The following is a 110,266-nucleotide window of genomic DNA, read 5'->3' as shown; positions in this document are numbered from 1 at the left end:
TTGGTCGCCAAGTCTTAGAGCACAGGACCTCAGACAGCTGAGGGAAAGGAAGTCATTAGTACTCGTGACTTAATCTATCAATTCAGTGCTGATTACACACCCAGCCCTTCCTCCCACTAGGATTCCAGGCCCAAACCTGTATATGTCTGCAGGAGTTTTATCACCCTATGTCTGTTTTGTTTTTATTTTATTTATTTTTTTTGAGACAGAGTCTCGCTCTGTCACCCAGGCTAGAGTGCAGCGGCAAGATCTTGGCTCACTGCAACCTCTGCTTCCTGGGTTCAACCAATTCTGCCTCAGCCTCCCAAGTAGCTGGGACTACAGCTTCGTGCCACAATGCCCGGCTAATTTTTGTATTTTTAGTAGAAACAGGGTTTCACCCTGTTGGCCAGACTGGCCTTGAACTCCTGGCCTCAGGTGAGCTGCCCTCCTCGGCCTCCCAACGTGCTGGGATTACAGGTGTGAGCCATGACGCCCGTCCCTGTGTCTGTTTTATATCTGTCCATATGTGCTTGTGTGTGAACTGGCCTGCTATGTACAATATATTTCTTACTGTGGGAACAAATCTGAGAACACTGGCTTAGAGGACAGACCTCTGTCCTTGGCTGTATTGTAATCTCAGGGTCGAGGTCCAAAATGGACTTCCTTCCAGACTGCTCCCTGTCCATTTATCCCTTATATCCAGTTTGTCAACAGGTCCTCCAGTTTCCTCTGTTGAAATCTCTCTCAGGGGCTGGGCGTGGTGGCTCATGCCTGTAATCCCAGCACTTTGGGAGGCCAAGGCAGGCAGATCACCTAAGGTCAGGAGTTCAAGACCAACCTGACCAACATGGTGAAACCCCATCTCTACTAAAAATACAAAAATTAACTGGGTGTGATGGCACATGCCTGTAATCCCAGCTACTTTGGAGGCTGAAGTAGGACAATCGCTTGAACCCAGCAGTGAGCCGAGATCGCGCCATTGCATTCCAGCCTGGGAGACAGAGCGAGACTCTGCTAAAAAAAAAAAAAAAAAAAAAGATATTTCAGAAGTGCGCCTTCCCATGTTGACAGTCTCAACTCATCCGTTGAAGCCTAGATGACCACTGAAGCCAGTCCTTGCTGATCTCTATCTACCTCTAGCCTCTTACCTGCCCCACATCTACCCTCCCCACCACTGTCATTTGAATCATCCCGGAATGCAGTGTTCTTTCTGTCAGTCAGGGCTATTTAGCCAGGACAAAAGGAGGATATAGCAGTTTCCAAAGAGATGAAGGTTGGTCGCTTGGAAGGAGCAGCAGCAGTTTTGCTCCAGGGGGCAGAATCTGGATGGTGTGGGGTGGTTGCAGGGAGATAGCTAAGAAACAAAAGAATCCATTGACAATTCGAGGAGGGTGGACTGTCTTGGCAAGTAGCAAGTTTTCCTACACACCAGCAGTATCTCAATTAGAAAACAACATAAAATATAACAACAGATAGAAAATACCTAGGCATAGGCCGGGCGCGGTGGCTCACGCTTATAATCCCAGCACTTTGGGAGGCCGAGGCGGGCGGATCATGAGGTCAGGAGATCGAGACCACGGTGAAACCCCGTCTCTACTAAAAATACAAAAAATTAGCCAGACGTGGTGGCGGGCGCCTGTAGTCCCAGCTACTCGGAGAGGCTGAGGCAGGAGAATGGTGTGAACCCGGGAGGCGGAGCTTGCAGTGAGCCGAGATTGCGCCACTGCACTCCAGCCTGGGCGACAGAGTGAGACTCCATCTCAAAAAAAAAAAAAAAAAAAAAAAAAAAAGAAAATACCTAGGCATAACCTTCATTTGAAATATCAATGACCTATGTGAAGAAAATGACCAGATTTTATGGAGAAAGATGGGAAAACAATGAAGAAAAATTTTCCTGGATGGAAAATTAAAATTGTAAAGATGTCAATTCTTTATTTTTAGGCTTTGTGTAATTACAGTGAGTTACACTGTAATTCAATAGAGTCTTTTTAGAACTGGATGTAATTATTTTAAAATTCCATCTGGAAGCATAAATGGGAAAATGGTAAAGAAAATTTTGAAGGCAGAGCTAATTTGGGAGGATTATTAGCCTTGACAAATAGCAAAACATTATATAGCTTATACATCAATTTAAGAGACTAGCTAGGCAGAAATAGACCCAATTATACAGTATAAGCATTTAAAAAGGATAAAAGAAGCATTGCAACTTAACGGGGAAAAAGGCATTTGAACAGTTGGTTAAAAATTTGGTAGAAGGCTGGGCGCGGTGGCTCACGCCTGTAATCCCAGCACTCTGGGAGGCCCAGGAGGGTGGATCACCTGAGGTCAGGAGTTCAAGACCAGCCTGGCCAACATGGCAAAACCCCGTCTCTACTAAAAATACAAAAATCAGCCGGGCATAGTGGCACACACCTGTAATCCCAGCTACTCAGGAGGCTAAGGCAGGAGAATTGCTCCAACTCAGGAGGCAGAGGTTGCAGTGAGCCAAGTTCATGACACTGCTCTCCAGCCTGGGCAACAGAGTGAGACTCCATCTCAAAAAAAAATAATAATAATAATTGGGAAAAAGAAACTAAACAGCATACCTAAATTCTATATAAATTAATTAAATATTACAAATTGTAGAAAAACTAGAAGAAAATACAACTGAACATCAAATCCGAAAGGAAATACATTTAGAATGTTAGTATTGAAGGTCACGAAGGAAAATATTTTTAGTTCATAAAAATGTAAAATTTCTGAATTAAACTAAAGGCCCAAAGAATGAAGAGTTACTAGTGACAAATGTGGTGAATAGGCAACATTTTTACTGATCAGCTCAAACAAATTGATACAATTACTAAGATTCTACTAGATCAGTGGTCAGGAAAAGAATAGATAGTTCATCAAAAAATGCATATTCTGGCCGGGCGTGGTGGCTCATGCCTGTAATCTTAGCACTTTGGGAGGCCAAGGTGGGTGGATCACCTGATGTCAGGAGTTCGAGGCCATCCTGGCCAACATGATGAAACCCCGTCTCTACTAAAAATGCAAAAATTAGCTGGATGTGGTGGTGCGTGCCTGTAGTCCCAGCTACTCGGGAGGCTGAGGCAGGAGGATCGCTTGAACCCAGGAGGCAGAGGTTTCAGCGAGCCGAGATTGTGGCACTGCACTCCAGCCTGGGCGACCGAGCGAGACTCCATCTCAAAAACAAGTAAATAAATTTGTATTCTTTTTAATGCACATATTTATTAAGCTCCTGCTCTCTGCAGGCCACCGTGTCTTTGATCAAGGATTCAGGTAGGGACACAGCGTGAACAATACAACTTTGCTCTTGCCCTCAAACATCTTGTGTTAGGTAGGATAACATGGGCTAAAAGTTGGAGAAAATGTGACTGCAATTGGTTTAAACAACAAAGGACCAGTGTTACTGGTTGAGGTGACAGAAAAGTTCAGAGACACTTTAGACTCAAGTGAGCCTGCATAGAGAAGCTTGAGGTCTCACCAAATATCCAGCTTCTTTTCATTTCTTTTCTCTGCAGAAGAGGTTTGTTGCAGTTCTTATTATAATCATATAAAATGGGAAACAACATGTGTCCAACAATAGAGAAACGGGTAAGTAAATGAGGATGCAGTCACTCTGGGACATTATGCATTTGCTGCAAATGGCTGTTATGAAGACTATGTTGCATCAGGGAACAGTGCTTAGAATGTTAAGTGAAAAAAGTAGGACACAAAATTTTATGAACATTTATGACAGCTTTGCAAAACAAAATGTTTCTGGAAAGGTTAGAAATAAATACACCTAAATGCTAATCACGTTAGCGGGGTGGGTTTTGCCTTTGTTTTTGTTTTCTGTTACCTTTATTCTTTTATCTAAATTTTCTAGAGTGTTTACTCTCTCTCCAGCTAGGCTGTGTTCTCACTGCCTTCTGCACATATTGGGATCATTCCTGTCTTTGTACAATTGCTGGTGTTATTTCTTTTACCAGCAATGCCTTCCTCTTTTGACCTATTAATCCATTAAATATTTACTGATAATCGAATCAAGGGTATTGTATAGCTTATGCAAGATAATGTATTTGAAAACACTTTTGTAAAGTGCTTCACAGATGTTAATTGTTATTGTTAGGTGGAAAAAGAGGAGGAGGAGGAAGAGAAAGAACCTATTATTTGCATGATATTGAGCCAGGTACCGTAGGGGATGTCTGGATGGAAAATATAGAACAGGGTTGTAGCCTTCCAGAAGTTTGCACTCGTCAGATGGATGGGAGAAAAACAGCAGCATGTGAAATAGGTGAATAGTCATGGAACATGTAAAATGCTAACATGAGAGAAGGGTGGGGAGGATGTGGAGCTAGAACTAGGCTCCGAAGGATTTGGGCAGGTAGGTCGGCAGGAAGAAAGCTTGAGTTGGAAATGAATGTGGCATATGTGGGGGATGGTGAGCCCAGCTGAAGAGACCTTTGGGAAAGTGGCAAGAGGGCAAGGAGAGACAAATGGAGTGGGCCTTCTGGGAAGAGTCTGAGCTCTAATCTTTATTCTTATTTTTATTTTATTTCAAACATAAAATAATGTTTGAGACAGAGTCTTGCTTTGTCACCCAGGCTGGAGTGCAGTGGTGTGATCTCAGCTCACTGCAACCTCCCACTCCCTGGTTCAAACGATTCTCCTGTCTCAGCCTCCCAAGTAGCTGGGATTACAGGTGCACACCACCATGCCTGGCTAATTTTTGTATTTTTAGTAGAGACGGGTTTTCACCATGTTGGCCAGGCTGGTCTTGAACTCAGCCTGCCTTGGCCTCCCAAAGTGTTGGGATTACAGGGATGAGCCACCGCACCCAGCGTGGTCTCTAATCTTTAAAGTGAAAGGTCTCCATTAGAGGTTTTTGTTTGTTTTTGTTTAAACTGGTATGTAAGTTCTGTCAAGGCAGGGATTTTTCTTGCCTGTCTTGTTCAACACTGAATCCCTAGTATCTAGAAGAGTGGTGCCTGGCACATAGTAGATGCACAATAAATATTAGTTGAAGAGAAGTTGGAATGAATGAATCACTAGAGTGACATGATAAAATAAGAAGGCTAATCCCAAAGAGACAGAGAGCATGGATTGAAAAGGTAAAGGCTGGCAGCAAGGAAACAAGTAATAGATGTTAGGGCACCTCCAGGCATGAAGCAACGAGGGGCTGAACTGCGATAATGGCCCCTGGACTGGAAAGAAAGGGACTGGTGGTGTGAGAGTCACTGGGAAAGAACTGATAGGCCTTGGTGACTGACCAACTGGATGTAGGAGACAAAGGAGAGGAAATAATGAAAGATAACATCAAAGAAAGTTCCTCATTCTTCAAGACTTAGCCTGTGTTCTCTTTCATGAAGCCCTCCCAGAATTCTCAAGCCTGTGTTGTGTTCCCTTTCTGCTCAACACAGATCATCTGTATTACCCTGTTGTAGGATGTCATAATGTACTGTCTTCCATTATAATTCAGACTTTACATGTGTTTGTTTCCCCAGAGAGACTGCAAGCTTTTAAAGGTCAGGGATATCTCTAATTCCACAGAGCCTAGCCCTAATAGTGCCACAAAGTAGACGGTTAATAAGTGCTTACTGATTTAGAACAAGTTTATTCAATCAAGCCATCCTGGGCTGCATCAGGATGGCTTCGAATGTGGCCCGATGCAATGTTTTAAGAAACACTGAGATTCTTTTGCAGTTTTTTTTTTTTAAGCTCATTGTCTATTGTTAGTGTTAGTGTATTTTATGTGTGGTCCAAGACAATTCTTCTTCTTCAACTGTGGCCCAGGGAAGCCAAAAGATTGAACAGCCCTGATTTAGAAGAAACCTGTATTTTTTTTCATCATAAAGAGGCATTTCTGTTGTTTTTTTTTAATTATTGTTTTCATTTTCTTTCTTAGTTGGCCCTAGGGAATGAGGAAGAGACAGATTCTGGTACCAATATCCTCCTTATGGAAGAGTCAAATGCCAGCTATTATCATTGCCATCAGCAATAAATAATCTCATTCATTCATTCATTCATTACTTGTTCTTGTATTCAGTCATTCAACAATAGGGGAATAGTGTAGCATAAGTTTAAGGAGTTAGCATGGGCTTTGGGTCTTGCTCATAATCTTAGATATGTTACTGGCCATGCTAGTTTGGAAAAGTTATTTAAGCTCTCTAAGCCTTAATTTCCTAATCTATAAAACCAAAATAATAATGCCTATCTAATAAGAACATTTACCAAGTGCTTACATGCATTGTCATTTAATCCCCATTTTACAGATGAGGTAATTGAGACATAGTAAGTCACTTGTCCAAGGATGCACAGGTAGAAAGTGTCAAACCAGTTCTAGGTCATAGGTGATTCGATTCCAGAGCCCTTGTGCTTAGTGCCATGCCTGACAATCTCATGGGTGTGGCAGTGGCCAGCAAAAAGCCATATGAGGGGATCCTATGTGGCACGTTTGGCATACAGCACATGCTAAATATGTTAATAATTTTTAATAAGTATTTTTTGGCCCGGCACAGTGGCTCACGCCTATAATCCAACACTTTGGGAGGCTGAGGCAGGCATTTTACCTGAGGTCAGGAGTTCAAGACCAGCCTGGCCAACATGGTGAAACCCCATCTCTACCAAAAATACAAAAATTAGCTGGGTATGGTGGCATGTGCCTGTAATCTCAGTTACTCAGGAGGCTAAGGCAGGAGAATCGCTTGAACCTGGGAGGCAGAGGTTGCAGTGAGCTGAGATCACGCCATTGCACTCCAGCCTGGGCAACAAGATTGAAATTCCATCTCAAAAACAAATAATAAATAAATAAAATTTTTTAGCATTCAATGTCAGAGAAGATATAGGGCATGGCTTTGAGGATGTGAAGAGGAAAAGATACACAGACTCTGCCCTCAAGTTGCCACCAGTCTAGTAGTGCCACCAGACACTTGTGTAAACCAAAAATAAAATTCTAAGCCTCCCCAACTATCTGAATGTACCCGTCTTCGCAGCCAAGGGCATTCCAAAGTTAACCCAAAAAACTAGTTCAGGTCCTGATTAGAAGCAGGAGCTGGATATACCTCATCATACCCTCATCCCTTTTGGAATTACTGATGGAACAGACTCTTTAAGTCTGATAAGAAACATTTACAATCTATTGTTTCTGAAGCCTGCTACCTGGAGGCTTCATCTGTATGATAGAAGGTTGGTATCACAATCCCTTATCTTGACTCAGATATTCCTTTCTGTTGATTCTAATTCTATTGATTCCTGACATAGCACTCAGGAGATCCTGAGAACATGTGCCCAAGGTGGTCAGGCCACAGCTTGGTTTTACACATTTTAGGGAGATATAAGGGATCAATCAGTACATGTAAGGATGTACATTGGTTTAGTATAGAAAGGTGGGACAACTGGAAGGGGGTTGGGGAGCTTCCAGGTCATAGGTAGATTCAAAGCTTTTCTGATTGGCAATTGGTTGAAAGAGTTAAGTTATTGTCTAAAGACTTGGAATCAGCTGGGCGCTGATTCCAACCTTCTAATAGAACAACCTTCTAATAGAGAAGTGTCTATTGATTCCAATAGAAAGGAATAATTTTTTATTATTTTATTATCTTATTTTTTTGAGACAGGGTCTTCCTCTGTCACCCAGGCTAGAGTGCAGTGGCACGATCTCAGCTTTCTGTAGCCTCCACCTTCCGGGTTCAAGCAATTCTCCCACCTCAGCCTCCCGAGTAGCTGGGATTACAGGGGCCCGTCACTATGCCTGGCTAATTTTTGCATTTTTAGTAGAGATGGGGTTTCACCATGTTAGCCAGCCTGGTCTCAAACTTCTTACCTCAGGTGATCCACTCGCCTCAGCCTCTCAAAGTGCTGGGATTATAGGCATGAGCCACCGCGCCCAGCTGATTCCGAGTCTTTAGACAATAACTTAACTCTTTCAACCAATTGCCAATCAGAAAAGCTTTGAATCTACCTGTGACCCGGAAGCTCCCCCAACCCCCTTCCAATTGTCCCACCTTTCTTTACCAAACCAATGTACATCCTTACATGTACTGATTGATCCCTTATGTCTCCCTAAAATGTGTAAAACCAAGTTGTGGCCTGACCACCTTGGGCACATGTTCTCAGGATCTCATGAGTGCTATATCACAGGCCATTGGTCCCTCATATTTGACTCAGAATAAATCTCTTCAAATATTTTATAGCTTGTCTCTTTTCATCGACACTTGTATGCCAAGAGGCAGACAATCATAAACTACCACTGCTAAAAGAAACCTTAGAAAGCATCCGATCCAACTCTTTCATTTGACAGATGAGTAAACCGAGGCCCAATGGCGGGGGTGGGGGAGTGAATTACTTTAGGTTGAAATTTGGACAAAAATCTAGATCTACACTGGAGTGCAGTGTCCTTGACCTAAGGAAAGTTCAAAAAACGGCAGACAGATGGTCCCTATCCGAGGCCTGCGTGCACTTACAAAGTAGCTTCCTGGGGAAGCAGAAGCGGTTTGGGGAGGGGGCGGGCCAGGGGAGTGGCTGATGGGGAGAGCTCAGCCTTTAGCCAGACCCTCCGGGATCCCCTGGGATCACTTGGCTCACTGGGGTACACAACTCTTTTGCATCTTGTGTATTTCTAAATTTCAAGTGGTGACTTCCTCTCCCTTCCCTGTCTTTTGATAAGGGTGTGGGGTAGCGGGGAGATTCTATTCCTGTCTACTTCTCTAACTGTTGCAGGTTCTTAGCTGAAGGACCCAATCTCTCTGATCCTCAGGCTTCTTCAAAACAAAACAAAAACAAAACAAAACGAGAAACCAGAAAAGTAGGGTATGGACTAAGTTCCCTTTTAGCTCTAAAATTCCATGGGTCTTCGGAGGGGAAGACAATGCTTTCGGAGCACGTTTAGCCGGTGAACCTGAAAACGAGGATTTTTTTCATTTGCGAAGTGGAGGTACTCCTGTGCGCCCAGGATGCAGCCACTAGAGGGCAGCAAGTCTTCGAGCACCTGTGCAGGTTGCCGCCGCCGGGCCCCACAGGAAGACAAGTAGGCTGTCTCTTCAGACCTGCCTGGGTCTCTGTAGTTTTCATGTTGTAAATCCTAAACTCAGTTCTTTAGCACAGAGCAGCCAGCCAAGTTAGGATGAGATGAGGGAGCAATTTTGTAAATTAGGCCTAGCACCACAAGGATAAAAAAAGAGGCCTAAAAAGATACTGGATTCTAGGAAAGCAAATATTTTATGAAAAATTGAAAATGTGTCCGTGTCCTAGTTTAGTCTGCCTTACAGCTCACATCATCAGAGGCAAGAGTTTTGAGAAGAACTGGGAGCATTTTAGGCCGGGTGCAGTGGCTCACACCTGTAATCCCAGCACTTTGGGAGGCCGAGGTGCGCGGATCACTTGAGGTCAGGAGTTCGAGACCAGCTTGGGCAACATGGCAAAACCCGTCTCTACTAAAAATACAAAAAAATTAGCTGGGCATGATGGTGCATGCCTGTAGTCCCAGCTACTTGGGGGGCTGAGGTGGGAGGATCGTTTGAGCCCAGGAGGTTGAGGCTGCAGTGGGCTGAGATCGTGCCACAGCACTCCAGCCTGAGTGACAAAGTTAAACCCTGTCTCGAAACAAATGGACAGACAAAAACAAAAACAAAAACAAACCAAAAAACAGAAAACAACTGGGAGCATTTTAAGACTGGTAAAAATTTTGGTAGACTGAAAGGTGATTTAAAAAAAACTAATTTATAAGGCTCATGTGTTAGACCAGCTTTTCCTAGAGTTCCTTGGGAAGTTTCAGTTCATTTTGCTCATGTTTGTTCGTTTGTTTGTTTATCTTTGAGACGGAATCTCACTGTGTTGCCCAGACTGGAGTGCAGTGGTGCGATCTTGGCTCATTGCAATCTCCGCCTCCTGGGTTCAAGTGATTCTCCTGCCTCAGCCTCCTGGGTAGCTGGGATTACAGGCACGTGCCACCACACCTGGCTAATTTTTGTATTTTTAGTAGAGACGCGGTTTCACCACATTGGTCAGGCTGGTCTCGAACTCCTGACCTCATGATCCACCCACCTCAGCCTCCCAAAGTGCTGGGATTACAGGCATGAGCCACCGCGCCCGGCCTGCTCACGTTTAATAAGCCCTTACTCAGGAAGAATTGGTTCTGGAAGTTTCCAGAAAGTCCACCAAACCATACACTTTTTTTTTTTTTCTGGAGAGGATGAAATAACCAGAATTATTACATATCCACTGAATAAAAGAGCACCAACCTGGGCTCCTTAAGGGGATAAAAGGAAGGATGGGCCAGGTACAGTGGCTCACACCTATAATCCCAGAACTTTCGGAGGCTGAGGCGGATCACTTGAGGTCAGGAGTTCGAGATCAGCCTGGCCAAAATGACAAAACCTCATCTCTACTAAAAATACAAGAATTAGCCGGGCGTGGTGGTGCATGCCTGAATCCCAGCTACTTGGGAGGCTGAGGCAGGAGAATTGCTTGAACCTGGGAGATGGAGTTTGCAGTGAGACGAGATGGCGCCACTGCACTCCAGCCTGGGTGACAGAGGGAGACTCTGTCTCAAAAAAAAAAAAAAAAAAAGGTAGGACAGGAAGCTCAGTGAGGGTGGCAAGAAGGAGGGCTGGGTGCTGGCCTGGCTCATCCTACCATGATGAGGTCAAGTGGCCCCTTCACCTCTCTGAGTCCTGGTTCCCTCCTCTGTCAAATGGCAGGTTCTTCAGAGCTCCAATCAGCAATAATGACATTTCCAATCACCACAGCTTCCCAAAAGATTCCAGATGACCTTTCCAATGGCCTTTCCAAATGTAGAAGGCCTGGATCCCTTGAGAAGACAGTTCTCACTAGTAGATTATAATCTGGTAGAAGATCTAAAACACTCATGGAACAAAGACTTAAGGATATTATCTTCATCTAGAAAAATAATGTTGCTTACTCAGCAGCAATAGGACTAGAACTTCAATTTGTTTTTGCCTTCCTTCTCCCTGGGCCACGGAGGGGTCATGGTCGGGATTAAGCTGCCTGTGGCTTTACTCGTTCAGTCTCATTTCTGGACCTCTGCTACCTTGCCAGTTGTTTCTGAGACACACCATGTCCTCCTTCACCTCTCTGCCTTTCCATGTGTGCTTCCTTCGGCCTGAAATTCTTTTCCCTGCCTTATCCTTCTGAGAAGCTCCTAGTCATCCTTCAAAACCCCACTCAAATGACATCTGTTTGGTGAAGTCTTCTCTGACTCCCCAGAGAATCCCCAGACAGAGTTAATCATCCCTCATCAGGGCTCCCACAGCAGCTGGCACAAAACTTATCACAGTGTACAGTACTTGTTTGTTTTCATGTCTGCCTCTCCCCCAGGCCTGAGAATTCCTAAGGGAAGGGGTTGATTATTCATCTTCATGTCTGCAGCCCTGGCCCAGTGCCTGGCAGGTAGTAGGGACCCGGTCAGTGCTGGCAGAACTGAAGTGAGTTCTCCTTCCTGTAACCAGCAGAGTGTTTTTCCAGGTGGCTGACCAGGATCACTGAACAAAAGACAATCACTCCGTGAGGCAGCCCTGGGGCACCTGCCTGGCATCAGGAGCTCAACGCAGAGAACTGAATGCTAATGTTTAATGTTTGTGCACTGGAGGGCACACATCATTCAAAATTTGATGGAGGCTGTTTAGAATCTATTTTAATCCCAGAAGATGACATGTAAGGAGAAATTTTCTGATAGTGTGATTAAGCTCTGGGACATGAGTTAAAGGGGTGGTGGGTGTTGCAATGTTGAAGGTCTTTATAGTCTCTGATTTTTTCAGAAAAGACTGGGTGGAGTGAGTAGCTGAAATGTGAATAGACGACCTCTGATTTTAAGGTTATGTAATGGGGTTGGATAGGCCTCTTGCTCGCTCTGGGCATTGGACATGGTGTGGGGTTTCGGTAGCTTCAGGTGGAATGACCTGGCCCTCCATGAATGAGTGTTGAGGTTGGACACACGGCTGCCACTTCTCTGTACTGCTCCCCACAGCTTAGCCTCATCTGCAAACTTCGGAGGGATCAGTCCATATGAGTACATATGTGTTGTCAGTAAATAGACTTTTCCAGAGCTGCCTGTATCAGCTGGTGCTCTGTGCTAATGCTTCTCTCTGGGCTCTCTCTGCCTCCTGGTCCCAAAGGCTCTTGGCGTGGATATGGGCAGAGCCAGCTGTATTGAAAAAGGATGACTACACAACAAAAGAAGAAAGGTGAGGGTCACCTTCAAGGGGAAAGGTAAGTGGGTGTCGTGGTTGATTCCATCCTATGCTGGGGACTCCCTTGCAGGGCGTTCCTTGGGGGTGGAATTTTTTGACTTGTACTTTAGTCAAAACAACCATGGGTCCGAGGAGAGGGGAGAGGATGGCACATGAGTAGGACAGAAGTGATCGCTGAGGCTGGGAAATGGCTGTCACTCACATATTAAAATAGCCCAAAAGCTCAACATTAGGGTTATTAGTGAAAATTTTTTCAAGTTTAGTACACTTTCTTAGCTCTATATCTTAAATAGCCTCACCATTGTATTAAACATTTTTTATCGTGGAAAAATATACGTAACATAAAATTTACTATTTTAGCCTCTTTTTTTTGAGATGGAGTCTCGCTCTGTTGCCCAGGCTGGAGTGCAGTGGCGCGATCTCGCCTCACTTCAAGCTCTGCCTCCCAGGTTCATGCCATTCTCCTGCCTCAGCCTCCCGAGTAGCTGGGACTACAGGCGCCCGCCACCATGTCCAGCTAATTTTTTGTATTTTTAGTAGAGACGGGGTTTCACCATGTTAGCCAGGATGGTCTCGATCTCCTGACCTTGTGATTTGCCTGCCTCAGCCTCCCAAAGTGCTGGGATTACAGGCGTAAGCCACCATGACCAGCCTATTTTAGCCATTTTTAAGCATACAGTTCTGTGGTATTAAGTACATTCGCATTGTTGTGCAACCAACACCACCGTCTATCTCCAGAACTTTTTCATCTCACCAGCTGAAACTCTGAACTCCTCAAATAATACCTCTCCATTGCCCACTCCTCCTTCCCTCTGGCAATAGCCATTCTACTTTCTGTCTGTATAAATCTGGCTACTCTATGAACCTTGTATAAAAGGAGTTATACAATATTTGTCGTTTTGTGACTAGCTTTTTCATTTAGTATAATGTCTTCAAAGTTCATCCATGTTGTAGCATGTGTCTCACTGTTTTTGTTTTTGTTTTTTGAGACGGAGTCTTGCTCTGTCACCCAGGCTGGGGTGCAGTGGCGCGATCTCGGCTCACTGCAACCTCCGTCTCCCAGGTTCAAGTGATTCTCCCGCCTCAGCCTCCCGAGTAGCTGGGATTACAGGCACCCGCCATTATGCCCGGCTAATTTTTGTATTTTTGTAGAGATGGAGTTTCACCATGTTGGCTGGGCTGGTCTTGAAATCCTGACCTCAGGTGATCCACCCGCCTTGGCCTCCCAAAGTGCTGGGATTACAAGTGTCAGCCACCGTGCCCAGCATGTCTCACTGTTTTTTAATTAAACAATTTTGATAAGCATGTCCTGCAAAATCTTATTTATTGAAATTTCTCCATCTGTAGTTTATAGTTGGAGGGACCAAACTAAAGAGAAGTGCATTGAATATAATTGGCTGCTTGTCTAACTCCATCCTCCCCCGTCCCCCTCACTCCCATCCTTCTTTGACCCCCGGTTTTGTTCTGGTATTCACTGGCAAGCTCCTCACACTGGGATGGGTCTACTCTTTGACCCAGGAGTAAGTTTTGATTAGTTTAAGTCAATCATGGCATTTTTTGCCAATGATTAGTTTAGTAGATTATCATGTGATATACTTTTGTCTCATGAGACATGTGAGAAAGCTGATGCAAGGCTACTGGAAAGGGTTTCTTGCTTTTCCAATAGACTCAGGATGAAATTTCCTATTTTCTGCTTCTCAGTGTTGTGGCCATGTGTGTTGGTGATACCTGGAGTTCAGCAGCCATCTTGCCACCGTGAGAGGAATTGGCCAATGGCCCAGATGATACACCAAAGATGGCAGAGGGGAGAGATGAAAAGGAATCTGGATCTTCTATGTGAATGAGTCACTAAATTAACCAACTCTGGGGGTGGGCGCAGTGGCTCACACCTGTAATCCCAGCACTTTGGGACGCCAAAGCAGGTTGGATTGCTTGTGTCCAGGAGTTCAAGACCAGCCTCAGCAACATAGCGAAACCCTGTTTCTACAAAAACTACAAAATTAGTGGGGCGTGCTGGTATGTGCCTGTGGTCCCACCTACTGGGGAGGCTGAGGTGGGAGGATCACTTGAGCTGAGGAGGTTGAGGCTGCAGTGAGCCAAGATCGCACCACTCCACTCCAGCCTGGGTGACAGAAACAAACCCTGTCTCAAAAAAAAAAAAAAAAAAATTAACCAACTCTGGAACTGGAACTCTCTACCTTTAATCCTGACATTTATGTGGGACCATAAATTTCTTTATTATTTACACTTTTGAATTTTCTGTCCTTGCAGCCAAAAGCATTCTAAAGACGTATTAAAGATGAAAGCTAAACAGCAACCAAAGCAGAGGACCCAAGTCTCACACATTTTCCCATTGGATAATGCTAACAATGCAGAAACCTCATGGGTCTATTTGTTATGAGGTCTCCTATCTATTGTATTATTTCTGTAGTGTTGTTCTTGGGAGGTAATTTCTAGGAAAAGGGACTCTTGGAAAATTGAGTTTGATTTTAAGAAAAAAAGGTGGGGGAAGCACTGGAAAAGAGGGAGAAACACAGTTAATAGAGTAACAATTGCCTAGATAGTTGCTGCTGGAAGGATAGTGAAAAATGATAATGATATTTGGGAATGGCCTTTGAAGCATGACAGTCCGATGTAGTGAGAGGGCAGGACAGAAAAAAAAGCCAGCCAGTGTGGCTGTAAGAGCCAGGGAACTTTTCTTTTTTTTTTTTCTTTGAGATGGAGTTTCCCTCTCGTTGTCCAGGCTGGAGTGCAATGGTGCAATCTTGGCTTATCGAAACCTGTGCCTCCTGGGTTCAAGCGATTCTCCTGCCTCAGCCTCCTGAGTAGCTGGGATTACAGGCATGCGCCACCACGCCTGGCTAATTTTGTATTTTTAGTAGAGGTGGGATTTCTCCATGTTGGTCAGGCTGGTCTCGAACTCCTGACCTCAGGTGATCTGCCCGCCTCGGCATCCCAAAGTACTGGGATTACAGGTGTGAGCCACCATGCTCAGCCAAAGCCAGGGAACTTTTCTTTCCAATGGGAAGCCCAGTGAACCTCAGAGAGGTGATGTTATGGCAAAGTGGAAGACAGGGGCATGATATGAGGGTGACCAGGGAAAGGGAACACTACAGCTATAGAATGCTGATAGAGAGCCAACAGAATGATAATTACAAGCTAAGCTGACATAAATTCTCCCTCAAGTTAAACCTGTGCTGATTGTATTAGCTATTGTTTAGCGTCTACCCAGCAAGCTTTCTTCTTAGGCACATGACCTGGGCATGGGATCCAGGTTTGGATAATCATAGTTCTTCTAGAAACTTTATTTATTTACTTATTCATTTATTTAAAGAGAGTGTCTTGGCCAGGCAAGGTGGCTGATGCCTGTAATCCCAGTACTTTGGGAGGCTGAGGTGGGCGGATCACTTGAGGTTAGGAGTTCGAGACCACCCTGGCCAACATGGTGAAACCCTGTCTCTACTAAAAATACAAAAATTAATTGGGCATGGTGGTGCATGCCTGTAATCCTAGCTATTTGGGAGGCTGAGGCAGGAGAATAGCTTGAACCTCAGAGGCAGAGGTTGCAGTGAGGCGAGACCATGCCACTGCACTCCAGCTTGGGTGACAGAGTGAGACTCCATCTCAAAAAAATAAAATAAAATAAAATAAAATAGCCGGGTGCAGTGGCTTACACCTGTAATCCCAGCACTTTGGGAGGCCGAGGCGGGAGGATCACGAGGTCAGGAGATCAAGATCATCCTGGCTAACACGGTGAAACCCCATCTCTACTAAAAATGCAAAAAAAAAAAAAAATTTGCTGGGCGTGGTGGCGGGCGCCTGTAGTCCCAGCTACTTGGGAGGCTGAGGCAGGAGAATGGCATGAACCCAGGAGGCGGAGCTTGCAGTGAGCCGAGATCGTGCCACTGCACTCCAGCCTGGGCGACACAGTGAGACTCCATCTCAAAATAAATAAAATAAAATAACATAAAATAAAGACAGAGTCTTGTTGTGTCACCCAGGCTGGAGTGCAGTGGTGGGATCATAGCTCACTGCAGCCTCCAACTCCTGGGCTCAAGGGATCCTCCCATCCCAGCCTTCTGTGTAGCTAAGACTACAGGCATGTGCCACTATGCCTGGCTAATTTTAAAATTGTTTTGTAGAGACAGGGTCTTGCTATGTTTCCCAGGCTGGTCTTGAACTCCTAGGCTCAAAAGATCCTCCTGAAACATCCTCGACAAAGTGCTGGGATTACAGGCATGAGCCACTACACCTGGCTGTGTGGTTTGTTACGTAGCTACAGTTAACTGGAATACTCAATGTCCTCCTTAGCTATGTGAACCAACACGTATTCTTTGCTTAAGTTAGTTTGAATTGAGTTTTTGTCACTTGCAACTAATCTTGACTAATTACTTGCAAGGAATCTTGACTAATAAACTCTCTAGTCTCTAGGTATTATTCACTTTTTGTGAGTCAGTTACTCAGATTGCCTAAAAAGTAATTTTTCATGTGGTGTTCATGGAAAAAGTATAGAAAGGTAGTGAAGAGGAAAGAAGAGAGAATTAGGGCAAGGGCCTAAAACAAGGACCCCCTTTTTTTCCTCTTTAACCCATGAACCCACGGATAATGGCGGATAATGGATGTCTCATTGCCGTTTTTTGTTTTTTTTTTTTTTTTGTTTTTTGAGGCAAGGTCTCCCTCTGCAGCCCAGCCTGAAACGCAGTGGTGCAATCATAGCTCCCTGTAACCTCCACCTCCTGGGCTCAAGTGATCCTCCCGTCTCAGCTTTTTGAGCAGGTGGGACTACAGGCATGCATCACCACACCCAGCCAACTTTTAAAATTCTGTGGCAAGATGCGGTCCTGCTATGTTGCCCAGACTAGTCTTGAACTCAAGTGATCCTTCCCGTCTTGGCCCCACGAAGTGCTGGGATTACAGGTGTGAGCCACTGTGTCCAGTTCATTGCCTCTTTTAAACCATTTAATTTTTCTCCTTAGGGTTGAGTTCTGGCCACTGATCTGCTGAGTGACCTTTGACAAATTGCTGTACCTTGCTGGGTATGTTTCTTTTTCTGAAGGGTAGTGGTAGAGGGAGATATTTCTTTATCAGAAAAAATGAGCAAATGGGGCTAGATGTGATATTTGTTAGAATTATAAATAAAAGGCCGGGCGCGGTGGCTCAAGCTTGTTATCCCAGCACTTTGGGAGGCCGAGGCGGGCGAATCACAAGGTCAGGAGATCGAGACCACGGTGAAACCCCGTCTCTACTAAAAACACAAAAAATTAGCCGGGCGTGGTGGCGGGCGCCTGTAGTCCCAGCTACTCGGAGAGGCTGAGGCAGGAGAATGGTGTGAACCCGGGAGGCGGAGCTTGCAGTGAGCCAAGATTGTGCCACTGCACTCCAGCCTGGGCGACAGAGAGACTGCGTCTCAAAAAAAAAAAAAAAAAAAAAAATAGAATTATAAATAAAAGCAGCCGGGTGTAGTAGCTCATGCCTGTAATCCCAGCACTTTGGGAGGCGGAGATGGGTGGATCACTTGAGGTCAGGAGTTCACTGGCCAACACAGTGAAACCCCATCTCTACTAAAAATACAAAAATTAGGCTGGTGTGGTGGTGCACACCTGTAATCCCAGCTACTTGGGAGGCTGAGGCAGGAGATTGGCTTGAATCCGGGAGGTGGAGGTTGCAGTGAGCCGAGATCTTGCCCTCACTGCACTCCAGCCTGGGCGACAAAGTGAGACTCTGTCTCAAAAAAAAAAAAAAAAAAAAAAAAAAAAAAGTGATGTGCTAAGCATTCTGCTAGGCATTTTCTACATATCGCTAATTTGATCCCCACCATGGCCGTATTAGCCACTTTTTGTCCTTTTCTGGACTCATATTCTGGAAACACTTGTTCAGCTCCTTCTCTGTGCTTCTCATTCTCATGCACTGTCAAGGCATAAGTCATGTATGACCAGTTCCTTGTCTTCAAGAAGTTTATATTCAGATTGGAAAAGTAAAGTTAAACTAGATATTAAATTGTTATGGTCTAAACTGTGCACTCCAGCCTGGGTGACACAGTGAGACTCTGTTTATTTCTTTTTATTTTTTGGGGGGGTACAGAGTCTCAGGCTGGAGTGCTGTGGCACGATCTTGGCTCACTGCAACCTCTGCCTCCCAGGTTCAAGCAATTCTTCTGCCTCAGCCTCCCGAGTAGCTAGGATTACAGGTGGTAGCTAGGATTACAGCTACCATGCCACCACGCCGGGCTAATTTTTGTATTTTTGGTAGAGACAAGGTTTCATCATGTTGGCCGGGCTGGTCTTGAACTCCTGACCTCAGGTGATGTGCCTGCCTCGGCCTCCCAAAGTACTGGGATTACAGGCATGAGCCACCATGCCCGGCAACTCTGTTTCTAAAAAAAAAAAAATTAAACGGAGTAGTACCGACCTAAATGCAGTAACAGTTACATTAAATTACCCATTGCTGTGTAACACAGTACCACAAAGTTAGCAGCTTAAAGCAACAGGTATATACTACTCACAGTTTCTATTGGTGTTAGGAGTCTGGGCTGGGCTTAACTGGGTCCTCGGCTCACGGCATCACAAGACTGCTTTCAAGGTGTCGGTTGGGCTGCGTTTCTTTGCGGAGCCCAGGATCCTCTTTTAAGTTCATATGGTTGCTGGGAAAATTTCTTGAGGGTGTAGGACCGAGGACCCCAGTTTCTTGGTGTCAGCCCAGAGCCACACTGAGCATCTAGAGAGGGCCCTGCAGTTCCCTACTGTGTGGCCCTCTCCACAGGCACTTCATAACATGGCAGCTTGCTTCCTCAAGGCCGGCACGAGTCTCCTGCTCTAGTCTGCTAAGAAGTGTTATGTAATGTCATATAATCATGGGAGTGACACATCCCCACCTTTGCCATATTCTATTGCCTAGAAGCAAGTCACAGGTTCTACCCACACTCAAGAGGAAGGGATTACACAAGAGCATGACTCACTGAGGGGGGTCACCTGAAGGTATATTTGCCTCAGGAATTTAAAAAAGAGGGATGCCAGAGTGAACTGGAGTCCCCAGGGGAGGCTTTATGGAAGGACTTCAGCCAGGTCTTAAAGGAAGAGTAGAATTTAGTTCAGCAAAGGGAAATAAAGAGGCAGAACATCTAGGACCAAAGAACTCCATGAACAAAAGTATGGAGGTGGGATTCTCACCTAAGTAATTCCTACACAAAAAGGTAACAGAAATCTGATGACTTTGCAGATCACAAGGGGTAGGAGGAACTTTTTCTTATTGAACCAAAGGGAAGCTGGGTAGGGGAAGGAGAATGTCCCGGCTTGGTGTCAGAAAATTTGGGTTCAAACTTCAGGTCCAGTATTAACTAGCAGTGTGACTGGGACCTGCTGGTTATCTGAGCCTAGCTTCTTGTGACCATTTCAATTGACTTTGTTATTGTGAGAATGAAACAAGCTCTTGGATGCAAAGTGCTCTGTAAATGGTCCAGATCCTATTTCTGAAAGCAGCATCATTGACTCCCACTCTCTCTGGTCCCCCAGCCCCCTGGCTCCTCTTTCACTGGATGCTCTCCCTCTTTCAGTCTCCTAAATGGGGTGACCATGGGAGAAGATTCTCCGAGTTCTGGACTTGGCACTCCTCTCATCTGACTGCACAGTATGTTTTGGGGTTCTCATCTACCACCACCCAGGGCTGATGGCTCCCAAATCTAAGTTCTGGCCCGGACTCCTTTCCCCAGGTCCACACTCATGTGTTCAACCAGCTGTTGGACAAGTCCTCTGGGCTTTCCCACAGGCCCCAAATTAAACTAATCTTCTTCTTGTTCAAATCAAACAAATTTAAACAAATTAAATTCATTTTCCCTGCAAACCTCTTCCTCTTCCTTTTTATGCCATGTCTTGGGGAATCACATCACCACGTCAGGAATCTTATGTCATTCCTTCGTCCCCTACCTTCACACCCGAGATCCTAGTGGTCACCAAGTCCCTTCTCTCTTGTGCATCCCCCTCTTTGTATTCCCACCACTACTGCCCTAGTTGGCACTTCATTAATTCCCACTGGAGTCACTGCAAATGCTTCATAACTGATCTTTCTATCTGAATTAATTCTCCACACATCTTGCACCATGAACTTTTTGAAGCACAGATTTGTGAATGCCTGTGCTCTGCTTAAAAGCAATCAGAGGCCCCTCACTAATAAGGAATGAAATTCAAACTCCTGGGCATGATATTTGATTTTTTTTTTTTTTTTTGAGACAGAGTCTTGCTCTGTTGCCCAGGCTGGAGTGCAGTGGCGTGGTCTCGGCTCACTGTAAGCTCTGCCTCCTAGGTTCACGCCATTCTCCTGCCTCAGCCTCCCAAGTAGCTGGGACTATGGGTGCCTGCCACCAAGCCCGGCTGATTTTTTTATTTTTTGTATTTTTAGTAGAGACGGGGTTTCACCGTGTTAGCCAGGATGGTCTCGATCTCCTGACCTCGTGATCCGCCCACCTCGGCCTCCCAAAGTGCTGGGATTACAGGCGTGAGCCACCGCGCCTGGCCGATATTCGATATTTTAAGCCCTCCCGGATCTGACTCTTGCCCACCTCCCCTGTCCACTTCCTGTCTCCTCTGCTCCAGTCCTACTGAACTGTGTGGTCTCACACTGTACTGTGTTCTTTCAAATCTCTGTGTGTTTGAATATGCTGTTTCCTTTGTCAGAAATGCCCTTCCACCACTATCCTTCTCTGCTGCAATTGCTAACTCTTCTCATGTGTAATCACTTAGCTTAGCTCTCCCATTTCGTGAGTCATCTTCCCTAACTCCTCCCTCTGGATACGTGGAAGTCCCTCCAATGTGCACTCCTAGCAACTTGTGCAGGACTCTCCTCACAGCTCTCATCACGCTCTATTGCAATGGTTTTTTCTTTTGTTTTCTCTGCCGCTAGATCGTGAATTCTCACCAGCAGTAATGGTGTCTTATTTTATTTTGTTATTTTTATGCTCTGATCATCTTTTCTTCCAATGTGATCCTTTCTAAATATTTTTAAATTTATTTTTTGAATAGGCAACACACTCATGTGACTGAAAATTCAGAAGTTACATAAAGGTATAAAGTGAAAAGTCTCTCTCCTACCCCTGTCCCCGCCTCTTGACACCCTAGCTGTCCAGTCTCCCTCCCCAGCAGCAATCAGTGTTATCAATTTCTCGTGAATACTTCTAGAGATATAAAAATATGTATGGTTCCCTTTTATTTTATTTTATTATTTTTTTTTAGACGGAGTCTTGCTCTGTCGCCAGGCTGGAGTGCGGTGGCGCAATCTTGGCTCACTGCAACCTCCACCTCCCAGGTTCAAGTGATTCTCCTGCCTCAGCCTTCTGATGAATACAGGCGCCTGCCATCATGCCCAGCTAGTTTTTGCATTTGTTTTGTTTTGTTTGTTTTTGAGACAGAGTCTCGTTCTGTTGCCCAGGCTGGAGTGCAGTGGCACAATCTCAGCTCACTGCAACCTCCACCTCCCGGGTTCGAGTGATTCTTCTGCCTCAGCCTCCCAAGTAGCTGGGACTACAGGTGTGCTCCACCACACCCGGCTAATTTTTGTATTTTTAGTAGAGATGGGGTTTTGCCATATTAGCCAGGCTGGTCTCAAACTTCTGACCTCAGGTGATCCACCCACCTTGGCCTCCCAAAGTGTTGGGATTACAGGTGTGAGCCACCGTGCCCGGCCCATGGTTCCCATTTTATATACAAATGGTATCATGTTGTATAGATTGTGCTGCACTTTGTTTTCACCGAATCATATATAGTATTGATGATATGATCATTCCACATAAGTGCATACAGAGCTTCCTTATTCCGTGTTTACATTGATTCAGTTTTCCATTGTGGATACATTATGATTTAACGAATAAACATTAGGTTGTTTTCAGTCTTTTGTGAATACAAACAATGCTGCAATGACTTAACTTCATAAAAACATCACTTCACACATGTGCAAGTGTAACAGTAGAATGAACTCCTGGAAGTGGAACCGCCTCCAGTTTGAGGAATACGTGTATTTGTAAGTTGGACCATGTCCTATTGCCTTTCAGGGAGTTTGTAGATATTATTGTATTTATCTCTGCATCCCTAGCTACCATTGCAGAGTCTAGAACAGAGTAGGCATTCAGTATATTTTTATCTAATAAACCAATGAAAAAATAACTCTTTTAGGGGAGGCGCTCTTCTTTTTCCTTTCTTTGATGCCTTGCTTTCCCCATCCAGTGCTCAATTCAAACCAAATGATTCATGTTCAATCCAAATGCCACTATTATTTTGGAGCAAAACTCTTATTCCAACTTATTGTGTAAGTAATCAAGATCCTTCTTCATTAGCTTGGTTGTAAAATAAGGTCACATTGATTTTTATGTTCTAATTATAATGACTTTGAGTCCTCATCCCATATTTTGTGAGATCTCTTCTTTTTTTTTTTTTGAGACAGGATCTCACTCTGATGGTCAGGCTGGAGTGCAGTGGTGTGATCTCAGCTCTCTGCAGCCTTGACCTCCTGGGTTCAAGCGATCCTCCCACCTAAACCTCCTAAGTAGCTGGGACTACAGGTATGTGTCATCATGCCCAGCTACTTTTTTTTTTTTTTTTTAGATAGAGTCTCGCTCAGCCACCAGCTAATTTTTAAATTTTTGTTGAGATGGGGTCTCACTATGTTGCCCAGTTTGGTCTTGAACTCCTGGGCTCAAGGAATCCTCCCACCTCGGTCTCCCAAAGTGCTGGTATTACAAGCATGAGCCACCACACCCAGCCTTTAAAAATTTGGGGGGACTCTTTTGTAATAACAGTTAGCTTAAAACACAAACACATTGTACAGATGTACAAAATACTTTCTTTCTTTATATCTTTATTCCATGAGCTTTTTTCTATTTAAGGCAATTTTTAATTTTATGTTTTAAACTTTTTTTTTGGTTAAAAACTAAGACTTAAACACAAACATAGCCTATGCCTACACCAGATCTGGATCATCAATTTCACTGTCTTCCACCTCCATCTCTTGTCTCACGGGAAGGTCTTCATGGGTAATAACATGAACAGAGCTGTCATCTGATGGTAACAATAATTGGGGCCAGGCACAGTGGCTCACACCTGTAATCCCAGCACTTTGGGAGGCTGAGGCGGGCGGATCACCTGAGGTCAGGAGTTCGAGACCAGCTTGGCCAACATGGTGAAACGCTGTCTCTACTAAAAATACAAAAAAATTAGCCAGGCGTGGTGGCGCATGCCTTTAATCCCAAGGGATTTGGGAGGCTGAGGCAGGAGAATCACTTGAACCTGGGAGGCAGAGGTTGCAGTGAGCTGATATCATGCCATTGCATTCCAGCCTGGGCGATAAGAGTGAAACTCCATCTTAAAAAACAACAACAACAAAAACAAAACAAAAACAAAAACACAATACTTGGAATACGTGGGAAAAAACCACAATACTTAGAATACCTAGAATACTTTCTGAAGGACCTGACTGAGGCTGCTTTACAGTTAACTTAAAAAAAAAAAAGTAGGAGTACACCCTAAAATAGTGATAAAAACTACAGTGAATTCATAAATAACATAGTTCTTATCATTATCAAGTATTATGTACTGTACATAATCATATGTGCTATACTTTCCCATGACTGGCAGTGTGGTTTGTGAACACCAGCATCACCCCAAACATGTGAGTAATGCTTGCGCTATGACCTTAGGGTGGCCACTGTGTCACTAGGTGATAGACATTTTTCAGCTCCATTATCATCTTAGGGGGCCTCCCTCGTGTTTGCAGTCCATTGTAGACCAAAATGTCCTTATGTGGCACATGACTGTAGTTGCAATACAGGACAAGATAGTTGCACAATAACTGGGCCTTAGTTCCTGATAGTAGCTGGATGACTTTGAGCACTCTAAGGTTGTTTCCTAATAACGTAAAATAGGGAAGCTAATCGTGATCCGGTTGCCTCACAGGTTGTTGGGCCCTGGTCAACATAAAAGTTACTGTGCCAAAAAATGAGTTGATATAATTTAAGACCGTGTTGAATCATAAACGTTAAGTTATTCTAACATTATTGTTTTTTAGAGGTTATGAAATGAAAGGCGGGGGGGAAACTTGGTCCGCATCAAGAACTGAATCATTTTACCACGCTGGGTGCTGGGTTATACTCTCCCCACCCAGCAGACCAAACTCCTAACCCAGCATAAAAGATAAACTACAACTCCCGGCAGGCCTTGCTTCCGAACTGCGTCTTATAACCTCGGCTCAGGCCCGGGCCCAGACCGCTCCCCGCCCCCGCCGCCCATAAACTACATCTCCCAGGAGGCCCCACGGTGCCCGATTGTCCGCTTTTCCCCCGCCCCCTGCCTCCTCTTCACCCCCCGCCAGCAGCTCGGTGGCCGAGTCGGTCCCGCGGCCGGCGGATCGGGCGCGCGCGTCGGGGGTCGTGCGGCTGCCAGGCAGGGCGAGCACGCGCCGGGAGGCCTTGGAGGCGTAGGGGGCGGGGGTACGGCTCGCCTGCTCGCAAGATGGCGGACGAGGACGGGGAAGGGATTCACCCCTCAGCCCCTCACAGGAACGGAGGTGGCGGCGGCGGCGGCGGGGGGTCTGGGCTCCACTGCGCCGGGAACGGCGGCGGGGGAGGCGGCGGCCCGCGGGTCGTGCGCATCGTCAAGTCCGAGTCCGGCTACGGCTTCAACGTGCGGGGCCAAGTGAGCGAGGGCGGGCAACTGCGGAGCATCAACGGGGAGCTGTACGCGCCGCTGCAGCATGTGAGCGCCGTGCTGCCCGGGGGGGCGGCCGATCGGGCCGGGGTGCGCAAGGGGGACCGCATCCTGGAGGTGTGAGTATCGGGGCTACCTGCCGCCCCATCCTCCCCGCGCCCCTCCTCCTGCCCCTGCACTCCCCGCTACCCTTGTCATCCCCAGGCCGCACCTCCCCCGAGCTCCGAGCCGGCCTCCGGACCCCCGCCCCTCAGGCCTCCGCAGCCGGGCCCCTCCTTGTGGGCTGCCCTCCCACCACCAGCCCCGGGGCTTCTGCGACGCCGGTCTCCCACCCCGTCGTCTCCAGCTGATGCCCTTGCGCCCCCAGTGCTCTTCCCCTGTGCCCCGATTACTCTGGGCTCTTCTCCGCCCCTTTGCCTTCCCGTTTGGCGTGCTGCATTCTGCTCCTCACTCCCCCTCGTCTTGCTCAGAAGGAACCTCATCTACTCCTTACTGAAGGCGTTTCGTTTTCTGATCCAGCCAGTACCGTGTCCTCCCCAAGTTCTCATCTTAAGCATCGCAGTTTCGTTCTCCACCACTCCCCTCCGCCCCCGTGGACTGCCCCTTCTACCCTCCAGACCAAGTAGGCAGGACCTCTGGTCTGCTCCTACTTTTCCTCCGGAAACACCATCCCTCCCCTCTCCACTCCTTTTTCTTTCCTTAGTTACCCTCTCCTCATGGTTAAGCTGCCCCTAAATTTTTCCATCCCACCGTGTGCCCCTTTCCTCCCCTCCTTTTTGTATTTCTACTCCAAGAGTTTACCTTGCTTTCTGACCCTTGCATGCCTTTGGGGTGGGGGGCGTGGGATTTGACACTGTAGTTTCTCTTCTCGGTTGCCCCCGTATCACACCCTAATTTGGAATCTAGTGTCTCCATCAGCACACCCCTCTAAGAGCATCCCTTCCCTGGCCTCCTGCCTTCACTCCTGCTCTATACTCACGCCTCCTCCTAGTCAGGTTTATGGTAGACCCCTAGTAACTCCTCCTCCTCCCAAACTACTTCAAGCCCTTTTTGGGTCTTTGACTGCTTTGCTTTTTTAGGGCATGCCCGTCTCTGCTGCCTCTTCTACTCTATCCTCCTGTGATCCCACACTTGACTTTGTCCTAGTCTTCCCCTCCCCTAGGCTGCTTTTCCTTTCTTCTGTTTTTTAAGGCGCCTTCTGCTGCTGCAGCCCACCCTCTCTCCCCTGCTGCAGTCCCTCCCCCTTCATACGCCTTCCCCACCACATTCCTCCATGCTCTTGCGGGATGCTGCCCTGTCTTGCAATATCTGTGCTCACCTCCTCCATTACCCTAATCTAGGTGTTACATTTGCCTTTTTGTACTTTGTATTGAAATTCGGATAGTAATTGCCGGTTGACTTGCAGGTGGTGTGTGCTCGCATTGTCTCCGTTCTCCTCAGTAGCCTTCAGTGTTGTGTTTCTTCTTACTGAATCTATGTTGTGCATTCCTTTTTTACACTTTTACTCTCTCCTTCCATATTTCAATTTGCCCACATGAAATCGTTCTCATTTTTTATGAATTTTATTTTAATTGTAATTTCCGCAACCTTCTGTTGCCTCTTGTAAAATAGTAGGTTTGCAAAGGGGACAGTTTTTTGAAAATCTGCCTTATAGAGAAATCCATTCCTTCTTACTCATCTCGTGCCATCTACCCTTATCCTTGACATTTTTACTCTGTGGTGTCCACTAATTCTGTTTCCTCATCTCTTCCACCTCGAGAAATAGTTGGTTTTTAACCTGGGAGAGTTGATTGAAAAAAAAAAAAAAAAGAAATAGTTGCTCACCTAGGCCAGTGTTTGGAGACAGTATACCTTTCCTCTGTCCTTTCTGTAAATAGATGCTTTCTTGTTTCATTAATGTCCTACATACTGTTTCCTAGTATTCCTAGTATTCTCTGACAATATATTCTTTTTTTTTTTTTTTTTGAGATGGAGTTTCAATCGTCGCCCAGGCTGGAGTGCAGTGGCGCGATCTCGGCTCACTGCAACCTCCGCCTCCCGGTTTCAAGTGATTCTCCTGCCTCAGCCTCCTGAGTAGCTGGGATTACAGGCATGTGCCATCATGCCCAGCTAATTTTGTATTTTTTAGTAGAGACGGGTTTCACCATGTTGGCCAGGCTGGTCTGAAACTCCTGACCTCAGGTGATCCGCCCGCCTCGGCCTCCCAAAGTGCTGGGATTACAATAATGACTTTCAGATTTCTTATACTTGGGCCCCTAGTTATTTTCTTTCTAGATAACTCAAAATTTGTGGCTGATGTTTTCTTCCAATAGAAGGTCTCGGAATTGTCCTTTTCCTTTCCCTTTGGAAGTTAATTTTGGACTCAGTTCTTATTTTTAAATTTAAAACTAAAGCATTTATAAATTTATGATGAAGTTCTACATTATTTACTCTTCACAGGATCTAAAGGAACTAAACCAAAAAGAATAATCCTGTAGGAGACTATAGTTAACATGATCTATCTTTGCAGATACACACACACATCCCAACATACATAGTTAGTGGCTTCTTGCCTTTATTGTGGCTTCTGCCCAAGAGCCTAGATATAAACTGTAAAGGAGACCTCAGATGATCCCCTAGGAAAGGTAGAAGGACTTGCCTTAGGCTCAGGTTCCAGACTAGGAAGCTGGGAAATCTTTGCCTTCTAGAGAGAAAACATTACTTTTTGGCACATCCTTTGTGGTAAGTAGAGAACTTTGTTGCTTTTAGTGGGCAGGGGAAAAGAATACTCTGCCTAGAAGACCTCTCTGGAAGGTTGTGATAATCAGAAATCTTCCTGGCTTTGGTTTCTCACTCTTGCAACTATATGTATTTTGATTTCCAAATTCTCTGAACCTTCTCTGGTACTATAGGGGAAGTAATGATAATTACAGCCCAAAGCCAAGCTAGTGGTACTGTGAGACCTCAACTATACAGTGTCTTTCTCTTTTCTTTTCTTTTTTTTTTCTTCCTTTCTTCGATAGCCTGCGCCTTCTCTGTAGGGTTTCAAGTGAGAGGGGAAATCAGCAACCAAATAGATGTGGTTCTTGAGGGATATCTGTGCCTGCTACTTGTCTCGATCTTGGTTAGGTTGATGCTAATTTTCCTAAAGCATTTTTTAGGCAATACTCCTTAGAGCTTTTGTCTGTCCTCCAAGTTCTTAAAGTTTACCTCTGTTGTCCCAGGAAAGCTTTGCATGTTGCTGAAGAGCCAGGTGGGGTCAGAATTAGGGATAGGTGGATTATCATTGTGTGGATATAGTTTGTATCAAGTCATAGGTGAATGTTTGGACCTTGATAATTGCTATCATCAGACTTTTCCCTATTTTAGATTCTTCTACTGTGTTTACAAATTGTTTTTATAACAATTTTCATATTTTTCAGTTGTTTAGACAACTGACAGAGATGTGAAAGGACAGAGTAACTTTGAAATTTAAGGGCATACAAACTTGGACACAAGTAAGAGCTTCAGTTTCTTTGTGTTTCTTTTAAAATCAGCTTACCAAGGCTCTGTCCTAATGTTTAGTCCTGAAACTAAATTGGAGCCCATATGGTTCAGTTTGCCTTTTCTCCTTTCAAAACTGTCTAGATTCTAACAGGGCTTGGTACTGCAGTATGAACAAGCCCTCTGGGCTCTAAATTTTACTGCAGATGGAAAGTTTTTTTGACTAGCAATGCTGGTTTCCACCTTGTAATTTTTCCCAGTGTAACATGTACTGAGTGTTTTCCCTTTGATGTGTGTGTACCTCGAGGCTAATGAGTAAAGAATGCTTTCAACAAGCAGAACCAAAATAAATATGTCTTTGCACTAATTATATAGTATGTGAAATAACATTTGACTTCAGGTTAATTTTCTTACGGTTAAAGTAGTTCCAAGGACTCTTGATTGATTTCTTGAGAGATGCTGCTGGAAGGTTTTAGTGTGCAGTGGATATGGATATAAAACTGTCTGTATTTTTGAAGGATTAGTTTAAGCATGGACCACTAAGATTGGCTTGCAAGCATTCAAAATCATGATATATTTATGCTAGTCAGTATATATGCTTTCCTCTTTGATAGCCACCAGATAATAGACCCATCAGCCTTCCCTCATTAAAGTCATAAGATAAAATAAAACTGTGTATATCAATTTGTTTTTTGAAAGTCAGTTTTTTAACTTCATTTTATGTGAGAGTTTGAAAATGAATAAAGAGGCTGGTGCCACAAGAAGTATTTTTATGAGTTAAGTGTGAGTCATGTAACACAGACTAAGTACCGTCTCAAAAGCTGCTTTCTCAATTGCAACTGAATTCTATTTGGCTGACATTTTCTAGTAGATTTTGGTAATGTTTGAAATAATGAAATCATGGTTATTGATCAAAGGAAATTTGTATGGCAGCGGTTCTCAGGCTTTAGGGTACATAAGAAGCACTTGGGTGTGCTTATCTGAAGTACAGATTCTCAGGCTCACCTTTTAAGGGTTATGATTCAGTAGATCTTTCATAGGGCCTAGAAATCTTTATTTTTTTACTCTTTTGCCAGGTGTGGGTAATGCAACCCACATACCCAGTTACATGCCCAGGGTGATGCAGTAGGCTGTAGGCCTTGGATTCTCAGTTCATTTTATCTTCATGATTATATTGAGAGTAATGAGCTAAGGTTATACCAACAAATACTGAATTGTTAGGCTCTCGAATTCCAACCTAAGTGGAAAATCAGTTAAATACTAACTGTTCTATCTGATCATCTATACTTTATTTATTGGATCTTGCTAAGCTCTTGAAATAAAGATGGATGGGTAAGAGGTAGAACAAGTTAATATTAATAGTTATAATAATCATTTTACTGCTTTGCAGCGTGTATAGTGTATTATAGTTTGTAGTTTTATTTATTTATTTATTTGGAGACAGCGTTTCACTCTTGTTGCCCAGGCTGGAGTGCAGTGGCGCGATCTCGGCTCACTGCAACCTCCACCTCCCAGGTTCGAGTGATTCCCCTGCCTCAGCTTCCCAAGCAGCTGGGATTACAGGCATGTGCCACCATGCCCATCTAATTTTTGTATTTTTAGTAGAGACGGGGTTTCTCCATGTAGGTCAGGCCAGGCTGGTCTCAAACTCCCAACCTCAGGTGATCAGCCCGCCTCGGCCTCCCAAAGTGCTGGGATTACAGGCATGAGCCACCATGCCCAGCCAGTTTGTAGTGTTTTTACATCTAATCTTCACACAGTCCTGTGAGATAGGAAGATTATAAGCTCTTATTAATTATAAGATTAAATACTATGTATTTGTTGTATCCCTAGCCGAATGTCTGGTGGCACATGGAAAGTATTCTTCAATAAATACTTGCCAAATGAATATATGAGTATTATCCCTATTTTATAAGACAGGAAATGGAAACTGAGTGTTGTACCAATGAATGGCAACCAGAATTAAATCCAGATCTTTGGATTCTAGATCTTGAATATTTTCTCTTTTTACAGCTGTTTTTTTTTTTTTCCTTTTAAAGAGATAGGAGTCTCACTATGTTGCCCAGGCTGTACTTGAATTCTGGGCTCAAGTGACCCTCCCACCTCAGCCTTCCGAGTAGCTGGGACTACAGGCATGCACTACCACAGCTGGCTAATTTTTTTGTACTTTTTTTTTTTTTTTGTAGAGATGGGGTCGCCATGTTGCCCAGTGTGGTCTTGAACCCCTGGCCTCAAGTGATCTGCCCACTTTGGCCTCCTAAACTGCTGGCATTACAGGCTTGAGCACCTGGCTACTTAAAATTCAGTTACATCCGTATAAACGTCGATAGCGGTTGAACTTTGGTTCTACTATTGTGAAATTTAACTATTTTATATCTTTATTTACTCACTATTAGCCATTGTTAAATTGGATGAGAGCTAAAGCAGGCATTCTTTGCTTTTATTATTGCTATCTTTACCCTGTTGGTTATCAGTGAAGACAGCAGAACAATCATTTTTAAATTCCTTTTAATTTCACAAGTAGTTGAGGTTGCAAACAAAACTAAATTTGAAAATAGCATTACCTTCCCCTCAGAAATCACTTCCACAGATTGCTGTAACCAGGAAAATATATTTTATTAGTAGCATAACTATTTGTCTGGGTCTTTTAACTTATTGTGAAGAACAGTTCTCTTTCCATCCACCACTGACCAGTTTTTTTCAGATGATTTCCTGTTAGCATGCTCTCAAAGATAATTATTTTTCAAGATAAGTCCCATTGGGAATAATTCTTATGACCTTGTAGATAAACAAAGATACTTAATTGACAAGCAGACACTTAACAATTTATGATCACTGCTCAGAATGCTTTTTGAGCATAATCTGTGGCAAGTTCATTCATTAGATGATGGCATTGCTGACAAAAGGATATTGTGGTGGTTTAGGTTAGAGCCATTTAGGTTCATTCTTTTCTTCCATCTCAACTATATAGATGTTTTCTGTGCTTCTTGGGCAATCCAGTAAGAGCCCATGGATGGGTTGGTACAGTTCAGCCCACATTTGGAAAAAAATTTTAGGCAGTTTTAAAATATCTTTAAAAACATTGCAGCTCATAGTAAGAGATACATTTTACATTATAACCTAATATATATGCAAAAAAAAACCACCTGAAATAAGCTTCACAAAAATTATATTTACTGGCCAGGTACGGTGGCTCATGCCTGTAATCCCAGCACTTTGGGAAGCCGAGGTGGGCGGATCACTTGAGCTCAGGAGTTCGAAACCAGCCTGGGCAACATGGTGAAACCTCATCTCTGCAAAAAATATAAAAGTTAGCCACGTGTGGTGGCGCGTGCCTATAGTCCCAGCTACTCAGGAAGCTGAGGTGGGAGGATTGCTTGAGACTGGGATGTTGAGGCTGCGGTGAGCCATGGTCACATCACTGACCTCAAGCCTGGGAGACAGAGACCCTGTCTCAAAAATAAAACAAAACCAAACACCAGAGTGCATGATACCAGTAAATACAGTTTTTCTGGTTTCTTTTTTCCTCCCACCTTAGCCTCCCAGAAAGCTGGGACCATAGGCGCATGCCACCATGCCCAGCTAATTTTTTGTATTTTTTGTAGAGACAGGGTTTCACCATGTTGCCCAGGCTGGTCTGAGATTCCTGGGCTAAAGTGATCCACTGGCCTCGGCTTCCCAAAGTGCTAGGATTACAGGTATGAGCCACCGTGCTGGGCCCACTCTGGTGTTTTTTAGTTTGTTCGTATTTTGAGTTTCTTTGTTCTGTTTTTTTGGGTGGTGGTGGTGGCCTGGTACATTAATTTCACAACTCATTAGGTTGTGATCCACTGTCTGAAAAACCGTAATTTAGGGCATCACTTTTCCTGATATTGGCCTCTTAAATATTACTTCATACTCAGTTTGGTTCCACAAGTAAGCACACACTGTATATAAAGTACTGCTTGGCTTGTATGAATCACAGGGTCTCTGCATCCCTGCCTTTGAGAAGCTTACACTGCAGTAGGGAAGGTAAAAATTTACTGTGTGTAGAGCTAAATGAGGTAATGGAGATAAATGAAAAGCACAGTCGAAGTATAGAGGCAGGAGTGAATATGCCTAAGAAGACTGGTGGGGAGACAGCTCATACAAGGCTTTTAAACTGGATTGAAGAACAAACAAAACTTCAGAGAAGGGGCAAGGATTTTATAGGTTGAGGAAAACTGTGACCAAAGAGGGGAAAATGTGAAAAGCTCTTATGCTAGCAAGGGGCTTAAAGTTGCTGTTTGTCTGTAGACATTTGTGATGATAGAAACTGGAAAGGAAGGTTGCAGTAAGATTTAAAAAAGATGGCTTTGAATGTAATTCCAAGAAGTTTGGATTTTTTTCTCTTTATGAGCTCAGAATATAGCTGTGTGTGCATTAATACCCAGGACTTCCTGTGAATTTAGTTTTATATAATTACTTACCAGAAGAAGTTGAATAACTTTTCCAAGGCGAAAGAGGAAAATCACTATTAGAATAATTTCAGAGCCATCTAGTCTCTTGGACTGTCTTGTACTATATAAAGAAGGGAACTAAGAACAACTAAGCTCTGATACCCAGAACTGGGAACAGCTGGTGAGGAGCTGGTTGCCTTCAACTTGTGTTTGTATTTTATTTCACAATCGAATCCAGCTTCTCAGTTATCCTCTTTCTCTTATGTTTTAAATGACTATACTTACTATTGTGTTTACAATTGATAACTTTCATCCTTGTGTGCTACAAGCCTGTTGTGTTCTAGCTATACTTTCCTCCAAGTCTGCTTCTCTGATTTGAAGATGCTTCTTCTTTTTTTTTTTTTGGTGACAGAGTCTCGCTATGTCGCCCAGGCTGGAGAGCAGTGGCGCGATCTCAGCTCACTGCAACCTCAGCCTCCCAGGTTCAAGCAATTCTCCTGCCTTAGCCTCCTGAGTAGCTGGGATTACAGGTGTGTGCACCACCATGCCCAGCTGAATTGTTTGTATTTTTAGTAGAGACCGGGTTTCACCATGCTGGCCAGGCTGGTCTTGAACTCATGACCTCGTAATCCACCCACCTCGGCCTCCCAAAGTACTGGGATTACAGGCATGAGCCACTGCACCTGGCCGAAGATGCGTCTTTTAATTTAAATCTTTTATTTTGGCATACAGCATGTTGGGAGCTGAGTGGACTGAAGACAGAGGGGGAAACTTAATGTGGTACTAAAGTTTACACTTAATACCTACCTTCAAAATGAAAATTCATGTGAAGCTCCTTCAAATAAGTTTAAGACTTGGTGGTGACCACGAAGTGAATTTTTGCTTTCATAATATTAGTACTCCAGGGTTAAATTTTGTGATATGGTATTAGTCAAATGCTAGGTAGTATGTGTGTAGTCTCTTGTTTATTATTTATTACTCCCTGCCAACTAAATAAGGTTCTCATAATAGTTGAGGTAATGTGCCTCTCTGCAAGGTATTGAGTTGCTGAATAAGGAGTTGTATTTGAGTACTCTTACGTGTACTTCCTCAGTGAACTTCCACTGATACGAAAACATGTTTTAAGAAATGGTCTGTTTTTGCTTAAGCTATCTGAAACTTTTTAGATTCTCATGTCAAACCTCAGAGCAAGACCAGAATGATAGGCCTATGTTTTCTACAGGCCTGATACACAAGGAATTAGCTTACTTCCCTCTGGAAAAGTACAGGCAGTCTGCAGAGAGTCAGCTGCTTTGGTGCATGCTCTCCCAGCTGCTTTCAAGAGGCTGATTACTCTTACAGAACTTCAATAAGATTATTAACTAGGAAGGTTGTCTCTTCCCCCCGCAAATACCACAGTACTTTTATATCTATGTGTCGATCTAGTTTTATTTATATTTATTTATTATGTTTTAAAAATTGGGAGATTGATTAAATGAATATTTGGAGATCTTGGAAAACATGCTGGCCTCTGAGAATTTTGGAAACTTTTTCTACTTATTTTGCTGATCAGTTTAATCATCTAGAACGTTTGTTCCTGCCTCTGTCTTTACTTGGAAACAGCAATGAGTTTTGTCCTCTCTACCTGAGGTTTTGTATCAAGGAAATGTGACACTGAAGTTTCGTTTGTGAGTTATGTGCTAGTAGATTATTTTAGATTTCCCTGTCCTACCCAGTTATCTTTTATATTCCTGATTTGGAAAAGGTCCGACTGTACCTTTGTTCTCTTTCAATATGTTGGAACGGACTACAGACTTACAGAAATTGTAGTCTGTGTTTCTCATTTCCAAAAGAAATTGCTCAAATTTAATTTGGATTAAAAGATGGTATTTGATCGTCAAAGGGTCATATCCCTTCAAAAGTATATCTTGTTACTAATTTGTAAAGACTATCTTTCATAAATGAAGGTATTTCAGCTGTTTTTTTCAGTTGTTATGATAGATTACACTATCTATTCACATTCATGTACAGGACCACTTGGGATTAATTGAATGTATAGGAAATGGGTGGTTGAGATTCAGGGTTCAGGTTGCGGCCCCAGAACAAATTTACCAGATCACGTGAGGAGTAATGCTTTTAATTACATTATGTAGTAATTCAGAAATAGTAGTGAAATAGAACTTCAAAAAAATCAAGATTTTTTTTTCCTTTGGTGATTTACCTGACTTGCAAACCAAGGTTATTGATAAAACAAGTATATTTTATTCTTTAATTAACTTTCACTGTGGTCAGTATACCAAGTTAAAATCATTTGGGAGTAGCATTTAAATTGGCCATGTTGACAATGATTCAAAATGTAGCAGCTCTCAAACACTGAGTTGAAGTTGGGAAATGATTTAGGACTAGTTGTGTTTTGGTGGTGAACAACTGAGTGGGGGATCCTCAGAAATGTGTAGAAGGAAAATGAGTTACTTTAGGAAAATCATCATGGCTATTAGCAACTTTCTTTCCCATTTCTTTTTTTTTTAAATTTAAATTTAATTTATTTTTCTTGCCCAGGCTGGAGTGTAGTGGTGCGATCACAGCTCACTGAAGCCACGATCTCCTGGACTCAAGGGATTCTCCCACCTCAGCCTCCCAAGTAGCTGGAACCACATGCATGTGCTACTACACCTGGCTAATTTTTATGTATATATATATATATTTTTTGAGACGGAGTCTCGCTCTGTCGCCCAGGCTGGAGTGCAGTGGCGCAATCTCGGCTCACTGCAAGCTCCGCCTCTCGGGTTCACGCCATTCTCCTGCCTCAGCCTCTCCGAGTAGCTGGGACTACAGGTGCCCGCCACCACGCCCGGCTAATTTTTTGTATTTTTAGTAGAGACGGTTTCACCGTGGTCTCGATCTCCTGACCTCGTGATCCGCCCGCCTCGGCCTCCCAAAGTGCTGGGATTACAAGCGTGAGCCACCGCGCCCGGCCTGGCCTAAAATTCTAAGACTGGAATTTTGTATTCTACTAAGAGTGAAATGGACAGGTTTATTTTTATTCTTGGTGACAAGTGGTTACATTGGCTTTACAGGTAATGATCAGATAATAAATGAGCTTTTTTTTCCTAAATAGCTTGATTATATATATATATATATATATATATATATATTTTTTTTTTTTTTTTTTTTTTTTTTTTTTTTGAGATGGAGTCTTGCTCTTTCGCCCAGGCTGGAGTGCAGTGGCGTGATCTCGGCTCATTGCAACCTCCATCTTCTGGGTTCAAGCAATTCTCTTGTCTCAGCCTCCCAAGTAGCAGGGACTATAGGCACCTGCCACCATGCCCAGCTAATTTTTGTATTTTTAATAGAGATTGGGGTTTCACCATATTGATCAGGTTGGTCGTGAACTCCTGACCTCAGGTGATCCACCTGCCTCAGCCTCCCAAAATGCTGGGATTACAGACATGAGCCACCACGCCCGGCCAGCTTGATTATATTTTTATATTTATTTTTTAAATATCTTAAATCCTTAAGCCTTATTGTACTTTTTTCTCTGAATGACAAGGATGATTCATTTATTGATTATATTTGTATACTGATTGCCTTGGAGTTAGAAGGTTTGAGGAATCTAATTCTTTCTTCCCCAGTAATAAACTCTTGTTACTTCTGGCTGGAGGTATTAAGGTTGAAGAACAGATGAGTCTTACTTGTACTTTTTCTGCCTCAGGCAGCATTCTTTGTAAATAGAACACCCAGTCAAAGGTAAAAAGTCCCAGTGATGGTAAGCAACTTATTTGACAAGTTATTTATTCTTTTTTTTCCTTTTTGGGAAGACCAGATGCCAATTAACATACTTCTCAGTTTCTCAGCTTTGCCAGGGGCAAACTTTATTGTTATTAATATGCACTTTTGCCCAGTGTTAAATTTTTGGACGTAGGTGCTTTAAAAATACTGGTATAGGCCAGGCGCTGTGGCTCACCCATGTAATCCCAGTACTTTGGGAGGCTGAAGCGGCAGATCACTTGAGGTCAGGGATTTGAGACCAGCCTGGCCACATGGTGAAACCCCGTCTTCACTAAAAATACAAAAATTAGTCGGGTGTGGTGGCATGCACCTGTAATCCTAACTACTCGGGAGGCTGAGGCAGGAGAATTGCTTGAACCCAGGAGGTGGAGGTTGCAGTGAGCTGAGATTGTGCCACTGCACTCCAGCCTGGGTGACAGAGCAAGACTCTGTCTCAAAAAAAAAAAAAAGATAAATAAAAAAATATTGGTATAAAGGTTGAATCTGGCCAGGTGCGGTGGCTCATGCCTGTAATCTGAGCACTGTGGGAGGCCGAAGGGGCAGATCACTTGAGGTCATGAGTTCAAGACCAGCCTGACCAACATGGTGAAACCCCGTCTCTACTAAAAACACAAAAATTAGCTGGAGAATCACTTGAACTGGGGTGGTGGAAGTTGCAGTGATTCGAGACCACGCCAGTGCACTCTATCCTGGGCAACAGAGCAAGACTCTGTGTCAAAAAAAAAACAACAAAAACTGGGTGTGGTGGCACACACCTGTAATCCCTGCTACTTGGGAGGCTGAGGCAGGAGAATCGCTTGAGCCTGGGAGACAGAGGTTGTAGTGAGCCGAGATCAGGCCACTGCATTCCAGAGCTTGGGCAACAGAGTGAGACTGTGTCACACACACGCACACACACACACACACACACACACACAAAATAAATAAATAATAAAAGATTGGGCTGGGTGCAATGGCCCACGCCTGTAATCCCAGCACTGTGGGAGGCTGAGGCAGGCGGATCACGAGGTCAGGAGATCGAGACCATCCTGGCCAACATGGTGAAACCATGTCTCTACTAAAATAGAAAAAATTAGGCAAGCGTGGTGGTGGGTGCCTGTAATCCCAGCTACTCTGGAGGCTGAGGCAGGAGAATGGCGTGAACCCGGGAGGTGTAGCTTGCAGTGAGCCGAGATGGTGCCACTGCACTCCAGCCTGGGCCACAGAGCCAGACTCCTCAAAAAAAAAAAAAAAAAAAAAGGATGTTTTATGATAATGGTTTTAAAAATCAGGAAGAGAATACTGTTTTATCATGAGATTCAGGAGATCAAGACTATCCTGGCCAACATGGTGAAACCTGTCTCTACTGAAAATACAAAAAATTAGCTGGGCGTGATGGCGCGCACCTGTAGTCCCAGCTACTTGAGAGGCTGAGGCAGGAGAATCACTTGAACTTGGGAGGCAGAGGTTGCAGTGAGCCAAGATTGCGCCACTGCACTCCAGCCTGGGCGATAGAGCAAGACTCCGTCTAAATAAATAAATAAATAAATGTAAAATGAAGAAGAGAAAACTGAAATGATTGAAATTTTGGGACCCTATAACTTTGAGATTGTTGTTTTCTGCTCACTTGTATTTAGGCAGTTGCTAAGGTTGGGCAGTGGTTACACTAAATCATGACTGAAGAGAGACAAGATAGTTTTTGTTTTGTTTTCTAATACTATAAAGTGCTCCAGGCTCATCTTGTATATTTCCTGCTGTAGTCCTAGAATCAACCATTTATTTAAAGGTCCCTGGTTCCTTTATTGGTTTTACAGACCAAGATCTGGGCATTCTGGGCATTAGGGTGTGGTTTCTTTTAGGCCATTTCGGCTGACAGCAAAGAAATTTGTGTGTGTATATTAACTCTTGTGTATATACTTCTCTGTGTAACCCTCTGTATTATATTAAATTAAACATGAGTTCTGATTCTTCATCTCTACTGCATTACCACATGGATTATTCTAGCCTCCTCCCCTTGCTAATCTTCTGTGCATTTCCATTCCCACAGTGAGAAACTTGGCTTCTCCCATCTGCCACCCATTTACTTAATTGTTCAATTCCAGTACACTTGTTGAGCAGTATCAGAATTGTTAACGAGTACCCTCGTGGAAAACAACTTTATTGACTAAAGTACAGTACTTATTGGTAGTCCCTTTTGTGTTTAGTCTTATAGACTCTTTTCCTTTTCAGTCACTTAGATCCATAACTTTTCCTCTACTCACTTTAGTGAGGTTTTTAAAAATACCTATGAAATACAGTTAGGTTCTCTTGTCACAGTCTGGGATTCTTTCAACCTACTAACTGATTTTTAAAATATTTGCATATATTAAGGTTCACACTGTTCTTGTTTTTTTTTTTTTTTTTTTAAATAGAGATGCCCAGGCTGGTCTCGAACTCCTGGGCTCAAGCAGTCCACCCGCTTTGGCTTCCCAAAGTGCTAGGATTACAGGTGTAAGCCACTGCGCCTGGCCAAGGTTCACTCTCTGTTCTATAGATTTTGACATGCATTATGTCATATATGCACCATTACAGTATCATACAGAATAATTTCACTACCCTAAAAATTCCCTGTGCTTCGCCAATTCATCCTTGTCTTCTCCACAGGCCCCTGGTAACCACTGATCTTTGCCTTTTCTGGAATGTCATATAATTGGAATAATACATATATAGTAGCCTTTCAGACTGGCTTCTTTCCCTTAGCAACATGGACTTAAGGTTCCTGCATGTCTTTTCATGACTTTTTTTTTTAGATGGAGTTTCACTCTGTCGCCCAGGCTGGAGTGCAGTAGTGCAATCTTGGCTCACTGCAGCCTACACCTCCTGGGTTCAAGCGATTCTCCTGCCTCAGCTTCTTGAGTAGCTGGGATTACAGGCGCCCGCTACCATGCCCAGCTAATTTTTGTATTTTTAGTAGTGATGGAGTTTCACCGTATTGGCCAGGCTGGTCTCAAACTCCTGACCTCAGGTGAAACGCCCATCTTGGCCTCCCTAAGTACTGGGATTACAGGCATGAGCCAACTGCGTCCGACCTTTTCATGGCTTAATAGCTCATTTCTTCTTTTAGAGGCATAATATTCAACTGTATGGCTGTTCCACAGATTGTTTATTCATCTATTGAAGGACATCTTGGTTACTTACAGTTTTTTGGTAATTATGAATAAAGCTGCCATAAACATTTATTTACGTGCAGGTTTTTTTGTAGATGTAAGTTTTCAGCTCAGTTGGGTAAATACGTGGGAATGTGATTGCTGGATCTTGTGGTAAGACTGTAAAAAACTGCCAAACTGTCTTCCAAAGTGACTGTATCATTTTGTATTCCCACCAGCAGTGAATGAGGATTGCTGTTGCTCCACATCCTCACCAGCATTTGGTATTTGGTATTGTCAGTTTTTTTGATTTTAGGCATTCTAATAGGCGTGTAGTGGTATCTTCTTTTCATTTGCAGTTCTCTGATGATGAATGATATTGAGCATCTTATATGCTTATTTGCCATCTGTATATCTTCCTTGGTAAGGTATCTGTCCAGATATTTTGCCCATTTTTAAATTGGGTTGTTTGTTTTCTTACTGTTGAGTTTTAATAGCTCTTTAGATATTTTGGATACAAGTGTTTTATCAGATATGTGTTTTGCAAATATTTTCTCCTAGTCTGTTTTGTTTTTTCATTCACTTAACAGTATCTCTTGCAGAGCAGAAGTTTTCAATTTTAATAAAGTTCAACTTTGCAATTTTTTTCCTTCATGGATCATGCTTTTTGGTGTTGTAGCTGAGATCTCATTGCCAACCCCCTAGATTTTCTCCTGTGTTATCTTTTAGAAGTTTTGTAGATTTGCATTTTTGTAATCCACTTTTAGGCAGCATTGGCTCAAACATTTCTAGATTAATTTGTTCTTCATGTTTACAATTTTACATGCTTGCTTTCTAGTTTATTAAATTATTGTACTACAATTTTCTTAGATTTTCATCCCCCTATTGACTTTTTATAAAAACAAATTTGGAAACAACCTAAATAATAATGGATATGTTTGTGCTTAGCTTTTTTGTGTTTAGGCGCTTGCTTCAGCAGCCCATATAGTAAAATTAGAACGATACAGAGAAGATTAGCGTGGCCCCTGTGGAAGGATCATACGTAAATTCGTGAAGTGTTCCATATATATACACACACATATATACACATACATATATACACATATACATATATATGTATATGTGCATATATATGTATATACACATATGTATATGTGTATATATGTGTGTGTATATATGTGTGTGTATATATATTTTTTTTTCAGAGACAGAGTCTCACTCTGTTGCCCAGGCTGGAGTGCAGTGGGGCAATCTCAGCTCACTGCAGCCTCTGCTTCCTGGGTTCAAGCGATTCTCCCGCCTCAGCCTCCTGAGGGTCTACATGTGCATGCCACCATGCCCGGCTAATTTTTTGTATTTTTGGTAGAGACAGGGTTTTACCATGTTGGCCAGGCCTGGCCTCGAACTCCTGACCTCAGGTGATCCGCCTGCCTCAGCCTCCCCAAGTGCTGGGATTACAGGCGTGAGCCAATGTGCCCGGCCACTGTTCCATATATATATATTTTTTTTTTGTGAGGCCAGCCTGACCAACGTGGTGAAGCCCTGTCTCTACTGAAAATACAAAAATTAGCAGGGCATAGTGGCGTGCACCTGTAATCCCAGCTACTCAGGAGGCTGAGGCAGGAGAATTGCTTGAACCCAGGAGGTGAAGGTTGTAGTGAGCCGAGATTGCACCGCTGCACTCCAGCCTGGGCGACAGAGCGAGACTTTGTCTCAAAAAAAAAAAAAAAAAAAAAAACTTTTTTGTGTTTGGGATTATTTCATTTATTCTTACAAGAAATGCGTAAGAGTGTTCTGCATACCATTGTAAAAGTTTTGCCCTTATGAAGCTCATATTTTGGTCATTGCCTTAAGATAAATTCTCAGTAATACAATTATTAGTTAAAATATTATGACCATTTTTATATCTTTAGATGCATATTGCCAGTGAAATTACTTTCCAAAGGATTTTACCTATTTATAAAACCATCTCATATTCTAGATGATAAAAGTTGATATTATAAATAATTAAGATAATAATTTTTTATTTTAAAAGTTGTTGACCAGGTTTTACTATTTATTAGAAAATGCAAGCATTTTGGAAAACTTTGGCCATTTACTTTCTCTTGTTGTGCTTTTATCATACATCAATAAATAAGATGCTGTAAGATGTGAGGTGCAAAATATTATTTCTAAAACAACATTCCAAATGTCTTTGATATTTAGTGATCCAGAATGGAAATTTTGTTTAGATCTGTTCAAGCTTCACCTATTTTGGCTGCATTCATTGCTTACACATGTCTAATCTTATATCTCAAGAGTTTAAGGGCAAAGTATGGTATGATTGCTTATACAATTAGTCAATAAGAATATTCTTTGGCTGGGCACGGTGGCTCACGCCTGTAATCCCAGTACTTCGGGAGGCCGAGGCAGGTGGATCACGAGGTCAGGAGATCGAGACCATCCTGGCTAACATGATGAAACCCCGTCTCTGCTAAAAATACAAAAAATTAGCTGGGTTTGGTGGCAGGTGCCTGTAGTCCCAGCTACTCAGGAGGCTGAGGTGGGAGAATGGCGTGAACCGGGGAGGCGGAGCTGGCAGTGAGCCGAGATCGTGCCACTGCACTCTAGCCTGGGTGACAGAGCGAGACTCCATTTCAAAAACAAGAATATTCTTCAACTTGTTTGCCTAAGTAAGATAGCAAGGAGGCAGAGTTAGATGAAAAGGAGACAAACTGAACCAGTCAGATGATTTAACTGCAAAAATTAGAAAGGACAGACCTTTACATTTTGTTAGAGTAGTTCCTTGTCTTTACAGTGTAGTTTCTAGTACAGTTGTACTGAACAACTAAGCAGTGAACCAGTGAAAAGTCAAAGGAAATGTCCCTCTTCTCATATGCCAGGGGTCTTTTTTCCTTCAACTTCAGAGATGTCCTAATTTTAAAGAAGATATGTTGTGGAGAAGGTAGGGAGTTCATTTACGAAGCTCGGTATAATTGAGGAGATGATATAATAGCTGTGTTAAAGTTTTAAACATAGTTCCAGTCACCCTAACTCAACTATTTTTGTATTTTACATAATGTGCCTTATGGGCTAAAATATAAACAATTTGTAATCTTCGTTTTTGCATTTAACATAAGAACTTTTCCATGTTTGCATATAGTTTTCATAAATATTTTTAAGATGTTTATAGTCCATATGTTTGATGTACTTCAGTGTCTTTAAAGGTTTCTCTAATGTTGGATATTATTTGGCTGAACAAATTACTTTTCAAATACTTGGTCAGAAGAAAATGCTTTACAATCTTAAATGCTTAAATTTTTTCTTTTCCTTGAGACAGGGTCTCCTCTGTCACCCAGGCTGGAGTGCAGTGGCGCAATCTCAGCTCACTGCCACCTCTGCCTCCTGGGTTCAAGCAATCCTCTCAGGTAGCTGGGACAATATGTGTGTACCACCAGGCCCAGCTAATTTTTAAAATATTTTTTGTAGAGGCAGAGTCCCACCATGTTGCTCAGGCTGTCTTGAACTCCTGGGCTCAAGTGATCCTCCCACTGCGGCCTCCCAAAGTGTTGGGATTATAGGTGTCAGCCACTGTGCCTGACCCTTAAAAATCTAACAAGTGAAATCTAGGCCTCCTAAGAAAAAGAATCTGAATTATATTTGTAATGTACTATAATGGTATTTTTGCAGTGTTTGGTGAATTTAACTTTTGTCCCTTACATTATGGCTTTGATAAACTTGAGAGATGCTGCCGTTATCTGACTTAACTTTATAATTTGTTGCAGAGGTTGTTTTTTTTTTTTGAGACGGAGTTTTGCTCTCGTTGCCCAGGCTGGAGCACAGTGGTGCGATCTCAGCTCGCTGCAATCTCTGCCTTCCAGTTTCAAGCGATTCTCCTGCCTCAGGCTTCCAAGTAGCTGGGATTACAGGCATGCGCCACCATGCCCAGCTAATTTTTGTATTTTTAGTAGAGACGGGGTTTCACCATGTTGGCCAGGCTGGTCTTGAACTCCTGACCTTCTGATCTGCTCGCCTCAGCCTCCCAAAGTGCTGGGATTACAGGCATGAGCCACTGTGCCCGGCCACGTTGCTGAGGTTTTAACTATACTAGGTTTGAAATATGTGTCCTGTTGTTTATGGGAGATTAAGACAAGCCAAAGCAGAAGTAGGGGTAAACTAGCTGTGGCTTAATTTTCTTTTCATTACTTCCATGAAATAACCTTGTAAGACTTGGAAATAGCCAAAGTTTAGCTTATTTTCCACAAGATACAGGAGGTGAAGGAAAAAGCATGTATTTTATTTAAGCAGTTTTATGCTGCAGGTATGTACAGATTGATCTACTAGATATTTAACAAATTTATTCACAATAGCAAAACATTCAGAGTAATCTAAAAGTAGAATAGGGGTTATGCTTTTCACCCAGATGGTGGACTCCTATTTCACACTCACAGATGTGGATATTATATAATAATTATTTTTATTTTATTTATTTTTATTTTTCATTTTTTTTGAGACGGAGTCTGGCTCTGTTGCCCAGGCTGGAGTGCAGTGGCGCAATCTCGGCTCACTGCAAGCTCCACCTCCTGGGTTCACACCATTCTTCTGCCTCAGCCTCCCTAGTAGCTGGGACTACAGGCGCCCGCCACTACACCCGGCTAATTTTTTTGTATTTTTAGTAGAGACGGGGTTTCACCGTGTTAGCCAAGATGGTCTTGATCTCCTGACCTCGTGATCTGCCCACCTCGACCTCCCAAAGTACTGGGATTACAGGCTTGAGCCACCGCGCCTGGCCAGTAAACTTTACTGAGGCGTAATTAACATACAGTCAAATGCACACATATGAAGTGTAGAGTTTGAGTTTTGGCAAAAGTATACATCCATTTAACCACCACACCAGTCAAGACATAGTTCCATCACTTTTTTTTTTTTTTTTCCTGACACAGTCTCACTTTGTTACCTAGGCTGGAGTGTGGCAGTGAGATCTTGGCTCACTACAGCCTTGACTCCCAGGTACAAGCAATCCTCCTACCTCAGTCCCCAAGTAGCCAGGACTGCAGGCCTGCTTCAGGATGCCCAGCTAATTCTTTGTATTTTTTGTAGAGACGGGGTTTCGCCGTGTTGCCCAGGCTGGTCTCAAACTCCTGAGCTCAAGTGATCCCCCCGGCCTCTGCCTCCCAAAGTGCTGGGATTACAGGCGTGATATGTAAGAAAGTTTCTTTGTACCCCTTTGCATTCAGTACTATCCCCTCCCCTCCAGACAACAAGTGATTTGATTTCTACCACTAAAGAATAGTTTTGCCTATTCCAGAACTTCAAATAAATGGAGTCAAATCAGTCAGATTCTTTTCTGTCTCACTTTCCTCCCCCTGAGTGTATTTTTGAGATTTATCTATGTTGTTGGGGATATGAGTAGTTTTTCCTTTTTATTCCTTTTTCCTTTTATTGGTGTGATACTCCACTTTATGAATATGCCATAACTTGTTTATCCATTTGCTTTTTGATAGACATTGGGTTGTTTTTAGTTATGTACTATTTTGAATAAAGCTGCAGTGAACATTCAACTACAGTTGTTTGTGTAGATGTGTTTTCTTTTTTTTCTCTTGGATAATACCTAGGAGTGGAATTGCTGGGTCTTGTAGTAAATGTATGCTTAACATTATGAAAAACTGCTAGATTGTTTTTGTTTTATGCACTTATCAGCTGTATATAAGAATGGCACTTGTTCCATCCACATCTTTGGCAAAACTTGGTATTGCCTCTCTGTTTTAGCCATTCTTATAGACATGTAGCCATTGTGTAGACCTATAGCCATTTACAAAATTGAAATGTATGTCTTAGCACTTGCAGTTATAGGAACTTATTATCTATTTTTAATGGGCTGCCTCTGAGAGACTAATTACTTTTTTATTACTTTCGTGCATGTCACAGAGGGTCAAAATAGTATTTTGCTTACTATGTAGAATGGTTTTTTGCTGTGGTATATATAGTGATTGGGTTTGTCATATTTCCATTTATACCTAGTTTTCATTGTGTATAGCTTCCTTCACAAGTGGTATACAAATCCTGACTACAGCTTTTTCTCCTGCTTTTGGGAATGTTTGTGTTAGCTTTGCAATTTCCCTAGCTGGCCAACTTTGGTTGAATAGAAGTCTTATTTGAAGCCGCTCCCATTAGCTAGCTTAAGGCCTCTCTATTGGGGCCAAATGTTGGTCTTATGTAAAAGTAAGTATTTTATTAAAATTATCAAGTGTATCTTTACAATGCCAGAGACATAAATTAGATATCATCTGCATAACTAAACAAAATTTTCATCTTATTTGTGGATTATTGGAATTTTTGGCCCCCTTAATTTTTTCCTTCATTTTATTATGAAGTTTCAAACCTACAGAAAAATTGAAAGAATCGTACAGTGAATACCTGTATACCTATCACCTAGATTCTATAATTACATTTTGTTGTATTTGCTTAATCGCATATGTGTTAGACATTTTTGATGATGTATTTAAGCTGCTGCCTTTCTGTATAAAATCAGTATATATTGGTAGATCCTACTGGGCAGTCAGTACTTTTGTGTGATAAGAGAATTAGTGCTTCACTGATCCAGTGGTCTTGTGAAGCTGGCTATCTGTGAACCCCATTATCATTGGTTGAGAGCTTAATTATTTATTTTCAAATGAATTCCAGCTAGATTACGTTACAAAGACAGAATTGAAAGGCAAGGGAAATTGCTGGTAGAAAAGGTTTGTATCATCAAGGAGGTGAAAATACTACCAACCTGCTTGCCCAATTGATACAAATACTATAACACAAACAGCTACCATTTATTGAGTAGTTACCATGTTCTAGAGCTTCATCTCATTTTAATTTTCACAACAACTCCATTAGCCAATGATATTAATCCCATTTTATGGATTAGAAAATTGAGATTTAATGAGATAAAGTAATTTACTTAAGGGCTTATCCGTTAAACAGCACAATTCGTATTCAAACCCAAGTCTGTTTGTCTCCCAAACCCATACTTTGAACCTGAAGTCTGTACTGCTGAAAGTTTCTCCTTACTGAAGAATTTATATTTTGCATTAATTTATGTCTTCAGAATTGTACAAAGTATTGGGCCACACCGAATTTGAGTCTGGTATAGTAGCCTTCTTGTAAAAAATTACATAACATTTTTGTGACTGTGAAGACCTCTTAATTCCTGAGGAAGGAGGGCCCTTTTTCAAATCAGACATCCTGGGGTTTTTACTGACCTTATTTCATTTTCTGAAGAATGAAGGAATTTCCACTTTGTAGTTAGTCGTGGAATGTATAGCATTCCTTCTAGAGTTGAACCAGATAAATATTAGCAAGTCTGTTTAGAATATGACACTGGAAGTTTTTTCCTGTCTTTTTTTAAAAGAGGTTTTTGGAATTATAGTCAGTCTGAAACTTGGTCTTACTAATAAAGAAGTGAAACCTCAGTGAGCTCCCTTGCTCCCTGACTGCTCTTGGTATAAGTCTACTTAAGTTTCTCTGACGATTTTCAGGGTTTATTTTTGTGAGTGACCCAAGGAACAGTGTATTTTGATTTGAAAACTGAATGGTTGGAGGTGTGTATTGAAAGCAATAGTTCTGAATCTTTTTGGAGTTCATATACTCCTTTTTGAAGCTGATGAAAGCTAGGGAAACTCCCCAGAAAAAAATGCATAATAGGCACATAAAAAGAATTTTACATACAAATTTTGTAGATCCAGTGACTCCCAAGTCTACCAACAGAGTGCCCTAGATAAAAAATTCTTTAAAGGAAAAAAAATTAGGGAACCGAAAAGTAAGATTTGAGCATCAGTTTTTATTTTTCACAAATGTGCATTTCATAAAATTGATTGCATTAACAGAAATTTTGTTTTGGTATTTAAGATTTTATTTTATTTCATTTTTTAAAAAACAGGATCTTCTTCTGTAACCCAGGCTGGAGTGCAGTGGCATGATCTAGCTCACTGCAGCCTTGAACTCCCAGGCTCAGGTGATCTTCCCAGCTCAGCCTCCCAAATAGCTGGGACTATAGGCACGTGCCACCAGGCCTGGCTAATCTTTTCGTATATTTTGTATAGAGACGGGGTTTCACCATGTTGCCCAGGCTGGTCTCAAACTCCTGAACTCAAGTGATCCACCTGCCTTGGCCTCCTAAAGTGCTGGGATTACAGGTGTGAGCCACGCTGTGCCCAGCCTGTATCCAAGATATTGGTATTTTGGCCAGTCTTTAAGGTGTCAGCTTTTGCCACTGTGTTAAAAAAAAAAAAAAAAAAAAAAAAAAAAAAGAATATTCATGAGTTAGCTAAGGTTCCTAGGGTTTTATAAGATTGTGTGGTGATTTCTAAACTTGCTTTTTCATTTTTTTCTTATACCATCAATTTTCTCAGAACTAGTAAGGCCAAATACTTAGATCAAATCTTTTGCCAGTTCCTTACTTAAGATTTCCATTTCTTCTTTAATCAAAATCTATATACATAGTACCTCTTTACTTCTTCAACCTTCTGAATAAATGTTTAGGAATTGTTCTACATGTTTTATTACATTAATTTTCACAGCAGCTCTGTTAGGAACTTATTGTCTCCATTTACAGATGTGGAAAGCAAGGCTAAGAAAGGTTAAAAACTCAGTCAAGACCAATTCTGGTACTAATAGGCAGGATCAGGATTTAAACTCCTGTAACTAGCTCCAAAGCCCATTTTCTTTCCATTTTACCGTGCTGGTGTATGATCAGAGTTGATCTTTTTTTTTTTTTTTTTTTTCCGAGACAGAGTCTTGCTCTGTCCCCCAGGCTGGAGTGCAGAGTGCAGTGGCGTGATCTCGGCTCACTGCAAGCTCTGCCTCCCGGGTTCATGCCATTCCCCTGCCTCAGCCTCCCGAGTAGCTGGGACTACAGGTGCCCGCCACCATGCCCGGCTAATTTTTTGTGTTTTTAGTAGAGACGGGGTTTCACCACGTTAACCAGGATGGTCTCGATCTCCTGACCTTGTGATCTGCCCGCCTCGGCCTCCCAAAGTGCTGGGATTACAGGTTTGAGCCACCTCGCCCGGCCCCGATCATGTTTTTTGATCACAAGTCTGACTGAATGAATATAAAGCCCAAGTTTCCATCAGTGAAAAGGGCTCTTTATTTTTTTCTATAGCTAGCTTATCGTAAAATTACTGATTTTTTTGTATATAAGTTAGACTTGTAGGATGTGAAATGTCAGGAGTGCTGAATTTACTGGCTAGATTGTTAAACCCTAAATTAAATCCCAAGAGGCTAGCTGGGGGATCTCCTGACTGTTCTGTTTATATAAATGGATATTTCAGATATCAGACTCTGACAGAGACAATTTCAGTGACTGAAAAGTTTATGGAAGGCTTGTTACTAAACTTAGTATCATTTTTCAGGAAGGAAAATCCCTAATGGTTTGGAACAGGACTGAAAAAGAATTTAACTCTAAAGGGTAGATAAGCTTTAAATGTTAAATTGATTAGAGGTCAGGTGTGTATTTCCTACCTCTCTTGGGATAGCCATGGGAGGGAACCTCCAGGCCTGCTGCCCAGTGGTTTTTGCTGAGAGAGCAGCTGGATCAGCATTCTGGAAGGTAGTTTGGTTTGCTGAGTGAGTTTTGTGAGACTCAGCATCTTTCTTGACAAAATACTTCATCTAAACCTTGTACTTTGTTTGCCTTATTTCAGCCGTTTGTACACAGCAAAACAGGAAGGAAAATTAGTAGGCTGACTATATAATTATAGGTGTATATTTTTTAGTTTGGACTGATTATACAGGACTCTAAATGAGATAGCATAGAGCAGGAAAAAAGTTGATGGAATCCCAAGAGGTTAATTGAATTGGAAACTAGTGTATGTGAAGAGTAATACCATTTAGCTCCCAAAGTAATGAAACTTGGCATAAAGGAAAATTAAGTTGACTGATTTGAGATATGGAGAGAAATTGGATGTAAATGTAAAGGAATTATCTTCAGTCATAACTTTTTTTGAGTCTCTATTTACAAATTAAGAGAATGTATTTTGTGAAGGTTCTTTTAACAGAATTCCTGTGAGGTTTAAAAAGGACAAAGTACAATTTAAGTGGCAGGGCTGTCAAAAGCCACTTTGATTGAATTGTATACATGCTTAGTTAGAATGAGGAAATTGGACTGTTTGACTGAAAAAGCTTTGTTTCCTCCTCAGCTTCAGCCTCTTTCCATGTGCTTTCCTGAGGCTATGTGTGGGATATTAGTATAGAGGAAGGGGAGGTCTTCTCACCTCTTTCCATTTTTTCCTCCGCCGTAAGTTCACAAAGTTTTTCACATTAGAAACTGTTAAAACATAAACAACTTTTCTGGAACCAAATTAATCTTTTAACTTCGTGGTTCATACCGTGTGACTCTGGAGTGGGGGCAGGAGGGTGGAGCTACAAGGTGTTTGGACCCTTCTGGTTTATGGGATTGTCTTTTTCCCTTTTTCCCCTTAGGAACCACGTGAATGTTGAGGGGGCGACACACAAGCAGGTGGTGGACCTGATTCGAGCAGGCGAGAAGGAATTGATCTTGACAGTGTTATCTGTACCTCCTCATGAGGCAGATAACCTAGATCCCAGTGACGACTCGTTGGGACAATCATTTTATGATTACACAGAAAAGCAAGCAGTGCCCATATCGGTCCCCAGATACAAACATGTGGAGCAGAATGGTGAGAAGTTTGTGGTGAGTGTCAGCCCAACTCGATCCTCAAACATCTAGCTTTATTTCCCCTAGTCTTATAATTATGAAACTATTATAGTGGTAGATAAAAGACTGCAACCTAGGTCAGTTTGTCTACCAGGAGGATGAGTTCACACATAAATAAAAGACACTGACCCTGATTTATTGCAGGGGGTGAACTACAGTAATGGAAAAGAGTCCTACTCAGCTTGAGTATAATTCCATTTTATTTTTAGATAGTTTCAAGTTTGCATTCTGGTTTGTTGTAAACGTGTGAGTTTTTGTTTGTTTAGTTTTTTTTGTTTGTTCTTTTGTTTGTTGCCGTATCTCTTTGCTAATAGTAGTTTCTTATTTACTGTTGATTCTGTGGTGCTATAAGGCAAGATTAATTTAAAAGGATGATGTCCTTCAAGATATTTGGGTAATAGAGAGGTTCGCCCATTTCAGAACTTAGATGTCTCTACTCTTCTTTCCACATCATGTTCCTTTTCATTTTCTTTGGAGATATCCCATGTGAATGATTAACTGTGGTTTTTCCCACGAGTTTCCTGAATGCAATTCCCATGAGCTGTTTCACACATTTCTAATCTGTTGCTGTTGTAGTTATGTAGGAAAGCCCATCTTAAATTTTTAGTGATGTGTGCTAGCCCCTTTGCTGAATGCCTTTGTTTGTTCTTCAAAGCCTAATTGCCACTGATAGCTCAGTCTACTTAATTTTTCTTTTGGTTGCAATATGCTTTATTTGCCTTTAATTATTTGTGGAGTGTTGATATAATGAGAAATGTTCATTATTCTTAGTAGAAAATGCAGTGGGTTATGTTAGATGCTGGCAAACAGACTACAGGTGTTTAAAGCTTAACAGTTGACTAAAGTTAGCCTCTAAAACTGAGATTTATCCTCTGCATAGGAATGAGCTACTAAACATTTATGGTAAATTCTTTTTAGTGAAGAGATAAGAAAAGCAAGGAAGCTAAAAAAGTTGCAGAGGATCAAATAATGCTTGGTTGCATCTGTAATTAGTTGTAGATGATGGCATATAGGTTTTATTTCAGCATGGACTTCTGTAGTCTTAGAACCACACACAGAATTTAGAGTTTTATGCTTCATAAGTGCTAACTTTGAGTCATAAGGCATGTAAGAAGTTGAAATCAAGGTCACATCCTAAAAGTAGAGCAGACTGGATGTTGAGACCTTTTGGGAATTACCTAAAACCTTGGAAACTTGAGAAAAGGAATGATACTACCAATTGTACCTTTGTTTATTTTTATTTTTATTATATATATTTTTTGAGACGAAGTCTTACTCTGTCCCCCAGCCTGGAGTACAGTGGTGTGATCTTGGCTCACTGCAATCTCTGCCTCCCGGGTTCAAACAATTCTGCCTCAGCCTCCCAAGTAGCTGGGATTACAGGTGCACGCCACCACGCCCTGCTGTTTTGTATTTTTAGTAGAGATGGTGTTTCACCATGTTGGCCAGGCTAGTCTCGAACTCCTGACCTCAGGTAATCCACCCGCCTCAGCCTCCCAAAGTGCTGGGATTACAGGTATAAGCCACTGTGCCCAGCCCACTAATTGTACTTTAAAAATCAACTTTATTGAACATAGTTTACCTATATTAACATTCATCCATGTTAAGTCTCCACTTTTACAAGTTTTGACAAATGTACATAGTCTTATAACCACCACCAGAACAATGAAGATTTAGAACATTTTCATACCCTCAAAAGTTCCCTCATGCCCTTTACAGTTAGTCCTCACCCCTTACCACTGCCCTTGTCAACCACCGATCAGCTTACTGTCACCATATTTTACATTTTCCAGAATGTCAAATAAATGGAATCATACCATTTGTACTCTCTTGTATCTGGCTTTGTTCAATTAGTATAGTCCTTAAGATTGGCATACATTGTTATTTATACCAAATATTTGTCCCTTTTTAATTGCTGAGTAGTAGTCCAAATTGTATAGATTTACTACAGTTTGTTCATCCTTTCATTGTTCATGCACATGTGGGTTGCTTCCAGTTTTGGACTAGTATGACTAAAGCTGCCATGAAATAATATTAAATGTACAGGTCTTTATGTAGACATATGTTTTCATTGCTCTTGAGTATATACCAAGAAGTGGAATTGCAGGGTAAGTGTAAGTTTAACCTTATAAAAAACTGCCGAACAGTTTTCCAAAGTGGCTATTTCATTTTTACATTCTCATATGCAGTGGAGAGTTCCAGTGGTTCCATAACCTCTTGATATTTTCAGTCTTTTTCATTCTAGCCATTCTCATGGACATAGTGATATCTTACTGTGGTTTTAATTTGCATTTACATAATGACTCATGATGATGAGCTGCTTTTTGTGTGCTTAATGGCCATTCATGTATCTTTATTGATGAAGTAGCTGTTTAACTCTTTTGCCCGTTTAAAAAATTGGGTTGTTTGTCTTACTATTTTGTTGTAGGGGTTCTTTATACATTCTGGCTCTACAAGTCCTTTATCAGATATATATATATATATATATATATATGTATGTATCATATATATCAGACATATATGTATGTATCATATATATCAGACATATATGTATGTATCATATATATCAGACATATATGTATGTATCATATATATCAGATATATATGTATGTATCATATATATCAGACATATATGTATGTATCATATATATCAGATTATATATGTATGTATCATATATATCAGATATATATATGATATATTTTCCAGTAGCTTGAAAAAGGACTTAGATAAGCCAGGCACAGTGGTTCACACCTGTAATCTCAGCACTTTGGGAGGCTGAGGTGGGCAGATCACCTGAAGTCGATGGATCACTTGAGGTCAGGAGCTCAAGACTAGGCTGGCCAATATGGTGAAACCCCGTCTCTACTAAAAATACAAAAATTAGCCGGGCATGGTGGCAGGAGCCTGTAATCCCAGCTACTCGGGAGGCTGAGGCAGAAAAATCACTTGAACCCGGGAGGCTGACCTTGCAGTGAGCCGAGATCGTGCCATTGCACTCCAGCCTGGGCAACAAGAGTGAAACTCCATCTCAAAAAAAAAAAAAAAAAAAAAAAAGGACTCAGATGTTTTGTAAATATTTGAGTTTGTGACTTGCCTTTTCATTTTTTAAAACAGTATCTTTCAAGGAACAGAAATTTTAAATTTTGGTATAGTCTCGTTTATCAGTTTTTAAATTTATGGATAATGCTTTTTTGTGTTCTAAGAAATCTACCTAACCCAAGGACACCAATCTTTTATGTTTTCTTACAGTTTTATAGTTTCGGCTATCTTTTTTTGTAGGAACTTTATTTATTTATTTATTTATTATTAGTTTTTTGAGACGGAGTCTGGCTCTGTCGCCCAGGCTGGAGTGCAGTGGTGCGATCTTGGCTCACTGCAAGCTCCGCCTCCCAGGTTCACGCCATTCTTCTGCCTCAGTCTCCTGAGTAGCTGGGACTGCAAGTGTCTGCCACCATGTCCAGCTAATTTTTTTGTATTTTTAGTAGAGACGGGGTTTCACTGTGTTAGCCAGGTTGGTCTCGATCTCCTGACCTCATGATCCACCTGCCTCGGCCTCCCAAAGTGCTGGGATTACAGGCGTGAGCCGCCACGCCCGGCCTATTTTTTGTTTTTGTTTTATTTTATTTTATTTTTTGAGACGGAATTTCGCTCTTGTTGCCCAGGGTGGAGTGCAACGGCATGATCTTGGCTCACTGCAACCTCTGCCTCCTGGGTTCAAGTGATTCTTCTGCCTCAGCCTCCCAGAGTAGCTGGGATTACAGGCATGTGCCACCACACCCGGCCAATTTTGTATTTTTAGTAGAGACAGGGTTTCTCCATGTTGGTCAGGCTGGTCTGGAACTCCTGACCTCAAGTGATCTGCCCGCCTCGGCCCCCCAAAGTGGTGGGATTACAGGCATGAGCAAGTGTGCCTGGCTATTTATTTATTTATTTATTTATTTATTTATTTTGAGACAGAGTCTCCCTCTGTCACCCAGGCTGGAATGCAGTGGTGCGATCTCGGCTCACTGCAACCTCCGCCTCCCGGGTTCAAGCGATTCTCCTGCCTCAGCCTCCCCAGCAGCTGGGACTACAGGCACATACCACTGCGTCCAGCTAATTTTTGTGTTATTAGTGGAGATGGGGTTTCACCATGCTGGCCAGGCTGGTCTTGAACTCCTGACCTCATGATCTGCCTGCCTCGGCCTCCCAAAGTGCTGGGATTACAGGTGTGAGCCACTGCACCCAGCCATAAGAACTTTATTAAGATATGATTTATATACCATAAGTTCACCTAAAGTGCACAATTTAGGGTTTTTTTAATTTTTTATTTGTTTTATTTTTTAGACAGAGTTTCACCCTTGTTGCTTAGGCTGGAGTGCAATAGCGCAGTCTCGGCTCACTGCTACCTCTGCTTCCCGGGTTCAAGCAATTCTCCTGCCTCAGCCTCCCGAGTAGTTGTGATTACAGGCATGCGCCAGCACGCTCGGCTAATTTTGTATTTTTAGTAGAGATGGGGTTTCTCCATGTTGGTCAGGCTGGTCTTGAACTCCTGACCTCAGGTAATCTGCCTGCCTTGGCCTCCCAAGGAGCTGAGATTACAGGCTTGAGCCACCACGCCTGGCCAATTTAGTTTTTAGTGTGTTCACAGAGGATGCAGTGAGCCGAGATCACACCACTGCACTCTAGTCTGGGCAACAAAGTGAGACTTCGTCTCAAAAAAAAAAATAGATAAAAGTACAATTAGTAATTTCATTCCTTTTCTCAAGTTCCCAAGGTTTTAGGTAATCCCAAAAGGTCTCAACATCCAGTCTGCTCTACTTTTAGGACGTGACCTTGATTTCAACTTCTTACATGTCTTATGACTCAAAGTTAGCACTTTTGAAGCATAAAACAAATTTATAACATTTTCATCACCTCAAAAATAATGTCATTCCTTGTAGCCATCATTTTCCAAACCTCCCATCCCCTCCAATTCTAGGAAAGCACTAATCTATCCTCTGTCTTATAGATTTGCGTATTCTGGACATTTCACAGAAATGGAATCATGGTTTTTGTTGTAACTGTCTTCTTTCACTTAGCGTAATATTTTTGAGGCTTATTCAAGTTGTAGCGTTCATCAGTACTTCATTTTAACATTCCATTATATGGATATACCACTTTTATTTATCCATTCATCAATTGATGGACATCTGGGTTCTTTCCACTTTTGACTATTATGAATAATGCTGTTATGAGCATTTGTGTACACGTTTTTGTGTAGATAATGTGTTTTCATTTTTCTTGGATATATACCTAGGAATGGAACTGTTGGGTCATACGGTAACTCTTTAGGTTTAACCTTTTGAGGAACTGCCAAACTGTTTTCCAAAGTGGCTGTACCATAGTTTTTACTCTTATGTTTAGGTCTGTGATCCATTTTGAGGGATTTATTTATTTATTTATTTATTTGTTTGTTTATTTTGTATATTGTGATGCAAAGGTCAAAGTTTTTTGTTTGTTTGTTTTTGAGCGTCAGCTAGGCTGGAGTGCAGTGGCGCAATATTGGCTCACTGCAGCCTCTGCCTCCCAGGTTCAAGCGATTCCGCTGCCTCAGCCCTCCTGAGTGGCTGGGATTACAGGCATGTGCCACCACACCTGGCTAATTTTTGTATTTTTAGTAGAGATGAGGTTTTGCCATGTTGGCCAGGCTGGTCGCAAACTCCCGACCTCAGGTGATCCACCCACCTCGGCCTCCCAAAGTGCTGGGATTACAGGTGTAAGCCACTGTGCCCGACCAGGGTCAAGGTTTTGTTTTTGATTTTGTTTTTATATGGATATCCAGTTGTTTCACAGCAACCTGTGTTGGAAAGAAAGTTCTTTCCTCATTGAAATATCTTGGCATCATTGTGGAAAATCAATTGACTATGTGTGGTTCTATTTCCGAACTTTTTTACTCTGTTTCATTGGTCTGTTCCTTATGTGTCTGAACATTTGTGTCATTTTGGGATTGGTTTCTGTTAAATGTCTTTTCCCTTGAGAATGAGTCATATTCTCCTGGTTCTTTGTATATTGAGTCATTTTGGATTGTATCTTGCATATTTATGAATGTTACATTGTGGAGACTCTGGGTTCTGTAATATTCCTCTGAGGAGTATTGATGTTTTTGTTTTAGCTGGCAATAAGATGTAAGCTGTGTTGCCTTCTGTGGATTAAACTTCAAATCTCAGTTTAATTCTTTCAGCCTTTGCTGTGCTACTTTGAGTCTGTATACATTCAAGAAGGGATTAGTCTGAGATACATGTGGTATTTATTCTTAGAATTAAGGATCACCTTCTCTGGTTTTCTCTTGTCTTGGATTCTCCACTCACTCTGGTAGCAGCCATGGTTACCTAGAATCTTTTCCCTGTATGTTTGAGCCAGAAAGATGTCAGTTTTGAGTTTTAGTTACTTAAATGGTGCTATTTTGTAACTTATGCCCACAAGCAGGGCACAGCCCTCTTAATGCAGGAGTGTACCCCGCCCTGTGCATCATTGCTCCGTGTTTTGAGTCCCCTCCACAGTTTGCCTGCTTTTAGTGTGTAATTCAGACTCCTCAGATAATTGTTTTTGTAGTTTGTCCAGAATTTATAGTTGTTACAGTGGAAGGGTTGGTCTACAGGAAGTGTATGCACTAGTTGAAATGGAGTTTTCAGTTCTGTCAGGTTTTTCTTTATGTATAATGAATATTATATCTTGATGAATTGATCCCTTTAATATTATTTATCTCTATATATTATAAGTCTGTATCTGTCATATATCTATCTCTCTTTATCCCTGGTAACATTCTTTGTTCTGAAGTCTTTCTCTCATATAACATATGAGCCACTAACATATAGCCACTAGTAGCCATGTCACCTTTCTTTCGGTTATTGTTTTCGTTGCTATCTTTTCCATTTAACCTATTTATATATTTATAATTAAACTGGGTTTCTTATAGAAAGCTTAGGTCTGGGTCTTGTTTTTTTATCCAGTCTGGCAATGTTTTTATTTGGAATGTGTAGACTACTTACCTTCAGTATAATTATTGCTATAGTTAGGCTAAATCTACTATCTTGTTCTTTGCTATCTATGTTGCATCATTATTTATTTTTTTCCTCATTTCCTACCTTCTTTTGGATTGATAATTTTTAAATGATTCTATTTTATCTCTACTATTGTTTTATTAGGTATAATTTGTTTTTTTCTTGGTTTACAGTATATATCTGTAATTTATGAACATTTACCTTCAAATTATATATTTGAATTTGTAGTTGTATATACATAATATATAGTATATATATTATATATAGTGTAACACTGTATATCGGTAAGTATATCTAATATATCTAATTTTATAATATATAAATATATAATATATATTTGTATTGGCCATTTTGTCCCCCCGTCAGATGTTAATTCCTACAAATTTGTGAATTTGCTAGCTTTCCCTCTCTTACTGATTTCTAATTTTACCCCGTTGTAGTTATAGAAGATACTTTGCATAAAACCTTTTGTGTGTGTGTGTGTGTGTGTGTGTGTGTGCGCGTGTGTGTGTCAAGGTTTCTCTCTGTTGCCCAGGCTGGACACAGACACAAACACACATACACGCGCGCACACACACACACACACACACAAACACACACTATATATATAATTTAAGACACTTACAAGAGTATATTTCCCCCCTGCCATCGTTTGTGCTGTTGTTGTCATACATTGACTTCTATATGTGTTATAAACTTAATGATCCATTGTTATCTTTGCTTTAACAATTGCCTTTTAAAGAGTTGGGTTTTTTTTTATTTTTTGTTTTTTGAGGTGGACTCTCACTCTGTCACCCAGGCTGGAATGCAGTGGTGCAATCTTGGCACCCTGCAACCTCTGCCTCCCAGGCTCAAATGATCTCCCACCTCAGCCTGCTGAGTAGCTGTGGCCACAGGTGTGCACCACCACGCCCAGCTCATTTTTTGTATTTTTGGTAGAGATGGGGTTTCATCATGTTGCCCAGGCTGGTCTCGAACTCCTGAGCTCAAGTGATCCTCCAGCCTTGGCCACCCAAAGTGTGCTGGGATTACAGGCATGAGCCACCACGCCTGGCGTTAAAGAGATTAAACATGAGAAAAGAGTTATTTTATATTTGACCACATATTTACCATTTCTTTCTTTTTTTTGAGACGGAGTTTCGCTCTTTTTGCCCAGGCTGGAGTGCAATAGCGCGATCTTGGCTCACTGCAACCTCCACCTCCCAGGTTCAAGCAATTCTTCTGCCTCAGCCTCCCGAGTAGCTGGGATTACAGGCATGCGCCACCACGCCCGGCTAATTTTGTAATTTTAGTAGAGACGGGGTTTCTCCATGTTGTCCAAGCTGGTCATGAACTCCTGACCTCAGGTGATCTGCCCACCTTGGCCTCCCAAAGTGCTGGGATTACAGGCGTGAGCCACCATGCCTAGCCCATATTTACCATTTCTGATGCACTTTATTCCTTTGTGTAAATCTAGTTTCTGTCTGGCATTAGGTTCCCTCTGCTTGAAGAACTTGCATTAATATTTCTTGCATTAATAGTGCAGGTCTGTTGGCAATGAATTCTCTTAGCTTTTGTTAATGTGAAAAAGTCTTCATTTCACCTTTATGTTTGAAAGATTTTTTCAGGGTATAGAATTCTGGGTGGATTGTTTTTTTCTTTTCTTTTTCTTTTCTTTTCTTTTCTTTTCTTTTTTTTTTTTTTTGAGACAGAGTCTTGCTCTGTTGCCCAGGCTGGAGTTCAGTGGCACGATCTCAGCTCACTACAGCCTCTGCCTCCCGGGTTCAAGCAATTCTCTGCCTCAGCCTCCCGAGTAGCTGGGATTACAGGCGCCCGCCACCACGCCCAGCTAATTTTTGTATTTTTAGTAGAGACGGGGTTTCACCATGTTGGCCAGGCTGGTCTTGAACTCCTGACCTCAGGACCCACCCGCCTTGGCCTCCGAAAGTGCTGAGATTACAGACGTGAGCCACTGTGCCTGGCCGATTTTTTTTTATTTTTATTTGTTTATTTTTTTAAAGTACCAAAAGAAAAAAACAATCACTCCATTGTAATCCCAGCATTTTGAGAGGCTGAGGCAGCAAGATTGCTTGAGGCCAGGAACTTCAGATCACCTTGGGCAACATACTGAGACTCTGTCTCTACAAAAAATGAAAAAATAGCTGGGCATGGTGACACAATGCCGGTAGTCCCAGTTACTTGGGAGGCTGAGGCAGGATGATCACTTCAACCCAGAAGGTTGAGGCTGCAGTGAGCTATGGTCATGCCAGTCCACTCCAACCTGGGAGACAGAGCTAAACCCTGTCTCGATTTAAAACAAAAATCACTCCAGTCTTCTGGTTTTCATAGTTTCTGATGAGAAGCCTGCTTGTTTTATTTTTTGGTCTTTTCTATGGATTGTTTTAGCCCTCTCTGGCTACCTTCAAAGTTTACTCTCCTTTTAAAAAACAGAGACAAGGTCTCACTCAGTCATCCAGGCTGGAGTGCAATGGTGCAATAATAGCCCACTGCAGCCTTGACCTCTTGGGCTCAAGTGATCCTCCTGACTCAGCGTTCCGAGTAGCTGGAACTACAGGAATGTGCCACTGTACCTGTCTAACTTTTATATTTTATTTTATTTTATTATTTTATTTTTTTGAGATAGGGTCTCACTGTGTTGCCCAGGCTGGAGTTCAGTAGCACCATCTTGGCTCGCTGCAACCTCCACCTCCCGGGATCAAGCAATTCTTCTGCCTCAGCCTCCCAAGTAGCTGGGACTACAGGTGTACGCCACCACACCCGGCTAATTTTTGTATTTTTACTCAAGACAGGGTTTCACCATGTTGGTCAGGCTGGCCTCGGACTTCTGGCCTCAAGTGATCTGCCCACTTCAGCCTCTCAAGATGTTGGGATTACAGGTGTCGGCCACTGCACCTGGCCACCTAATTTTAAAAATTTTTAGTAGAGATGGGGTCTTGCTATGTTCCCCAGGCTGTTCTCACACTCTCAGCCTCAAGCAATCCTCCTTCCTCAGACTCCCAAAGCGCTGAGATTACAGGCCTGAGCCACTGCACCTGGCCTGCAGCATTTTCTCCTTATCTTTAGTTTTCAGAGTTTCATTTTTACATGTCTAGGTGGTTGTTTCTTATTTATCCTGCTTGAGGAATATGTGGTTTGATATCTTTTATTATTTTTGGAAAACTATCAGCCAGTATGTTTTCAGATATTTCTTCAGCCCATTCTTTTTCTCTTGCCTTTCTGGAGGTTCTAATTACCTGTGTTTTACACTGTTTCATACTGTCCTAGAGCTTTTGGGTGTTTTATTCTATTTTAGCTCTTATTTTTCTCTTTAGATAATTTTTATTGACCTATCATTAAGTTTGCTGATTTTTTCCTCAGCTGTGTCCAGTCTGCTGATGAGACTGTTAGAGGAACTCTTCATCTTTGATACCACGCCTTTTTTTTTTTTTTTCAAACAGAGCCTTGCTCTGTCGCCTAGGCTGGAGTGCAGTGGTGTGATCTCAGCTCACCGCAACCTCCGCCTCCCAAGTTCATGCGATTCTCCTGCCTTAGCCTCCCGAGTAGCTGGGACTATAGGCAGCCGCTACCACACCTGGCTAATTTTTGTATTTTTTTAGTAGAGACAGCATTTCACCATATTGGCCAGGCTGGTCTCGAACTCCTGACGTTGTGATCCACCCGCCTTGACCTCCCAAAGTGCTGGAATTACAGGCGTGAGCCACTGCGCCCAGCCCATGCCTTTTATTTCTATCACTTTCATTTGATATTTGCTTGTAATTTTCACACCTGCTAAAATTCTGTATCTGTTCATACATGTTTTCCGCCTTTTCCTTTTGCATGAGATCTTTAACATTGTTAATCATTGTTATTCTAATAATATACTGCCGATAATTTCAACATCTGGGTCATCTCTGAGACTGTTTTATCTCTTGACATAATGTTGGGTTTCTTTCTTTCTTTTTTTTTTTTTTTTGAGATGGAGATTTTCTCTTGTTGCCCAAGCTGGAGTACAATGGCTCGATCTTGGCCCACTGCAACCTCCGCCTCCCAGGTTCAAGCAATTCTCCTGCCTCAGCCTCCTGAGTAGCTCGAATTACAGGCATGTGCCACCATGCCTGGCTAATTTTGTATTTTTAGTAGAGACAGGGTTTCTCCATTTTGGTCAGGCTGGTCTTGAACTCCTGACCTCTGGTGATCACCTGCCTCGGCCTCCCAAAATGCTAGGATTACAGGTGTGAGCCACCACACCCAGCCTGTTTTTTTTTGTTTGTTTGTTTGTTTGTTTGTTTGCATTTTTGTTCTGTAATATTTAACTGAATGTCAAGCATCATGTGTGGAATAATAGTAGAGATGACTGAAGTAAATAGTGTTTGAACTTGGAAATGGGCAATACTCTTCTGTTAGGGAATTTAGTCAGTTAAGCTGGGCTTGGATTTTGTTATAGCTATCATTACCTTTACTGTGCCATAGGCCTCAAGTTTCTCTAGCAATGGGTTGCTATTACCTTGTGCTTAGAGTGAGGGCTGGGGTTCTGGAGGTTTTTAAATTTATTTATTTTTTGTTTTTTGAGACAAGCTCTCCTTCTGTCACTCAGACTGGAGTGCAGTTGCACAATAATGGCTTTTTGCAGCCTTGACTTCCTGGCTTAAGCATTCCTCCTGCTTTAGCCTACCAAGTAGCTGGGACCACAAGCACACGTCATCACATCTGGCTAATTTTTTTTTACTTTTTGTAGAGACACAGTCCCACTATTTTGCCCAGGCTGGTGTCAAAATCCTGGATTCAAGTGATCCTCCTGCCTTGGCCTCCCAAAGTGCTGGGATTATAGACAAGAGCCACTGTGCCCAGCCTGGAGAGTTTTTTTTTTTTTTTTTTTTTTTTTTTGAGACGGAGTCTTGCTCTGTCACCAGGTTGGAGTGCAGTGGTGCAATCTTGGCTCACTGCAACCTCCACCTCCCGGGTTCAAGTGATTCTCCTGCCTCATCCTCCCTAGTAGTTGGGACTACAGGCTCACACCACCACGCCCAGCTAATTTTTGTATTTTTAGTAGAGACGGAGTTTCAGCATGTTGGCTGGGACAGTCTCGATCTTTTGACCTCGTGATCCACCCATCTTGGCCTCCCAAAGTGCTGGGATTACAGGCGTGAGCCACCGTGCCCGGCCGGCCCCAGAGGGTTTTTTTCAGTGTTTTGTCCTCAGGCTTTCAGCCACCTGTGCATACCGGTACCACAGACAAGTTCTCTCTTTACATTCTTACCCCTCTGCTACTGGTAGACTGCTCTTGCTTTTTACTTGGGCTGGACTCATGGTAGAGGTAGATGTTGTGTAGTTCACCCTTAGTCTTAGGCAGAATCTGTGTCTCTGTGTCCTAATTCTTTTTCCCTTCCTTCTTACTGCAGCCAAACTTGGCTTTGTATCTGTGGTTAGTCTTGGGAAAGCGTTTCCTGTGCCTCCCTCAGCTATAGCAGACCTCTGCTTGGTAACAGTGGAGGAACCTGGGCCTAATATGGTTTCCTGCCTCTCCCCAGGGGTATAGAGTATTTTACTTTTACTCCTTCCCCAGAAGAAGTGGATCTTTGCCTGTGCACTGTGAATGAGAGGATTTACTGCCTGTCTTAGCCTGTTTTCGCTGCTTTAATAGAATAACACAGATTGTAGGTAATTTTTTTTTTTTTTTGAGACGGAGTCTTTCTCTGTCCCCCAGGCTGGAGTGCGGTGGGGGGATCTCGGCTCACTGCAAGCTCCGCCTATCGGGTTCATGCCATTCTCCTGCCTCAGCCTCCCAAGTAGCTGGGACTACAGGCGCCCGCCAACACGCCCGGCTAATTTTTTGTATTTTTAGTAGAGACGGGGTTTCACCGTGTTACCCTGGATGGTCTCGATCTCCTGACCTCGTGATCCGCCCACCTCGGCCTCCCAAAGTGCTGGGATTACAGGCTTGAGACACCGCGCCTGGCCCAATTGTAGGTAATTTATAAAGAAAAGAGATTTATTTGGCTCACAGTTCTAGAGCCTGGGAAGTCTAATATCAAGGGGCCACATCTGGTGCAGGCCTTTTTGTTGTGTTATAACATGGAGGAAGGCATTCCCTGCTGGGGAAGTGCATGTGAGACAGAGAGAAAATGGGGCCCAAACTCCTGAGATAAATAACCCACTGCCTCAATAATGACATTAATCACGAGAGTTTTGCTATTACCTCTTAAAGATCCCACTTAATACACTTTGTAATCCCACTTCTTAATACATGATAGCTGCTTAATGTCCTTGTCTACTGATTCTTTTGTCTTGGTAATTTCTGAGCCTGTTTCTACTGACTAATTTTTATCCTGGTCATAGGTCAAATTTTCATGCTTTTTTATATGTCTAGTAATTTTTGATTGGATATTGTATGTTGTGAATGCAGTGTTATTGGGTGCTAGATTTTGTTGTATTTCTTTTTTTTTTTTTTTTTTTGAGACGGAGTCTTGCTCTGTCCCCCAGGCTGGAGTGCAGTGGTGCGATCTCGGCTCACTGCAAGCTCCACCTCCCGGGTTCACGCCATTCTCCTGCCTCAGCCTCTCCGGGTAGCTGGGACTACAGGCGCCCGCCACCATGCCTGGCTAATTTTTTGTGTTTTTAGTAGAGACGGGGTTTCACCATGGTCTCGATCTCCTGACCTCGTGATCCGCCCGCCTCGGCCTCCCAAAGTGCTGGGATTACAAGCGTGAGCCACCGCCCCTGGCGATTTTGTTATATTTCTTTAAAGAGTGTTGTATTTTTTTTTTTTCCTGGCATACAGTTAAGCTACTTAAAGATCACTTTGGTCCTTTTTAGCTTTGTTTTTAAGCTCTTTTTGAGTAGTTTAGAGTACCTTTTACTCTAGAACCAATTTAGCTTCATTCCTAAAGCATGGTCTTTTTGAGTTCCCTTCTAAATTCCATGCAGATTTAGGGAGGTCTCTTTATTCTGGCTGGAGGGAAGTTGAATGATTCCATAACCTGTGTGAACTCTGGGAATTGTTTATTTACTGCTCCCGGCTGATAATAGTTCTTTCCTTAGATTGTTATTCAGTCAAAATTCAAGGGAACTTAATACAGATTTCTGGAGCTATGTCTTGCTTTAGCTCCCTCTTGCATGCTTAGTCCTGCAAATTGTAGCTGCTTTGGCCTCCTTGAACTTCAGTCTCTGTTTATTCAACTCAGTGAAGTTGCCAAACTCTGTTTGGGTACCCCTCCCTGAGCTGCAGTTTAGGAGTTACCTCTAGGCAGAAAGCTGAGATTATGTTAGGGCTCATCTTGTTTGCTTCCCTTTTCTCAGGGATCACAGTTCTTAGCTGCCTGTTGTCCAGTGTCTGAAAATAGTTGTTGCCTATATTGTGTCCAGTTTTCTGGTTGTATTTAATGGGAGGTTAATTACCACCTGGAAGTCCACAGATTGTTCTGTAAATGGAGAATATTTTTTATTTAGGGATAATTTGATTAAAAGTTGACTTTAAATATTCTTGGCTTTAAAAGAAATGCCAGTGGAACTCTACTTCATATTATATAGAGGAATAAGTTCCAGATGGATTAAGGACTTAAATGACAAAACAAAAAATTAAAAGCTCTTGGCCGGGCGCGATGGCTCACACCTGTAATCCCAGCACTTTGGGAGGCTGAGGCGGGTGGATCATGAGGTCAAGAGATCAAGACCATCCTGGCTAACACGGTGAAACCCCGTCTCTACTAAAAATACAAAAAATTAGCCGGCCATGGTGGTGGGTACCTGTAGTCTCAGCTATTTGGGAGGCAGAGGCAGGAGAATGGCGTGAACCCGGGGGACGGAGCTTGCAGTGAGCAGACATCGCACCACTGCACTCTAGCCTGGGTGACAGAGCGAGACTCTGTCTCAAAAAAAAAAAAAGACCAGTGACAAACTGGAAGAAGATATTCACAATACACACAAATGAAACAGATTATGTCAATATATAAAGAACTCCATAAATCAATAAGAAAAGCCAAAAAATTTAATATGAAGGTAGGCAAAACGCATGATTAGGTACTTTACAAAAAATGACACTCACATGGTCAATAAGTATATGAAGAGATATATTAAACATCATTAGTAATTAGGATCACAGTAAGAAATCTTTTCACACCAATTCCATTGGCAAAATTAAGAGGATCTTTTTATATATTGCTGAAAGAGAATAAATTGGTACAACCACTTTAGCTTACATTTTGGTATTATCTCCTGAGGTTGAATGTGCATATAACTCTGCAGTTCACTCAGGGTTATACTCAAAAGAATATCTTTTGCATGTACAGCAGGAGGCATTTATACAAATGTTAACAGCAGCATTATTCATGGTAGCTAAAATCCAGAAACAACCCAAGTGCTCATGAGTGGGAGAACAGATTAAAAACAAACGAGCAACTATGATATATTCACACAACAAAATGCTGTATGCAGCAGAGTATACCACAAAGACATATAATGTTGTGATGAGACTATAGTATAATATTTACTGAAAAAAGTAAGTCCTTTGAAGTATCACTCATCTTGATACTCTATTTTTATAAAACCAAAATCTCCTTTAAAATTAGAATAAAAATAAAAATTTAAGGATTATATATAAATGCAAAAAATATATAAAAAGAAAAGCAAGGGAATCATGAACATGGTTATGGATATAACTTTTTGCGGTCAGAGAAACAGGGACATAAGGACGTGGGATAGAGGAGGCAGAGACTATATGGTTTAAATTAAATTATTTTCAAGGTCTTAGCTTAGCTTTTATTTTGCTTTTCACATTATCTGTTTACTAACAAAAATTCCACTGTTGCTGAAATCATTTTGTTTTTTTGAGACAGTGTGTCCTTCTGTTGTCCAGGCTGGAGTGTAGTGGCAGGATCGTGGCTCACTGCTTCCTGTGCCTCCTGGATTCAAACAATCCTCCCACCTTAGCCTCCTGGGACTACAGGCGCATGCCACCATGCCCAGCTTCATTTTTGTATTATTTTGTAGAGTTGGGGTTTCACCATGTTGCCCAGGCTGGTCTTGAACTCTTGGACTCGAGCAATCTGCCCTCCTGTCGGCCTCCCAAAGTGTGCTGGAATTACAGACGTGAGCCACTGTGCCCAGGCCGCTTAAATCATTTTTAGGCCTTTGGAATCAACTTTAGAGCCAGTTTAGGCCACACACAAGTATCAGTTACATTGCTTTATAATCAACCCTAGGTTTTCAGCTCCCTTCAAATTTGCTTGCTTATTGACTCCCTATATTTACCACATTGGCTTCAAATGACTTTTAACTTTCTGAAAATAAAATCCACCCTTAAAAACTGATAATTGCCTTTGAAGATATTTACAAGTATGCGAGAGGCCATTTTAATAGCAAAAATAAGATCATGCTCCTCCTGCTAGGTGCGGTGGTTCAAGGTGGGTGGATCACCTGAGGTCAAGAGGTCGAGACCAGCCTGGCCAACATGGTGAGACCCCTTCTCTACTAAAAATACAAAAATTAGCCAGGTATGGTGGCGGATGCCTGTAATCCCAGCTATTCAGGAGGCTGAGGCAGGAGAATTGCTTGAACCTGGGAGGCGGTGGTTACAGTGAGCTGAGATCATGCCACTGCACTCCAGCCCGGGCAACAGAGTGAGACTCCATCTCAAAAAAAACCCAAAAAAACAAAAAGAAGATCATGCTCCTTTGGTAGTCCTTTTTTATACATATAACTTTACGCATGTTTGTCAAAAGTAAGTCTTACTTTAAAGTGACCTTGAATATAGTCTTTGTTAAATGCATAGCAGAATGCATCTAACCAATATCATCTAAGCCTGACTAGATGATTCTGTGATTTAATTTGTATTAAGTATGGTTTTCTTTTGTTCTTCTCCTTCACCAGGTATATAATGTTTACATGGCAGGGAGGCAGCTGTGTTCTAAGCGGTACCGGGAGTTTGCTATCCTACACCAGAACCTGAAGAGAGAGTTTGCCAACTTTACATTTCCTCGACTCCCAGGGAAGTGGCCATTTTCATTATCAGAACAACAATTAGATGCCCGACGTCGAGGATTGGAAGAATATCTAGAAAAAGGTAATCCAAACCATCAAACTCTACTATATTGAGTAGACGTAGGTTCTAGATATGCAACTTCTAAACTGCATAGCTGAATTTCTGGAAATTCAGTAGTGAGTGTAAGTCAGGTTTCTGACTAAGTATTGAACGATCTGAACTTTGAAGGCAAAACTGAAATGTCCAGTACAGTGATCAGTAGCCTGTTTCATTGGTTTGTTGAATGCTTAACAACAACAGAAAAATGAATATTTAGTTTTTGATGCATTTGGTGATGCCTAATGGACTTTTTTTTTTTAGACAGAGTCTCGCGCTGTCGCCAGGCTGGAGTGCAGTGGCATGATCTCGGCTCACTGCATCCTCCGCCTCCTGAGTTCAAGTGATTCTCCTGCCTCAGCCTCCTGAGTAGCTGGGACTATAGGCACATGTCACCACGCCCAGCCAATTTTTGTATTTTTAGTAGAGTCAGGGTTTCACCATGTTGGCCAGGATGGTCTCGATCTCTTGACCTCGTGATCCGCCCGCCTCGGCCTCCCAAAGTGCTGGGATTACATGGACCTTTATTTTTAGGGTTATATTATCTTCCAGCAAACACATATAGACTCAGCAATATGCTGAATTGATTTGGGAACTAAGTGGGCAATATTAAGACATTTTAAATATTTAAGACATTTTTATTAAAATGATTCTTGGCTTACTGGTGTATCCTACATGAAAACTTCATTCATTTTATAGGTATTCATAGATAGGTTTGCTGAGTTGTAGGTAATCTGGAGTGCCCTTGTTCTAAGCAGGCCAAAGGTAGATACTAATATTTCTGTATTGAATTTTTTGTTTTGTTTTGTTTTGAGACAGAGTCTCTCTCTGTTGCCCAGGCTGGAGGGCAGTGGCGTGACCTTGGCTCACTGCAACCTCTGCCTCCCAGGTTCAAGCGATTCTCCTGCCTTGGCCTCCCGAGTAGCTGGGACTACAGAAGCACACCACATGCCCGCCTGATTTTTGTATTTTTAGTAGAGACGGGGTTTCCCCAAGTTGGCCAAGCGGGTCTCGAACTTCTGACCTCAGGTGATCCGCCCGCCTTCGCCTCCCAAAGTGCTAGGATTACAGGCATGAACCACTGCACCTAGCCCTGTATTGAAATTTCCTTGTTATCTCACTGCCTCCAGATGATACATCAGGAGTCTGTGGATGTGGATGGTGAAACATTTGTATAGAGGCCTGAGCCACTGCACCTGGCCCTGTATTGAAATTTACTTGTTATCTCAGTGCCTCCAAATGATACATCAGGAGTCTGTGGATGTGGATGGTGAAACATTTGTTTGTCTAGAAAGGCAGGGAAATGACACAGATCTCCTCAATAAGATAGCTCATCTTGTGGCTCAGGGGAGAGACCTTTCCTTGCTACATTATAAAGTTGTATTATTTGGTAGCTGTTCAATAGGTTTTTCTCTAAAATACTAGTTTATAGAATAACAGTTTTACGTGATATGTAATCATTCTGTTTCCTTGTAACTAACTGACCTAGTTGAATATTTTAAAAACTTTTGTAGGGAGCCTTGTCGTGAAGAGAAACCATTTTCCCCATAGAAGGTAGTGGAACTTCTTTATCTGTTTTTAGCTTTTTCTAACATGGACTGGCCTCTCTGAACAAAGCCCTTGGGAAATGAGAAAGGGTACAATTTTAAAAAATCAAACGAAGTAAAGTCACCAGTTTAATTTACCATTCTCATGAGAGTGTCAGGAAATTAACTTTCTTAAATTTAGAGGATTAGCTGCCTACCTTACCTGCCTGCTTGCTTTCCTATCCCATCACACCTCCCCCCCGCTTTTTTTTTTTTTGGTTGTTGTTTTGAAGCTGAAGTCAGTAAGGTGAAATGATGTGAATTCTTAATTACCTACCCCAGTTTTCCCAAAATGGCTTTTAATTTTTGTGGTTCTCTGACTGGCCTGTTTTTAGGCCAAATAAATATTTTTCCTTTAGTATTTCAATTTTATATTTGGTTTATTCCTGATTAATCTTTCCCTACCACTGCCTCTTTACCCCATGTTCTGTTGTTCTGGATGTTAATAGGTCACACAAGACTGCAAAGTTATGTTTACTGAACTTTTATTTCTCTTCTCTGGTTATGTTTAATATTTTTAGCAAGCTACATCTTTGTATTTTCTATTATTTCTTTGTTCTGATCATATTTAGATGAATGTTTGTCATGCCTTAAAATCTTGTATGCCAGGCATGGTTTGCTGCCTCATTATTGCCTGCTACTGATGATCTAAACTTAAAACTGATGATTTAAACTTAAACTTTGATATGTCTTTGACTTTATATTCTTGATTTTAAGGCCTTATGCCAGATTTTATCTTTATTTTCTACAGTGTGTTCAATACGAGTAATTGGTGAGAGTGACATCATGCAGGAATTCCTATCAGAATCCGATGAGGTAGGTGAATATCTCCTTTAGTGATTATTTTCCTCTTGGCTCCTTGTGGGGGAAAATAAGTTAAAGGTATTGATTATGGGTTAAATTTCCATAAGCTCTCCGAAGGACTCCATTTTTTCTACTTCCTTTTTATATGTATCCTACTTATCTATCCTTTAAGACCTAGGTCCACTTTCTCTTTGAAGTGCCAGGTCCACTTTCTCTTTGAAGCCATCCCTGATGAGTTTTCATCAATTTTTCATTCCACCAAAAACTTTTGCAATTAGTTCCATTCAGTGATCACTTGTTGCTATCTCATTCTCTAATTTTTGTACATATAATCAGATTGTCGCTTTATATTTTTAGCTTACAAGAGTGTGAGCTACCTGTAGGTAAGAGCTAAATCTTGACCATCTTTATATTCCCAGTGCCTTACCACAGCATCAAGCATGTTGTAGGTGCTTAATAAATATTAATTGAATAGAACAATGAATGTTTAGTGCTAATATAGTAGTGTGTTATCCACTACTTATATGTATATGCCTTGTTTTCCCACTAGATTATAAATTTCTTATAGGCAAGGGCTTACAATAAAGCAATGCTTATGATCGTTTCAGGCAATGAGTAGTACTTTTTTAAAAGTGGTAAATGAAAATGGACTTGGTCTGAAATAATTTTCTCTCTAGTAAAAATTACAAGGTTAGAGCAATGTGTTATCATCAAAAGCAGTAAGAGGATTTCTTTTGAATTAAGGAAAGTAAGAATTGTTTACCTTTTGCTAGAAGAAAATTGGGCATCAGGCTAGCTTTGAAAGGAAAAATGGGTGAGACTCAGGTATCCATTTTTTCTTTTAACAATCTCCTGATTATTTCAGGGTTCAGAAAGAAACTTAGTATATCTCTTGATCCAGTCTATATGCCTGACCATTAATACCAGAGAATATACATAGAAACTACTGCTTTCAGTTATTTTCTCCTCTCATTTGTGAATTCTGAATGGGGAGAGGGAAGCGAATCAAAAATCTCATCTGTGTTTGACCTAGACTGTTTCACGCAAGTTTCCTGTTTTGAAATGTGAACACGTTGGCTTCAACGTGTTTCTTTCCTTCCTGCTTATCTTAAAGGTTAACTTCTGCTGCAGCCCTAAAGTCAGCTTTATGACTTGTAAATGTATTGACTTTTTTCCCATTTTCATTGGAACTCACTTCCTCTCTACCACGTTTTAGGTTATTGTATAGCTAGCTCGTTACAGGGAGAGTGAAGATATACTGGGCCATAAATTATTTCTCTATGTCTTTTCCCCCAGAACTACAATGGTGTGTCCGACGTAGAGCTGAGAGTAGCATTACCAGATGGAACAACGGTTACAGTCAGGGTTAAAAAGAACAGTACTACAGACCAAGTATATCAGGTAAATTAAATGAACATGTAGACTTGACATTGGATGGTGTGAAGCTAAGGAAGATAGATTAAATGAGTCAATACATATAAAGTGCTTAGGGTGTCTGGCACATAATCCATTTATTAAATGTTAGCTACTATTGTTATCATTAATGCGAAAGTACTTTGCCCTCCTTTAAAGAAAGGTACAGTAAATATCCCAGGTTGTAGTAGTTGTGATTAACCCCTCCTTTTTTTTTTGGAGATGGAGTGTTGCTCTGTCACCCAGGCTGGAGTGCAGTGGCGCAATCTCTGCTTACTGCAACCTCTGCCTCCTGGGTTCAAGTGATTCTCCTGCCTCAGCCTCCTGAGTAGCTGGGACTACAGGTGCCTGCCACCATACCCGGCTAATTTTTGTGTTTTTAGTAGAGACACGAGGTCTCACCATGTTGGCCAGGATGGTCTTGATCTCCTGATCTCATGATCCCCCCATCTCGGCCTCCCAAAGTGCTGGGATTACAGGCGTGAGACACCACGCCCGGCCAACTCCTCCTTTTTTTATTGTAAAAAAACCATAACACACATGAAAACAGAATAGTATAATGAATCTCCATATAGTAATCATTTATATTTAATAATTATCAAGATTTTGCCACATTTGCGTTATTTATATATATCTTTTTTCTTTTCCTTTAAGTATTTAAAGGCAAATCCCATGTTATCAGACCTGTGTGTACTTCAGTATGCATCTTCTTACAAAACCACAGTGCCATTATCAAACCTTAAAAATTGGCACTATTGCCTTGGTATTGCCTAATAACTACTTCATAGTCACATTTTTCCAGTTGTCTAAAAATGATTTTTTACATTTGATTTGTTAAAATCTGAATCTAAACAAGGTCCTTAGATCACATTTGATTTTTTTTTTTTTTTTTTTTTTTTTTTTTTTTTTTTTTTGAGATGGAGTCTCACTCTGTCGCCCAGGCTGGAGTGCAGTGGTGCGATCTCGGCTCACTGCAAGCTCCACTTCATGGGTTCACGCTATTCTCCTGCCTCAGCCTCCTGAGCAGCTGGGACTACAGGAGCCCGCCACCACGCCTGGCTAATTTTTTGTATTTTTGGTAGAGATGGGGTTTCACTGTGTTAGCCAGGATGGTCTGGATCTCCTGACCTCATGATCCTCCTGTGTCGGCCTCCCAAAGTGCTGGGATTACAGGCATGAGCCACCACCCCGGCCTCACATTTGATTTTTATATTTGTTTTAATATAGAACACTCCCCACTGCTCCCCATTTTTTTTTTTCATGCCATTGTTTTGTTGCAGAAATGGGTCAGTGTCCTGTGGAATGACCCATATTCTGAACGTATGTGTTTGTTTTCTGGTGGTGTCATTTAATATGTCCTTCTGTGTCTCTATATTTTCTATAAACGGAAGTTTGCTCTAGAGGCTCAATTAGATTCAGGTTCGGCTTTTTTGATAATACTTCATAATTGGTCCTGTATACTTTATATTGCTTCTCAACAACAAGTACACAATACTGGGTTATCCCATTTTAGTGGTACTAGGGTTAACCAGTAGGTCTAGGTGGTGAAATCTGATCTTTTCTTCGTAAAATTCACCACTGATCTTTCATCAAATGAATCGATCCATTGATGATTATTGTCTTAACCAGTGATTTCATTAAAGATTACAAAGTGCTGATTTTCTAATACTCTGATTTCTTCCACCGATTAGCTAGAATTCTTCTGAAAATAACTTTTCCTTGTCAACTAACACTATTTAATTATCTTGAAATAGATAATTTCCCAGTTTGTGGGAAAGACAGGATACATACTTAAGCCTTTCCTTTCATTGCTGATTTTCAGAGTAAATATATCATTATATATAAATATAATGATATATTAATAATATATAAGATATATTACATGTTAAACATATACTTTATATATAATTATATAATATACTAAATAATATAATATACAAATAATATATATTATTTAATATATAATGCATTATGAAATAGTATATATTATATATAATAATTTAGTATCGGGTTTTTAGATTCAATGTGATTTAATCAATAACATATATTATCTTTTTGATGCTCAGATTGTTCCATCTTTGGCCAATGAATGCTCCTTCATGTCTGCTCCTGTATGCTTTTGATGCAACCTAGTATTTTCATGATATTATCCTTGCTTTTTAGTACAATAAGATGTTCTGGCCTCATCTTTGTATATTTGTTACCCTAGATATCTAGAATAGGCCATTCCCCTAAGGAGTCCTATTCTTTTAGTGAGAAACTGTATTTAGAGATCATGATCTGCGTGCTGGGTGTAATGATTGCCTGTATATGCCTTTTCATTGGCCTTTAATCCTAACTTGATCAGAATTTTCAGGGAGACAAGCAGGTTTCTGAGTACTAATGCATATATTTCTCTTTTGTAGCAAACATTAAAAAATCTATCCCCCATATGTTTATTCATCCACTGTATTTTACGGCAAATGATATATGCAGAGAATCTCAGGCATTTATGAAATTATACAATGGTAGAGAATTTCAAGAAAAGTACTATTTTTATAGCTTGCTGATCTTTTTGTTTTGTTTTGATTGCTTTTTTCCAGTGTTTCTCTAGCAAGGCTTAGGTTTTTTACACTTTCCTCCCAACCCTATTACTGAGACTTCTAGCTATAAACTATTTTCTAAACCTCGAAAGCATTTTAGTTTCTATCCAGTGCGATATACAATGATAATTTAGAATACTTATAATGTCCAGCTCCTCTATCACATCATGGATGAACCTAGGCCTCATATGTGAGCAGATATGAGAAGAAGGGATATAATCACATTTGGCTTACTGAGATACTAATAATCAACATTTTATCTTTGTTTTATCAACAAAACAATGGCATGAAAAAGAAATACCTTACTTATATTGAGGTTAATGTTGAAAAGAAATTTTGTTTCTTTGTATGTAATTGTCATTTATTTGCACACAGTTTTCCAATTTCTTTTTTATTTGTCATGTTAGGACCTGAGTTCCTAGAGAGAATGAGTGATTCTTGTTTAATATGCCTCTATTGTCCTAGCATTTTGCTATTTTATGTAGATATTATGATGGTAATTCTTAGGAAATGGAGGTGCCTAATGATCCCAACATAAGACATGGATCATCTAAAAAGTAAACAAAAAAATTTTGTTTAGCCAGAATATAATTGACAAACAATATTTTATGCTCTAGAATCAAATATATAGTTTTTTTTGTGTTAATGTATTAAATGTAGGCTGAATGTGTGAAACTGGATATTTAAGGATTTGTTTTCTTTTTAAGATCTGTGCCATTAAGTACATTTCTTATAAGTGGTGTTAAAAAAAGAATGAAGTTATTTTAGAGAGGGAAGCTGATATTTAAGGAGAGACTATTATCAGCTTACACTGGAAGGGAGAAACTCATATTTAGAGATCATAGCTGTTGGGGCAGATACAGGTGTTTTTTCCCTTTTCTTTCATATATATGTATGTGTGCATGCATGTACACATACATACAAAGAAGGATAGCTATGGACCATTAATGCAATTTTTGTGAGGCCAAGATGGCAGAACCTCTCCCCTTTCCCTCCTCCGCAGACATACACCTGCATTTTCCTAAAGCATTGTCTGACTTAATTTTCTTGAAACCAATCTATCCTGTTTAACCTTAGGCTATTGCAGCAAAGGTTGGCATGGACAGTACGACAGTGAATTACTTTGCCTTATTTGAAGTGATCAATCACTCCTTTGGTAAGTACCAGTGGCTGATACTAAGCTTTGTTTTCTAATACTATCAGAAAGAAACATTTGCCTACAGAAGAGCTTGAAGACAAGGGGAGATCCCACTCATTAGAACTGTCTCTAACAATCAGACCAAGCATATCCCATTAAACTCAGGTCATAAGCATGTCTGATCACTGTTGATTCTTTTTCCTCTTTTGTAAGTATAGGTTATAACTAGCAATGAATCAGAAGATACTTTCATGAGGTTCTTTTAAATCTGAGGTTCAAAATTCATGTATTCCAATAAAACAGGCTTAAAAAGATGGGATGTTCTATTTAGCCACATGTTGTTTTAAGTGTACTTTAGGATTTTTGTAAAGATTCTTAAGTGTGGCTTTCTGTTTTCAGAAGTTAGGAAGATATATATTGGTTAAAAGCCTTGTTTTAATGCATACGTTTAAGTTTCTGTGTGAATAAATTTCCTCTTCCAAGGAAATTTTATTGCGTGGTGACAGGAAATTTATATTTTATTTTATAAAAGCTAGGGATGGTGGTCACATTGGTTGCATTGAGACTACAAAGGGGAGAGAGTCTGAGGGTTCTCTCTGAGTGACATAGATTTCCTACAGTTTATGGGTCTCTTCCGTATCATATATATTTATACAGGGCTAAGGCCAAAATTGATATAGATAATATTGGTTGATTAGACCTTCCTTATCCCAGAAAGGGGGAGAGTTTGGTAGATTTAGGTTGCCTTGCTATCTCAGGTCCAGGTAGAATAACTTTGATTCCCCTAAAGCAGCCATCTCCCTAATATTTTTTGTCTTCCCAACTCACAGCAGTGTAACTAGACAGATGTAAATTATGTTACAAAGGATTACTAAGGTACCAGGACATCTGGATTCTAACCTTATTTTTTTTCTAAGCTTTAGTTTCACTTTCTATAAAATGGAAAATATTAAATCTGTCTTTTGTAGTGTTATAAAGCCAAGTAAACATTGAGAGAGGAAGTAATCTCAGCAGTTTGGGAGGCCGAGGCAGGAGGATTGCTTGAGCCCAAGAGTTTGAGACCAGCCTGGGCAACATAGACCGCCATCTCTAAAAAAATTTTAAAAATTAGCCAAGCATGGCGACACATGCACGTGGTCCAAGCTAGGAAGTTGAGGTAGGAGGATCAGTTGAGCCTAGGAGGTTAAGGCTGCAATGAGCTATGATTGTGCCACAACACTCTAGCCTGGGCAACAGAGTGAGACCCTGTCTCAAAAAAAAAAAAAAGGAAAGAAAAGAAAACTCAGCCTTTCCACAAAAAGGCAATTTAGAAATTAAAAGTGGTAGTTTTTTTTATCCTGCTTGAGTGGCTGTTAGAGGAAGTAACATTACTCAGAATAGCACTTTTCAGTTTGAGGAATGCTGTAGGATTTTTGGAGGTGGGCTGGAAAAAACCTTTTGGCCTTAACAATAAAAGCAGTTCATTGAGAATTGCCACATGAGAGACTCTGAATGTACCATAGGTGGGTAAGAGGAGAGGCTTGCTTTAAAGATGTTTAGTGGAGATGAGCTGTAACTAGCTAATGAATTAGATATTTTAACTAAATTTGGAGTTGGTGCTGTTTGCAGAGTTGTTATGTTAACTGATCTGTGTCTTAGTCCATTTTGTGTTGCTATAAAGGAATACCTGAGGCTGGGTAATTTATAAAGAAAAAAGGTCTGTTTGTCTCATGATTCTGCTGGTTTTCAGCTGATGTCTACCAAACATCTTTAAGACTGGGTTCAAAATTGGGCATCTGGTAAGGTCCTCAGGCTGTTTTCTTCCACTTACGGTGTGTGTAGAGATCACATTATGCCCCACCTCTAACATTGGGGATCAAATTTCAACATGAACTTTGTGGGGTGACAAATATCCAAACCACAGCACTTGTCATTCAAGTGATAGGTTTTAGTTAGCTTGAGACTTGACTGGCCATGGTCATAGCTAGAAAGGATATTTGGCTGGACAGATAAGAATGTTTTGTGCTCCCAAGGCAGAACTCCTTGGTGGATTTGACATGATGTTCTGGTTAATGATAACATATCATTCTTGATCTGCCTTACATAGTTTATACTAGGGAAATTTCTTATATCTTTTCACTCCAGCTTTCTGTGTTTTGTCTTTCCTTTAGTACGTAAATTGGCACCTAATGAGTTTCCTCACAAACTCTACATTCAGAATTATACATCAGCTGTGCCAGGCACCTGCTTGACCATTCGAAAGTGGCTTTTTACAACAGAAGAAGAAATTCTCTTAAATGACAATGACCTTGCTGTTACCTACTTCTTTCATCAGGTGGGTGAATTGATCTTCTTGAAAGGCACAATTTCTTTTTATGTTTGAATATAGTTGGTACTTTGCCAATTCCCTGTGAGTCCTTAGACAGGCTGCTTTGCTCCTGGGTCTGAATTACATTTGTAAAATATTCTATCCCATTTCACGAAAGATAAATAGATAAGTTTTAGAAGTAAAGATATCCTGGAGTTTAAAAATACATATTTTTAAAATATGTATTCTTATATTTTTAAACAACAGAAAATGAGCATTGTGGCTGTATACCTGTTCAAAAATTTTCCACCCATATTACACATACATAGAGTTTAAAGCATCAAATAGTTCTACACAGTTTATTGTGAAAAACAGTAGTTGCCCCTACTTATTTCCATCTCCCCCCATAGGCAACCACCTTCACCTCTTTTAGCTCTGTTTTTTATTGGTTTGTTTGTTTGTTTGTTTGGTATTTACTTCTATGTCTCCATTATAACTTGGTTATATTGCTGTTACTTAATTTTTCAGATGCCAGCAGCATCTCTTCATTTCCCACTATTGAAGATGAGACACTAGCTGTCTTTCCTTCTCCATTCCTACCATATACCCATACCTTTTTCATCTCTCCCATCCCCTTAATATATTATAACTATATTATAATATAATTATAATATTTATAAGGTCAATGTACAGTATTTACAATATTGACTCTCTAAATAGTGAAATTTACAACAGAGCCATATAATAAACACTGTCTTTACTTTTCACTTTATTTACATTTTATTTTTCCCCAGCTAATTGTTGCCCTCCTTTTTCATTTGCTTAATTTTCTGTGTACTTATAATTAATTTAGCTCCATGCTCTTCACCAGTTGTCTAAGTCTCCTCTAAAGACATTCAGTTCAGACCCATCAGGTAGTTCATGATTTCCACTTTCTGAAGAAATCTCTTGTGGAGCCTCTTCCTCTATCCCCGTGTGAAGTGGCAGCATTCTACTGTGGTGCACAGCTGGCCTTCTGGGATTGCCCTTCACTACCACCATCTCCTGTTTCCAGTGTGAGAGTACATTGTTTGTTTTGTTTTGCTTTACTCCCATATTTTTGTAGAATACATTTTCAGAGTTGTTCCTCTTTTTATATATGTAATTTTTTATTTTTAATTTTTGTGGGTACGTAGTAGGTGTATATATTTTGGGGAACATGAGATGTTTTGATACAGGTATGTGGTGTGTAATAATCACATCATGGAAAATGAGGTATCCATCCCCTCAAACATTTATCTTTTGTGTTACAAACAATCCATTTATACTCTTTTAGTAATTTAAAAATGTACAATTAAATTATTATTGACTATAGTCACCCTATTGTGCTATCAAATACTAGGCCTTATTCATTAATTCTACCTATTTTTTTGTACCCATTAACCATCCCCGACTCTCCCCCAATTCCCCACTACCCTTCCCAGAGTCTGGTAACCATCCTACTCTCTATCTCCATGGGTTCAATTGTTTTGATTTTTATAGTCCACAAATAATTGAGAACATGTGATGTTTGTCTTTCTGTGCCTGGCTTATTTCACTTAACATAGTGACCTCCACTTCCATCCATGTTGTTGCAAATGGCTGACTCTCATTCTTTTTTTATGGCTGAATAGTACTCCATTGTGTATAAGTACCACATTTTCTTTTTTTTTTTTTTCTGAGACAGAGTTTTGCTCTTGTTGCCCAGGCTGGAGTCCAATGGCTCAATCTCAGCTCACTGCAACCTCCACCTCCCGGGTTCAAGCAATTCTCCTGCCTCAGCCTCCCGAGTAGCTGGGATTACAGGCATGCACCACCATGCCCAGCTAATTTTGTATTTTTAGTAGAGATGAGGTTTCTCCATGTTGAGGCTGGTCTCGAACTCCTGACCTCAGGTGATCTGCCCACCTCGGCCTCCCAAAGTGCTGGGATTACAGGCGTGAGCCACTGCACCTGGCCTAAGTACCACATGTTCTTTATCCATTCATCCGTTGATGGATGCTTAGGTTGCTTCTAAATCTTGACTGTTGTGAACTGTGCTGCAGCAAACATGGGAATGTGGATATCTCTTCAAAATACTGATTTCCTTTCTTTTGGGTATATACCCAGCAGTGGGATTGCTGGATCATATGATGGTTCTATTTTTAGTTTTTTGAGGAACCTCCAAACTGCTCTCTGAGTGGTTGTACTAAGTTACATTCCCACTAACAGTAAACAAGGGTTCCCTTTTCTCCATATCCTTGCCAGTATTTGTTATTGCTTCTCTTTTGGATATAAGCCATTTTAACTAGGGTGAGATGATATCTCATTGTAGTTTTTATGTGCATTTCTTTTTTTTTCCTGTTGAGTTGTTTGAGCTCCTTATATATTCTGATTATTAATCCCTTGTCAGATGAGTAGTTTGCAAATATTTTCTCCCATTCTGTATGTTGCTTTTTCACTTTGTTGATTGTTTCCTTTGCTGTGCAGAAGCTTTTTAGCTTAATGTGATCCCATTTGTCCATTTTTGCTTTGGTTGACTGTGCTTGTGGGGTATTACTTAAGAAATCTTTGCCCAGACTGATGTCCTGGAGAGTTTCCCCGATTTTTTCTTGTAGTAGTTTCATAGCTAGAGGATTTAGATTTAATTATTGAATCTATTTTGATGTGACTTTTGTGTATGGCAAGAGTTAGGGGGCTAGTTTCGTTCTTTTGCACATGGATATCCAGTTTTCCCAGCACTATTTATTGAAGAGACGGTCTTTTCCCCAGTACACGTTCTTGGCACCTGTGTCGAAAATGAGTTAACTGTAGGTATGTGGATTTGTTTCTCAGTTCTTTATTGTGTTCCATCGGTCTGTGTGTCTGTTTTTATGCCAGTACCATGCTGTTTTTGTTACTATAGTTCTGTAGTATAATTTGAAGTCAGGTAATATGATTTTCCAGTTTATCCAGTATATCCAGTTTTGTTCTTTTTTTTTTTTTTTTTTTTTTTCAGAGACAGTGTTGTTTTTGTGTGTGTGTGTGTGTGTGTGTGTATTTGTTGTATGTTTGTAGGTTTGCCGTTACCACAAGGCTTGCAAATACTCTCTTGTAATCTGTTATTTTAACCTGATAACAGCACTGTTTGTATAAACAAACAAGCAAGCAAAAAGAAAATGAATAGAGGCTCCATGCCTTAAATATATCCCCACACTTTTTAACTTTTTGTTACTATTTATACCTTATTGTACTATGTCTTGAAAAGTTGTTGTAGTTATTACTTTTGATTGGTTCATCATTTAGTCTTTCTACTTAAGATGAGTAGTTTACATACCATGTTACAGTGTTATGATATTTTGTGTTTTTCTGTGTATTTTCTGTTGTTGTTTTTTTTTTTCAGCTTTGTCACCCAGACCAGAGTGCAGTGGTGTGATCACAGCTCACTGCAGCCTTGACTTCCTGGGCACAGGCTATCCTCCTGCCTCAGCCTCCCCACTAGCTGGGGCTATAGGCCCATGCCACCATGCCTGACCGATTTTTTTAAGTTTTTATAGAGGCAGGGGGTCTTGCTGGGTTGCCCGGGCTGGCTTGAACTCCTAGGCTCAAGATCCTCCTGCCTTAGCTTCCTAAATTGCTGGGTTACAGATGTGTGCCACCACACCCCACCCAGTTTTCTTCTTTTTCTTAGGATATCTTTGGCTATTCTGGGTCTTTGGTGATTCCATATAAATTTTAGGATAGTTTTTTTTTTCTGTTTTTGTGAGGATGTCATTGGTATTTTGATAGGGATTGCATTTAATCTGTGGATCGCTTTGGGTAGTGTGGACATTTTAACAATATTTATTCTTCCAATCCATGAACATGGAATACTTTTTCCATTTGTTGGTGTCCTCTCTTCACCTTTCTTTCATAGTGTTTTAATTTCTTTTTCAGATTGTTCACTGTTGGTGTATAGAAATGCTACTGATTTTTGTTGTTGATTTGGTATCTTGCAACTTTACTGAATTTATTTATCAGTTCTAATAGTTTTTTGGTGGAGTCTTTAGGTTTTTCCAAGTATAAGATCATATCATCTGCAAACAAGGATAATTTGACTTCTTCTTTTCCAGTTTGGATGCCCTTTATAACTTTGTCTTGTCTGATTGCTCTAGCTGGGACTTCTAGTACTATGTTGAATAACAGTGGTGAAAGTGGGCATCCTTGTTGTGTTCCAGATCTTAGAGGAAAGGCTTTCAGTTTCTCCCCATTCAGGATGGTAGTAGCTGTGGATCTGTCGTATATAGCTTTTATTATGTTGAGTTTCCTTCTATACCCAGTTTTTTGAGGGGTTTTTATTATGAAAGGATGTTGAGTTTTATCAAATGCTTTTTCAGCATCAGTTGAAATGATCATATGGTTTTTGTCCTTTACTCTGTTGATATGCTGTGTCACATTGATTGATTTGTGTTTGTGAACCATCCTTACATTCCCAAGGATATATCCTACTTGCTCATGATGATTTTTTATATGTATTGTTGAATTCATTTTGCTAATATCTTGTTGAGGATTTTTGTATTAATATTCATCAGGGATATTGGTCTGTAGTTTTCTTTTTTGATGTATTTTTGTCTGGTTTTGGTATCAAGGTGATACTGGCCTCATAGAATGAGTTTAGAAGTATTCCCTCCTCCTCTCTTTTTTTGAAATAGTTTGCCTAGAATTGGTATTAATTCTCCTTTAAATGTCTGATAGAATTTAGCAGTGAAGCCACTGGGTTCTGGGCTTTCCTTTACTGGAGACTTTATTATGGCTTCAATCTTGTTGCTTGTTATTAGTATGTTCAGGTTTTGGATTTCTTCACGGTTCAATCTTTGTAGGTTGTATATGTCTAGGAATTTATCCATTTCTTTTAGATTTTATAATTTATTGGCATATAGTTAATCATAGTAGCCACAAATGATCCTTTGAATTTCTTCAGTGTCAGTTGTAATATCTCCTTTTTCATCTCTGATTTTATGTGGATCTTCTTTTTTTTTTTCTTAATCTGGCTAAAGGTTTGTCTGTTTAACTTTTCAAAAAAACCAACTTTTTGTTTCATTGCTCTTTTTTTGTATTTTTTCATTTCATTTTAATTTATTTCTGCTCTAATCTTTATTGTTTCTTTCTACTAATTGGGTTTGGTTTGCTCTTTTCTATTTCTTTAAGATGCATCATTGTTTGAAATTTTTCTTCTTTTTTGGATGTAGGCATTTATAACTATAAAATTCCTTCTTAGTACTGCTTTTGCTGTATCCCATAGGTTTTGGCATGTTATGTTTTCATGATCATTTATTTCAATAAATTTTTTAATTTCCTTCTCAATTTCTCCATTGACCCACTGGTCATTCAGGAGTATATTGTTTAATTTCCATGTACTTGAATAGTTTCCAAAATTCCTCGTTTTTGATTCTGGTTTTATTCCATTATAGTCAGATACTTGATATTATTGTAATATCACTATGGTCAGATACTTGATCATATTGATACTATTTGATATTTATAATACTTGATATTCCATTTTTAAAAAATGTTTTAAGACTTGTTTTGTGACCTACCATATGGTCTGCTCTTGAGAATGATCCATGTGCTGAGGAAAAGAATGAGTGTTCTGCAGTCATTGGATGAAGTGTTCTATAAATGTCTGTTAGATCCATTTGGTCTATAATGCAGATGAAGTCCAGTGTATCTTTGTTGATTTTCTGTCTGGAAGATCTGTCCAGTGCTGAAAGTTGGGTGTTGAGGTCTCCAGCTATTACTGTATTAGAGCCTGTCTCTCTCTTTAGCTGTAATAATATTTGCTTTAGATGTTAAATATATATCAGGGTGCTCCAGTGTTGGGTGCACATATATTTAAAATTGTTACATCCTCTTGCTGAATTTACCCCTTTATCATTATATAGTGACCTTCTTTGTCTTGTCCTATATTTTTGTCTTATAATCTATTTTGTCTGATATAAGTATAGCTAGTTCTGCTCTGTTTTGGTTTCCATTGTCATGGGATATCTTTTTCCATCTGTTTATTTTCCATCTGTGTGTGTCTTTATAGGTGAGGAATGTTTCTTGGAGACAACAGATCAATGGTTCTTGTTTTTTTTTAATTTATCAGCCACTGTGTGTCTGTTGATTGAAGAGTTTAGTCCATTTGCATTCAGTGTTCCTATTGATAAGTAAGGCCTTACTCTTGCCATTTTGTTATTTGTTTTATGGTTGTTTTGTGATCATCTTTTCCTTCTTTCCTTCCTTCCTGTCTTCCTTTTAGTGAAGGTGATTTTCTGTGGTGATATGATTTAGTTTCTTACTTTTTATTTTTTGTGTATTTGTTGTATGTTTGTAGGTTTGCCGTTACCACAAGGCTTGCAAATACTCTCTTGTAATCTGTTATTTTAACCTGATAACAGCACTGTTTGTATAAACAAACAAGCAAGCAAAAAGAAAACGAATAAAGGCTCCATGCCTTAAATATATCCCCACACTTTTTAACTTTTTGTTACTATTTATACCTTATTGGACTATGTCTTGAAAAGTTGTTGTAGTTATTACTTTTGATTGGCTCATCATTTAGTCTTTCTACTTAAGATGAGTAGTTTACATACCATAGTTACAGTGTTATGATATTTTGTGTTTTTCTGCGTATTTAATATTACCAATGAATTTCATACCTTCAGATGATTTCTTATTGCTCATTAACATCATTTGCTTTCTGATTGAAGTACTCCTTTTAGCATTTCTTGTAGGACAGGTCTGGTGTTGATGAAATCTCTCAGCTATTGTTTGTCTTGGAAAGTTTATTTCTCTTTCATGTTTGAAGGATAATTTAGCTGGATATACTGTTGTAGAGTAAAATGTTTTTTTCCTTCATCATTTTAAATATGTTATGCCACTCTGTTCTGGCCTGTAAGGTTTCCACTGAAAAGTCTGCTGCCAGATGTATTGGAGCTCCATTGTATATTGTTTCTGTTCTCTTGCTGCTTTTACAATCTTTTCTTTATCCTTGACCTTTGGGAGTTTGATGATTAAATGCCTTGAGGTAGTCTTCTTTGGGTTAAATCTGCTTGGTGTTCTATAACCTTTTTGTACTTGGATATTGATTTCTTTCTCTAGATTTGGGAAGTTCTCTGTTATTACCCGTTTGAATAAACTTTCTACCCCTATGTTTTTTTCTACCCCTATGCTTCCTCTTTAAGGGCAATAACTCTTAGATTTGCCCTTTTGAGGCTATTTTCTAGATCCTGTAGGCCTCCTTCATTGTTTTTTTTTTTTCTTTTGTCTCCTTCATGTATTGTTATTATTATTATTATTATTATTTTTTGAGACAGAGTTTCACTCTTGTTGCCCAGGCTGATGCAATGGCGTGATCTCGGCTTACTGCAACCTCTGCCTTCCGGGTTCAGGCGATTGTCCTGCCTCAGCCTCCTGAGTAGCTGGGATTACAGGTGCACACCACCACACCCAGCTCATTTTGTATTTTTAGTAGAGATGGGGTTTTGCTATGTTCGTCAGGCTGGTCTAGAACTCCTGACCTCAGGTGATCCACCCGCCTTGGCCTCCCAAAGTGCTAGGATTATAGGCGTGAGCCACCACGCCCAGCCTCCTCCATGTATTTTCAAATAGCCTGTCTTCAAGCTCACTAATTCTTCCTGCTTGATCAATTCTGCTGTTAAAAGACTCTGATGATGCATGCATTCTTCAGTATGCCAATTGCATTTTTCAGCTCTAGAATTTCTGCTTGATTCTTTTTAATTATTTCAATCTCTTTCTCTCTTTTTTTTTTTTTTTTTTTTTTGAGACAGAGTCTGGCTCTGTCGCCCAGGCTGGAGTTGTAGTCGCGCAATCTTGGCTCACTGCATCCTTGTTGAATTTATCTGACAGAATTCTGAATTCCTTCTCTGTGTTACCTAGAATTTCTTTGAGTTTCCTCAAAACAGCTATTTTGAATTCTGTTTGAAAGGTCACATATCTGTTTTTCAACAGGATTGGTCCCTGGTGCCTTATTTAGTTCTTTCGGTGAGGACATGTTTTCCTGGATTGTCTTGATACTTGCAGATGTTTGTCTGTCTCTGGGCATTGAAGAGTTAGGTATTTATTGTAGTCTTTGCAGTCTGGCCTTTTTCATACCTGTCCTTCTTGGGAAGGCTTTCCACATATTTGAAAGGACTTGGGTCTTGTGATCTAAGCTATATCTGCTTTAGGAAGGACCCCAAGCCCAATAATGCTGTGGTTCTTGCAGACTCTTAGAGGTACTACCTTGTTGTCTTGGACAAGATCCAGAATTCTCTGGATTACCAGGCAGAGACTCTTACTCTCTTCTCTTACTTTTTCCCAAACAAATGTAGTCTTTTCTGTGTTGAGCTGTCTGGAGCTGGGGGTGAGGGTACACAAGCACCCCTGTAACCACTACCACTGGGACTTTGCTAGGTCAGACCTGAAGCCAGCACAGCACCGAGTCTTGCCTAAGGCCTGCTGTAGCTACTCCCTGGCTACTGCCTATGTTTGCTGAAGGTTCTGGGCTTCTACAGTCAATCAGCAGGTGGCAAAGCCACCCAGGCCTGTGTCCTAAACTTCAAGGTGGTGAGTTCCCCCAGACCCTGGGAGGGTCCAGAGTGCCATCTGGGAGCCAGGGACTACAGTCAAAAACCTTAGAAGTCTACGTGGTGTTCTACTTTCTACAGCTGAGCAGGCATTCACACCACAAGACACAGTCCTTCCCACTCTTCTCTCTTCCTTTCAAAGGCAGAGAAGCCTCACCCCATGGACACTGCCAACTCAGGCCCATGGGGATTACTGCCAGACTCCCACCAATGTTCCCTTAAGACCCAAGGGCTCTTCAGTCAGTTTGTGGTGAATGCTGCCTGGCCTGGAGCTCTCCCTTTAGGGTAGTGGGCTCCCCTTTGGCCCAGGGCAAGTCCAGAAATGCCATCTAAGAACCAAGTCCTCTAAGAGCTTCGTGAGAAGAGGGTACATGGGAAGACAACATTTAAAAATCTTGAATGCCTGGAAATGCCATTATTCTACCTTCACACTTGGTAAATGTCACGTTTATGTATAGAACACTAGGTTGAAATGATTTAACTTCAGGAATTTTAAAGAATTATGTTCCACCAACAGGTGTGATGGTTCATGCCTTTTGTCCCAGCACTTTGGGAGGCCATGGTGGGAGGATCAGTTGAGCCCAGGAGTTCGAGACCAGCCTGAGCAACATGGCGAGGCCTTGTCTCTACAAAAACTTTAAAATTTAGCAAGGCATGGTAGTGTGCACCTGAAGTCCTAACTGCTCAGGAGGCTGATGTGGGAAGATCACCTGAGCTCAGGAGTCTGAGGCTGCAGTGAGCCATGATTACACCATTGCACTCTAGCCAGGAAGACAGAGTGAGACCTTATCTTAAGAAAAAAAAAAGCCATCTTATATCTGTACCATTTTATGTGACCCTCTTTTTCTTTCCAGAAACTGAGGTCTTTTTGTCTCCATGGGTCTCAAATTTCACAATCGTGTGCCTTGCTGTGGATCTATTTTCATTTATTATGTTGGGCTTTCTGTGGGAAATTTGTGTTTCTGATCTGGCAAATTTTCTTGAATTATTAAATTGACAATTTGTTCTCTCATTTTCTGTTCTCTCTTTTTGGCATTCCTATTATTCTGATAGCAGTTTTTTGGTCTGCCCCGTCATCATCTTATCTTCTCTCATATTTTTAATTCCTTTGTCTTCTTGTTTTACTTCCTAAAATACTTACTCAGGTTTCTCTTCTAGCCCTCTTAAGTTTTTTTTTTTTTTTTTTTTTTTTAACATATGCCAATTTTTGTGTGTGAGTGTGTGGTTTTTTTTTTTTTTTTTTTTTGAGATGAAGTCTCTCTCTGTCACCCAGGCTGGAGTGCAATGGCGCAATCTTGGCTCACTGCAACCTCTGCCTCCGGGTTCAAGCAATTCTTCTGCCTCAGCCTCCCAAGTATCTAGGATTACAGGTGCATGCTGCCATACCCAGCTAGTTTTTTTTGTATTTTAGTAGAGACGGGGTTTCACCATGTTGCCCAGGCTGTACTCGAACTCCTGAGCTCAGGCAATCCACCTGCCTTGGCCTTCCAAAGTGCTAGGATTACAGGTGTGAGCCACCGTGCCTGGCCTGTATTTTTAATTTCTAAAGGTTTTCTTTTGTTCTCTGAATATCCTTTTTTATATATAGTATTCTGTTCTTTTGTATAATATTTTTTTCTTGGCTCTCTGAAGATATTAAAAATAATATACTTTTTTAGGCCGGGTGTGGTGGCTAACGCCTGTAATCCCAGCACTTTGGGAGACTGAGGCAGATTACCTGAGGTTAAGAGTTCGAGACCAGCCTGGCCAACATGGTGAAACCCCATCTCTACTAAAAATATAAAAATTAGCCGGGTGTGGTGATGGGCACCTGTAATCCCAGCTACTCAGGAGGCTGAGGCAGGAGAATTGCTTGAACCCAGGAGGCAGAGGCTGCAGTGAGCCAAGATCATGCCACTGTACTCCAGCCTGGGTGACAGAGTGAGACTCTGTCTCAAAAAAAAAAAAAAATTAGTATACTTTTTTATTTTGAAGTTATCTTTTTCCTCCCTCTATTGTTTGCTTGTTTTGGTCTCTGTTGTACATGTTAGAAGTGTTCCTCTAACACAGATATCTGCTCAAATTTAAGACTGAGACACTGCACAGCTGATTGGGAGCTCAGCATGTGAGTACATCTTATTAACTATGGCACAACCATGGCTCACCACAGCCTCGACCTCCTGGGCTCAGGTGATCCTCCCACCTCAGCCTCCTGAGTAGTTGGGACTACAGGTGTGAACACCATGCCCAGCTAATTTTTGTACTTTTTGTAGAGATGGGAATTTTTCACGTTGCCCAGGTTGGTCTTGAACTCCTGAGCTCAAGCAGCCCTCTCTCCTCAGCCTCACAAAGTGCTGGGATTACAGGCATGAACCATCGTGCCTAGCCAAATCACTAGTCTTCTACTGGCATTGAAGAGGGCAGTCATCTGGTTCCAGGGAATAAAGGAAAGGATCTCAGAATTTGATTCTTTTTTTTTTTTTTTTGAGACAAAGTCTGGCTTTGTCGCCAGGCTAGAGGGCAGTGGCGCGATCTCGGCTCACTGCAACCTCTGCCTCCCGGGTTCAAGCAATTCTCCTGCCTCAGCCTCCTGAGTAGCTGGGATTACAGGCACCAGCCACCACACCCAGCTAATTTTTGTACTTTTTAGTAGAGACGGGGTTTCACCATGTTGGCCAGGGTGGTCTCGATCTCTTGACCTTGTAATCTGCCCGCCTCGGCCTCCCAAAGTGCTGTGATTACAGGCGTGAGCCACCGCGCCTGGCACTGATTGTTTCTTAAATATGCTTTTGGTCAGTCCTCCTTATTTTAGCCACATCTACCACCTCTCCTAGATGGCCACCTGGTGCTACCAAGTCTTCAGTCTTTTGGGAATTTTGTGATATAAATTTGAGTGGTTCTGTACTTCCCCTACTACTAGGTAGGGAATCCATCTTTTTTTTCAGGTTTTCTAAGTTACTACTTATATATCCGTGTTCCAGATTACAAAATTTTGTTCTGATTGTTTCTCTTTGATCTCATGGGTTTATTCCTTTACTGAAATTTTAGTGGGGTTTTAGGAGGAAGTAAGAGTTGATACTTGTTTTTAATCTGCCATCCCTAATTGGAAGCCCTCTTTTAGGAACTTTTCCTACAAGTATTTCCATGTATATTTGGCTTTAGGTCTTTATATGGATGTATAATTTTTACATAGTTATAATTCTAATACAGATACAACCTTTTTCTTTTCTTTTTTCCTTTTTCATACAGTTTTTTATATATCATTTATGACTGAGTTAATGTAGTATATGTTGTTTAGTCATTCCCTGTTATTTGTTCCAGAGTTTTTTTGTTTTGTTTTGTTTTGTTTTATTTTGAGATGGGCTCTCCCTATGTTGCTGGGGCTGGCCTGGGACTCCTGGGCTCCAGCAATCCTCCCACCTCTGCTTCTCAAGTAGAGTGCCTGGGACTACATGTGTGCCTGGCTAGTGCCAGGGTGTTTTTTGAGTATGTGATTATAAATGATGCTGTGATTAACTCTTGTAATATCACTTTTTGGTGTCTTTCTTTCTTTCCCTCCCTCCCTCCCTCTCTCCCTCTCTCCCTTCCTTCCTTCTTTCTTTCTTTTCTTTTCTGTTTTTTTGAGACGGAGTCTCGCTCTGTCGCCCAGGCTGGAGTGCAGTGGCGCGATCTCGGCTCACTGCAAGCTCCGCCTCCCGGGTTCACGCCATTCTCCTGCCTCAGCCTCCCGAGTAGCTGGGACTACAGGCGCCCGCCACCACGCCCGGCTAATTTTTTTTGTATTTTTAGTAGAGACGGGGTTTCACCGTGGTCTCGATCTCCTGACCTCGTGATCCGCCCACCTCGGCCTCCCAAAGTGCTGGGATTACAAGCGTGAGCCACTGTGCCCGGCCTTTTTTTTTTTTTTTTTTTTAATAGGATCTCATTCTGTCACCCAGGCTGGAGTGCAATGGTGTGATCATAGTTCACTGCATCCTCTACCTCTTGGGCTCAGGTGATCCTGCCACCTTAGCCTCCCAAGTAGCTAGAACTACAGGTGCTTACCACCATGTCCGGCTAATTTTTACTTTTTTAAAAAAATAGAGACAGGATCTTGCAGTGTTGCCCAGGCTGGTCTTGAACTCCTGGGCTCAAGCAATCCTCCTAAAGTGTTAGGATTACAGGTGTGAGCCACTGTGCCTGGACATATTTTTCTTTTGAATACAGCTGTTAATTGTGTTTTTGTACCTTGCTGTACAAAAATTGCTGTATTTTGTTAAACTTTTATGTCTTTGCCATTTTAATAGATATTTACTCTGTTCCATTGTTTTTCTTTTTATCTTAGTGCTATTAATTTTCTTTTCTTCTTTTTTTTTTTTTTTTGAGACAGAGTCTGGCTCTGTTGCTGAGGCTGGAGTGCAGTGGCACAATCTCGGCTCACTGCAACCTCTGCCTCCTGGGTTCAAGTGATCCTCCCACCTCAGCCTCCTGCATAGCTGGGGGGACTACAGGCATGCACCACCACACCCAGCTAATTTTTGTATTTTTTGTACAGACAGGGTTTTGCCATATCGTCCAGGCTCATCTCAAACTCCTGGGCTCAAGCGATCCGCGCACCTCTGCCTCCTAAAGTGCTGAGATCACAGGTGTGAGCCACCACGCCCGGCCAGGAATTTTGTTTTAGAGAAGTTTTAACATTTAGTGTAACAATGTTTATCTATCTTTTCCATTGTGATTTCTACTAACATTTTCTTTCCTCAATATAAGAGGACAATAGCACAGTTATATTTAGTGTGCTTTTGTCACAATATTTTATTTTTAATATTTAATGCTTTAATTTACCCAAGGTTTATTGTGGTGTGTAGTATGAATGGTTGGTCTAAGTTAAATTTTCTTGGTATTGCTATCCACACAGCACATCAGGATACATTAAATGATTCATTTCTAATACATTATGCTTAACTTGTCTTGCATTAAATTTATATCTCTGTGTGTGTGTGTGTGTGTGTGTGTGTATATGGCCTATGTTTAGCATCTCTCTGCTCTTAATCTGTATTTCTATTTTTGACTCCGTATTCCCTTTTGATTATTGTTTCTGTATAATACATTTTAATATCTAGTAAGGCTAAGCCTTCCTTTTTTAAAAGGCTTGATATTCTTTCCCATTTTTTGTTTTCAAATAATTTTTAACCCATTTCATAACACTTTATAAAGTATCTATCCTATTACTATTCCAATTGGAATTTTGTTAAATTTATGGTTTACTGAAGAAGAATCACCATTTTAATTAAATGTTGTATTATAATAATAGATGCATAAAGTATGTATTTTATTCAACTTGACTTTTGTTTCCTCAAAAAATTACATGGTTTTATGTTTTACCAATGCCCCCTTAAATTAATCACCAAGGATTTTATATTTTTATTGCTATTATGAATGGAATATTTTATCTTTGTATTTTTGGAGTAGAAAAATCATTAGCTAGGAGTCAGAATATCTGGTTCAAGTAGAAGCTCTACATTGGGTAAATCCTTTGCATAACATTGCTGAGATCTGTTTTCTCATCTGTTAAAGGGGAACAGTGGTGTGTCTCATAGGTGGGTTTGTTTATTTTATTTTAAATGTATTTTTTATTTAAAAAATTGAGAAGGTGTCTCACTATGTTGCCCAGGCTGGTCTTGAATTCCTGGCTTCAAGCAATCCTCCCACCTTGACCTCCCAAAGCATTGAGATTACAGGCATGAACCACCACACCTGGCTGGTTTTTTTTTTTTTTTTAATGCTTATCAAAATTTAAGTGAGGGCAGAGCATGTGAAATTGCTTTTTGAAGTATAAAACTAGAAGACAAAAGTATTTAAGTATTTAGAAAAGTTAATGTTTTTGGAGCAGTATCTTATATCCAGCAACTTTTCTGAACTTTCCTATTGCCTCAAATGATTTCTAAACAGATTTATTGAGGTATAGTTTACATACAATAAACTGTACATATTTAAAGTATACCATTTGATAATTTTTAAAATTTCTAAGCCATTTTTAGTGTATAGTTCAATAATGTTAAGTATATTCACAATGTTGTACAATGGATCTCCAGAATTCTTTTTTTTAAAGGAGGGGACAGAATCTCAGTCTGCCACCCAGGCTGGAGTGCAGTGCTGCGATCATAGCTCACCATAATCTTGAACGCCTGACCTCAAATGATCCTCCTACCTCAGCCTCCCAAAGTGTTGTGATTACAGGCGTGAGCCACTGCTCCTGGCCCAAAACTCTTTTAATCTTGCAAAAGATTAAAACTGAAACGCTGTACCCATCAAACAACTCCCTGTTTTCCTCTCCCCTTTGGCAACTACCATTCTACTTTTTGTTTCTATGAATTTGACTACTTTAGATATTTAATGTAAGTGTAATTATACACTATTTGCCTTTGTAATAACTGGCTTATTTCACTTAACATAATGGCCTCAAGTTTCATACGTGTTGTGGTAGTATACGACAGGGTTTCCTTCCTTTTTAAGGCTGAATAATATTATGTTGTATGTATATCCCACATTTAATTTATCCATTGATCCATGGACAGTTGGGTTTCTTTCATTTCTTGGTTATTGTGAATAATGCTGCTGTGAACATGGGTGTGCAGATATCTTGTTGAGATCCTTTTTTCAATATACTCAGAAGTGGGATTACTGAATCATATGGCAGTTCTATTTTCAACTTTTTGAGGAACTGCTATACTGTTTTCCATAGTGAGTGCACCACCTCAAATGACTTTTTGTTTTGTTTTGTTTTTTATTTTTTGGAGACAGAGTCTTGCTGTGTCTCCCAGGCTGGAGTGCAGTGGGATGATCTCGGCTCACTCCAACCTGTGCCTCCTGGGTTCCAATGACTCTTATGCCTCAGCCTTTTTGAAGTGTAAAACTAGCTGGAACTACAGTTGTGTATCACCAAGCCCAGCTAATTTTTGTATTTTTAGTAGAGATGGGGTTTCACCATGTTGCCCAGGCTGGTCTCAAACTCCTGGCCTCAAATGATCCACCCAGCTTGGCCTCCCAAAGTGCTGGGATTACAGGCATGAGCCACTGCACCTGGCCACAAACACCATGCCTGGCAGCTGTTTTTTGATGGACTAAGTAAACAGCTGTATCTTTTGAAAAGTATATTAAATTTCTCTTACTTAATTTCAATTATTTTTGTATCATATTTTGATGGTAGGAATATTTAATGAATTTCACAGTTCTAAGATGTTATCAATTATAAGATGCACCATTATTTTATGTATTGATAAGAGAAAAAAGCTGTCAGTTAAACTGATACATCATTGATTGTAAGATACATCCCAATTTCAGAAATGTTAAAATATGAAATAATGTATTCATTTAAATTGATGAGATATTATATGTTAGATGCTAATGGTAATAATGAGCCTTTTCCTTAAATAATTAATAAGGTAGAAATTAATCATTTATATTTAAATTCTGGCTAAACCTGGCAAAGTGTACACACATTTAAGCTGCTGTTTCCTGAAAGCTCACAAAAGTAGCAGTAGTGGAATTTTAAAAAGCATAAACTTGCAAGGACAAAGAGAACAAGGGAGGATACCACAGCAAATGACAATTGTTGACAGTTTTTAGAAAATGAATGTCTAAGTAAAAGAGTTTTGGTATTTGGTTATTGTGGAGGAAAAATTGGTGATAGGTACATGGGAAGTTACAAACAAAAACACGAGGCATTTAACCTCAGAGGAAATAAAAAATTATGCAAGAAAGGAAGTCATAGCATAGTATACAGCTTAGCTGTGAATAGTGTTTACATATTTATAATGCAGTCATTGAGTATTTTTTATTGAGAAGTTGGGGGAAGAGGAAGTGGGAGTGTTTGGGTGCTACAAGAGAGTTAAAACCAAATATTTTCAACACAGTAAGTCAACAATGTCTAAAATTGGTAAATCAGGAATTGTCAATGTAAGCATGCCATTTAGAATTATGGAAGGATTATCACAAGAAATTGCTTAAAGTGCCTAAAAGTAGTTGCTTTTGTGGAATGACGCTCTGGGATCAAGAGGCTGCTGTTTTTATTAGGAGCCTTTTAGTACTATATGGTTTTTTTTTTTTTTTTTTTTTTTTTTTTTGAGATGGAGTCTTGCTCTGTTGCCCAGGCTGGAGTGCAGTGGTGCAATCTCGGCTCACTGCAAGCTCCGCCTCCCGGGTTCACGCCATTCTCCTGCCTCAGCCTCTCCGAGCAGCTGGGACTACAGGCGTCCACCACCACTCCTGGCTAATTTTTTGTATTTTTAGTAGAGACGGGGTTTCACCGTGGTCTCGATCTCCTGACCTCGTGATCCGCCTGCCTAGGCCTCCCAAAGTGCTGGGATTACAAGCGTGAGCCACCGCGCCCGGCCTGTTTTTTTAAACTATATACATCTTTTACTTTAATTAAAAAAATTTAAGAAGAAAAGGAAACTAGGGTGGTGATATTTATGTTTTCCACTTAGTCAGTCAAGCAGTATAATCTTTTTTTTTTTTGAGACAGAGTCTTGCTCTGTCTCCCAGGCTGAAGTGCAGTGGCATGATCTCGGCTCACGGAGATGTAACCTCCGTCTTCCGGGTTCAAGTGATTCTCTTACCTCAGACTCCTGAGTTGCTGGGATTACCTGCTCCCTCCACCACATCCGGCTAATTTTTGTATTTTAGTAGAAATGGGGTTTCAACATGTTGGCCAGGCTGGTCTTGAACTCCTGACCTCAAGTGATCCTCCCGCCTCCGCCTCCCAAAATGATGGGATTGCAGGCATGAGCAACCACACCTGGGCAAGCAATTTCTTGATTAGAAATGAAAGAAGACCATTTTTACTGCCCCATGTGTAAAAGAGCTCACTTGGAATTGCTGGAGTAGATAATCACTGTGACCCACCTCTGCCTTGGGAAAGTGTTCATCAAATATTAGTACTGTTGTGAGTCAGACATAGTTCTAGGCATTAGGGGTAAAAACAAAACAGAAAGACAGTGTTCTTATATTCTCATTCTTATTCTCATCGAAACAATACAGAAATAAAGAAAAATAGCCTTTTCCCTGAGCTAAATAACACTGTAAGTTTCTTTGGAAACTGGATAGACCAGTATTGTTTATTTATTTCCCCCCTCTACTTCTCTGCTGGCTTTTCAATAATTGGTTTAAATTTGGCTGGAGCAGTACAGTGTTTTGGTGATGAAGAGGAAAGTGTTCAGGATCTTCAGGACATTGACATTGCATGGTGGTTCTTTTTGAACATCCCCTCTATGGCTATAATCCTCGGAGCCCTCACTTGTATGGCCAGGTTGGGGAGAGACTGGCATAATCTTTCTATTAGTCACTTCCTGGCAGGACATTCATATCCTTGTACGGTTCTTAGAAGAACTTAATAGCTAAATGATACTAATAATAGCTACTGATATATACTTTATAAAACTCTTAACATCTGTCATCTTTTTCTTGTACATCTATGAGATATTCCAGTTTTACACAGTGAAAGGGTTTACATGACTTATGCAAGTGCACATTGGTAGGTGACAGAACTAAAAGTTGAATTAGTCTCTTGACTTAATCTTTTTTTTTTTTTTTTTTTTTTTTTTTGCGATGGAGTCTTGCTCTGTCACCCAGGCTGGAGTGCAATGGCACAATCTTGGCTCACTGCAAGCTCTGCCTCCCAGGTTCATGCCATTCTCCTGCCTCAGCCTCTTGAGTAGCTGGAACTACAGGCACCTGCCACCTCTCCCCAGCTAATTTTTTGTATTTTTAGTAGAAACAGGGTTTCACCATGTTAGCCAGGATGGTCTCGATCTCCTGACCTCGTGATCTGCCCACCTTGGCCTCCCAAAGTGCTGGGATTACAGGCGTGAGCCACCGCGCCTGGCCCTCTTGACTTAATCTTAATCTTGAGCTCATTTTCCTATCCAACTATCTGTCCTTAAAAGACTCTGGGAAGTGATTTCTACCTTGAGTACCAAACATCATTGATCTTCCTTATTTCATTCTCTCTTCAGGTTAATTCATGTGGCTTTCAAACACAAATCAATTCTTTAATAAAGAAGGAGCCACTTTTTGTTGCTTATTTTAGCTCCCTGTTGTTTATTTCCTTAAGTCTAAATTCCTGTGCCTACTTTTTAGGATTTTTCATAATCTGGTGTTAGTCTGCCTATCCAGCATTATCTTTAATTGTCTCCTGTTCCCTTATTTAAATCAGGCAAATCTGTTTTCTCAGAGTATTTAAGCACAGACTCATTCCTGTTTCCTATCTTTAGCTTATAGTTTCTCTTCTTCATTCTGTTCTTTGGGGATCCACCTAAGGCTTCCCTGATAACTGTAATTATCAATAAGTGCTTCCATTCTGACTGCCTATATCACTGTCTGTACCATACATGTTTGCTATTTCATTGTAATGCAGCATTATATACCATCTTTCAGTGCTCTCTAATTGTTTACACGTGTATAAAATAACTGGAATTTAAGTCCCCTGACAAGAGAAACCAGATCTCTCACATATACCAAAAATAATGCTTGAGCACGTGCCAGATATTCTTTAAATGCTAGTTATTCCAATAAGTATACCTGTTACTGGATGTATTAGTCCATTTTCACACTGCTATAAAGACACTACCTGAGATTAGGTAATTTATAAAGAAAGGAAGGTTTTTTTTGTTTGTTTGTTTGTGCTTTTTTGAGATGGAGTCTCGCACTGTCACCTGGGCTGGAGTGCAGTGGCACGATCTCAGCTTACTGCAACCTCTGCCTCCTGGGTTCAAGCGATTCTCCTGCCTCAGCCTCCCGAGTAGCTGGGATTACAGGTGCCTGCCACCATGCCCAGCTGATTTTTTGCATTTTTACTAGAGACGGGGTTTCATCATGTTGGCCAGGCTGGTCTCAAACTCCTGACCTTGTGATTCACCCGCCTCAGCCTCCCAAAGTGCAAGAAAGGAAGTTTAATTGACTCACAGTTTCGCATGGCTGGGTAAGTCCTCAGGAAACTTACAATCATGGCACGAGGTGAAGGGGAAACAAGCACCTTCTTCACAAGGTGACGAGAGAGAGAGCACACGCAGGGGGAACTGCTATTTTTAAAACTATCAGATCTAGGCCAGGCACGGTGGCTCATGCCTGTAATCCCAGCACTTTGGGAGGTCGAGGCGGGCAGATCACTTGAGGTCAAGAGTTCGAGACTAGCCTGGCCAACATGGTGAAGCCCCATCTCTATTAAAAATACAAAAATTAGCTGGGCGTGGTGGCTCATGCCTGTAGTCCCAGCTACACCGGAGGCTGAGGCAAGAGAATCGCTTGAACCTGGGAGGCGGAGGTTTCAGTGAGTCGAGATTGTGCCACTGCACTCCAGCCTGGGTGACAGAGCCAGACTCCATCTCAAAACAAACAAAAAAACTCCATCAGATCTTGTGAGAACTCCCTCACTATCATGAGACCAGCATGGGGAAACCAGACCATGATCCAGTCACCTCCCACTGGGTCCCTCTCTTGACATGTGGGGACTACAATTTGAGATGAGATTTGAGTGGGGACACAGAGCCAGACCATATCCCTGGACATGTGATATATAGTTCACTGGTAATGATGGTGGTCCAAGTGGACAAGAGATTTCCTGAAAATGCCTCTGTGTCTGTTTTCATCAATAATGTACATAATAATGATTTTTACACTCCTTTCTTCTCTACTTCTGTTTTGGTGATAGGCAGTCGATGATGTGAAGAAAGGTTACATCAAAGCAGAAGAAAAGTCCTATCAATTACAGAAGCTATACGAACAAAGAAAAATGGTCATGGTAAGTTTATGTCCCCATAATCCCTTTATAAAATGCCCCTTCCTACCTTTAAAACCTATGGTTCCAGTCATTTTTGAAAGGATTACAACCTGGTTAGTGGCTTAACTAATTTTAAAAAAGGAAGGTAATAGGGACCTTGATGCAAAGTCCATTGTGTTTCTCCATTTAACACACAAAGATCTTGAATTACTGTATATTGGTATGTAATTTTATTATTATTTTGGGGTGTGAGGTGGGGGAGGGACAGAGTCTTGCTCTGTTGCCCAGGCTGAAGTGCAGTGTCGTGATCTAGGCTCACTGCAACCTTTGCCTCCTGGGTTTAAGCGATTCTCCTGCCTCAGCTTCCCGAGTAGCTGGGACTACAGGCATGCGCCACCACACCCAGCTAATTTTTGTATTTGTAGTAGAGACAGGGTTTTGCCATGTTGGCTAGGCTGGTCTCGAACTCTTGACCTCAGGTGATCCACCTGCCTCGGCCTCCCAAAGTGCTGGGATTACAGGACTGAGCCACTGAGCCTGGCCCATAATTTTATTATTAATAATAACTATTTTTTGATTAAAAAGTACTAAAAAGTTATGTAAAACATTACAATAGGATATAGATAAGATTGTATAAGACCTGATATTTAGCGTTTTAACATTAGGAATTATTTTAGGCATGATTTAGCAATAGCAAAATCATTTGTTTTTACAGCTTCCATTTCTGCAGTTGCTTAAACATTTATGCTCCGTAGTGCTCTTGGTTAGTATATCATCCTAGAATTGTGCTATTTGATTCAATAACTACTAGACTCATGTAGGTATTTAAATACAAATTTAAATTCATTTAAATTAAATACAATTTAAAATTCAGTTCTCTAGCTACTCTAGCCACATTTCAATGCTAAGCAGCCATATGTGCACAGTGAATAGCTAGCATATTGGACTGTGCAGGTATAGAACATTTTCATCATCACTAAAAATTTTGCTGAACAGGGCTGCCTAGAGCGTTCCTTAAATGGCTTTAAATTCATTTTCAATTTGTATCTGCCATAGATACAGGGATGGAAATTGTCAAAAATAAAATTAGTAAAGAACACATAAAAATTTCTACTCGTTATAACATTTTTAAATTTCTCTCTTGGCAGATTCACATGCAGTCGAAGTTTTTTCAATTATACATGCTCCTCAACTTACGACGACTTTACATCCCAATAAACACATCTTAAGTTGAAAATATTAAATCAAAAATGCATTTAATACACCTAACCTACCAAACATTATAGCTTAGACTAGCCTAGCCTATCTTAAATGTGATCAGAACACATATTACCCTACAGTCAGGCAAAATCATCTAACACAAAGCCCATTTTAGAATAAAGTTATTTAAACTGTTTTTTTGGTTTTTTTTTTGAGACTGAGTCTTGCTGTGTCACCCAGGCTGGAGTGCAGTGGTGTGATCTCAGCTCACTGCAACCTCTGCCTCCCGGGCTCAAGCGATTGTCCTGCCTCAGCCTCTCGAGTAGCTGGGACTATAGGCACCCACCACCACGCTTGGCTAATTGTATTTTTAGTAGAGATGGGGTTTCACCATGTTGGCCAGGTTGGTCTCGAACTCCAGACCTTGAGTGAACCGCTTGCCTCAGCCTCCCAAAGTGCTGGAATTAGAGGCGTAAGCCACTGCGCCAAGCCTAAAGTTATTTAAAGTTTTGAACAAAAATTTGAGGTACTTGTAAAGACAGCAGAAAAGTTAAAAAAAAAATTGAAGTACAATGTCTGCTGCATACACATTGCTTTCACACCATCATAAAGTCAAAAAAGCATTAAGTTAACCATTGTAAGTTAGTGACTGTCTGTATCATTTTCATTCTTTAGTAATGATTCTGATAGGTCATTTGAATTCTTTTGTACCTTCTGTGTACTTTTCAGGAGAGAATATTGATTCATGTACATTAATTGGTTGGAATAAGAATGCAAACAGCTGCGGGGCGCGGTGGCTCACACCTGTAATCACACTTTGGGAGGCCGAGGCGGGTGGATCACCTGAGGTCAGAAGTTCGAGACCAGCCTGGCCAACGTGGTGAAACCCCATCTCTACTAAAAATACAAAAAGTAGCTGGGCGTGGTAGCATGTGCCTATAATCCCAGCTACTCAGGAGGCTGAGGCCAGAGAATCGCTTGAGCCCGGGAGGCAGAGGTTGCAGGGAGGCGGAGGTTGCAGTGAGCCGAGATTGTGCCACTGCACTTCAGCCTGGAAAACACAGTGAGACTCCGTCTCAACAACAATAACAACAAATGCAAACCAGTCAGCCATTGAACTTAGCCTGTAATCTTATATCTAGCTAAGTTAGTTATTTTAATTACTTATGTGATGAAAAGTAATAAATCTCTTTACCTTAGAAAATTGCCAAAGATCAGGGAGCCATCTTACCAGTGTTCTATGTATCAGCAGGCTGATACAGAAAATGCAAAATCTCTTAAATGTAATTAAATCTTGGCAGAATTTTGGTTAGGAGAATTTTGCTATGTGTGAGACAGAATTTTAAAACACGACTTCCTGCTGTTCTTTAAGATAATGGCATTGTCTTCTATATATTAATGCATGATTCTGACCAATACATTTGCATCTTTTTGGTGAAAAGGGCCAAATACTAACAGGCCATCAACTTCTACAGTAATCCTTTGCCTTTGCCAAAGCCAACAGAGTTTTCTTGTTTCTGAAAAGTTAATAGAATCAAAATAATTTCATAAGATCTTCTGATAATACCAGTGTGGAATACATACTGTTTCTTTGCATTTATAGTACTCCAAACACACTATCTTTCCATGTATGTATTCAACAAAACATATCTGTTGAGTACCAAGTACGTGTCAGGCACAGTGCAAGGTGTGAGAGAAATAAATAGGTTTGCATTGTGCCATGGCAAAATATAGAAAATCTGAATTTAATAAACACAGTAATCTATTATGAAGTCATTTTTAGACTTGTTTATACTTTGTAATCACCCAGGTAAAAGCTCAAGTATAGTTGATAGACAGATATGTTTCCCCGTGGTCTTTTGCCATTGTGTATAAAATATGCTTAAACATTTGTGGAATTAGATTGTCTTGAAAACCTAGTACCCACGTATTTCTGTGTACTAGCCACATGATATGATAGTCAGATTTTGAAGAAAATCTCATCAAAGTTTGAATTTTATAAGTATAATATGTATTCAAGTATCAGTGTTCAAAGGCATTAGCCTAGCCAATATTAGGTCATGGTCAATACATTGAAACTTCTCACATGGGCCCTTCTGAGCCCATAGGCCCTGATGCCATTAACCATAGCAACTAAGTATGGTGAACAGGCCTACGATTAGGCCAGATCACTACAATTAGTAGTTGTCACATCATTGTAAGAACTGCAGCAACACAATGAACTTCTCAGTTTTAGTTTCTTTTCTGTAAAATGGGGATATTCCGATTATCAGCTATTAAGTAGAATCTTGACAAAATACGCCAAGATTCTTGGAAGATAAATAAGCTTTGTGTAAGTTCCCCTGTCCTCCAAATCTCCAAATACAGAAGAGAGCTCACATCTGTGCATAGTTTATAATACCCAGTGTGATCAAAAACATTTTTGTTTTATACTTACTTAGAAAGTTAGACTGAATCTCAAATTTGGATGGTTGAGAATATAATATACAAGAAACAATGTTTTCTCCTCTTCCTCCCTCCCTCCCTCCCTTTCTGTGTCCTCACACAAACAGTAGACGTGTAAATTATGCTTTTCTTATGTTGAAGTGGCCTGATTTTGCCATTGTTGAACAGATAAAGAGCTTTTGTGTTTCTCTACATAATTTGTATTGATTTCACACAAGGCAGCATGTATGTCAGTTTTTCTCAAAGTGTGGTCTCCAGTCTACTTACATGGAAGACATTTTTGAAGCTGCTTAAAATGCAGATTTCTAGACTCCACCCCACATTTACTAAGCCAGAATCTCTGGGGGTAGGACGTAGGGAACTTTATTTTTAAAAAGCACACTGGTGATTCTGGAACATTAGGTGCTTCAGAATCACTACTCTGATTCTGGTTTTGGGAGAGTTGGCTCTTGAGGTTCCTCTCGGTCCCTTACTTCTATTTTGGACCTGGTTTGACCCTTAGCAGGTTGTTTGGGAGAACAGAGAGTTCTCTGGAGTGGACCTTGACCCATTCACCTAAAGTGTTCTGCTCTGTTAAGCATTGAGTCTCTGCTTTAAAAACTGTCGGCCTGGCGCGGTGGCTCACGCTTGTATTCCCAGCACTTTGGGAGGCCGAGGCAGGCAGATCACGAGGTCAGGAGATCGAGACCATCCTGGCTAACACGGTGAAACCTCGTCTCGACTAAAACTACAAAAAATTAGGCGGGCGTGGTGGCGGGCGCCTGTAGTCCCAGCTACTCAGGAGACTGGGGCAGGAGAATGGCGTGAACCCAGGAGGCGGAGCTTGCAGTGAGCCAAGATCGCGCCACTGCACTCCAGCCTGGGCGACAGAGCGGAGTCTGTCTCAAAAAAAAAAAAAAAACACGAAAAACAAAAAAACAAACTGCCCTATATCTGTATTTGTCTTGCTGAATATTGAACATTTATAAAATATCCTGTACTATACCTGTCCAATTCTCTGGCTTAAATGGGCCACTTTCTACATGATACATGAATAAAGGAAGATAATTTGGGATACATATTTAGCTACTCAAAACTTAAGGTGAAAACTAGGGGAACCTGTGTCCTTGGTGAGACAACAGAGTAAAGTCTCATTGGGAGACAGGGTGGTCAGAGAGACTCAGGTTGGGTAGTATTTATCAACTTTAAGTGGGAAGTCCCTGAAAGGAGAATGGGCAGGATGATTTGGTGTTTTAAATACCAAATACCCTTTTAAATATCCTTATGTAAACATGCTTAAAAGCAAAAATTCAGCGAGGCACGGTGGCTCACGCCTGTAATCCCAGCACTTTGGGAGGCCCAGGCAGGCAGATCACAAGGTCAGGAGTTCGAGACCAGCCTGGCCAGCATGGTGAAACCCCGTCTCTACTAAAAGTACAAAAAATTGCTGGGTGTAGGGGTGCACGCCTATAGTCCCAGCTACTCAGGAGGCTGAGGCAGGAGAATTGCTTGAACCTGGGAGGCGGACGTTGCAGTGAGCCGAGATCATGCCACTGCACTCCAGCCTGGGCAACAGAGCAAGACTCCGTCTCAAAAAAAAAAAAAAAAAAATTCACCTTTCTTTTACAAATTTTTGATTTATATAAAAAGTTTTTTTAAACTTATTTTAGGTTCAGGGGCACGTGCAGGTTTGTTACACAGGTAAACTGCATGTCATGGGAGTTTGGTGTACAGATTATTTTGTCACCCAGGTAGTAAGCATGATACTACCTGGTTGTTTTTTCTGATCCTCTCCTGTAAAATTTTAAATGTTTCTTCTTTGAGGCTTTGTGCAAGCCCAAGAATGTAGAGACTGCCCACTTAATGCTGATAAATACTGCTCAGTCTGAGCTCTCTGAAAACCTTGTCTTCCAATAAGACTTTACCTTTATCGGCTCACAAAGGGCACAGGTGCCCTTACTTTTCACTTGGGTTATTTTTAGAGCTTATGCCATTAAGAAGTCCCCTGAAGGTCTTTTGCTTTCAAGGACTACATTCTTGAATACAGAGGGATAAATTAGTCTTGATTCAGAGGGGATGGAGAGGGCATGTATTATGTGCCTGACTGGTCTAGGCACTTTATATGAAGTCTCATTTTCTCCTTATAACAACCCTGCAGGTATTATTCCTACTTTACAGAGAAGTGGAGTCTGAGAGATTAAGATTCTTACCTAAGATGACATAGCTTCTCAGAAGTGGAACTAGAATTTGGAAATGTGATTTGAACCCATTTTTGTCAGGCTCCAGTGCATATGTTTTTTCCCTGCATCAGGGAAGACAGGATAGCAGCAATGTCTTATTTCCAGATGGCAGAAGAGAAGACCCCAGGTTGAGTAACTTACTCGAGGTCACAAAGAGAGAGTTGAAGATACTCAGAGCCCCACGCTTCTTCTGATCTCTTTTCCCAAATCCCTGCCTTTGTCGGCATGCTTCTCTCTTTTTAAAGATCTATTATAGTAAAACTCCCAATTAGAGATTGTGGCAGAAATATTTGTCCAAACAGTAGTGGTACCTCTCAACGAAGAGAACTCTCAACAGATGTGCTATATGTAATCCTATTTTGTTAAAGGACATGAATAGTACTAGTTTCAAGGGTCAGCGACACCTACTGGCATTTACAGAGGTGTTAAGTGTCCTGGAGCAGAATTGCTGCTTATTGAGCATGTAAAGTTTCTGATAACTGTGTTAGGAAGATGGCTTGGATTGAGTGCCAGAGGCCTGGTTGCTAGGGTGTTCTTTTTCTTTTAACATTTTATTGTATCTATATATACTTTTTTTTTGTTTGAGATGGAGTCTCAGTCTGTTGCCCAGGCAGGCTGGAGTGCAGTGGCACAATCTCGGCTCACTGCAGCCTCCACCTTCCAGGTTCAAGCAATTCTGCCTCAGCCTCTCATGTAGCTGGGATTACAGGTGCATGCCACTATGCCTGGCTAATTTTTGTAGTTTTAGTAAAAATGGGGTTTCATCATGTTGGCCAGGCTGGTCTCGAACTCCCGACCTCAGGTGATCTGCCTGCCTCGGCCTCCCAAAGTGCTGGGATTACAGGCATGAGCCACCACACCCAGCTGTATAAATTTTTAAATGCATAAAGAAGTTGGAAGAAAAATAGAATTAATCCCCGTGTATCCATTACCCAGCTTCAATAGCCTTCGACTTTCTGCCATTCATATTGCCTCTATCTCACTCACATGCTTTTTTCCCCTCAGGAGATTTGTTTGTTTGTTTGTTTGTTTTACTGTCACTGACTTGAAGCTCACCCCAGGAATTTTTAAAAGTAATTTCCAGATACTTTAAAAGTTTTTTTTAGCTGTCATTTATTAAATGCCTAATTATGGCTGAGTACTATGTTAAATATCTTTTTTATTTTTATTTCTTATTTTGAGACGGGTCACTTATTTTGAGATTGCAGTGGTGCAATCTCAGCCAGGCTGGAGTGCAGTGGTGCCATCATAGCCTTGACCTCCTGGGCTCAAGCAATCCTCCCACCTCACCCTCCCAAGTAGCTAGGACTACAGGTGCCCAGCAAATTTTTTTTTGTTTTTTTGTAGAGATGGGGTTTCACTATATTGCCTAGGCTGGTCTCTAACTCCTGGGTTCAAGTGATCCTCCCACCTCAGCCTCCCAAAGTGTTGGGATTACAAGTGTGAGCCACCATGCCCAGCCAAATACTCTTGTATTTAATGCTCACAAATCACACTGTGGTTTAGATGCTATTATTATTTCCCATTTATGGAAGAGGAAACTGAGGCACCTGGGATTAAGTAATTTGCCTGCCTTAAAGTAACTTGTGCAAGGTTGCACAGTTAGGAAGTAATGGAAGTAATGGGGCCAGGATTCAAGCCCAGGGTAGTCTGGGCCTCTTACTCACTCCTCTGTGTTTCAGGCATTGCTGTTTATTATAACCCCAGAAGAGTTCTGTTCTATACCGCCCACCCCTGTCATATTTACCAAAGTATAGGAGTCAGATTTATTTTGTTTATAGTGCCAATGGCAGGATTAACCAGTATCCATGTTTATCACTGATCTAGGAAGGACAATAAAAAAGAGAAGGTGAAATAGGGCGACAGAAGGAGGGAGGGAAGAAAAATGATGTGATTGAAATATTGTTGCACTTCTAGGCTGGGCATGGTGGCTCACACCTGTAATCCCAGCATTTTGGGAGGCCAAGGCAGGCAGATCACTTGAGGCCAGGAGTTCGAGACCAGCCTGGCCAACATGGCGAAACCCCGTCTCTACTAAAAATACAAAGTATTAGCCAGGTGTTGTGGTGCACATCTGTGGTCCCAGTTACTCAGGAGGCTGAGGCATGAGAATTGCTTGAACCTGGGAAGCGGAGCCTGCAGTGAGACATGGTCACACTCCTGCACTCCAGCCTGGGTGACAGAGTAAGACTCTGTCTCAATTAAAAAATAATAAATAAATAAATAAATAAATAAATAAATAAATAAAGAGATGGAGACTTGCTCTGTTGCCCAGGCTGGAGTGCAGTGGCATGACCAGACTACCCTGGGCTTGAACTCCTGACCTCAACCTATCCTCCTGCCTAAGCCTCCAAATAGCTAGGACTACAGGCACATACCACCAGCCCAGCTAATTTTGAAATTTTTTGTAGAGACAAGGTGTCACTCTGTTGCCCAGGCTGGTTTCAAATTCCTGAGCTCAAGCAATCTTCCTGCCACAGCCTCCCAAAGTGCTGGGATTACAGGCATGAGCATTGCACCTGGCCCCTCTGTTTTACAGCGTTGTGACTGTGAGAATCATATGTGGCACTTCATTTTGGTCCAGATGCTTTTCAAGGAACCATATATACTGGAGACTCAGGGGACAATGGGGTTGATTTGGGGACTAGTCGGTGACAGTAACAGGAACAGAGGCCTGGAAATTAAACCTGGGTTCTAGTCCTAGTTGTGCCACTTATTATTACTTGTGACTGCAGTCTAGTCTCATCTTATTCTGAGTTCCCATAAAATGACTCATTTTTAAAGTCTTTCAGTTTTAACATTTTGTAAATATGAGATTTGGGGTAGCTTAATCCTTACTACAGATCATTGTAACTTTTGATTGGAAAAGGAATAAAGAGAAATGTTACCACCGGACGCGGTGGCTCACGCCTGTAATCCCAGTACCTTGGGAGGCCGAGGCGGGTGGATCACAAGGTCAGGAGATCGAGACCATCCTGGCTAACCTGGTGAAACCCCATCTCTACTAAAAATACAAAACATTAGCCAGGCGTGGTGGTGGGCGCCTGTAGTCCCAGCTACTCAGGAGGCTGAGGCAGGAGAATAGCGTGAACCCGGGAGGCAGAGCTTGCAGTGAGCCGAGATCATGCCACTGCACTCCAGCCTGGACGACAGAGCCAGACTCCGTCTCAAAAAAAAAAAAGAGAGAGAGAAATATTACTCCCTTTCTTAATTGTAAGGATAGATTAGATTCCCATCCCTTGATTACAATGAAAATAGAGGATCAGACTAAACAGAATTGTGAGACCCCTTCTAGCCCTGTGAGTCCTGGTTATAGTATATCTAATGGTTTTCATCTGTGTATCTTTTTGTTTTTCTGGTTTTGTTTTGTTTTTTTTTTTTCCCCCTGAGACAGTGTCTTGCTCTGTCTCCCAGGCTGGAGTGCAGTGGCGCAATCTCAGCTCACTGCAACCTCTGCCTCCTGGGTTCAAGCGATTCTCCTGCCTCAGCCTCCCGAGTAGCTGGAATTACAGGCGTGTGTCACCACGCTTGGCTAATTTTTTGTATTTTTAGGTATTTGAGCTGCAGTGAGACATGGTCATGCCACTGCACTCCATCGAGACGGGGTTTCACTGTGTTAGCCAGGGTGGTCTTGATTTCCTGACCTCGTGATCCACCCGCGTCGGCCTCTCAAAGTGTTGGGATTACAGGCGTGAGCCACCGCCTGGCCCGTATCTTTTTGAAGTAGAGAAAGGAGTGTTAGAAGTATGAAGGTGTTGTTTCCTTACTTACGGCAAAAAAAAAGAAAAAACCCCAAGTTGAAAGTGGGATAAAGAATTGCTAGCCAGGCACGGTGGCTCATTCCTGTAACCCTTGCACTTGCAGTGGCTGAGGTGGGAGGATTAGTTGAGCCCAGTTCAAGACCAGTGTGGGTAGCATAGGGAGACCCTGTCTCTATAGAAAATCAAAATTTAGCTGGGTATGGTGGTGTGTGCCCGTGGTCCCAGCTACTTGGGAGGCTGAGGCAGGAGGATCACTGGAGGCTAAGGTGGGAAGATTGCTTGAGCCCTGGAGGTTGAGGTTTCAGTGAGCCAAGATCATGCTACTGCACTCCAGCCTAAGTGACAGAGCAAGACTTGGTCTCAAAAAATAAAAAGAAAAGAATTGTCTCAGAGTCCTTTCTCAACTTAGAGATGGGTGCAAGACCAGAGGCCAGGTCTTCAGGTTGTTGGGTGAGAATACTCTTTGTTCTTTTTCTTGCACCACATCTCAATAGCTCTTCATTGTGTTTAACACCATAGTAACCCTGTTTCTCCCTTTTTTTTTTTTTTTAGTACCTCAACATGCTAAGGACTTGTGAGGGCTACAATGAAATCATCTTTCCCCACTGTGCCTGTGACTCCAGGAGGAAGGGGCACGTTATCACAGCCATCAGCATCACGCACTTTAAACTGCATGCCTGCACTGAAGAAGGACAGCTGGAGGTGAGTTTTCAGCATAGGGCTCTGGCTACGAGGACTGGAGATACTTTGATGCTCACTTGCTTGTGACGTTTTAATTCCTTTTTAGGGGGAAATGAAATCAAAACTGTATTTTGACTGGGGCAAATAAACAGGCATGGAATCCACACTGATCCTCAACTTCATTGGCTGCTTCCACTGATTTGTATTCTTCTATCACAGTCCTTTCTCTGAAGCGATGCAGACATCGCCATTCATTTCTCTTCTGTCTCCTGGTTCAGAACCCCCTACCTCAGTTCCCCAGCACTCTGAAACACAGACTGTACCTTACTCCCTTGTCTTGGTTGTCCAGAACCAGGTAATTGCATTTGAATGGGATGAGATGCAGCGATGGGACACAGATGAAGAAGGGATGGCCTTCTGTTTCGAATATGCACGAGGAGAGAAGAAGCCCCGATGGGTTAAAATCTTCACGCCATATGTGAGTGCAATTTGGGGAAAGTAACTGGGACTTAGTTTGTTTTTTTGTTTTATTTTGTTTTATTTTTTTTTTCAGCTAAATGCATAAATGGAGAGAGAGATAGAGCTAGTAGTTGTCTTGAGATCTGAACCTGTTTGAATCCTGGAGCCCCCAGATTCATCCTGTCTTTGCTTTAGGCCTGACTGGAATTGGCAATTTCCTATCCCACTTGGCTCGTAGTTACCACTAGAAGGAGCTAGAGAATAGGGGATGAACCAGGCCTGGGTTTTATGGTATTTGTCAGGGTATTTCTCTAGACTGAGTTTGGAAGATGGGATGACTGGGGACAGGAGTTCAAAGGCACAGTCCTGAGGTGCCTGCTCTTGAGAAGTTAGTGAGTGTCACCACCTTTTTTTTCAGTTCAATTACATGCATGAGTGCTTCGAGAGGGTGTTCTGCGAGCTCAAGTGGAGAAAAGAGGTAATTCTGAACAGTTCTTGAATTGACCTTTTCATCTTTTTGTTTCTTTAAAATTTATAGGCCTGTGGCCAAATACCTGGGACCCTCACCTCCATCTCTGTCTTTCTAGGAATATTAGTTAGAGACTGATTATCTCATGTGAGCCAGGACATTCTTCCAGCAAGGTTGGCCTCTGGTTGGTGAACGGGCTGTGCAAAAAAGCCCTGCTTCTTCCCTTGTCTAGAGGGTGGACATTGGCTACAGGCTCTTCCATCTCTCATGACTTCATGGACCCTCCTCTGCCAGTTTTTTAAATCAGATCACCCTCCATGTTGTTCCTGACCCACAGGGGAAACTGTCCTCAGTTGTAGCCGTCTTGACTGGATGAGTCCTGGCAGTCTTTCTAGGCGAACCAAGAATGTGTGTGTGAGGGAAGGTGTTTGCTGTTGCTTTACTGCTGTCTGTATGTGCCAGTGCTGGAACAGAATTTGGAAGATTCTGAATAATTAGTTACTTGTTCTCAAAGAAAATCTTTGAAAGAATCAGGAGGTCAAGTCAAGAACATGAAAATTTATATTCTTAGTACAGTAGAAAGAACATTGGGCTCTGGGAATTTTATCTGGGTTTTCTCCTGGCTTTTTTTTCCTCTGTGTAATTTTGGGTAAATCAGCCTCCCTAGCTCTCAGTTTTCTCTTCTGTGAAACAGGAAGACTGAACCATGTAGTTAATATCCAAGGTCCCTTCCAGCTCTAAAAGGCTATGATTCTAGATGAGAAGTTACATCAGGAAAGATGCGGCCAATCAGATTGAGTCATCCAGGCATACCTTTTTAGCTTCTGTTTGAGGAGTTGTCTCCAGATAAGAGGAGATGTGGCTTCCCAATAACTCTTTTTTTTTTTTTTTTCCTTTCAGAACATTTTCCAGATGGCGAGGTCACAGCAGAGAGATGTGGCCACCTAGCCTTTCCTTATCCCCTTCCCTTCCCTTCACCCCCATCCTCTTACTCCTTTCATGTCCCATTTCAGACAGAGTAACCATTAACACAAAAGAAGAGAAAAAGTTAAAGTCGTTATATTCAAAAGCCCTAAACTAAATATTATTAATAACCCCCTCTGAATTTCATGTCTCTGGAATTGAGGTGGTAGTGAACAGCAGATCGGTCAGCACCAGAAGTCAACTGAGTTAAGACAGGAAAAGAAATAAGCCCAACCAACTTGCCAAAGGTATCTTTGTCCTTTCACCTGGGCCTCATACCAACAGCCTCTCCTTGTACTATATTTTTAAAACTGGAACTATGAACTTCATCCATTTGCACTGTTCAGACATATATATGTATGTATGTAAAAATTATATATACACAAATTAGCTGCACGTATATACATATATATATATTTCTTTTTAAATTTCATATTGATGGCAGTACCTTTTTTAGCTTGTGTTTTTACACACCTTTCACTAGAATCCATGACCTCTCTCGTGCTCTCTTTCTTTTGAAACAAACTTTAAAAAGGAAAAAAAAAAGCATTTTACAGGG

General features: G+C 41.2%; 1 protein-coding gene and 1 non-coding gene across 3 annotated transcripts; both read left to right on the top strand.

The window, feature by feature from the left end:
- Positions 1–24,472: 24,472 nt before the first annotated feature.
- On the top strand, positions 24,473–109,849 carry SNX27 (sorting nexin 27). Of its 2 annotated transcripts, none has more exons than XM_030824533.1 (12): positions 24,473–24,969; positions 50,052–50,283; positions 67,174–67,366; positions 69,719–69,783; positions 71,068–71,172; positions 74,844–74,922; positions 77,055–77,218; positions 97,442–97,531; positions 107,688–107,837; positions 108,166–108,294; positions 108,694–108,753; positions 109,645–109,849. In XM_030824533.1, exons 1-12 carry the CDS (start codon positions 24,656–24,658, stop codon positions 109,690–109,692), a joined length of 1,629 nt encoding a protein of 542 aa, XP_030680393.1. In that variant the 5' UTR covers positions 24,473–24,655; the 3' UTR covers positions 109,693–109,849. The 2 variants fall into 2 exon arrangements, with proteins under 2 accessions (XP_030680393.1, XP_030680395.1); XM_030824535.1 differs by having other exon boundaries at positions 108,863–109,849.
- Positions 40,566–40,672, top strand: LOC115837717. The gene has a single exon (XR_004032776.1). It is a non-coding gene; the product is annotated as a U6 spliceosomal RNA (small nuclear RNA).
- Positions 109,850–110,266: the final 417 nt, after the last annotated feature.

This window comes from Nomascus leucogenys, chromosome 12 (assembly GCF_006542625.1).
Source record: "Nomascus leucogenys isolate Asia chromosome 12, Asia_NLE_v1, whole genome shotgun sequence".
In the NCBI taxonomy this organism is placed as follows: domain Eukaryota; kingdom Metazoa; phylum Chordata; class Mammalia; order Primates; family Hylobatidae; genus Nomascus; species Nomascus leucogenys.
Note: the sequence above shows the minus strand (reverse complement) of the source record. Positions and strands in the feature narration are given on the sequence as shown.

Bases quoted from the DNA above. Each gene is read 5' to 3' on its own strand.
- SNX27 (XM_030824533.1), top strand. From the start codon at position 24,656: ATGGCGGACGAGGACGGGGAAGGGATTCACCCCTCAGCCCCTCACAGG. The intron at 50,284-67,173 runs GTGAGTGTCAGC...CTCCTTCACCAG, and splicing joins AGAATGGTGAGAAGTTTGTG to GTATATAATGTTTACATGGC. The intron at 67,367-69,718 runs GTAATCCAAACC...TATTTTCTACAG, and splicing joins GGAAGAATATCTAGAAAAAG to TGTGTTCAATACGAGTAATT.